The sequence below is a fragment of the Macaca thibetana genome, chromosome 3, assembly GCF_024542745.1.
Source record: "Macaca thibetana thibetana isolate TM-01 chromosome 3, ASM2454274v1, whole genome shotgun sequence".
Lineage (NCBI taxonomy): Eukaryota > Metazoa > Chordata > Mammalia > Primates > Cercopithecidae > Macaca > Macaca thibetana.
In genome coordinates, this window is record NC_065580.1 from 111,945,846 (window position 1) to 112,090,024 (window position 144,179).

The 144,179-nt window shown below is 40.3% G+C and overlaps 1 protein-coding gene and 2 long non-coding RNA genes across 7 annotated transcripts; 2 read left to right on the forward strand and 1 right to left on the reverse strand.

The window, feature by feature from the left end:
* Positions 1-17,638: 17,638 nt before the first annotated feature.
* INHBA (inhibin subunit beta A) lies at positions 17,639-41,705 on the reverse strand. Of its 3 annotated transcripts, XM_050785516.1 has the most exons (6): positions 41,488-41,705; positions 40,978-41,182; positions 37,864-38,051; positions 37,309-37,364; positions 32,527-33,106; positions 17,639-23,098 (listed from the first exon to the last, which is right to left on the reverse strand). In XM_050785516.1, the coding sequence occupies exons 5-6, from the start codon at positions 32,912-32,914 to the stop codon at positions 22,206-22,208; spliced, it is 1,281 nt and encodes a 426-aa protein (XP_050641473.1). In that variant the 5' UTR covers positions 32,915-33,106; positions 37,309-37,364; positions 37,864-38,051; positions 40,978-41,182; positions 41,488-41,705; the 3' UTR covers positions 17,639-22,205. The 3 variants fall into 3 exon arrangements, with proteins under 3 accessions (XP_050641473.1, XP_050641474.1, XP_050641471.1); XM_050785517.1 differs by lacking the exons at positions 40,978-41,182; positions 41,488-41,705 and having other exon boundaries at positions 37,864-38,910; XM_050785514.1 differs by lacking the exons at positions 37,309-37,364; positions 37,864-38,051; positions 40,978-41,182; positions 41,488-41,705 and adding an exon at positions 35,587-37,295.
* LOC126951437 (uncharacterized) lies at positions 26,453-111,762 on the forward strand. 3 transcript variants are annotated; one of them, XR_007724472.1, is made up of 4 exons: positions 26,453-26,625; positions 43,241-43,424; positions 46,531-46,628; positions 48,571-50,115. It is a non-coding gene; the product is annotated as an uncharacterized LOC126951437 (long non-coding RNA). The 3 variants fall into 3 exon arrangements; XR_007724471.1 differs by lacking the exons at positions 46,531-46,628; positions 48,571-50,115 and adding exons at positions 105,088-105,186; positions 109,243-111,762 and having other exon boundaries at positions 26,456-26,625; XR_007724473.1 differs by lacking the exons at positions 46,531-46,628; positions 48,571-50,115 and adding an exon at positions 44,307-45,843 and having other exon boundaries at positions 26,456-26,625.
* LOC126951439 (uncharacterized) lies at positions 61,623-69,258 on the forward strand. The gene is made up of 3 exons (XR_007724474.1): positions 61,623-63,636; positions 68,068-68,150; positions 68,914-69,258. It is a non-coding gene; the product is annotated as an uncharacterized LOC126951439 (long non-coding RNA).
* Positions 111,763-144,179: the final 32,417 nt, after the last annotated feature.

Here is a 144,179-nt window from a genome sequence, read left to right on the forward strand (position 1 = left end):
TAATTTTATTGAATTACATAAAGAAGTACATGAAGAAGTTTCTTGACTGACTTCTAAACAAAATAGCAATGTGGCTGTGGACAATTCTTGCATGTATATCTCATTTTTTGCTGTAAGCATAATTCTTTTACCTGCCGTCACTGGACAGTTGAAAGAATACAATGAGGTAGAAGATCAGAAAATATTTTCCAAAATCTAATTTTAAAAATTGTTGAATGATACCATTGTAAGACATGGTACAACCCAAAAATCCATGTTTTCAACTTGTCCTTCCCTGTCTTCAGTGAGATGTGTGCCACTGTCACCTATGGCTGAAGCTGTTCCTTCCTGCAATGACAGCAGCAGGGAGAAGAGAGCATAGACCTTCCACAGTGAATTCTCACAAAAACACTGAGAACTCAATATTGTTCCCATTTTATAAGTGAGAGAACTAAAGGTCAGAAATTCCAAATCACTGGTTCAAGTTCATTTAAGTGAAACTCAATCTTTTACCACTAAACTCTAGGCTGTATGTTCATTTTCCCATGCCATATCCTGTGATTCTGGAGCTTATACTCCAGAATCCACACATCTATCCATAAAAGTCCCCGCTGAAATGATGCAACTGCCTGATGGGTTCGTCTCTGCCACTTCCCAGATAGAGCTGATTTATTAAGACACAGTAATTGCAATGGACAGAGAGTTTAATATATGTAGAGATGGCTAAACAGGAGACTGCAGTTGTATTACTACTCAGATCAGCCTCTCTAGAAATGTGGAGGCTAGAGGTTTTTAAAGATAGTTTGGTGGGCAGGGGGCTAGAGAATGGGTGCTGCTGATTGGTAGGGGAGGCAATCATAGGGGTGTGAAAAATGGTTCCTGTATGCTGAGTCTGCTCCCAGGTAGGGGGTACAGGACAGGTTGTCATGAGTCATGGGTCTGAGTGGAGCCACCCAGTCATCAGAAATCCACAGTCTGAAAAGGCCAATCTTAGGCTCTATTAGATTAGTGCAAAAGTAATCGGGATGGCTAAAACCCCGATTACTTTCGCACCAACCTAATACAATAGTGATGTTATTTATAGGAGTACTTGAAGAAGTTAAAAAATCTCATGACCTCCATAACAATGGCTGATAATCCACCAACATCTTAGCAGAATTCAGGCCCCTCTCATCCTCGTCAACTTTTGGTCTTTTATTAGTTTTATAAAAGTAGTTTAGTTTGGGGAAGAACAATTGTCATTTAAACTATAAACTAAATTTCTCCCAAAGTTAGTTTGCCCCACACTCGGAAATGACCAAGGGCAGTTTGCAGGTTAAAGGCAAGATAGAATTAGTTATGGCAGATCTCTTTCACGGTCATAATTTTCTCACTGTCATAATTTTTACAAAGGTGGTCTCAGTGACAGCGTTTGGACAGTGCTCCAGACTGGGAGACCCCCCAACCTGCAGCCAGGCCTGGGAGGTAGAGACGTCGAGGGTGCCTGGGAAGGCAGTCTCTTTCATTTGGAAGGTATAGCACGTTAAACTTCTGTCAGGCACTAGCTGCTTCACTTAAGTGAGTTTGTCCCATTATCTAGTTGTTTCCCACAGTTTCAAAGGAAAGATAATGTAACCATTAGTTTATAATCAGCAAGGACTTCAGAAAGGCCAGAATTTGGGATAAGCCCTAAACTTCCCCTAAAACTTTCTGTGAATTCAACAGCCTATGTTCACTCCTGAAGCTTATTAGTTTGTGATTGTGGTAGGCAAATTTCAAGGACGATCTGTGGAGAAGAAAGGTTCTGCATCAGACACATAGCTGGAAATTGCTTAGCTTACACTTTGAAGAAAGTTTAAAAATTTGGTTTGGATGAAATGAATGTGCCTCCTGAAAGTCAAGTGCCTCTTTCTTTCATTTTACCAAATGAATCACATGACTTGACAAGGCAAAGATATCCCTAGTCTTATTGGATATGATGAAGTGTTATAAGACAAAAGAAAAGAGACCATGAGTTTAGAGAAAACCTTTTCCTTTCATTAAAAATATAAAAGAAACAAAGGGAGATGAATGCAAAACAGTTGTGGCCATTTGAAAATCTGGTTTTGTCTATAATGCCCATATGCAGAGATCTGTGTTTTAAAATAAATCTGAACATTTACCCGAGCCTCAATTTAGGTCCACTACTATTTGTTCTGCCTGTTTTTATCATGATTTAAACTTTGTGTTTTATTGTGCAGAAGGACGATGTGGCAGGCTAATGGTCTAAATACCTATGTCTCATTTTATAAATATTTATTGCCAACTGGTACGTTCGTATCTTTGAAGTCACAGGCATGGCCCACTGGGAGCCCACACCTCCCTCCTCCGGCCTGTGGAGAAAGACTTCCCCAGCACTCTTGTTTACATCAGGATAGCTTCAACGTGGAGTGATTTTTTTTAAAAATCTACATCTTCTCACATCACTCATCTTTGCTTTGTTATATTTTTTCCCTCCTTCACCTTACATCTCTTGTAGTCAAGGCCAGAAGTAATAAACCAGACAACCTAATCTCTGCTGCCCTTGAATTAAAGCATTGGTTCAGGATGAACTAGCTGATCATTCATAACCTGCCTGGGGTCGCTGCAAAGGGCCGACAGGGTCTGGGGGAGAAAAACGAGCAAAACTCAGAAAAGAAACCCAGCACAAAAGATGTGATCATGGAGGGTCTGCAGCATCAAACTAAAACCCCTGGACATAATTCTACTGGTAATCAAGAGCCACTGGAAGTTTTGAAGCAGGAGAACCTCATTGAAAAACATTGCTTCAAGAAAATGAATCAGTGTACATGAAAGACAGCTGCAGACTGGAGGAGGAAGCATCAATTAGGAGGCAACTGTGATAACACAGATGAGAGGGGATGCAGAGCTGGACATGAGCACAGCTCTGTTAGTATTTAAGATCCAGAGGATGAGAGTGGAAATAGATAGGAAGATCCTGATGGGAGAGATGTCAATCATAGAGTTGATGACATTTGGAACTTTTGGGTATAGGCAAAGGTGAGTAACCATACAGGACAGAAAAAAAGTGGAGCAATAGTGGATAGAAAAATGGGCCGGGTGCGGTGGCTCACTCCGGTAATCCCAGGACTTTGGGAGGCCGAGGTGGGTGATCACCTGAAGTCAGGAATTTGAGGCCAGCTTGGCCAACATGGTGAAACCCCACCTCTACTAAAAACACAAAACATTGGCTGGACATGGTGGCAAATGCCTGTAATCCCAGCTACTCACTGGGGAGGCTGAGGCAGGAGAATCGCTTGAACCTGAAAGGTGAAGGTTGCAGTGAGTCAAGCTCGCACCATTGCACTCCAGTCTGGCAGTCTGGATGACAGAATGAGACTCTCTCTCAACAAAAAAAAAAAAAAAAAAAAAAAAAAAAAGAAAAAGAAAAAGAAATAAAAATGAAGGTCACATTAAGTTTCAAACATGCAAGAGGAGAATGTTTAGAACAGAAGATGATACAAATTACTGGAACTGGAATATGCTGAAACCCACAGAGGTAATGGGTGAGAAAGAAAAGGTGGGCACAGCTTAGTACTTAGCTGGCTAAGACATGGCAGGTGAGGTAAAGAAAGGCAGACAGGAATAGCTCCTAGTTTCCAGCGTGGATGGCCATGTGGTAATAATAACCAGAATAGAGTAAAAAGAGGAGGAGGGCTAAGGTGCTAAGGAGCAAGGAGTGAGCCCATACATTTATGCTTAATTTGAGCGTTTCATGGTCTGTCCAGGTGAAACCATTCAATAAGGCAAACTCACTTGCCAGAGCTCTTTGGACAGATCTAGTTGAGCAATATGGATTTGACAATGGTAACAAGAAATTTAAAATACTGTTCAGAGGAGCAGAATTCTACTTTTGGGTGGATGGAGTAGACTTACCTTTTCCTCTTCCTCCCACTAAGTAGAACTAAAAATCCTGGGCGTTATGTATAAACACAAGAAGACTTTGAAGGATGGGAAAAAGGGATGCAGAACTATTGGAATCTTACTACAAGAGGAACAGCATAATGGTGAGTTCTCTGGGTTTGTTTGTTTTTTTCCTTGATCTCAGACCCGAAGCTGAAGATGTTGGCAATCTGGAAACAAAAACACACACAGACAAAAAAGCCCAACAAAGCCTGTGTTTTCTAATCAAAGGACCAGGAAAGGGGTGGCCTAGCAAGCCACAAACCTTTAGGCAATGACTGTTCTACTCCATCCAGCAAAGCACCACAGGAAAAAAAAAAAAAACTGTAGCTCCACCTTGACTCACACTACCTAAGGCCAAATGGACTCCCGAGCGGGTGCAGCTTGTCTCCACTGTGGGGTGTCCTCTCACTCTCAGGATATCAGAGTGAACCACGGTTAGTGACCAAGTGCAGGGAAAGGAAAATGGTCTTCACCAAATCCTGTACCACTGACATCAGATACCTCTGCCCAAGTCTTGAGGAGCATTCATCCTATCCAGCTCACCCAATAGTTCAAATGCACAACTAATTTTTTTTACCACATTTTAGAGGCTGTGTTCCTTAAAATGACCAGTCTCTTGATCCTCAGCTCACAAGACTGAGCACAAGCATTTCTTTTTGGGCCTTCCACATCCTGTCCTCTGTTCTCTTCATTTAGCCTTTAATCTCTCAGTGCTGGAGTCACTGCCTGTTGTCTAAACTTACTTCATTTCTGCCTTCCAGTCAAAATGAGTGCTTCTAACTTCCTACCAAAACCTGTCATCTGTTTTTGGCTCAATTTTAACAACTTTATGTCCCTGACTTGCCTTACTGCAAACCTGGAAGGTTCTGAGACTCTGGTTCAAATTTCCAGGAAGTTTTTGGTTGATCTTTCTACTGATGATAGACATGAAGACCTTTCTCCATATTTCCAATAAAAAGCTAATCCATACCCACACATATGACTCCTCTCCTCTTACCCCCACCATGCCACCAAGCTCCTCTCTTGTTCAAAAGTCTTCTAGCAGGTTATTTCTGCCATTCCTGTCAGAGTTGATATACGCAATATTTATTTTCTTCTCTATCTTGCCTTTTCTGGAAGCATGCAATTCCGCAGTACTCACTCCAGATAATGGACTTAGGATGCAGATAAGTCTGTTCTAGATTCGTATGTCTGCCACATATAAGCTGAGTGACTTTGGCAAGCTTAAGAAATATATTGATAATTAAAACATTTACAATGATAAGGTCAACTATGATTGTGGGTCTATATCTTGAACTTTAAATACTTTATATCTAAACTTTACAATAAGTCACAAGGAAGGTATTATTATCTAAAATTTACAAATAAGAAATGAGATTTAAAGGATTTGGGAGGAGGTTTCAGTTCCTCAGTTCAGGTGCCTCTCCACAAGTCCTCTCATAAGGCAGCATCTGGCTTCCCCCTGAAGGAGCACTTAGGGAGACAGAGAGAGAATGCAGAGAGAGAGAGAAAGAGGGAGACAGAAGCTGTTACAGGAAAGGGTTCCCAATCCAGACGCCAAGAGAGGGTTCTTGGATCTCGCGTAAGAAAGAATTCAGGGCAAGTCTGCAGTGCAAATTAAAAACAAGTTTATTAAGTAAGTAGTGATGAAAGAACAGCTACTCCATAGACAGAGTAGGGCGTTCCTGAAAGTTACAGGAGGAACGCATCTACCCTAGGTACAGTGCTTGTTTAAATGGGGAGATGTGCTCTGCTACAAGAGTTTGTGATAAAGGATTACTTGTTTTAATTACTATACTTTGTAAGATTTAATATTATTATCTTTAAAGCAAAATTAGGAATGTCTTTGTCATCCCGGTATCCGGATATCCAGACACTCCCAAGTCTGGGTCTGTTTAGTAAACATTATTAATTTGTTCCCTCAACCATAAACATCTAGTCCAGGAATGCCTAACTTTCTGAGAATGCAGTACAGCAAGTCTCAGCCTCATTGCCCTAGCCCTCACTCAAAATGGAGTCGCTCTGGTTCCAATGCCTCTGACAAAGCCACAGGGTCTTTTCTAATCTAATCTCGGAACTGACTTGCCATCCTCTGCAGCATCTTAGTGGCCACACGTACCAATCTGATATGACATGAGATGTGGGAGGGGAGGACACATGGGTGTGATACAGGAAGCCAGGGTCTGTGGGGGCTGTGTTAGAGGCTGGCTGCCACAGCAAAATCAGGACTGGTAGATGCTCCTGTTTAATATGTTGATATTTATAAAAGTAAAATTTATACATCATTAAAAAACTCAGAAACAATAAGCACATAGTGAAAACAATAGCCTTTATATGTAGCCCCACCCTCCACTATCATAACCCTACTTTCCAAAGACAAATACTTTTTAACACTTTTAGCTTTTTTTGAATAGTTATTTTTAAGTGCTAAAGAATGTATATTTATATGATTTTTGATTCATTAACTTTAGACAATGTCTAAAGTCTAAATGACTTAGACATTGGGTAAGGACTTAACATTCTGACTCTTATACCCCAACAACCATCCCTCACCAACAAACAAACACGTAAACACACACACACACACACACACACACACACACACACTTCCTACCTCACCCTTCCAGTATACCGTGAGTCTTCTTGTCTGATGTGAAGTTAGTTAGTTAATAGAAGTTAGTTAAAGAGCGTAATTATACAAAATGATATATACACTTAACATTGGGTTTTAACTTAAAATACATCATTGTATGTTCATTCATCAAGCTTTTGATTCATGACCAAGGCCTTTTCTTCGAGAGTAGATCTATTGATCAGAGTTTGCCATCATCTTTCTTGTATGAATCACATTTATAATGCATATTCTACAATGTCCAGTTTGGGATTCTTTAAGTAGAACACAAACTTAAAGATCCCTGCAAAAACCTATGTATGTAGAACCTTTCTATGTTTAGTGTTTTTTATTTTATATCTGTCTCTTCTATGGCCATTTTTGTTTTGTTTTGTTTTAACGACTTTCCTTGAACTCTTATAGAAAAAAATGTATTTGTTTGTTAACTTGAGTTTTGTTTTGCTTTTCTTAGATTTCTTAAATTTTTATGGGACACAGTCCCAAATACAACTGGCAGAAACAGGTTTGGGAACAAACATGCCTGACCCTTAAGAAGCATACAGTTCAGCTAGTGAGAGCAAAAATGCACAGGCATTGCACAGAGTGACTCACTAGTTACACATATTCAATCTTCTGAGAGCATCAGGCATGTGTTTTATGTGGAAATCAGAATCGTCCATCAATCACAAAGTAAATTAAGTGGGATCGATTAAGAGGTTTCCTACAATATTTACTCCCATAGCAAAGTAAAATTGGGAAGGAGATTGCTGTCTATCACAAGAACTTAAGTTGTTAGCATCACGATGACTGAAGAGACAAAGTATTTAGAAGAGTAGTCATGGAATTCAAAAAATATCCAGAAACTATTTAGTTTAAGAGCAAACAGACCTGCCTAATTAAATAGAAGTGACTGAGATTATACCTGAACAATTTCTGAATCATCATCCAAAAACTAAGGCAAAATTATGTTCGGTGTTGTCTATTTAAGGATGTAGAACATAGAACCGCACAAAGAGTTCCCTCAAGTATATTAAAATAAAATTCTGGCACTTGTGATGTTTGACTGTCTATCATTCACCCTATCCAGTCCCACATTATCTAGTAGCAAAGCAATTTAGGGAATTGACCCTATCTCTGGAAGTTGGTTCTGATTTGTCTTAGTCAATCATGGATTCCTGTCCTTGTGATTGGTCTGTGCCAACTTGGTCCAGAAAGTCACTAGGGAAGACTTACCAGTAACTTTTGTGAAATGTCTTCCTTGCATTTAAAAGAATACCGTGGGAAGTGTTTAAAGAAAAACTTCAGCCAAATTAAATTTAAAGGAGTTTAATTGAGCAATGAACGGTTTGCAAATCAGACAGCCTCCTGAGCCAGAGTAGGCTCTGGGACTCCAGTGCAGCCACGTGATGGACAAAGATTTATGGACAGAAAAAAGAAAGTGATGTACAGAAAACGGAAGTGAGGTACAGAGACAACTGGATTTGGTTATGATTTGGCATTTACCTTATTTGAACACAGTTTGAACAATCGGTCACATTTGATTGGCCAAAACATAGTGATTGGCACAAGTGTAGGCTACCACCTGTTTACACATCTCCTTATAAAACTTTATGACGTACAGAGAAACCTTTAGACTGAACTTAAAATATGTAAGGAGGCAGCTTTAGGCTAAATTTGATTTAACAGAAGCAATATATTCTGAATACAAGTGAAGATGAATAATGCCCAGGTTTTTCCTAAGGGTCTTTTGTGATCATATGCCTAATGACAAGTCAAAATACTGATGAATGGAGCCATCAGAGGACTATAAGGTCATAGAGCTGGTGCCATGATTAGACCATTCCTGAAAATTTGGTCTTCAACTACATGAACAACAAATGCCCTTATTATTTAAACCTGCTTAGTCAGATTTCTACTTCTTATAGCCGCACATACACTATTATTATTATTATTTTTTGAGACATAGTTTCGTTTTTTGTCACCTAGGCTGGAGTGCAGTGGTGCAATCTTGGCTCACTGCAACCTCTGCCTCCTGAGTTCAAGCAATTCTTCTGCCTCAGCCCCCCGAGTAGCTGGGATTACAGGCCGGCCACCATGCTCCACTAATTTTTGTATTTTTAGTAGAGACGGGGTTTCACCATGTTGGCCCGGCTGGTCTCTAACTCCTGACCTCAATTGATCCACCAACCTTGGCCTCCCAAAGTGCTGGGATTATAGGCATGAGCCACTGTGCCCAGCCCACTATTTTTTTCAGTATTTAAAAGACCCTTCTTCAATTATATACAAAATAAGCATTCTTTACAAGAGACACTTCAGTTTCTTTCAATTCAAATAAATTAGCTGCTACTTTAATTTATACGTTAAACTGATAGAATTTGCTACCTCAAGAGGTAACCTAAGCTCAAATGAATATTTATAGCAGGATTATTAAAGAAAGATGTTTGGGTCAAAAACAACTCTATGATTTATTAACAACCACATCTGGGAGAGTAAACAACAGCCACATCTATTCCTAAAACATCCCACGGGGCCACTGTCAAAACTAGTGTCTTGGAATGCCTAGGCCCACGATATGATCGAGGGAGGTATTTCTGAACATTTTTAGAGGTTGGAGCCATAAAAATATAATTAAATATTTCTAGCAGGAATTGATGGTGAACTCACCATGTCAGACACTAAGCTCCACCATTTAGATGTCTTTCCACTTAAAATTTTTCAAATAGCTCTATCAAGAATATACATTTTTATTCCAAATGTAAAAAGAAGGAAAAATGGTTATTAAATTTAAATAACTTGTCCAATGCCACAGAGCTGCTAAGCAGCTAACCTAAAATTTGTTATTATCTAACTAGGAAGTGATTCTCTTCATTATGTTGTACATTTGATTTTATTTACTTATTTTTAAATTCACTTGCTAAGAAAAAAAAACTACGTGGAAGCCAAACATTACAGCATGTAGAACTATAATGATCAGAAACATCTACCAACACTTTCCTCTCCTGACAGTTAACTCAGCTTCACTTGTTCTAATAGCATGTACTCTCTCAATGGGCCAAAGGGGCCCTTCTACCTTTTCAAGGAGAAAAGTTTTCTGTTGTAGGTCTCTGAGAAGTGACAGGTCTACAATAAGTGCATTTCCAATGACTTTACATTAGAGGGTCATGGTAAATATGTAGCATATGAATCCAAAGAGACTTTGAGATTGGCTCTACTTGAAAACACTACGGAAAATACAGCACTCAAGGTTTAAAAATGTGCAATCAGAAATACAACTTAACCAAGGTTGTGTCACATGGTCACTATCATTCTTTAAGAACTACATTGAAAATAGTGTATTTATCATACTTTGAAAACTATATATCAGACCCGGCATGGTGACCCACACCCGTAATCCCAGCACTTTGGGAGGCCAAGGTAGGTGGATCATTTGAGGTCAGGAGTTCAAGACCAATCTGGACAACATGGTAAAACCCCATCTCTACTAAAAATACAAAAATGAGCCCAGTGGGGGCCAGGCATGGTGGCTCATGCCTGTAATCCCAGCACTTTGGGAGGCCAAGGCAGGCAGATCATGAGGTCAGGAGATCAAAACCATCCTGGCTAACATGGTGAAATCTCATCCCTACTAAAAATATAAAAAAATAGCCAGGCGTGATGGCATGCGCCTATAGTCCCAGCTACTCAGGAGGCTCAGGCAGGAGAATGGTGTGAACCTGGGCGGTGGTGAAGGTTGCAGTGAGCCAAGATCGCACCACTGCACTCCAGCCTAGGTGAAAGAGCAAGACTCCATCTCAAAAAATAAAAAGAAAAAGAAAAGAAATTACCCCAGTGATAGCGGCACGCACCTGTAATCCCTGCTTCCCTGCTACTTGGGAGGCTAAGGCAGGAGAATCACTTAAGCCTGAGAGGCAGAGGTTGCTGTGAGCTGAGATTGTGCCACTGCACCCCAGTCTGGGTGACAGAGTGAGACCCTGTCTCAAAACAAAAACAAAAACAAACAAACAAAAATTACATATCAAACAGATTATGCTTCTTTATCATAAATTCATCTCTCAGTGGTTCATTGAGGTGGTTTGGGTACAATATTCAACTATTGAATTAAAAAAGTAAAGATTAGAACCAAATCAATGGTCTGGAAAATTGTGTTTATGGATTAAAGAAATGAAAGGAGTATACTCATCACTATTCTGATTCTTAAATTGTTAAAGTGGTTTGACATGAGCTCACTCTAACAGCACCTCAGGGACATAAGCGAAATAGGTATAATTGGCTCCACCCTACAGAAGAATAAATCTAGAATCAAAGGATATAGTTCAAGGTTACATCATTGAGTAAAAAGACAGCCTGGATGAAATACATTTAGTACTCACTCTAGGACTCAACACATCTCCTACTTCTTCATGCATACACAATTTCTAGTAATGTTAATTAATGCTCCATATTAATCATGCATATAAAACCAAGTTCACATTTCTCAAAGATAAAGTTATACAATTAATAAAATTATCTTTATCTTATACCTAAAGAAAAAACAGAGGTGGAAATATATCACTAAGCTGTAAACATACCATTTAAAACCCTATGCATCTCTAATTAGATCACAGTAAATAATCTTTTGATGTCTACTTCTGCAGTTATTACACTATGTGCTCACACTTCTTATCCATGAACCTGGAAAAGACTATCTGAGCAGAGGAAATACCCAGATGTGAACAAATGTGGCTTTGGCCAGTTCATACTAACATTCCATTTATTTGCTTCCAAAGAAGAATTCAGGGTCACCAACACAGTATGGCATTTTTCAGTTTTTCTAGTTGGTCTACCTTTACCTTTTGGCAAAAACAAAAAACTACAACCTCATCTTCACAGAGTCCTCCTCTTCTATTTACTTGTTGAATAATTTTTAAAATGAAAGCACTAAGTCTGTACTCCAGAACTTCTACAAAAATGTAGATTGTCTGGTCCTATTCCTGATCTATTGTCTCAAAATTTCTGGTGGGTGAAGCATAGAATGTTTATTTTTAATACTTTTAATAAGGTTCCCAGATGACTGTGCACACTAAAGTTGGAGAATTTCTGGATTAAAGAATGAAGTCCCATCTGAAAGTTTCCCTGTCCAAGTAGTTTTACTCTTAATGACCTTCCTTTCTGGCTTTTAGGAGCCAAAGAAAGAATGTTCTCTAGAAACATGAAGAATGATAGAAAAGAAAAACATAGAAGCAGAAACTGTATCAAGAGAATGAAAGAGAAAAGAGATTAAAATCCAATGATGCGCAAAGCAAAACACAGACCCAGAAATATAGAAACGCAAGCAAAAGATAGCTGGACAACACACCCACTCAAAAATAGAAAGCTATATCTGAACATATCTGCCTAATCATAACTAAGTGTGAAACACATTTCATGTATTCAAACCTCATCTCTTTGTTTTAATCTCTTTTTTAAAAGCAACATGGGTTATTCGGCAGTAATTTTTCTAGTCAACTTGGTTGAATCGTCTTGACAATTGTTTTTGTCCTACAGCAAGTATTGAAGTCAAATATTTTACTGTTGTTGCTGTTACGACAAAAAGTACTTATTGGGACATCAAACACACAGTAACAATCCATTTAAAAATATGTCTGAAGATTAGGTAGGTCCTTGTGATAAGATCTGTTGTTACAAAGGGAGATGCAGAAGCTGTGTCCAAGAGATCCATGTCTTATCCATGTCTAGCTACTTTGCATTTTAGTGTCTTGAGGCTGAACCACGCTTGAGAGAGTCTCACTCTGCCTTTTCTATAGATGTGGACATTGAAATAAAAAATGTAAATGTAACAGTGACAGAGTTATTTAGTGACTGAGAAAGGATAAAACTTGGATTTCCTGACTCATGGTCCAGCATTCTTTCCTCCTCACTAGTGCCGCCTCTCTGTAGATCACCAGCCGGATAAGTAGTTGGCTGTATCAGCTGTAAATATGCAAATTATATATCGAAGTGGAAGGATGCAGTTGTGATATCAGCAGACTTATGGGGGAGCAGGAATCATGCTCTTGGTGGACTATAGTAGGACAAATGGCTGAAGGTCAATGGTTGGTAAAGGGGTTCCTAGGGTTTGAACCCCAGCTCTGTCACATCATAGGTGTTTGACTTTGAATAAGTTATTGCACTTCTCTTTGCCAAAACAGTTTGTTTTTCTAACCTATGGAATGGTGGCTAAGATCCACCTTTGAAAAAGCCAGGGCAGAAGCTCTACCTCATAGAGTTTTTATAAGGCTTAAAACATTCAGAACAATGCCCAGCACATAATACCATCATAGGAGTTTTTTAAATAAATATGTGGTATGCTCATACACATTGTAGATAGTGTCTCTCAGCTACCCTAGTCGGGGAGGCACTGTTTCCAAGTCTGGATCCTAACTTTGTCTAACTCCTTCCTTCAGTAATTCATAGATATTATTTCCTGGGCTTCATTTCTTACACAAAATCTCCCTCAAATTGACTAAGGTTCATCACTCAAATTGTCAAAAAATTAGTTGCTTGTAAAGATCTCCATTTGTAAGACAAATTCTTTTGTAATTTTTTTTTTTTTAATTTGGGTTCAACTAACATTCTTTAAAGACCTACCACACTTTTCTGTGTCACTGTGTGCGATTCTACTGTAAATGGAGTTCCTTCCACTCTTACAAGTCTGTAAAAGCAGACAAGGTTATACTAAGTGAAATGGACCCAATTTCATTAGCTCTTGCCTCACCGCCTCAACAGACAGACTTTAGTCAGCTCCATACCCCATCTCTAAGCTTATGTCTGGGAACCCTCAGGCATCTCACGTGGGCCCCACTCTCATGGAGATCCATCACACCACCACTACTTCCAGGGGATACCTTGTGAATGCCAAAATCTGGGGAAGATCCATTCTCCCAGATCCCCCAAAGCTGTTTGCCTATTCTTCGGGCAGCATCCATGATGCTGTTTTTGAAGCAAAATCAGAGAAAATGTTCCCCTCTCCCAAAGAGTATCACAATTTGTTACCTGGGGACCAATAGTGCCTCCTTTACATTGAGTTCTTGATGTAAAAGGATTCTTCCATTGCTGCCTGCAGCCCATCTCTCTACTAGTCTGGGCGTAAGTCCTTGAAGCCTGACTGGTGGAGGATGTGACTTTCCCTACCCTATTTTCTCCTGGTGCCTACTCCTTCAGGAATACAACAACACAAAACCTCAAGCAGTTTGTTTTTTTGTTTGTTTTGTTTTGTTTTGTTTTTAGATGGAATCTTGCTCTGTCTCCAGGATGGAGTGCAGTGGTGCAATGGGCTCACGCAGTCTCCACCTCCCAGATCCAAGCCATTCTCCTGCCTCAGCCTCCCGAGTAGCTGGGATTACAGGAGCCCGCCACCATGCCTGGCAAATTTTTGTATTTTTAGTAGACGGAGTTTCACCATGTTGGCTGGGCTGGTCTCAAACTCCTGACCTCAAGTGATCCGCCCACCTCAGCCTCCCAAAGTGCTAGGATTACAGGCCTGAGTCACCGCACCTGGCCGAAATCTCAAGCAATTTGATTCCCAAAGGCCAGCCCATGCCTTCATCGGACTATTCTTTGACACATCTAAGTTACAGTAGAGGATAGAGAAAGGCACTTGATCTTGGCCTCATGGCTCCTAGATTGCATCTATTATTTTCCCATATATGATCACCTGAATGGTGTTTATTACAGGGATTTTTTTTCTATAAAATTTACTTTCAGTGCTTAATCCATCTACTATCAATTCTGGGATTATTACTTTGAAAATCAGTCTTCTGGGTGATGGATGAATTGAGTCAGAATCATAAATGTGTGCTTGTTCAATACAATAATGGGTTAAGGTTACATTCCCTGGTTTGTAAAATGTTTAAAGCCCAAAGATAAAAGCTGTTCACCTATCACCTTTTCTCACTCACTGGTGATGCCTAATTGCAGGAGTAAGCTGGGGTGGTCAGGTGGCGGACTGGGAACTTGCTGTCTTAGGAAAAGGAAGGCAAGCTTGTCTTGTTTCTTTGAAGCTGCTGACACTTGGCTTGCTGGGGATATTGGTTGGACCAGCTAATATTTGCTGTCCATTCCTCTTTAAAGCAATCAAAAAGCCACCCTATCTGTTAACCTTGACCGTATTTAGCTTGTAGATCACTCTTAAGTCCTCTACCCCAGAATGTTTTCATACAGTGGTTAAATTAATGATTCAACCAGCCCAATTAGCTAATTTTTAATTGTAATACATATCTTATTATCCAAAGCCCAAAAGGAAAGGACTATTTTCCTACTCCATGTTTTCAATCTGAGGCCATTAGTAACTTCATGGCAGTATGGGCTAGTCCATGATCTGATGGAGACTGGTTTAAATTCACTCTTTTGAGAACATAGAAGTTAGTTGACTTCAGAAGTGTGAACCCCATAATATTTGGTATATTAATAGTTACTAAATGTATGCCACTGAGAGAACCTAAGCATTTCATCTGGTTGGCAATTAGATCACATTTAGGATATGATTACTTAGATGGAAAATTAGCTTTATCTTTAAAAAATATCCTATGTACTGACAACTTAGAGTCTTTGAGGGATAAGTAGATCTGCCATGAAACACAAACATTTGTTGTCACATCAATGGCAAGAAGCCTTCTTGGTTTCATTTAGGAGGGTTTGATGGTTGTCTTCAAAGTGGTTGGAAGCTGTAACAATAAACACTTTGAAGCACAATGCTTTGTCATTCTCCTGCCTTAGGCCTGCCTGTTTCTGGCATAGATTAGCACGGTTTGTCTTTTTTTCCTTCTTTCTTTTTTCCTTTCTTCCTTTCACAATGGAAGAGTTTCCCCTTAATGACTGCCTTTATCCCATGTAAGCACCAAACTTTTTAAATGGTTTAGGCTGGGGAACTCAACTGTGTTGATAAAAACTTCATTAATGAAAGTCGTATTCCATGGGAACTTTTGTTGCCACATTATAGTATTTGTGTTAGAACACTGGGTCCGCCACATAACAGTGATGCAGGCACCACCACCACCATGACAGCAAGAATTACAGTAGGAAATTAACTCTAGCCCTAGGTGGCTCATTGCTCTTTTCTGACAATGATGGGACCTTCTCTCAACACTTCCCCTGACGTCTTCCTGAAGAGAAGTTAGCTAAACCAAAAAACATTCTTCATCATTTTTATTCACTCAGTTGGCCTAATATTTCCCAAAACCACCTCCAGATTTCAACTGCCAAGCTTTCTGCAGGAAAAATGCTTCTCTGGTGTCTGTTGAGAGAATTTGAAGTCATGGTGGAACGCCCAGGATTATGGGCTCTTCTTGAAACTGGACATCATCAAACGGGGCAATTGTTCATTTCTAAGAAGCCTGAAACAGCTCTGTGGTTCTTTGCTTGTGGACAGTTTGCCTTTCCTGTTTTTCTTACTGTAGGCACTAATTACAGAACAATTAACAAAAGCCTAAAAGGGTGTAATGGAGAATTTCTAATGAATCCTGACTTATTATGGCTGAAAGAAGACTTGATGTTGGATTAATGTAGAAACACTGGAATACTATTAAAGGAGCTGGCATTTGATTTGATAGAAAAAAAGAATTATTACACTGTTCTATTCCCTTTTTTCAATTTGTACAACTCCTCAGACAATTGTTTTCTAAGAAAGGATTAAACTCCTATATGAAATGGATTTTGATGTTAAATGATGACACATTCTCTTTCTCAGTCCCACATGTATGTGTACAGATATCATATATACACACACATATTCATATACTTCATGTATACGTATGTGTATATATATACATATATATGCACATTCAAAGTATTTTTCTATACCTCACTTTGTCTTCTTTCAGTAATTTTCACCTTGATTATGATAATATCCATATAAACTTCATTACAAGTTTACTCGTTTATAATTCAGTGAAGTTTTTACTTCGCCCCTAAAATGTATTCATTGTTAAACTTGGCAGGAAATAAAGGCTAATGCAAGTGCTCATGTGTGTACCCGCAGGCACACACACACATACACGCACACACAAATGTCCCACTGCCCACAAAGTAAAATAAAGTACTTTGGAATACCCCTAGCAAAATATGAGAATAGCAAGATAAGGCAAAGTAATAAATATAAAGCAAAACTAACAATTCCCATTTTCTAACTTAAAAATCGAAACTTTCCTGCTAAAGTAAAAAGGGTTTAGTATAAATTTACATGAAGTTGGCATTTCACTTCAAGATAAGTGCCAGTGAACTATCTGGTGGGTATGAAGTGTCTCTGTGTTAAAAAGTTAGAAGTGACTTCTACACTCAGTCCACTCACCCCTTTTTTTTCACTACATAAGAAAATTAACACAAAAATGCAATTATGGAAGAACAAAAAGAAAATTAACTTTAGATTTGAATATAGACCTGGGTTGGAATTTTAATTCCAATTAATGTTACTCAACCATGCCTCAGATTCATCTGTAAAAGCAGCAATAACACCTGTGCAGGGTGGTTAAAACGATGATATGTGAATATTAAATGAGGCGATACATGGGACATTCCTGGTCCAAATGAGCAGTTGTGGAGCTTACTTTCTCCATGTAAACTCTGAGATGGGCACAGATAATAGAGAAAAACTAGAGAAGAAAAGGTCGACCTATCAATTAATGTTTGACCTTACTTTTGTAATTCCAAATTCCAACTCTGTTGGTCCCAGTAATAAGACTAAGTACATTTTTTCCCCATGTATATAGTTCTCTAGCTCTAGTTGCTTCATGCATTTCCAGTTTTCTAACTGGAAAGGAAAGGAGGAAGAAGGAAAGAGGGAGGGAAGGAATTAATATCTCTTTATTTCCTGTGAGCAGTTGCCACTACACTTGAAGAAATGGGAAATCAACAAAAGAATAAAATATAAATATTGCTGATCCAAGCATCTGCAGCCCATTAACAGCCTCTGCCATGGCAATATCTATTCTTTTTCTACTTGAGCTCTCTCACTCCAGCTTTTGTTCTCTCCCACATTCAGTCTGTTTCTCATCCTCTTCTGGATAATTACAGTAAAAACAAAATTATCACCCAGCAAAGGATGTGTCAATATGTGTGCAAAGTTGATCATGGAAAATAAATAAGACATAAAATAAAAATAAAAATAAAAAATACATCCCAAACAGGTCTTTTTATTTAACATAAGGCCAAAGAAGCTATCAGGCGTTGCTGAATACTGTCCACTAACTGTACAAAATATTGACTGCATGCCTCGCAAACACCAAAATATCCGCTGGAATGCCATAGAAATAAATAACTTCTGCTATAAACACATGAAAACATATCAAACTGTTATCTCTTTAAACATATTGTAAATAAAAAAATTACCAGTACTTCTACACAATAAATATTAAGAAACCATTGACATAGTTGAAATGCACTCATATAAATTAACAACTTTAATTACATTAGCCAAACAGACATTGGTTAAAGAACTGCATGTAGTATGCAAAAAAACAAAACAAAACAAAAAAACAGAGTAAAAATCCAACAAAATAAAAACAAACAAACAAACAACATCAACCACAGAACATAAAAAGTTTTAAAATAAAACGGGCTTCAGATTATCTTGGCTTTCATAATTATATTTTTCTTTTAAAGAAAAATATCAACCCATTGTCAATGCACTGTTTTTCAAAGCATTTAAATAGAGGGTAAAACCCATTGGAAATTAATACAGAAGAAATGATTCACTTTATGCATAAAAAATAAATAATAATATAGCTGAGACATGTGGTTTGCTTCTGCTCTTGAAGATGTGAACAGCTTCTAAGCATTCGTTTTCTCTGACCCATACAACAGCTTCTCAGTGATACAGGGTTTAATTTAAACACATACGATGTCCACCCCCAAGCCTTCTGCCCACATCTACAAGTTTTATTTATTTTGTGGGTTTTCAGGGTGACTAAGTTTTTCTCTACCTTGAAAAGAGAAGTTGCCAAAAGGTGCACAGGAAATCATTTTTTTAAGTGAATATGATTATATAGGTCCATGCTTAATACAACTGAGACATATTTGTTCTCTGTTTTTTAGAGTCACCTCTTAAAAGTCCAATCCCACAATGGTGAAAAAATAAATAAATAAAAAGTATTTGTTCTACCTTTAAGGAGACTGCAGGGATTCTCCTTGAAAATGGAGTATGGAATCAATCTTAAATAAATATGAAATTGGTTGGTCTTCTGGGATAAGAAATTCCCAACTCAGTGTGCTGAAATTCACCTGACTTTTTTGGAAAAATGAAAATAGAAAATGTCAATTTGGTCCATAAAATACATATTACTATTAAAAGATATTTGAAGACAAATCCTTTTCAGAGCTTCTAAGATTGGTGTGGGCAGATTTTTAAGAGCCTAGAGTTTAGCCTTAGAGAAAGAGCGAGGAGATAGTAAGCTAAGATAGAGCCACCCTGGTTTCAAAAAAAAAAACATACTACTAAGAATCCCATATGTTAGCATTTAAAGCCTTTACTTTTGGCCTCATGCTGCTAGGTGAAAGGGTGATTGTTCACAGGGCTTGTATTTTCCAAGATTATTAAAGATAGTAAAATACTATCTTTCAATGTTATCAAAAAATGGTAGCAATTTATACTTCTATTTCAAAGCCATATAAATTTAACAAAATTAAAGTTTGTGGGTGTTTGATAACCCAATCATTCAATATCCAATTAAAATATGGAATAAGTTTCAAATAAAATATGGAATTACATTTCTCTGCTTCTGATAACTGTGGTCACTAATCAACCCCTATGTTATCCCCGATATGTCTAGGACTTAGCTTAAAAAGGTAGCAGATATATTTGAGATGAATGGGAACTATACATGGGTATCAGCTTTCTTTGCATATTTCTGCTTTTTCCATATCCTTGACCATCTCTGCTACTGCGCAGTGAACCAGGACTTAATTTCTCACACTGTTTCTGCAGGTACCAGTACCAAAGAAGATGCAGTTCAAAATACTGCCAGTTTTCCATGAAATTTTGTAAAGTTGAACATGGCCATCTACTCTTGCCTTAACACTTTTCTCACCACACCCACCTTCCCACATGCATGATATCCAAGATCAATAGACCTTGATTAGAATCCACTCTCAAGCTTCTCATGCAGTGCATATTGTATTTTCTGCATAAGAAAGGGCGGCCTCTAGAACACAGTAAGTGTATTTGCCCTGTAGTGACATTGCCTACATATAGCCAAGTGTTACAGTATACCAACTGAGTATATTTTTCAAGGAGAGCTAAACCACCTTTTGTAATCTTTGGTTTCTCACTGATATCTTCCTTTCCTATAATTAATTTATTTTAATCTACAAATTGACATAGGGCTAAAAGCTTCAATATTTTACAAAATATTAATTAATGTAATTGTTCCCAATTATTAGAAACTTTTTTCCTTTTTTCAAAATATTTGCCAACTTCACACAAGTCTGTAAAAATAAGGCTCTGTATTTTCAAAAGCACATACATGAATAATTTATTAGCTATTCTAGGCAAGCTAAATACTAGAATAAACTAGATAAAAACTTGGCTTTAAGCATGTACTTTGATATTTATAAAACAAAGGTGTTTTTTTTTTTTTTTTTTTTCCCTCTCTGCATCTGAATCGATACAAATTTACACATGAAGAGTTTTGGCTATAAATTAAAAATTTAGAGATTTTTTACTACTGCCCTCATCTCTGCCTCTTCTTAACTGTTCTCTTCCTTACTCTCCCTCTCTTAACACCTTCTCCCAAATTAATTATCTTTTAGTTAGTGGCGACATTATTTTTCCCAGCTGGTACAGGTAATATTTCTCATAACCAAGCCTTAATCATTTTTTAAAAATACACTTAACTCTAATTCTGACCTAAATATTATATTTTTCTGAAAAAGCTTCTGATTTAAGATTGATTCCAGTAGACACTAAGTTGGAAAAACTTCCGCCCAGAGTTTTGATTATCATCCTGTTTTCCCCATAGGGGAAAACTTGTAGAAGTGGGAGGGGGCACAAAAAAGAGGAGGAAATTTGATCCCTGTACAACAAAAGAGGGCCTTGCTGAATATTCACTGGAATTTTCAGGCTTTTTCCCATCCGAATTTTTGAAATGTGCCCACCTAGTTCAGAGTAAAAGCAAAAACTATAGCCTATCCTTCTTAAAAATACTGTGTTTTGCACACAAACATTCATTGCTTTAAGAACATTAAAAAATGACAGCCTGAAGTGCTTAAAATGTGTATGGACATGGTACAATACATGTATATATACATACAGATATGCATATGCACAAGCAATGTATATATACACATACAAGCATGTAGTTCCATGAATTTGATTGAACTTGATATCCAACAGTGTACAACTACTGTACATCCAGTATGAAATGTCCTGTTTCATGGATGTAAAAGGAGTCAAAAACCAAACTTCTCAGGTCTTTTAAGCCTGAACACAATCCACACTACTCAACCTTGAATCCCAACCCCTGACTCATTGATGGTGAATGATACCAACCACAGACAGACTGTTTAAAGGCTCACACAAATGTCTTTGGTGTATGTGTCTATTTTTTAAGGTACAAAATAATAATAATAATTATAATTATAATAATAAAAATAGCTATTTTGTGTGCTGTAGCAGTTCTTTTATAGCTCACATTAAGTGCAGCTCTTAAACCCCACCCCCACCCCCACTCAAAGAAAATACTTGTTAAATAAGGATTAGACAGGTCAAACACCATTGTAGTGCAAATAGTAAACGATTAAAAAAAAACAACAACAACATTTACAAAATATAGAAATGTTTGGATCCAACAGATGGACAAACATATTCCTTTCAAGTATCTCTCCTTGAAGAAAATAAAAATTAATCAGATTACTTCCAATACAAAAAAGTCTCTCTTTTTGTTCTCTCTCAGGTAAACAGTTTCAAACCTATTAGGTTGCATAGTTCTAAGATCATAAGCACCTTAACGAAATGTAACTTGGTATTCTTTTTTCCTTGATCTTTCATTCTTTCCATACTTGTTCTCAATTTTTTAATGTTGTTTGTTTTGTTTTGTTTTGTTGCAAAAGTGGTACAGAAAAAGGAAGTGTGACCACCTGCACACGATTGTTCTTTTACCAGTATGTGTATATATGTAATGTGTGGGAATGCCTGTGTGTGTGTGTGTGTGTGTGTGTGTGTGTGTGTGTGTGTGTGTGTATGCTGATATACACAGAGATAAGTGTCACACAGACATACCTTATGACCTGGGTAATTGGGTAGGAAAGTGCCTGTGATGGGCCCTTTCAAACTCATGGCTTTCTAGATGCTATTTGGGTTGCTCTAGTCCGCACTACTGCAGACTAGATTAGTTGACTCAAGGCTCACAAGGGAACCACAAGGGGGGAAAGGACAATACCCCATTTAAACAACTGATGTCATCAGTGTGATTTCAGAAGAAATAAAGGGTACTCCATTCTCCCTTTGCCTCTCAATTCCTGTCTCTTTCACTGCTTCATCTCTGAGCCCTGGCTAAGGATTTTTTTCCACATCTTCCTTCATCTGTTTCATCAGGTTTTGTTTTTAATTTACTTTTGTTTTTTTGTTTTTTTGTTTTTTTAATTTATATTTATCTGGTTAACTCAGAAACCTTAAAAATTTCTTCATTTTGCCACTGTCTTCTCTGGACAACTCTTGCTCCCTTTCCCCCTGGACTGGGCAACTCTATGAGCACCCGCACTCCTCCACGATCATGTTCTGAATGTCCTTTTTGATGATGTTTTGACCATCATCATAGTACAACATGGACATGGGTCTCAGCTTGGTGGGCACACAGCACGATTTGAGGTTGGCAAAGGGGCTGTGGCCCCGCATGCGGTAGTGGTTGATGACTGTTGAGTGGAAGGACAGTGAGGACCCGGATGTGCCTGCTATATGGCTCGGGCACTCACCCTCGCAGTAGTTGGCATGATAGCCAGAGGGAGCAATGATCCAGTCATTCCAGCCGATGTCCTTGAAACTAACAAAGAACTGTTTCTTACAGCAGATGTTGACCTTGCCATCACACTCCAAGCCCCGCCGACGCCGGCGATGAGGGTGGTCTTCAGACTGCCGGGCCTGCAGCATGAGGAAAGGTCTGTGCGACTGCTCCTTCTCCTCATCTGCTCCTGCCCCACCTTCACCTCCACCCTTCTTTTTCCCATCCCCCTCCTCTTCTTTCTTCTTCTTCTTGCCCAGGAGCACCAGGCTGGCGCCACTCTCCTGGCACTGCTCACAGGCAATCCGAACGTCCAGGGAGCTTTTTCCCTGATCCAGCAACCGCTGGATGCTGCTGGAGACAGGGAAGACATGCCAGGTGCTCTTCCGAGCGTCTACCACTTTTTCAGAGAGCAACAGTTCACTCCTCTCCCCCTTTAAGCCCACTTCCTCGGCCTCTTCCCCTGTGTCCAAGCTGCCCTGCGGGTGCTTCTGCTGCTGGAAGAGGCGGATGGTGACTTTGGTCCTGGTCCTGTTGGCCTTGGGGACTTTTAGAAAGAGCCAGACTTCTGCACGCTCCACCACTGACAGGTCACTGCCTTCCTTGGAAATCTCGAAGTGCAGCGTCTTCCTGGTTGTTCCTGAAGACAAAAGACAGCATAAGAGAAAACAGTGACACCTGTTAATTCCAACATTTACATGCACTCACAAATTTCAGGCAAGCAAGAGTCTTCTGTGATAGATCCTCTCGAACAGGGGTCAGCGAATGTCGGCCCATGGGCCGAAACTCTTTCTGTACTGCCTGCAAACTAAGAATGGTTTTTATACTTTTAAGTGGTTAAAGAAAAGTGGTATTTTGTGACATGTGAAAATTGTCTGAAATTTAAACGTTAGTGCCTGTAAATAAAGTTTTGTTGGAGCATGGTTATGCTCATTTCTGTACATGCTGCCTACAGCTGTTTTTGCACTAGAATAACCCAGAGCTGAGTAGCTACAACAGACTCTCTGGCTCACAAAGCGTAAATCATTTACTCTCTGGCCCTTTATAGAAAAAAGGTTTTGGACCCTTGCTTTAGAATGAAGAGGGCCTGTGATTCTGTGTCTGTTGACTAATTGCTTAACCTCAGTTTCATCTTCTATAAAATAGGAATGACATAAGGACATGTGACCTGTTATCTCCAGGTTTAGGAAGATCAACTGAGATAACATAAACGAAAAGACACTGTAAGCTCTAGAGAGCTAAGGAAATATCATTCTCAGACAAAAATGCAGCCCCTGGCCTCGCCTCACTATGTAGGTCTGTGCAGTCGGGACACACTGAGTCAGCTTCCTCTTCCCCTGTCACAGCCTGATTCCTCCCCCATCACCTCTTTGCTGGGTCACTGCAGCAGCATGTTCTTTACTTTGCCTCTGCAACACTAAGGCAGGCCTCCTCTCCAGTCATTTCTCCATGAAGCAGCCAAAGGCATCTTTCTCACAGGTGGATCTGATCACATCACTTCTTGAAAGTCCTTTACTGAATTCCTATTGCTCTCAGTATCCAACAGAAAGTGCCTGGGACTTTGGGCTCTGTACATGCTGTTCCTTCCTTGAATGCCAGCTCTTGCCCAGTCCTGGTCTCTGGGGTGTAAGGCCTTGAGAATTCCACCCCCTGTCTCACCCGCAGGCAGTGACACCTGCTGTTCCTTCTGCCTCAAGTGCTCCTGCCCCAACTCCAACACATCACCCTTAGTGCTGCCTTTAATAATGTTTCAATTTTCAGATTGTTTGGACAACACTTCCTCTAGGAGGCTTCCTTCACATCACTTCCACCGCCACCCTCCTGCCAGCCTGGTTTAGAATGCCCAGGGTCTAAGGTCACTATCATAGTCTAATGTTCAGCAGAAAGTAGGCAATGACTTGATTACTTATTAACAAATGGAGGCGTCCTTAGCATTGAGTTCTATTAAATTAAGAGAGCCACGTTGTACCTCTGAATCCCCGATGTTTGCCTCTGACCCATTAGAGTGCAGCCTAATGGGCACCAGAAACAAATGTCAAATAGCAATCGCTGCTGATGGACAGGAAATCCCCACATTGTCAGGGCAGTTGAATTTAGCAACCACTCAGTTCTAGCCTAACTCTAAAATTAGAAAGTCACCTATTTCCTTCTCTTTTCGTAAGCACCTGTATGTTTAATGACGCAGCAACAATTACTATGAAAGCAGGTATCCAAACTAAAATTTTTTGATTAATCAAATATGTTCTCTCACTTCCTTTTTTCCCCCTTTGTGGCATATGGAAACATACCCTCTTTTCCCTGACCATGGACCTCCTTATAACAGTCCGCTGTACATGTATCCCATGCACAAATCTGTGAACAATCTTCAAGAAGTTCATCTTAGAACTCGCAACTCCCTGGGAGGATCTCCCTGCCTGAATTTCTATAGTTAACGGAAATCCAGCCATACTTATCACTCGAGGCCCTGAGATGTTTACGGTACTATAAATTTTAGGCACAGTTTCAAGTTCTCTGCAGCAGAAGGCAGGCTTTTCTGTGCATTGCGTACTGTAGATTCTGTTCTTAATTTAACACACTCTGCACACTGTGATTATGATAGTGGTAAATTCACTGAGGCAAGGGCCAAGCAGGGCTGCAGATGGATATGAAAGGTTCTCTGGCATCTTTCTATAAACTTACGAGGATGCTGGCCATGATGATGGTGGTGGTGGTGGTAAGGGGAGTTCCTCTGACTCCGACCTCATGTCTTTGGCAGGAGTTGAAATGAATAATAAAGCTGGGTTTATGATTAGATAGAATACCAGAGCAGAGAGCAGTTAGAGGGAGAAGCTGTCTTATTTTAGGAAGCATGATGACTTATTTTTTCAAAATCTGAATTCTATATTCCCCTTTGCTAAGAATTGGTGGGGGTTTGTTGTTGTTGTTTGTTTCTTAACAAAGTAAAGAGAAGATTCCCAGAAGCAGAGCTTAATCATTTACAACTAAAAAGGCAATCAGCAGTTGATTTTAGGGAGGCAGCGTCCTGCCAAGGCCTTAGGAGAAGACCGAGGGAAACCTCCCAAGCCTCGGATAACTGGCCTGGAGGGTGTGCAGGTTACCTCCAGCATGGGCACATCTGCCTTGCCCCATGGAGAATGTTAACAAGCTACCTGCTGTTTTCCCTTCTGCTTCTATGCGGGACAGCTTCTGAAATCCTAAACTGCACAGGGTGTCACTCCAAAAACAGAGAGATAGTAGCTGCTAAATTAGAGAACCCAGAGGGCACAAGGTTGGGTTTTGTTTTTCCAGGAAAGAGTGTGAAACTGGAGCATCTGACTAGTGCCCCACATAGGGAGGCTCACTGGGTTTTGGGTAACTCATCCCCATGGCATCTACTCTGCTCTCGTCCACACCTGCCAGAAGGGGTCAGGGTGAAGGCCGATGGACAGCAGTACTGACCCGCATGAAGTGGAATTTCCATGAATAACATCCAGATGTTTGGGTGGGGGTGCCGAGGGAGGGTTAGTTGGCTGACTAGAATTAGGGACAGCCGCGTGCAAATTGCTTTTGTAGGGTTAGAGAGGCTGAGGCTGCTGGCTTCTAGTCACACAGCCTACAGGACAGCCCCTCATTTCACAAGAGCAGGTTTCTGATGCATGATCTAGCCCCACCCCTTCTTCACAGGCAGCTGTACTTGGAAGCAAATGATTTAGTGTTCCTGAGAGAGGATTGTACAAAGAGAGTACTCATTAGAGGGGGCTCAATCTGTCAGGTGCTGTTATATTAGGATCAGAGAGTCATCATAAAATGACTTTCATGCTGGTCTTGGCTGATAATTAACTGCATGGCATCGCCTGCGTATTATGGAGAGGCACGGGCGCTGATTTATGCATCCGTTTAATTATCTGAATTGAAAGACTCTGTTCCCTGTATTTGCATCCACTGCCTGCGTGCTTTCTCTCTCCCCCATATTTCTGACATTTGGATTTTCCCCCTACTAATTGACATGCCTGTCGCCTCCTTCTCCTGGTGTCCATTTCTGGAACTGCTATTTGTATATTGCATGATATTTTATCAGGAAAAAAAATAAAACAGATCTAATTTCATGAAAATGCTGTTGCCATAATGCTCAGGAGAACAGGGGGAAGAGAGAGATTCAAGTCTTCCTAATGTCTACCTTATATGCAGGTACATTTTACAAGTTCTATTGTATTCTGACTTATTAAGCAGTGCATATTTCTTTCTTTTACATTAGCTTTCATTGCAGAAGGGGGTGGGGAGATGAGACTGCTGGAAACTGACGTGGGATTGATGTTTATCAGGGCTGCAGGCTTCAGAAATATATTACAGCCTCGGAATGTCCTAGGTATGAAAAATATAATAAATAACAGGTCAATTTATTATATTCCCTTTATCTTTATATTACCTGAGAGAGATGGCTATACTGCAGTGACACTTTCAAGATGCCCCAATCCTCCAATCTCCTTGCATAACAATTTGGAAAAGGGAAGGTTGACTAAGGCTGGGATGTTCAGGATCAATTTCTAATCAGTTTTAGTTTTCACTTGAATATCTCATGCTGTAAAATCTTGAAATGAAAGCCTTCCCATAATGCGCCGTGAGCAGGTTCTGCATTAGTTTGTACAGGTGCGACCTAGGTTCCTGCACTATTACCTAGCTAGCCAGATATAGCTGGTCGCTTTGCTAACCTTTCATTACCTACTCTCTGATAATATTCTTTTCATCCTCTGTGCTATTTTTTCCCTCCCGAGGCTTGTGAGCAAGGCTGTATCACAGCCTGCTCTGCCTGAGTAATTCACTAAGAAAGTCCCACGCAAACCCATGTGGGTGATAATATTTCATCACTTAAACCTCTATGAGCTCGGTGGACACATACCAAAGAGAGAGAAAAAGAGGTGCAGAAAAATAGGCAAAGAGAAAATTTGTACCTCACAGGGAATACCTCTGAAATGCTGCCGGGTGGGAAGGATTGGACAGAGGAGAGACTGTGTAAGCTGGAAGGAAAGATACCTGGAAGGGTGTTTGCAGCACATTTTCCTTTGCTTTCAAAATGTTTTGAATAAGTCAATCATGAAGGCATGCCAAGGGTTAAGCAGCTAAGCCCCTTGTTGTTCCCTCCCCCTACACTAAGATGCAAAATGATGGACTCATCCAAAAGTCCAGCATCTCAGATTTGTGGGTGTATGAACATTTTCAGTTAAATAAGCAACACACACATGCAGTGTTTCGATTTGGTTTTGTTTTCCTCACTAGGGTCCTGCCTGAAATATGTTGCTCTTTTACATATGGGCAATAATTATGTCTCTAATGTGAATGTGGAAAGCCTCGTTGTTTACAGAACATATTTAAACTTACCATGGGGTGGGGGTTGGGGGAAGCCTCCCTGTAAAAAGCGTCTGTTCCTTTAATTTTCCATTCTTCATCAAGATTTCACTGTGCCTAGATATGGTATAGTCAATAGTAAGGGTATACACAACTACCATTTACAGGGTGCGTTCTCTGAAGCTCTAACTTTGCATTTGGACTGCTTCCAGGGGTTTCTGCAGAAAGCAGCAAGTGAGGTCTTAAGGTTATTCCTCCTTTGACCTACAGTAGAGGATCTTTCCTGCAGTAGAACTATAGGTTTGGCCATAAATTATCTTGATTAATTTTTTAGCTTTAATGTCCCTCCTTAGGGTCCGTTATTGATTTATAAATGCCCAGCCACAAACATCCATCATCCATGCCTCTTCCATTAAAATGGTGATGAAAAAGGTTAAATATTTCAGGAGAAAGGGGTTTTAGATTCCTACAAGTAGCAAAAATTCTTAAGGTTCAACCCACAAAATTTCAGAGACTTCTTCCAAAGTTCCTGAGAACTTTGGCACTTTTGATTTTGGACCTAGGAACCAGTCGAGTATGAAGAATTCTGAACTACAGCTAGGAGATCATGTGCAAGTATTTTTTAGCAGAAGAGGGGCCAAGACAAATATGTGTTTTCAAGAAAAGTGCCTGGGAAGGTATTACTGCAGTTCTTTAAATATTACAACGGACTTTCCACCCTGGCATCTCCGCCACCCCCAGCCCAGTCCATCCACTGCACAGGCCACAGACCACTATTAATCTCTTTCCCCATCTTTCCCCACCATTTCTCTCCACACCCTCAGTTCGGAAACAAACGCATCCTCAGAAGCTGAACACCATGTTCCCACAAGGCATTAAAGAAAGAACCTTTTTCCTCCCTGTTTGAAGTCACTTGTCATTTGTCGCTGGTGGAAACTGTTGATAAGGCGGAAAACTAGGCAACAAAATCAGGGGAGACGGAAGATGTTTTTGTTACGATCCGGGAGACCGTATTAGGGAGAGACTTGTGAGCAAATCAGTATCGCTGATGATTCATGGTCACATTTCTCCCTGCTCTGCTTTGTTTGCTTTTGAAATTTATCACTCGTCTGCCTTCCATAGAGCTCCGGAATGTTCACATGTATCACTAGAATTTCCATTTCCTTTCCTTCTGTCTCATTTAATGTATTACAGGTAGTCATGCTTCTCCCATCTCATAAATTCCTAACTTTTTCTGCAGGATGAGAGGGAGCAGGAGGTAACTGATAATCACCAAGATTACTGGGCGCTACAGACGGGGTGCTTCCAGTAGGCACAACTGCCTTTCCCTGGATAAACTGACAAGGAGCAAAAGTCTTTGGAACGCGCCCTCTTGTGGCCACTCTTCCCCATTATTCACAGAAGAGAACGTGTAACCCCTAAAGGCGTCCCTAAGGGATGGGTGATTCACAGAAAAGTTCGGACGATGGGCATGGAATGGTGGGAGTCAGCTCCATTTTGAGATGGCTTTCTTGGGGTGGGGAAAATGGTCATCCAAGCAAGGCTTCTTGGAGCCCTGTCTGGGCGGTGTAAACTTCGAACTCAAATCTTCCATACATAGTATCCTCCAAGGGGTAGACTTAGGTGTTGCACTCAACAACACCTAGGCTACGTGAGCACATCCATTTCTTGGTGTTTTGTTTGTTTTTCTTTTCCTGGTCTTTCTACAACAGGTGCTATCAATTGCTAAGCTAATTACCAGAACCTATATCCAGGTTTGAAAGCATATGGAGACTCAGAGGTACATTATTACTATGCATTGATTGACCAGTTACTGTCATGAGTCAAAATAAAGTAAAAATAAGCTGTATCAGCCAAAAAGGCCACTGAATTTAGCTTCATTGACATTTATAGCGATAGCTTGGCTTTACCCATCCCTTCTGTCTTTCCTTGTGAGGAACTCTGTAGGCCTTAAGGTAAACATTGGGGGTTTTGTGCCAGCCATGCACAGAACACACTAACCTTGGTGAGAAATCTTGGGTGATGTGACATACATAAAAATAAAATCATTTTTGTTGGTTGGGACACATTTCAGAGAGCCTTAGAGTGATTCCCTGCTGTTTAGTCAATAACAACTCGCATCAGCTTTACAGAAATCGGGCACTTTCTACCTAAGCAGGATGGGACAAACTCAGTTAAAAGAGTCCCAGGCACTTCAGCTTTTGCAGGCTCTCTACTTCTGTAGCCATGCCTTGGCTTTATCCAACAATCAAGGAGAGAAAAGGCAAAAAGTAAACGTAGCCTCAAATTGAAGAATCCTAAGGTTGAAAGGGGCCGCGATGGGTCTGCATTTGTGGCATGCTCATGGGTGACAATGTCTGGATTCTATGCTGCACAAAATGGTTATAAGGGAAAGAAAAATACATGGCTTTTTCTATTCTCCAAAAACTCTTGACATTCCACATAGTTGGAATGTCATTAAAGTTGAATTATTCCAAAAGCAGCAAGACATATGTCTTTGCTATTCATGTTCATATATTTGCTACAATCATTCAGATGATAAATATCTTTTCCTTGATTAGCAAAATCAGCAGCAAAATGCTCACGTGGTTTTCTGCTTGAAGAGTAGACTGTCCATATAGCAATTATTAAATATGTGAAATTATATTAAATCAACTTGAAGTTGATGTGTGAAATTCCTCAGAGAAAAATAAGCAATTGTAATAAACGTTTTCTAAGAATTCAAAGTCAAGTTGTAAAGTCAACCAGGAGTTTCCCATTACAAATCTTAAACTTGACTCAACGTGAACGTCCAATGAATCGCTTTTTAAAAAGTCGCTTATTTTCTTTCAAACTAAACACCTAACCGAGAAGTAAAAAATGACAAAATCTCATACAACTGGGAGAAGATTGGCACTGAAAGGAAGACCACACATAAGCAAGAATGTAAATGGTCAAATTTTTTCACTGCCAAATCTCTAAATGCTAAGAGAGTGATTTGCTATACAAGTCCAGTAAGTCAGAAAGAGGGGCATATTGCTAGTAACAGTCGTGCGGTTAAAAGTGGTCAAAGGCATAGGCATACTTAGTCGTATGACATAGTTAAAGGCAACTGGATAGGAGCTGTCATTGAATCCATCATGTGTGGAGGTTGGTATATAAAGACACGAAGCAACCCTCTAGACCACTGAAATCTGTTTCACACGCGCAGCCAAATATCATAAATATTTTCTTTTGTATCTTTTCCCACCATGAAAAGTTGAGAAAAAATGGGTGTCAACTTGAAAAGTTCTAACCTAGCTTTCTTCCTCAAAAAGCTTCAGAAGATAAAGTCCTAATGATCATGCCTTTTGGGGCTGGGTTAAGAAAGGGCTTTAGGGAAAGAAAGTAGGACCTTCCCCAAGTGAAAGAGGCTTCTGGTGAGAGAGCCAAACTGGGAAGCTTGTAGGACACCAGTGCTTCTCCTGCAAGGGGAAGCCACACAGCCAGCAGGCTATCTGCATCCCCAGAAGGATGCCCCGGTCTTTCATGGTTTTCTTGAAAACAGAACATCTGAGTCAACAGGTTTTCAGGATTGGAAATTCTGAGTGTTGCCTTAATTGTTTATACTGCTGCGGCAAACTTTTAAACAAAAATGCTGGGAGTCCCTGCACATACTTTACTGGCCATATGCTCTACCAAACAAAACAATGGCATTCCTTTCAAATGGAGTTGGCAAAGGATACAGTTCTTTAGCCTGGCATTACCATGAAAGTAACACGGTATTAACACATCTGTGTGCCTGACGTGCATGGGCTTGCAGGCATGCAAAGGATCTGTGTCACTTAACTATAAAAATAGCCTGGCTCCAAGTCCATGGGCCCATACTTTTGACAGGTATTGCTATTCAGCAACAGGTTAGTGTGGTCCTGGGCCAACGATTAGAACCTATTTATTAAAGTTCTTCCTCTTAAGGATTGAGTGAGTTCAGCATAGTATCTGAGAGTACTTTGTCAAGGTTGCGTTCCTTGGCAGAGAGCTCTCAGTAACTTTAGAAAGAACAAAACTGGTTGTTTTCTTTTTTTTTTTTTTTTTTTTTTCCTTCCAGAGAGCAAAAGTCAGTGTCCCAAAAGTAACTGCTGGTTCAGTGACAACCGTCCCCCAAAGTAGCTCTTCCCTGTCTTGAATGTGGTGCCTGTGCACTTATAGACAGTTTCTAAAGGTAAAAATGACTGTCACTCATAAATATGCCCTGCTTCTCTAATGTGGCCCCAGATTGGACTTTTAAAGGGGAAGGTTTGTTTTAAGAGAGTGACTTCATCTGTGCCATTCCACTCCAATCCTGGCACACTCACCCCTCTACCCTCAATAAAAACTTGGATGGGGTCCGGAAGCCTCCTCTGCTCCCCAAGCACCCGAAAATGCCGCGGCTTTCATCCGGCTGCTCAGATCTGGTTTCACAGGCAGGGCAAGGCAGCCCCTCACAGTCTGCCTTCCAGCTCAACATTGGCCCCGAGCTTCCTCTCTGTGTGACCGGCTGAGTTTAGCAAGTGTAAGCCAGTCATCTCCAGGCAGAGCTCGACCGAGAATTCCTTTTCTGTAAAGTCCTCTCCCCCTCCCCTGCCTGCCCTCCGTCCGCTAGTCCGCTACCATCACCTAATAACTAATAACCTTCCCAGGCAGTTTCCAGCTGGAGGGAAAAGAAGTTCCTCCTGGGACTGTCAAAGAAATATATTTTACCCTCCTACCCCCAACCCCTCCCCACCCCCTGCCAATGCCAGCACCAACCTGACTCGGCAAACGTGATGATCTCCGAGGTCTGCTCCATAAGTTCATTCATTTCTGCTCTCCTTCCAATGTCATCCTCTATCTCCACATACCCGTTCTCCCCGACTTTGCCCACATGAAGCTTTCTGATCGCGTTCAGAAGCGCCGCCTTGGGCACCGGCTGGGTGACATCGGGTCTCTTCTTCAAGTGCAGCATGTTTAAAATGTGCTTCTTGACGGCCTCCACCATCTCTGGCTGAGAGTTGGGTACATCCTTTGGGAGGGCGGCCAGCGCACAGGACGGACAGTCGGGGGCCGCGCTGTGCCCCTCGGATCCTGGGGTGGGGGAACTCCTCACTATAATCCAGCAACTTGCCAACAGAAATCCTCTCAGCCAAAGCAAGGGCATCCTGGCAGCAAAAGTTGTTGTGATTGCCTTTTTAAAAGGCCCTGCTTTTCCTCCCCCCTCACGCACAGGTTTTTTTTTCTTTTTTTTTTTTTTTTTTTTTTTTTTTTTTTTGTGGGTTTGGTTTTTTTTTTTTTTTTTTTTTTTTTTTTTTTGTTTTTTTTTTTTTTTTCCTTCTCCTCTTCAGCAAATTCTCTGGAACAAGAACAAAAAGTTTTCTGTGAAGTTTTGTTTGCAGGTTCCTCTCTGAATGCAGTCAGTGCTGTAGGTTTGTGGCTGTCAGGGAGGAGAGTTCTGACTGTCTCCGAGTAAGAGAGAAGGAAGGAGGGAGGGAGGGAGGGAGACAGGGAGGGAGGGAGGGAGAGACAGGGTGGGGGGGAGACAGACAGAGACAGAGAGAGGATGGGAGGGAGAGAGAGACAGGGAGAGAGGAGAGGGGGAGAGAAGAGAGAGAAAGAAGGGGGAGAGAGAGGGAGAGAGGGAGGGAAGGGAGGGGGAGAGGGAGAAAGGGAAAGGAAGAGAGAGAGAGAGAGAGAGAGAGAGAGAGAGAGAGAACGGATTGGCCCTAAGTAAGTGAGTGAATGGAGAGGGAGGGAGTTTGCTGTGAGTAGGGCTGTGATTAGGGAGGGAGGGACAGCCCGTTTTCTGACAGGCTGCTCTCCTTCTGCTCTTAGCTTCCTCACAGACACCTCTCTTCAAATATCACCAATTTCGGGGGTTCTACTTTCTCTTCTAAAATAAATTCTCCTAATTTTGTTCACTATTTTTTTTTTCTTTCTCTGCCCAGTCTCCTGGTTTCACCTTCTTCCTTTTTTGGAGGGGAGAAAAGAAACCCCAAACAAACACAGTGTCTCAATCAACAGGGATGACTTGATTGAAAAAGTCTGTTCCCACCGCTCCTCCACCCTGCCAAGCCACAGCCCTAGGTGGTAAAATGCCCTCCTGACCAGGGAGGTCCAGTGGACAGGTAGTGGAGGTCAGGGAAGAGTAGCTCAGGGGTAACAGAGGGTGCCCGGGCCAGTGGATTGTTCTGGTCTGATGGGATCCAGGGAGATGGTCGTTTCCCCCCATTCATTCATATTTAAATGTTCAGGTCATCAACACTGGCAGGCGATCTGAGGAGAGCGCAATGGAACTTTTGTTTGGGGTCATATAATACACTCCACTCTTCCCAACTGTGAAATGCAGCAGGGCACTGAAGGACCAGAGGGCAGGCAGCCTGTCACAAGCCCAAGTCCCAGAAGCGCTCTCCCCGTCGCCTTCAGCTGCCCCCTTCTGCCGGGGATCCACTCACTCTCACACATTACAGCCTACCACCGCTCGCGGGACTTCACAGATAAAATGCAAAATTCTCTTGGCCTTTCCCACATCCTTTTATAAAAAGAGTGCACTCGTATGACTTGAATAACTGATCCTATGGGAAAAGACTCTCTAAAATATATTGGCAAATTATTTTTCTCTGTCATGTGGTAGTTTTTTCAGCTTGCCCCAAGCCTGTCCCGACCAGTGCATTCATAGACAGCCTCCTTGACGGCTTCTTGTTCCCTCAAAGGAACAGTGCAGATAAAATCATCATGGATTTTAGTGTGCACAGAAAAAGAAAAATGTGAATTTTTTAACAATGCCTTTCTAAGGCTTAAAAAAAATTCTTCCCCCTCCCCTTTTTTCATTTTCTGTCTTATTGCTTTTATCTTGCAGAAGAATCTTTAAGGGGTCCATCTGTTAAAGCGTTCCTTCCCTCTCGGTTTCTTTCCCACACATAAGCCCTCTTGGTTTCTGAAGATACACTCAGCTTATATCTGACACCTAGTGTGTTCATAGCATTATAGTCAAGCAATGCAGTTTAGGTGGAAAGAGTTAATAAATATCATTACTACAAGCATAAGATCTGAGTGCAAGGGGAAGAGGGCAAGAAAATTGTGACACTAAGTTAAAATTACAGTTTGCACAGGTTAACAATGCTCTCTGAATTGTATATACTGTCTCCTTTTCCAAAACAACTATTTGTAAGACTTTTTCTGTTACAAGTAACCTAACACCTTTGGGGTTTCAGCTCCAGAAACATCAATTACTCCACCATTATTGTTGAAACTTTGTCAACATTGCCTAAAAAGCCTCATATTTTTTACGGGGATGGTGAAAGAGAATGGGGGAGGCAGGGGACATTTGTGTTATAATGGTTTTATAAAACATCTTTGTACTATAATACTTAACATCATCCACCTATTTGGAGTCACATATACAGTATCCAAAACATTTTGTAGTCCAATTAAGTTTTACAAGAAAGTCTGAAATACAACCAAAAGTTTAATGACTCTAAACAACTCAAGAGTCCTAATAGCAGCATTTAGATAACTGCAAGTTATCAATATTTGGATTCTCTCTGCATCTGAGTACGTGTGTGTTCCCTGAATTTACTGTTTGCGAATGTAACTCTTAAAAATAGCTTTCTCTTTGGCATATGTACTTGTATATATGTGCTGAGTGGGTTGTATAAACATATAATCTATTTGCATGCTCTAGGACTATTAAAAGCTATATTAACCTGCCTGAATAATATAAAAAGGTACACATCACAATGCACATTGGAAATGCCAATTAGTTGTAAAATTCCTCCTAGCTATCCTATCTTTGAATGTGTAAAGAGCTCAGAAGTAAGAGTTAAAAAGCATTACCTTTCTGGTCCCCACTCTTCCACCAGCCGGCTCTTGTATCATGTGGTAAGAGCTGTCTGAGCTCCTCTTCATGGTATTGGCACTGTGAAGTTTTATACTGTACTACTTATTTGTACACCACACATTGGTACCACTGAAACAGAGGAGGGCTGGGGCTTTGTTTGGGATTGGTTGGAATCAGCATGACATCAGCAGATGACTGGTTTTTCCAGTGTGAGACATTTCATAATTCATTATCTAATGGAAAGCCCTTCCTGGCTTCTGAGACACTACTGGGTGATGCACTGAGCCAGTGAAACCTCTGGCTAGGATTACTCTACCTTTTAGAAAAATATTGGAATCAAATAGATATGTCTCAATGAGTGTGTCCAACTTTCAACTTTTCTTTTACTACTCGCACACACGTCTCGTTATATTCAGGTTCAGTTTTATGTCTTTACATAAAACATCTGTTACTTCATGAAGTTGCTTCTATTTACAAAGTACTTTATTGTTTCTTTCAGGAAAGAAAATTGGTAGTGTTCTTTATATGGATTCTAATTTTATTTTTTTTAAATAAGCTATTTCATTGAGGAAAAAATTGGGAAAATCTGTATAATCATATGATGATGGTCTCCCCCCACCGCAACCAACTTACACTATTATTTTACATCTTGAAATTGAATGCCTGCTTCATAAATCAAGAACTTTGGAAATAGTCATTCTCTTTAAGTGAACTTCATAAGTATCCTTCCCAGGTCTTTAGAATCCATCCTAACTAACCAAACACACACACACACACACACAAAACAACAACAACAACAACAAAAATCCTCATGCATTATTCTTTTTTACCAGAACTTCAACTCCTATAATTTCTAAATTGTTACAAATATAACAGGAGATTAATGAAAAGAAGTGAACACTCCTTGAAACAGGGGTAAAGCTGGTCAGACTTTTTGGGGGCGGGGAGAGGTGTTGGCAAGTCTGGTAAATAACACAGGAGGAAGAAGTCCTCTGACAAGAATGGTGAAGGGTTGTTTGAAGGAGTATAGTTGAAGCATAAGCCCAGTTCTCATGACAAGTTGGATAAAATGTGCAAAATTGGGAGCTAATGAGAGCCATATGACCAGATATGTTGTTTTGTATGCAGGATTTAACATGCATAAAATAAACTTTTCACTGTGCCCGCAAGCAAAATATAGAGGCTCTGGCCTCCTGATGTGTGGCTTAAGCAGGTTCCATTAGGACACCAGAAGTTTTCTGTGTAAGAGGGTCTCTCTTGGCTAGATACAGAGAAAGTGTGGGTGCTGAGCTGCATGGGGGTGGGGGGAAGGAGTATTCTAAGAATACTCCTGCCTATGCAGAAATGAAGTAGGAAAAAAATCATTAAGTTGTAGAGCAAGAGAGTGAATCTGAGTGGCAAAGACAGAAATAGGATTAATGATGGTGAACTCCAAACCTGCCCCTCAGTTTAGCACTAGGTGAACAGAAACCCTTTATAAGAAAGGAACTTCTCCACCCTTCATGCTGAGAATTAGTGGAGTCAATGACCTTCAGGGCATCTAAACTCACCTCTGCCCCGCACATGAACCCTAGTGTCCTGATAACATCCCCTCCCCCCCCACACAAAGTTGTGTGTGTGTGTGTGTGTGTGTGTGTGTGTGTGTGTGTGTGTAGGTGATGGGGGCGGTGGTGCACAAAACAAACCCAGATCAGATCCCAGTTCCTCTGCTCACTCACCGTGTAAACTCAGGCCTCAGTGTTCCCATCTATAAAATGGGATCCATAATATGAACCTGTGGGGGTCAAGGGCAGCCGTCAGATAATAATAAGTGATACTATTTCTGAGAAGCCTGGTGGCTCTTCTTAAACACGGGTGTCACAGAAATCTGCAGCACTCTGACCAGAGGAGCCACAACACAAGTGTGACTCTGAAACTCCGCTGGCCATCTGATGCCACCGAGTGCCCACCTGCCAGACCAGCCTACCAGCCGCGCTGCAACCCCTCTGCAACCACCTGCACCACAGTGGCAATGCCTCCTCGCTCGGTGCAAATCAAGGTGGGGGTGGTGGAGGAAGCAGGCAGGTTAAAATAGCTTCTGTGGAATATTCTAGACTGGGAATCAGCTTTTCCCTGCGGAACTCAAGGGCCCGGGGCACAAGCTGGTCAGCCCAGTCCTGACCAGAATCTCCTTCTCCTTCCTTGGTTTGGTTTCTCTTTCACTTCCCCCTCCCCCGGAGCTTCCCCGCACCCCAGGCCCTTCGGGTCCCGGCTTCTCGGCCCTGCTACTGTACCTTGAGCAGCACCTGCTGGCAGCTTCCAGGGATCACGCCGGAACGCGGCCGCTGCTCGAGCCCAGCTCGCGGGATGCCTGGAGCCAGGGCCAAGCCGGTCTAAGCGGCAGCCTCTATTTTTACCCTGAGCACCAGCAAGGGCAACTTCTTTTAAGAGCAGCTCTTGATTTTTTCCCCCCTTTTGGCAGCTAAAGAATTCAGGGAGGGGAAAAAAAAATCACTGTTCAGTGAGTGCAGCTGGGAATCTCTGAACCCAGCCCTCACTGCCAGGGACTGAAACCACAGCAAATGTCAGGGAGCGGGACCTGCGGAGGGGCCGACTGGCTCCCCGCGGACAGAGGCGAGCAGGGAGCGCTCGCGCACCAGCTAACTGCCCCCTTCTGAGTGCAGAGCGCGGTCCTCCAGCGACTGCACTAGCAAAGTGGCCCGCTGCCACCGCGTTATTCACCTAGTGGAGGCGGCCTGATTTACTGGCGACTTCACAAACCCAACTCCACGCTGGAGCATTTGCATGGCTCTGTTCTCGCCTCGAGGAGCAGCCACTAGCGAACCCGGTGGAGCAGCTTGCTGCGAGAAGGAGCCGGGAGGGAAACTGTGGTACCTTATTTTACTGTAATTGCAAAAGGAACGATGTGCCAGAGATTTATATTTAGAAGTTGTATGTTTCTACTTTTATGTAAATGGAGCAATTAGGGCCTGTCTTGCTGCTGCTAACTCCAATGCGTGTGCATTGCTGGGGAGCTGGTGTTTTCAATCACAATTAGTGAGCTGGTCAAAAAACAAAGTTCGTTTAAGGATAAGAGCTCAATTGTGCGAATGGGGGAGAGGCCAGCGTTCGTGTGCCGGCCTGTGGCTTGCGGTGACACCTAGCTTAGGGCCATGGCCAACCCTATAGTGGTGTTTACCTGTGGCAGCAGCTGTCCCTGTTCAAAGTTGGCATAGATGAGGAAGCAAGAATGTTCACTTTTCTTCTCAAGCAAACCGTCTGTCCTTCAGCTTTCATCCACGCTATTAATTGGTGTCTTTCCTCACTACTCCTTGAGCAAGGAGACAGGCCCAGAAAAGCGGAGCGGGGGTGGGGGGGGTGGGGGTGGGGGGGTGGGGGGGGACATTTTTCAGGGCTCTATTATTTTAGCTGCTGCTCACGGATTGCTGTTATTCAGTCAAAAATATAAGCCAGGAGACGTGAACACCCCAAGCAGGTGACTGGGATGTTGTTCTCTGATTCAACTGAAATGACACAAGGCTGGGGGTTCAGAGGCATGGACAAGAGTGCTGACGAGTCCGGGTGTTTTCGTTCCTTCCTATGAAAAAATCTGTTTCCAAAAACGCATGATTTCTGGTTCATCCCGTCTGGGAAACCAAACATAAAACGTGACTATGGAGAGAAATCAAAAGGTGTTCCCAGCAGCTAATGTGTTATTCTGGGGCTCAGGCCGGAAAACCTGGCCTTGTTGGTGAGGGGTGACTCCCTCAAGAGGCAGCTCAGAATCCAGAGAATGTGGGCAGGATCCAGAGTACTATCTGCTGCAGGGAGACTGCGAGAGTCTGTGATGAAGAAGGGTCTCATCAAGTGGTTGACATTGAACATGGGATTGGCAAACACGGCCTGTTTCCTGGACAGCCACAGCCTGTACATAACTTGGGCTGAATGTTAGGTAGAAAGAGTTGGGACAAAGGAGAAGCAGTGTTTCACATTCAAAATTGAACTGGGAAGCTGTTTTGCTTTCAAGTTAAGTCAATGAATGAATAGCTCTAAACAGAGAGAGAGAGGGAAACATTAAAAAGTCCCCTGAAATTCATTGAGAACAACAGGGTCAGAAATGGTTAATCTGAAACTTGACTCCTAAGCTTCACATTTCTTTCAGAACCACTGGAATATCCCACAAGGCCTTCTGCTTCGTGGGATATTCCACAAAAACAGTGGGATACTCTGTTTTTAGAGTATTTGGAAATGCTGTTTTCTGAAGCAAGGGAACCCAGATACTAGAACTAAAACAACTGCGGAAAAGAGAAGGAAAAAAACCCAGTAAGTAACCTATTACTCTTCATTCTACAGCAGTGGTTCTCAACTGGGGCGATTTTGCTCCCTGGGGGACATCTGGCCATGTTTGAAGACATTTTGGTTGTTACAGCAGGGAGGGAGGTTCTACTGATCATTAGTGGGTAGGGGCCAGGGATGCTGCTGAATATCCTACCACGCACAGGACAGCCCCCAACAACAAGAAATTATCTGGCCTACAGTGTTAATTGTTCTGCAGTTGAGATACCCTGATTTCATGTTATAATTGTAAAGTTCACTCAACCTTCTCCCTATCCATCTCCAAGAGGCCTTGGGAACCAAGAAAAACATTGCAACTCTACAAAATACTAATAATTCAAGTGATTCTGCTGCCTCTTGCATCTTATGTTCTCTGATTACTGGAGACTACAGCTACAATGCTCCTCTTGGGCAACATTGTTGCTCCAACCAACTTTCACGTATGGCCTCAATACATTTTCCTGCTGGCTTTTTGTTCTAAACCAAAGCAGAATCTTGGTGGCCAGCAACAAAATGAGATGGGCTGGCCTACACCCAAGTTGTTAGGAGACAAGAGACTCATGCAAAAGAATAAATGAATAAAGGATTGAGTTGTTCATTTTAGCAATTCAGTATCAGATAAATCCATGCAAGAGAGAATTCCCTGAAGTAAAATTCACAAAAGTAAGATTACCCTGCCTTTCTCCTAGAGCAAACGAATATGTTGTAGCTTGATTTTATTTGTTTAATACCTTAGGGGAATGACATACAATCAATATCCAAAGAGATAAAACAGTGTTTTGCTAAATCCTAATGGCTGTTGCAAGCAACATTATATTCTCCAAACTTCCTTTGTAAAAGGAAGTGGTGTGGCTGTTGAAGGAAGGCCATGCCCTTCCAGCCCTTCCAGGTGTTGCTCTCCTGTGAGGACTGGGGAAACTATTGTGAAGGATTCCACCTCATGGAAAATCATAAGAGTAATCAACAAGTATTGGTGAAATGCACAAAAAGGAAGTTGCCTGGATGAAACTAGCTTAGAACTGAAATCCTGTTGTCCAGACAGTGAGGGCTTACTTCCCTGGTTCATCACTTACCTCCTGAGTGACTTGGGTCCTCCAGAAAGGAAAGGGTAGGTCAGAGATCATTTTAAGATGAAGGGAGCTATGAGGGGAATGTCTTAGACACTCTGACGCCGTGTCATCTCTTCCAACTTGTGAATCACCGTCTCCTCAGGTAAATGGTCATTTTGGAACCAAAGGCCTCAATCAACTTTCAAATGATTCAGAAATGCCTGGAGTTCTTCCCAAGAAGTAACAAAGTGGTACATGTAAAAAAATTCAATATTGAGAGAAATACTCGTTTACAATCACTATAGAAAAACATACATTGAAGAAAACCCAGACTAACTCAACCTGAAGAAATATGCCCTCAACATTCTTCCTGACCAATATATATTTCAAAATTGTTTATCATGACTCAGTTCTAACCCAATCAGGAAACATCTGCTTCAACAATTTATCTTCCTATTGCCCCAGAAGATTGTTGAAAAATACTCCCCAAGGAACACGGATTGTTACACAGATTGTTGTAATCATTTTTCTCACCTGGATCCCCTTGGGTAATAAGTTCCATTGCTGACTTGAAGACATGGTGGTTTAGCACGTAGATTCCATTGGACTGATAAGAAGGCAGCAATCTTGCTTTGCATCCAGTTTTGCCTGTCCACAAAGATCCCCCCACAGCCTGTTCCCAAATCGCTGCTTGGAGGGAAAAAGCCCCACAGAAAAGCCTGGGGGCAGTCCTGTGTGAATTTTTTTTTAAATCAGTGAATTGCTGCCTCCCTCGTGTCCTAATAGAGTCCAAAGGTTCTGCCCTCTGTGGGAGCAGCTCCAAGGCATGGTCTGAGTGCCGCTGTTCACGAGTCCTGCGGGCTCGCGTGGACACTGGCAGCAGCTCAGCTAGGTGAGCAAATATTTCCAGGTGGCCCACTCTAATTTTAGGAAGGTCAAGTTTGCAAAGGTGAAATAGTAAGTAGGACTTCTGTCACTTTATCAGATTGGAAAAGCAAACTGTAATTAAGCACAATATTCTTAGAGTTTAAAATGGAATCACTGAATTCTACAACCAGCTTTAAACTCTCAAAAAATAACTTATGGCTACAATCCCTCTTCTACTCATTGAGTTCCTCTTAAAAGATGGAAGAGTGTAATGAATGAGGGAGGAGCCTCTATAGTAGAAGGAAAAAAACACTCCAGAAACCTCTCTCCCAAAGGCCAGGGGTTCATTTGTGATCCCTTAATGAAACAGGGGCAGAAAGCCAACAAGGTAATTTTGGCCAACTCCAACATCACTTAACTATGAGCTGAGAATAATTAAAATGGTGCTCCCTGTAGAAAAGAGTTCACCCAATAAGTTTCCCAAATTTCAAGGAGCTTTTGTTTTATTAGATGCTGTTAGCTTCATGTTAGTCACAGGAAAAAAAAATGCCCACATACACACGCACAACTAAATGTAGTCAGTTTGCTCAGCTGCTGCTGACGTCACTGCTGCCCACTAGGAGTGAGTTACTGTCATAACCCCTCTTTTATTAATCATAGGCTGGAGGAAGCACAAAGTGGGTGACATCATTAGGCAAAGGACCGGCTAACTCATGCTCCAATTTACTCAGCTTTATTATAACATTTCTCGAGTGTCATATGAAAGTGATTACCATTTCACACTTTCCCCATCTGAGCAATCATCCCTAACCTTCAATTCGAATTCCCAGAGAGAAGCTTAGCTTTTCAGATGGAGGTGCATAAAGGCCAAATCTCACCAAGGGTCCTTGTCCCAAGAAGAAATGTCCTCCTCAGAACGCCTTCTTCCTGGGCTTGAAACAGAGGCAGTTTCTAGAACTGTAGGAAACTAAATAATTCTCCATTGTCTCTGGCCCTGGCAGTGGCCTCTGACTGGGGAAGACCCTGATGGTCCAGATGGGTGCAGCAAGTATGGCCTCCCGGTGACCAAGGGCACAGGCACCTCAGTGCTCTGAAGTATGAAAAATACCATTTGAAGATGAGGTAAAAGGTAGTGGTTGAATGTATGGGTCCTACAGTCAGACTGCCTGGGTTCAAATTTAGGATTCACCATTTTCAAACTGCTGGGCAAATGACTTGGTTCCCCGATTAGTATAATAAATATGGATAAGAATAGCACCCCCTTCGTAGATAGGATTGTTGTCAGGGATAGCTCAGTTAATTTTGTGAGCCACATAGAATGTGCTGGTACGTAGTCACCATTGCTTACTGGTATTATTTCTCTTCCTTTTTAAAAAAAGCTTTATTGGCTGACCTGAACTCCCTGCATTCTACTTTGTAGAGCCTTGGAAAGATGGGCAAATGCTCTGTGACAAGCCACCAGGGCAGACTGGTACTGGGAAGACCCTACTATACATTTGGCTCTGTCCCTGGCTGGAAAGTTACAAGTCAGTCTACCTCTCTGTGGTCCAGTTTCCACACCTACTACTCTTTATCCCATGAGGAACTTCTGGAAACTAAAAAAGGTATGTAATCAAAACCAAAAGAAGACGTTGGTTCAAGGATCCTCAAGAGCTCAGCATTGTGTTTCTGTTGTTTCTTTTTGAACAGACAAAATTCTCAGAGTGTTCAGTAGCTACACACACACACACACACACACACACACACCCCACACACACAAAAGTAGCGTCTCCACAATGTTGCATGCATCAGGAAAAGCAAATGTTTTTACCACAGGCTGGGCTATGCTTCATCCTCTTAAATTAGCATCTTGAGGTCTTTGCAGAAGCCATTTTATAGATGCCTACACTCATCCCCTTACTTGCATTCTCATCCTGAGGGTATTTTAAGGAGTCAAAATAAAGTTTACTTAAGCGTGTGTGAGAGACAGAATGATAGACCAAAAGAGAAGGCTGGGGCTTTGTAATATTTAGATAATGATGAAACTGAAACGGCTGATGCAGAGTGCGGTAATTATATAGGATACTTTATTATTTGGGTTCACCTTTGCTCAGTAGTGAATTATAAGCACTCTACTAGGTGAGAGGTTTGGCTTCCAAAATGAACAGCTGGTGCAGGATGGAACTACTAGACCATGTCACATGGCAAATAAAATAATAATACATAGAAACTTCAGGATCTCCTAATTGGAAGCTTCCTTTAGACAACAAAAGATGCCAGGATATCTGCTGCCCCCTAACTGGTACCATGAAGAAGAGCACATAACTTTTTAAGAAGCAAACTCTGATTCAGATACAGTTAGTTGGCGGCTGAGTCAACCTCCTAAGTTATAGCTGTGAATTTGGCCATTTCCGCAAACCTGTTTGTTGAGATTAAGGCAAAGCTATTGGGTAGAGTCCTGTTCTGTTTCTGTCTTTTCCTGATGGAGAGGCACCCCTGATTTGCAGCAGCTACCCAGGTAGAACAGGTTGACCAAAGCACACATCACCAACACAGACTGTTAATCACGTGACTAGATAAAACTCTCACGGTGTCATTCAAATTTCCATATCCTTCTTCTATGGAAATTTCTGAGAGACCCAGAAAAGAAGCGTAACCATGAGGGAAAGTGAATCCTGCAGACTTGAATATTCCAGACTTACCAGGTGATCCAGCTGTCCATCAGTGGGAAGAGGCTGAGGCGCCCCCTTCTGGTGCATCTGAATAGGAATAAACTCTGGGTAGAAAGAAATCCTGTAGCAACTGGGTACCTTCTCTGTGATTTGTCCACTTCCAATATCAAAATTGTTGCTTTTTAAATGACATCTATCCTAAGTTTAAAAAAAAAAACCATATTATTTGTATAAAATGTGGAAGACACAGAACAAAAAATGTAAATCACATATCATCATCCCTCCCAGAAATAATCATTATTAAAATTTCTGTGCGTGTGTAAAACAAAATTGCAATCCTACTGTAATATTGTCCTGTATACTGATATTTTTCACCTATCAATGTATGTTGAGCAGTTTCAATGGTCAAATTATTTCTTGAAAATATTAATGACTGGGGAGTAACCTTTCAAATAGGTGTGTCTTTATTTTTAAACCAGTCCACAATTATTGCATATTGAAGTCATTTCCCAAATTTTGTAAGTGTAAGTATTGCATCCATCCTTTTATGTGTTTAAATGCATCTCTTATTATTTCCTTGAGATGAGTTCCTAGAAGTCGAATCACTGGATCTAAAAATGTGGACATATTTGTGCTGGACGCCGTGGGTCACGCCTGTAATCCCAGCACTTTGGGAGACCAAAGCAGGTGGATCACGTGAGGTCAGGAATTCGAGACTAGCCTAGCCAACATAGTGAAACCCCATCTCTACTAAAATTACAAAAATTAGCCAGGTGTGGTGGCACACGCCTGTAATCCCAGCTGCTCAGGAGGCTGAGGCATGAGAATCACTTGAACCCAGGAGGCAGAGGTTGAAGTGAGCCGAGATGGCACCCCTGCACTCCAGTCTGGGTGACAGAGTAAGATTTCCTCTCAAACTAAATAAATAAATTAAATTAAAATTAAATAAGATAAATAAAAAATTAAAATGTAGACATATTTAAGATCTTTATATATATAACCAGCTGCCCTCCTGAAAGTTTTTGCCTGTTACATTCCAACCAATAGTGTAAGGGCATGACTCTTTCCCTGTGTTTTGGGATGGATGTTATTATCAAAGTTGTCTCCCACCCAGGCCAAATACGGTATATGCTTTGTTTTAATTTGAATTTTTAAATTATTATTTTAAATGGACATTTTGTTGTCCATTTGAACAACTTTCTTTTGAGTCACTGTTCATGTTCTTTGCCCATTGTTTCTTTTATTAATAAGAACCCTATTCTCATTCTTATATTTTAAATAAAATTTCATTGTATATATGTTTATATTATCTATAGTAAAGTATATTTTATTATTAATGAGAACTCTTTTTATATTAAGACTCCTACCCTACTGTCTGCTACATATTATTGTAATTTTTCCCCTGTTAGTTCCTGGCTCTTTAATTTTGTTTGTATTAATAGTGTTTCAGGCCAAAAGAGAGTTTACATTTTTATATGAACTCATCCAGGAATTGCTATCTTTTTGCTAAGGCTTCTCCATCAGGAAATCAAATTGATACTCACATAAATTTTTCACTAAACATTTTTTGAAACTTTATTATTTAATCCAACATATCTGGAATATATTTTGGCATACAGAACAAGGAAGAGCTATGACATTTTAGAAATTTTTCCAAAGATTGAATGAGCACCATTTACGAACTTTTCACTTTGGAACGCCATTTTCATCACCTGTTGAATGTGTATAAATATGAACACTAATTTCATTCGATTGATCTGTAGTGTGTTGCTAAGCTTGTGATCCCGTTCCATTCATATCGTTTCCCAGTTTTAATGTTGTTCTTTTAACTCTAGTTCTGTCCTATCCCAGGTCTTTTTATGTATGTGACTCAAGTCCACAACCCAACAGTTATCTTGATTAAAATATAATTTCTTAATGCCAGGGCTTTATAACAACTGTAGATAATTCTAGGTTTTTCTCTACCTGTAGTTACTCAAAGTTTGTCATTTAATGGTAGCATATTATTGAACAGTGTGTTTGTTTGTTTGTTGAGACTGTGTCTCACTCTGTCACCCAGGCTGGAGTGAAGTGGTGCGATCTCGGCTCACTGCAACTTCCATCTCCTGGGTTCAAGCAATTCTCATGCCTCAGCATCCTGAGTAGCTGGGACTATAGGTATGCACCACCACACCTGGCTAACTTTTTGTATTTTTAGTAGAGATGGATTTTCACCATTTTGCCTGGGCTGGTCTCGAACTCAGGCAATCCACCTGCCTTTGTTTCCTGAAGTGCTAGGATTACAGGCCTGAGCCACCGCGCCTGGCCTTAAACAGTGTTTTTAATTTAAAAAGCTTCTTCCTAATTCTAAAAATAATAGGTATTCATTTTTCAAATACAAACACCATCGAGGAAAAAAGAAAGGAAGGAAGAAAGAGAAAGAGGAGGGAGGTAAAGAGGAAACAAAGAAAGAGAGAGAAGGAGGAAGGGAAAAGAGGGAGGAGGGACAGAGGGCTCCTACAATTTAATCATCCAAAGAAAACCAGAAACAAAATTATGGTTTATGTCTTTCCAGAAATGGAAAGATCTTTCCTCATTTCAGGAACATTTTCTTCTATTGCATTTTTGACAAGTGTTTTTGTTTGTTTCTAAAATTTTCTTGAATGTGTAAATTGTTGATTTAAAGATTTAGTTTTTGAGCGTGCTCTTTAGCTTTCTTTGCTCTTTGTTTCGTTTCTTCTTGTTAGTTGAGGAATTTATGCATAAGCCCTATGTTGCTGTTTATTCTTTTTCTGTTAACTCATTTTTGAATGGGATAAGACAGCAGGTCTACTGTTTGCCCTAAAATAGCATAGATGTGTTCTCATCTATCCTCTTTTCTACTTCTCTCAACACCATCTACATCTTATCTAATGGTTGGGTGCTGATGGCCTCTGGGGCCTAGGACAAGAGCTGAGGTCATGGGTTGGAACTTTCTGTTGACCCTGCAGCCAGGTCCTGTCTTGCCAAGTTAGGAGCGTGTCCCTTCTGTTGGAGGAATACGCTTCAGGTCTCAACCTTTTCCATAGTTTTGGAATGGACTGGGTTAGAAAGATGTTGGAGTTTGCAGCCTTTTTCTTCTGTACTGATGCATGCGTTTAATTCTTCATCGTGTCTCAAGCTTACAGCTCTCACTCCTCATTTCCTTTTCTTACCTATGACAAAGCCTCTGTTCCTCCATCCTTAGATGTAAGCTTATGCCACCATTAACAGAACTTAGGGAGAGAAAACTAAAATCACCCATGCACTCCAGGCTTGGCAGATGCTTACACCTGACTCATTCTTTTGTTTTTGGGTCTTTCCCCCAACGGCTGCCATAGCTGTGTGTTGGCTGGCTGCTTCCCGGTCCCTAGTTGGACCCTGCTTCTCTGCAGTCCCTTGCATACAGACTCTCTCTGTGAGACACATTCTCCTCCTCTTGGGCAGGACCTAAAACAGCGTCAGGCCTGCCTTCCCTCCCATGCAGACCCTATTAGGTCCACAGGAAACTCATGTATTTCTAGCCCACTATTGATAGGAATGTGGTTTCTTAATAAACATAGCCCCTTCCTCTTTTTATCCTTTACCTTGTCTTAGACCAATTTACATTTATTCAGGCATGAGTTAAGCATCAGTGTACAGGGTCCCTCAACTGCAGAAGGTGCTGTTGAAGCCTATGTTAATTATCTTCCCTGGAGTTGAGGAAGATTAATTAACCCTGCCCTGTTGAGAGAGCTGGGACTCACACACAACTGGCAGGTGCTTCTTCTGAAGGCGTCTCCCAAAATTCACCCTCCCCCCACCCCCCTGCCTTGCTCTCCACTCTCTTAAACTTTTATATTCTCAACATCTCCCCAGAGTCTTAAAATAATGGAACCTGTTCTCAGATATCTACTTTAAAGATTCCTTTGCAGTGGTCTCTATCCCCTTCACTCTGGTATCTGATAGCTATCTGGTATTTTGGCCCCTGGGTTAGAATTTCAATTTTAAAACATTATACTAGTTTTAAAACACTAAATGTTCGTCTTCTATTATTGCTTGAGTGAGAAATAAGCCTTTATTGATTTTGGGGCATCATCATTTTGGGATCTATTTCTTCTAGCAACCATTACCTTCAAGATAGAGAAGAGCAGAAGATGAGAAATTTAAAGGCAGAGGCTTGGGAACCTTCATATTTACGAGGTGAGTGGAGGAAGAGGAGCCTGTGAGGAGCTTTGAGGAGTCAGATGTGTAGGAGAAAAACATGTAGGGAACATTGTCAAGGAAGTCAAGAAAAGTGAGAGTTTGAAAATGTCAGATGACACGATGTGGTCAAGTAAGACACTGAAAGAAAGGCCCAATAGATCTGGCAATATTCTAATCAGTGGCAGTGCTAGCCTGAGCAGATCAGCTTTGTTACTTGGGGACAGATTTTAGTGGGAAGAGGAGGGGATGAGAAGACTAAGGAGATGTACTCTGTCAAACGCTGTGAAGAAGAAATTGAGTAATGACTAGAGAAGGAGACACTGAGGATTGAGAGAAAGCCCTTTCAAATTTTAAGATAGAGATTTAAGCTTCTCTTCTGAGAGAAGTGAGCTGCTAAAGGTAAATAACTTTACAATATGAGAGAAGACAGAGAAACAAATTTCCTCCTGAAGTAAGAAATGATGGATTGATTTCAAAATAGACACATGTTCACACCACTCCTTACCACCTCCATCACTGTCCCTCGGGCCAACCTGCCATTCTTATTGATCTAAATATACCACCACACCTGAATAATTGCAACAGCCTCCTAGCAAATCTCCCTATTCCCATCCTTGCCCCCGTAGACTATTGGGAATCCAACACTCAAAATGACCCTTTCAAAAATGCAAGGCAGATGAGGTCTCTCCTTTGCTCCTACCCTCCCGTGGCTTCTCCACTCACTCACTGTTGTGGCCAGAGAGAAGCTACGTGACCTGGCCACATCCCCGATCATGTCTTCTCTGTTTCTCCTTGGTCTCTGTCTTCTTCACATGTGATCCCCCTTGCTTTCCTTCCAACAGAATGAGCTTGTGCATGTCCCAAGCCTTTGTGCTTGACATCTTCTCTGCCAGGAATTTCATCATTTTCCATCAGACACCCTCGCAGCTCACTCCCTGACTTTCTTGTTATTTGTTTCCAGATCACTGAAGCCTTTTTGGACCACTCAATATAAAATAGCAACGGACTCCACCCTGGTACACCCTAACACCCAGCCTGTTTCATTTTTCTCTGTTATATTTATCACCATCTGAGGTATTTGTTTATTGTCTATGTGACAACACTAGAATGAGGGTAGAGACATTGTTTTGTTAACAGCTAAATCTTGGCACCTAAAACTGTGTCTGGCATATAGTACTTGCTCAGTAAATATTTTTTGGCTGATGAATTAATCCTAAGCATAGGTGGTAGGATTAGCCTTAAATTAAACAAGAAGAAAAAAATAAAGGATGGGCATAGAGAGAGATGATAATAACTGACAGAGAAGGGAATTAAGAGAATTTTCATCTCATTGATTTTGCAGTAAAAAAAAAAGGTAAGCTCATCTGCTGAGAGAGATGTCAAAGCTGGTGGAGGTGGTGGAGTGGAAGGTTTGAAAAGATAGGTGAGGCCGGGCGCGGTGGCTCAAGCCTGTAATCCCAGCACTTTGGGAGGCCGAGACGGGTGGATCACAAGGTCAGGAGATCGAGACCATCCTGGCTAATACGGTGAAACCCCGTCTCTACTAAAAAAAAAATACAAAAAACTAGCCGGGCGAGGCGGCGGGCGCCTGTAGTCCCAGCTACTCGGGAGGCTGAGGCAGGAGAATGGCCTAAACCCGGGAGGCGGAGCTTGCGGTGAGCTGAGATCCGGCCACTGCACTCCAGCCTGGGCGACGGAGCAAGACTCCGTCTCAAAAAAAAAAAAAAAAAAAAAAAAAAAAAAAGAAAAGAAAAGATAGGTGAAATGTTATAACAGTGGCAGAACCAGATAGGAGATGAGGGGGATTCTGAACACCTCCAGGCATTCTGGAAGACATTGAGACTGAATGCACTGAAGTTTCAGGAACACCAAACCACGGTTGGTCTGTCTTACCCAGAAGTGTTCTTCACTGTAAGGTGTAGAAGAGAGAAGGTCAATTGTCTACATATAGCACTGCTGTCCAGTAGAACTTTCTGCAATCATGAAAAGGTTCTACAATCTGTACCGTGCAATCGAGTAGCCACTGGCCACGTGTGCTTATTGAACATTTGGAATGTAGCTATTGTGACAGGCTGCACACTACACAGCACACGTCGGGCGATCCAGACTCAGGTTCTGGCAGAGCAGGAGCTGAGAAAGGACAACAAAGAATGGGAGTAAGAGGAAATGTCAGTAAAGAAACTGTGTGGTGCCCTCAGGAATCTGAACCAGGTGAAGAAAGATGTGAAGCCAAAAAGCTACTGATGGTTTGTGAAAAATAGCATCATTCAGGAATCAGAGATATGGATGATGTGAAATGCAGGTATGTTGAGAGAGAGTGAGAGCTGATGGGCATTGGGTCTCAGAAAATGAAATGCTGAAGATTAAGATTTCAAAGGACAAACCATTGTGAATAGTAAAACAGCCCAGGGCATGGGCATGGGATATGTTTCTTATGTGGAGTGGTTGTGAAAGTCTTTGGTGTTAAGGGATTCAAAGGTCTGTAAGAGAGGGTTGGCTGAATAAAAAACCTGGGGTAGATGTCTGGCACAGAGATGTATAATGTGACAGCCACAGCCTTAAGGCTGTTTTTATATGAAGGTGGAAATACGATGAAGATGATGTTCTGTTAGTTATCATTGATCAAACACTCATTTCTGCTAGGCATGGAGCAAAGTGCTTGATATATATGTAATACCCTTTCACCCTTCAAATAACATTTTGAAATAGGTTTTCTTATTATTGCCAGTTACAGATGAAGCCACTGAGGCTTGGAAAGACCAGATAACTTGTCCAAGGATATACCCTGAAGGTGTGATGGAGCTAGGATTTCAATCCAGGCAGCTTGGCATGAAAGCTCATGCTGACCGGGCACAGTGGTTCATGCCCGTAATCCCAGCACTTTGGGATGCCCAAGACAGGTGGATCACTTGAAGTCAGGAGTTCGAAACCAGTCTGGCCTACATGGTGAAACCCCATCTCTACTAAAAATACAAAAAATTAGCTGGGCTTAGTGGTGCTACTGGGTAGTCCCAGCTACTCTGGAGGCTGAGGTAGGAGAATCACTTGAACCTGGGAGGCAGAGGTTGCAGTGAGCCGAGATTGCACCACTGCACCCCCGCCTCGGCAACAGAGTGAGACTCTGTAACAAAAAAAAATTTAAAAAGACAAGAAAGCTCATGCTGTCCAGCACTAAGCTCCATTACTTTCTTCTTTTTTCTTTATGTCTTTCATGTTCTCATCTGAGCCTTCATACTTGCACAGCAGTGGTCAGCACTAAGAGTCCTTAGTGGCTAGCACTCACCCCCATCCTCATCCATGTCTCCCAGATCAAGGAGCTGCAGGAAAACATGCGTGCTTGATAGGAGGTGGAATGTCCGTGGAGGACTCCATGTCAGAGAAGTTAGCTGGTGGGCAAGGTTAGAGTGGAAACGGAGAGTTATGGCAGCGTATTACAGTGGAACAAGTGGGAACGTAGGAAGGGGTGCAGTGGGAGGAAGAAGGCGGGGATAAGGAACCCACTGGATGAGATTCCTGGAAAGGAGAGTCCTTGGAAGGCCTTCATTTGGGATGGTGCAAAAGGCTGACAAGCTAATATTAATTGGCCTTAAACTTTCATACTTAAAATATAATATGTATGGCATGCACAATACTCATATCCCATGCCAGGAGAAACATGTAAGTGTAATGCTTACCTATATTAACAGATATTAGAATGGCACTAAACAGGAAGCATTTTTAAATTTAGGAGTGCCTGGTTAGCATAGTAGCATTCAACCGGTTCTTGCTACACCTGCTTCCGTGAGAGTATCACACAAGATAAAAACTTCCAGAAGCACTGAGATAAGAGTGGGGATAAGCCTTAGTCTACATACACAGGTGTTCAGGATAGGTAATTTACTTTATTTTTCTGTGATTGCATTAAATTCCTACCCTGAGCCTTCAATTTGCCATATGCTAGTAAATAAGCCTCACTCTATTTGAAGTCCTCACATTTTTTTTCTGTACCTAAATTCAGGAATCGGGGAGGGTGGGTGGAGTAGAGCAGAGGGATGAGAGAGCTTGTCTAGTTTTTTCAGTCTTGGGCTAGAGAAGGTAACATGTGACTTAGCACCTATCTTACCTGTGTCCGTGCAGAACCCTTCTTCCTTCCTGTTCTAGGCAGATCAGAGCTAACTTGTTCCTCATTGTTAATTGTGAGGCCCTTTATTATAATGTTTTTCAAGTTCTGGTCAGTATAATAAGGCAAAAAATAAAAATAATGAGCAAAACGCAACAAAGCGGTGACAAAATTATCTTTATTTCTTAGTAGATGGTGTGAGTGTGCTACAGGTATAATTTTTCAGTGCACAAATTCATATGCAAAACACATGACATTTCTTTAGTTCTGAAATCAACACAAATCAGTGGGAAGTCAAATCTCTCTTAAGGTTTTTTACCCTCCCCTCATTCTAAAGTTTCCTGGTCTTGACAAAGGGAAGTTCCTCTGTTCATAGGTCCCCACTGGCTAATGCTGGGGTGCCAGTGCTCTCCGAGAGGCCCCACAAGGACTGAGACCTTGCTGCTCTCCTAGGTACTGCCCAGCTGCCTGCAAAGCTCCACTGCTCCTGTGAGGGTTTTGCCAGCCTCCCACCCACCTCTTCCTCTCCTCCCTTGGCCATGTCCAGTCCATTTTCCTTTCTGCACTGCATGTGCCAGGTACCCACCACAGCCTGTTCCAAATTTAGTAAAAGTCTGCCCTGCAGAAGCATCCGAGGCAAAGATACACAAAGCCCTGGCTTTCTACCTTTCATACAGGAAAAAGGACAATACAAAAGATAAACACAAACCAATATTAAAACAAATTGTATTCACCATTGTGTGACCACAACAAACCCCAACTACGTTAATTTGCAAGCTTACATAAGAGTTCAGCCAGATAACAGAACACAAATATTTTAAAAATAACAGCACTTTATAGGACAAAATAATATACAATACCTAGAAGTTATTTTAGAAGATAGTTGTTTCTCTACTCTCCATTTTACAGATGAAAGAAAAAGTGCATAAACAGAGTGACTGGTCCAATTTTACACACCTATACAGTGGCAGAGCTAGACTACAAACCCAAGCCTATTCAGTTCCAAACTCCATGCACTCAATCACTATAGCATACTGTCATAATAAAGCGATATATTCCAGTATTATGTTATAGTGATTGGGTGATATATGGAGTTATGGAGTGCTATGTATCTATCTCTCTCCTACATTTGTTGAGCATGTACTACTTGCCAGGCACTTTGCTAAAAACTCTTCAAACATGGTATCTATTAATCCTACAGTATCCACTCACGTAGGTGTTATTAATCCATTTGGCACCTGAGGCAGATGAAGAATGTGATGAACTAATTCTTCATTCATTCTTCAACTGTGATCTGACGTGTGCCATGAATACCATTAAAATTGTTCTGACAAATATTACCAATAATCCTCTCTACAGAACACTTCAGTGTTCTCTTTTTGAGTGATTGCATCTACTTCCTGGTTTTAACTGATAATATTGGTGATTCCTAATCTCTCTCTGGCAATACCTTTTATCTGAGTTTCAGACTCATACAAACAACCGTATATTGATTTTATCCATTCAGGAGTCTTTTAGGCACCTTTAACTCAACATGTTAAAATTTAACCAACTTCTTTCTCCCTAAACAAGCTCCTACTTTTGAATTTTGATCTCAGTTATTGGTGTCCAATCACCCAAGAGTTCTTTCTTGACTACTCTCTTTTCAGTCTGCACAACTAAATACAATCAATAACCACATCATAACCATTTACCTTATATGTAGTTTTAAAGGATGATAAAACAGGACATTGTAGGTTAGGACCTTAACCCAGGTTCTAGCACAATGAAAACTCTCAAGAAATGTTGGCTATTGCTTTTACTAATATATAAGCAATGACAATAGCCACTAGCACAACAGAGACACACTGACTGTGCCACTGCAGACCATGGCTATTAATTAGATGCTGGATCTTTTTAATTAATGTCCCCATTGTGTCCTTTTTTCTTTTTTCTTTCATATTTCCATATCTTTGCTCTGTATTTAGTGAGACTTCTTCAACTTAACCGTCTATCCTTCCTTTTACTTTTGTTTTAACTAATATTTTTAATTTGTAAAAGCATTTGAATTACTGTTTCCTTTCTGTCTTTGGGTTTAATTTCTTTTAAAATATTTCTAAGAACATTTTGTGAAGGTGCCCTTAGAAAAGACACTTTCTGTTCTGTGCTCTGAATAATTTCTGTTTTCCACATCACCTATTTTTTTGTTTGTTCACCTTTCATAACTTTGGTTTCCCTCATGCCTAGTTATCCTTGGTTGTTCCTTTGTATTCAAGATGGAATATACTAATTATTATAGTGGGCATGTTAATTACCAGAGCTAGAGTGAGTGCCTTTTGCTGTTGTCTAAAAGTATGTTTGTTTCCTGACCTCTAATTCTTGATAGGAAACATGAGTAGGTGATTTTGTTTGGTTTATTTCTCTTTATCTTGAACCCTATGCCTAGAAGAGTATCTGGCACATAATAAGGACTCCCAAAATAAAAGCACATTGTTATTGAAGGGCTTTTCCTATTGTAGTTGGCAAGATTGTTAGTGGACTCTAAAGAGACTTCTAATGAAACAAAGACACTAACCTAGTCCTGGGAAAGAAAGAGAAATATAGTTTAAGTATAGTTAACCCTTCAAGCCAATGTTCTTTTATTTTCTTCTATTTTTATTATAGAAACTTCCCAAAATCAAATTAAAACAGAAAGGGGCAATGCTGATCTGATAGCTCACACCCTCTGCATTAAGAATTAGATATGAATCCTGAATCCTGATTCCATTTCTATTAGTGAGATCCTGAGATACATCCCTTAACTCTCTAAATCTTAGTTTGTCTACATACAGAGGCCATAAATCTTATCTGCTTGCTTCCCAGGGTTTTGTGGGAATTTAAGTAAATATCTTATATTTCAGTCACCTTAGAAACAATTCATTTTACAAATACACTTTACCAGGCTTCATTTTTAAACTCATGGTTGTACCATAGCCTATGTTTACAAGTGTTCCTCCCAAAAAAGCCTGTGGTAACACATTGCGTTAACTGGCACATATCAGAGAATGTGTTCCTGGGTTGTCAGACATGAATCAAGACTTGATTGAATCAAATTCTCAGGTACTAATCTTTTAATCTTAGCACTCTGTTGATGTCACCCCTCTATGGCCTTCTGTTTGCTTCTAGAGAAGTCTAAAGTAAGCCTGATTTTTTTGCTTCTCTCAAAGTTAGCTTGTTACTGTCTTTTTAAATTTTCTTCATGGATACTTCTCAGCTCTGCTTTATTTTGTTTTTATTTCTCTTCATAATTCAAAAACTTACCATGGTGGAATGAAATGTGATATTTTCTATTAACATTTCCTGAAACATGTTTAGCCCTTTTCAGTCTGCACACTTTGGTGGTTTCTTTTAGTTCAAGAAAGTTTTCTTACAATTACTCTGGTTTCTTTTCCAATTCCTAGGTTGGCTTTCCATTTTATGAACCCCGTATCTTTTCTCTGTGAGTATTCGTCTCTTGGTATATTTCTTCTTTTTACTGGAAGAGCTGCTGAAGTGTATCACTCTCATCTGTGTGGAATTTTATTCAATACCCATCTTGTCCTTTATAATCTCTAGTACAGATTTTAATTCTGTAATTGCAAATTTTTTATCCTTTTTATCTCACTTGGCCCTTTTTTATCCTGGATTTCTTTCTAAATTATTCTACTGCTTTTATCTTATCATTCTGTCTTTTTCAGGCCACTTTTTCTTGGACTGCTTCAGGGTATCAGATTTCTAAAATGTCCTTCTGTTAGTAAATAACTTTAAGAAGAATGCTTTTCCATGGAATGCTAAATATCCTGGACACTTCTCTTTTTCAAACATATAGTTCTTTCATTGTTTTGTTTTGTTTTTTTTTCTTTTTTCCTTTTCATCTGGAAAGAGAGCCATTCATACTTGATGTTTACAATTAGATAACACAGATTCTTTGGCTTTGTTCTCTGACTTTTGTAACCTGTTAAATACCCTGGAAGGAAGGTAATTAGTAACTCCTAGAATCGGTTAAGCATTCTTCTTAGGATCATTGATTCTGTGATATTCTACATCAGTGGTATACATGAAAACCTACAATTCCTAAGACACACTTCTATAGAGGTACTTCCATTTCTTACACTAAAGGAAGGCTTTACTAAGGGGGTGGTGTTTTCAAGATTTAATGTGTCAGTTATCCCTTGTTTTCTGGAAGTGGCAGTCCCATGACTGATGCAGAAAGTAACAGGGGTAGAAAAGAGGGGAGAGAGGGAAAAAGGCAATGTTATAGTCCATTTGGAAAGTCCTCTCTGTGCAGTGAAAATGGAGAGAAGATGACTAGTTTTAGTTAAGAGTCAAAAATTAGGAGGAAGGATATAATGTTTTCCTTTCTTTAATATTTAAAATTTTTAACTCAATTCTTTTTTTTTTCTTAGAAATGGGGTCTCACTCTGTCACCTAGGCTGGAGTGCAGAGGGGTGATCATAGTTCATTGTAGCCTTAAAATCCTGGGCTCACATGGTCTTCCCACCTCAGCCTTCTGAGTAGCTGGGACTACAAATACGAACCACCCCACCTGGCTAATTTTTTTTAAATTTTTTTGTAGAGAGGGGGTCTTGCCATGTTGCCCAGGCTGGTCTCGAACCCCTGGCCTCAAGTGATCCTCCCGCCTTCACGTCCCAAAATGCTGGGATTACAGGAATGAGCTACCACCCCCAACCCCGTCTTCTTTCTGATGAAAAGTGCTGTTTTATTTCATGAGTCAATGCATAAGTTAGCCAGTCAGGCCCCAGGAAATCAGAGTTAATGAAAATATCTCCCAAATTATCGGTTTGGTTGTTGGTTATTTAAAGTAACCAAAAAGGGGAACTAGGAGGGTAGCTTTTCTATGAAATAATGAGACAATTCTATGTTTCTGTCTTTTACCCCTGCTGTAGTTCTAAGGAAAAGCAGGTCATGAGGAAGGTTTTTCTGGAGCATTTTGACCAACTACTTTTCTTCCTTCTACTACATGATAAGATTCTGGACAAGAACAAAGGCCTAGACTTTTCCTACTTTTTTCTGTCTCACATGCAACTTTCCAGCCCATTCCCCTTTATTCATACCATTCTCTGTTTGCCCTCCTGTTTCAGTTCAAAATGAGGCCGAATACTTAATGGTTATTCCCAATCGCAATGTTCTATATCAAATAAGAAAAATGGTATGTCTGATTAATAATGTTTTAAAACACAATAGCAAAAATCTCACATAGAATTCTAACTAAACTGTTAGAGTTACCATTAATGATCACAGCAATTATTAATGTTTTCATGTTCATAACCAGCCTGAGACTCGGTTTTCTGAGCAGAAGGCGTCTCAGAGTTTGTAAACTTGCCACGAAGTCACAGACTCTGACCGCCAGCAGGGTCCTCGTGAGTCATGAGTTCCGCCATGGCCCAGAGTGCCAAAATGTAGTTCTTCTCCACACTTTTCCACAGGAACTGGGGGTGCCTCAGCCGTTGGAAAGCTATCTTGTACTCTGTCCACACTCAATAAATGCTGCTTAATAATGACAATGAGAATATGTGTTCCATCTCACTTTTCTCCTGAACACCTCTATTTAGGGAGCCACAAATATTTCCCCAAGTCATTTATTCCATTGCCCGATTGGCTGCAGAGTCAAAAAAATTTTCCTACTGTCTCCCTTGAATGTTTCCATTTTCTTTTTGCAGCTCAGCCCGTTCCCCCTTGTCTTGTGTGTGGATACTACCCTAAACTATGTTGGTGGTTAGGAAGTCATGCTGGGAGGACATTGCCTCAAATTTCTTGTTTCCAGGTAGTCAAATCCAAGAATATGTTCCTGGATTCTAGGTATAAGCTGAGCTTGATTTGCAACCATTCATTATGAGAAAAAGAAAATTCTCTACTTATTTACTTTTAAATGTTGGAAACTCTGCCAAGGCAGAGGACTGAGGAGCTGCAGAGTTGTGTGGAGCGGCCAGGGGCAGAGGCCGCCCGACTGTGGTTGCAGGATGGCCGCTGTCCCTGCTAATAACTGAGGGATCTGCAGGAATGATTAGCTGAGTTTCCAAAGCCCCTTCTTCCCAGGGTGTGCTCCTCAGAGTCCAACTACAGTGTCATGTGTCTGTGCACATGATCCCACAGAGATGGGTGTAAGTGTATATAGCCTTGTGTGTGTAAGTACAACACACCAGCAATTTCTGTTTTAGAGAGGCACTAAAATGTCAGTTAGGATCTGTTTTATCTAGTTGCTCCTGTGCTTACTTCCCCAGCATGAGTCCTTCCTCTTGGAGCTGTGAGTGGGATCAGCCTTATGAGATGTCTGAGTTACAAACTATTCACCTTTTTTTTTTTTTTTTTTTTTTTTTTGAGACGGAGTCTCACCCTGTCGCCCAGGCTGGAGTGCAGTGGCTGGATCTCAGCTCACTGCAAGCTCCGCCTCCCGGGTTCACGCCATTGTCCTGCCTCAGCCTCCCGAGTAGCTGGGACTACAGGCACCCGCCACCTCGCCCAGCTAGTTTTTTTGTATTTTTTAGTAGAGACGGGGTTTCACCATGTTAGCCAGAATGGTCTCGATCTCCTGACCTCGTGATCCACCCGTCTCGGCCTCCCAAAGTGCTGGGATTACAGGCTTGAGCCACCGCGCCCGGCCACTATTCACCTTTGACACGACCCCAAAAGCCCTCCCTTCCCAAAGCAACTACCTCACTGCAAGAAATATCTGCTAAAAAAATTTTAGTCTTCTAGTTTTAAGGAGTGATCTCTCAACCTGACGGTCAACCTGACATTAAAATTCAGAGATATTCCTATTGATCTGTATTAACTCCTGCGGTAGAGGCTAGGAAGACAGCCCTGAATAAAACAGTCAACCTCCCCTTTTCTGCAGGAAGAAGGCAAACATTAACAGAATAGGGAGCTCATGGAGTCAGCACTCCCGGAGACAAGACAGCCAGATTTTCCTTAAAAAGTGACCCAAGGGCTGAAAACCAAAGGAGAAGTAGGATTTTTCTCAACAACAACATCTTGAGGTCATAATAATAAGTAAAAAACAACACATTGAATGTGATTAAAGCTTATTTTTTTCCATAGCAATTACAACAAATACAATCTAGTCTGAATTTGACACCGACCCCTCCCTCCCACTGCCACTACCATGAAGCCAGTGGGGTTGTAATCGTAGTTCCCACTGCACAGGCTTTGAGAAGGCTTCAGTGAAATACCCATGGTCACACAGCTACTCAGTAAAAGAATACAAAATAATAAATGAGCCTTCCAATTCCAACTCCAGGAAACTTCTGAGCACAGCCTTCAGAGAAATTGGCTGGGGAGTAGAGGTAAGAGGAGAGATTAGCCTAACCTCAGATGCCCAACTTCAGCAGTAGAACTCGGTTTTATAAATAAATGCAGGGTTTAATGGAAAGACTTCAGAGACATATCCAAGCTCAAATCCCAGCTCTGCCAGTGATTAGCTCTAACCTTGGGCAAATAATTCAACCCAACTATAATATGTGACTCCTTCCAAGCTAGCAGGAAGATTAAATGAGCTACTAGAAGACATACAACTAGTACCTGATACCTTACATGTTCTAATAAATTTGTCTTCTTTTTCCTGTAACCCAAGAAAAGAAGTAAAGCAAAAATGTCGCTTCACAAGAGAGGCACTAGAAAAAATACTCCAAATGGCCAGCCGGCTGTGGAGCCCTCACGACCAAGAGGGAGGTGCAAATATTAATAATACTGGGAGGCAGGAGGGCACCCATGGATGATGCCTGCTCTCCCCCTGATTCAGCTCCAAGACATAGGGAGAGTCATTCACACTACAGCAGAAGGAAACCTAGATAGGATGTGTTCTAGAGGAAACAGGAGCCAAAAAATAAGGAAGAGAAATTGGGCAACTAGATGAAATACTTGAATGTAGGACCCTCTTCTGTGCTCTTCCTTGATACCTTGGCTCTGTTTGCACCTCATATGCCCTGTGACCTATGTATGTGACTGCCATGATTGTCCTTTTTGACAGATAAAAAGATTAAAGGCAGATTTAGGTCCCTCCCAGAGTACACGTTTATCTCAACATGAAGTGCATTTCTGGTCCAATTTCTGCTTCCAGGTTGCTCTGCTCCATACACTTTTTTGCTCCAACTTTAACTTGTGCTACTTTGTAATAATTTATGTTCCTTTATAAGACTCCTGAAATCTCTTTATGAAAAGATAGGTATAAGTGAAGAAATGCAAGGCAAATAAGTAAACATTAGATTTAAAAAGTTGTTTTTAACATTCCCACTCGCCAGCCCTCAGGCTGTTTCTAAATTCAGCTTCTGAAGCTCTAAACATCTACTATTGTTCAGGGCTGTTACGGCATTCCAAGCAAAGTTTCCTTTAAATAAGAAAACCCTATAAAAATGCCCAAGTTAAAACCAACAAACAAGATCTTGTCCTTAGATTGTCACTGCTGCCCTGTGTTGGGTCTTCACTGCAGCGAGGCGTGGGTCATTCTTAGCTGCTTTACTTCAGAATCACCCCCAGCCCCATTCTTCTGGGGCCACCTCTTCCATGAAGGCTGGAAAAACAAAAAGCACCTTTTCCCAGCTTTCACTGTAGGTAGCAAGCCCATGAGACCCATCGTTTCCTGATAAAAGTACAGAAAGTGCCAGCAATTTTCTTTTTCTCCTGACTTGGACACAGATGAGATGGCTAGAGCTGGAGCAGTCACCTTTTGACACTGAGGCAATAAGCCATCATGCTAAGAATGGCAGAGCAAAAAGATGAAAACAGTAGCTTTTGGACTGTCTGGCTCCAAGTGTATTGTTAACTGAGACATATAAGCCTCTGCATGACTAAGTTAGTATTAGTCGAGTTTCTATTCCTTGAAGCTAAAAGGCTTCTCAACTAAGACATATGTAAATATAGATAGAGATTAGGTATAGATATAGATGTAGACATAGATATAGATATAGTTATCAATAGATAGATTTATCCCTAGAAAATCATTCTTTTTCAATGCAGGCATGTTTAAGAAAATACAGCTTAATTGCTCTACACAGAATGAATCTATCGACTAAATTGTCGTCTGAACCCAAATGTACATGCATAGTGTCTCCAGGTTATTTTCTTTAACATGTTGTACAAAATAACACATCTAAATCCACAGCAATAATAGGGAGACAGACACAACAAACTCCATGCCAACTCATTTTCCCTGAAGATACAATGTAACTGCATGTGAATAATGATCCCTAAATCTAGAAAGAATCTTGAGTAAGATGAGGTTAAAGTATGAAAACAAGGGAGAACCTCAGATTAGTATAAGAATAAATAGCTTTCAATCCCAAAGCAACTCTATTTCAAACAAGAAAATTAGAAATGTGTTCTTATTTTTATCACTGCCATTCTCAAAGCCCAATAGATTGATGATGCAAACAACTTGGAAGACTTTTTTTATCCAAACGACTCCTGGTTAAGCCAGACTGGCAGACCCACATGTCCATCAGTTGCTCCGTCCCCTTCTCTCTATTTGTTCCCTTGATGCGGGGGGAGGTGCTTTCTCCTGCTCACACTGTCCTGGCACTGAATTTCTGGATCCATTTCCCAACTGACATCTGCCTCTGCCCTGCTCCTCTGACTGTTGAGAACATCCTGATTCACCTTCTGGTATTTTGGACCTCAGCTCTCTTCTAATTTATGAGCTCAGTTACTTTTCCAGTGTGACAGTCTCCCAGAACAAATTGCAGTCCCAGCTCAGCTGGACTGAGATAAGGAGGAACTCCAGCCCAACTCCAAAAGAAAAGCTCCGTTTCCCCTCCATCCCCAGTAACAGGATTTCAGACAAAGACAATGAAGCCAGAGGTGAAAGGGTAAAGAATAGAAGCCACATCACTTTGCCCCGGTCATAAATTACCTGTTTTCATCTGTGGAACCATCCTCGTGGAGGGAAGGGAAGACAGTGTACCATGCTGAACACAAGTGAGACCATCGTGAATTGAAGAGGTTTCCTGAAATGGAAAGATGAGGACATATATGGTAAATGGAGGCTTCTGGGTCTTTTCTGAAGGAAATTATCAAACCACAGGGACAGAAAAAAACTGGTTATATGAAGTTGACCTTTTGATCATGATGAGTTTTAGAAGCAACCCTATGTTCCTCTCTCCTTCTATGCCATCGCCACTTAGTGAGGCTCTAGCAGTGATGACAGATCAACTCTCCCCATAATTGATATCATGGAATGTCATTAGTTACAGGGATTGGGATTCAATAAAGTTAAAGCAGGCTTAGGAGATCCTGTTTGAGGAATTTAATATGTGGGGCCTTGTATGCGCTCCTAAGTACTTTGACCAAACTGAAAATATGTTCTAAAGAGGACAGTTTCCAAACTGTGCAGCAAAGAGGGCAGAGTCTACCTGATGGAACTGTGTTAGTTAGATAGAAATACTAGTCATTAGGGGTATGAATGAGTAAATCTGTGTATACGTTTCCATGCAAATAGAGATTGGGAAGGAGCCATAGTCACCTGCCACCACCCTTTCCTCACTGAACCCTGATTTTGTTCATGTTCACCTTGTATGGCAGGGCAGTCTGGAACTCTTTGCTGCCACAGGGGGAGAATGTTGATCGATCCAGGCTAACTATGGTAATTCTGTATCCTAGACCAGTGGTTCACCCAGGAATGGACATTTTGCACAATTTTGGTCAGTGAGGTGAAGTCTGGAACTTCTGGAGTAGTGTTTTCAGCCCTTAAGAAAATGGAAATAAGAAAAATACCAATTTTTCTGTCTCTAAATGTCACCGTGTGAGGATATGATACTGGGAACAGCCATCTTGTGATCTTGAAGCAAAGGCCAAGATGATTGCAGAGATGGTTGACATCATTGAGCTCCTGACTGAACTTCCCTGGAATTTCCTGGTGCCTAGACTTCCTGTCGGGTAAGACCAGATGCACCTTTATTTATTAAGCCACTTTTAGCTAGGTTTTTTGTTATTGTTGTTGCTTGCAGCAGAATGCATCCTAGGTGATACAAAAATCATACCTACAGGCAAAGAGTCTACAGATTATTTGCTTTGGGTGAAGAAGGAGTAACTGAGACTCAGAGGGAAGAAACACTTGCCCAAATTATAGAAGGCAGACCTTCTGGCTGCACTACTGTGTGTTTGCCACTCTACCACACTTGTAAAGGGAACTGCTTGTTCATGTTAAGGCCATCAGCATTCACTCTCATTTGAATGATTTTCTTATAATGATTAAGGATGCCATTTTAAGTAAAATATTTAGCTTGCCTAACCAGGTAATGGGAGATCTTTAGCCACAAGGTTAGAAACTAGACTCAACCTTGTAATTTATTGCCTACAACTATAAGCCAAGCCGCTGTCAGAGAACTGAGAAAAAGAATAAACAATGAGACAGCGGCAGCCTGGTCTTTCAACGATAGATGGCAAGGCTAGATATGGCCAATGATGACACCAACCCATAAATATTCTATATTTAACCTACAGTTTTAAAGTACTTTGATTGTCATTATTGATGTGTGGACACCCTCAGGGTCTTAAATTCTAAATCCCTTATCTTGTACTGCCATGTTATTAGGAAAAAGGGAAAGTGCTTTAAAAAAAAAAAAAAAAAAAACCAAAACCTCCATTTTGCATAGCTTCTTAGACTTTGGCCTCGCTGGTATTTGCATTCTGAGTGTAACAGAGTTGATGCATCTCTAATATGACAGGAGAATCCCAGCACTGAGCTATTCCTGGGGAAAAGAGACTCAGTTTCTGAGTGCAAGGAGGACTGTGTGTCTAGTCAGGATGAGGTGCAGATAAAGGGAGTTCTTAAATCAAAATGTTTCAAAGTCTTGCAACTAGTTATTTTAAAAATCCGTTATCAATAAGTCATAACATACTCTTTATAATGCCAGGGCTACCATCCTTGCCAAAAAGACTTTTCTGGAGACAGTTTTCTCTCCCCTGTAGCATCCGGAACTCTACTGAAGACGCGAATTCATGTTGATGGATCACCATTATTGAAGGATGCTGGCATGATTCCCATGTGCTCCCCACAAAGAATCATTACTCCAACGTAAAAAATAAATTCAAACTGAAATGTTCTCTGTGTCTGGAAAAGCTGCCATGTTTGGATCATAGCAGCCCCACCATGGCAAAGACGTCAGCAGTAGAATCATTTGATCCCAGGGCCTAGTTCCTCTAGGAGGACAGCAATGTTACCACTGTTTGTATCTTCCACCGCCACTCTGTCCCGTGGAACCAAAGCCACACAGAGTTAATCTTGTGCTTGGAAGATAGTCTTCCCTCAAGCAGTGATAATACTTGCATTTTCTTAACTCTCTAAAGCATAAGATCTTCTTGAAACTTTCCTGAGAACTTCTTATGGACTGTGCGGTGGCAACAACCTCAGTATTAACCATCTCATTCATTGGTTGTACATATTTCAGAGGGTGGCCTCTCTAGTTCCAATGTCATTTCTGTCTTATTAACTCTTTCTTAGATGTTTTCCATTGAAAGATATTTGTCCAGTAGCCCACAGGATTATTTTCCAGTGTATTGAAAACCCTTATCGAAGAAGTCCAGATGGGAATGAAAATAGAACTTGAGGATCAGGTGTCTGTGGCAGACTTGGTGTTTTGAAAGCCCAACTCACATCTTAGACAAGAGAATTTCCTTTCCGCTTTTAGTTGTGCGCTGAGTGAAAATGAAAGAAGTGTGTCTGGGGAGGCATGTCCTCATTTAGACACTTATAAGATCTCATCTCATTTTAGTAAAATTTACATGCATGACTAGTAATTAAGTTTTATTAAATTAGATGTTCTCTTTTTCATTTAAAGATGAGTTTTAATTATATAAAACAACAATTGCTGTAAAAATGATTGCATGCATTTATTTGAGCTTTGAGTGCCCTCTACTGGAACAAGAGAAAAAGTAAAAAATCAATACTACCTTGATCCTGCACGGTTCTGTTGTAAGTACTAAGATATTATTATTAGGAAAACAAAAATAACAGTAAGAACTCAACGTATCTCACTCACAGTGATTTAATAGTAATAAAATATTTTTCTAAAAATTACTTTAAAGCAGACCTAACGTGCGCATTTTGTGGGTTTTACATTTATGGAAAGTCCTGGGTGATACTGACAAGAAGCATCTCTTTAGCTGGTTGGGCTGCTCTCTTATTTCCAATGGCTGCTTGTCTCCATGAGTTTTGGGTTTATAGCCATAGCTTCTGGAACAAGGCTGGACTCTGGATTCGTATTTTTTTTCTAAGCCTTTTCCTTCCAAAACCACGGGTGATTTCAACTTTGATTTGGATGAGGCACTTCACTTCCCAACTTCAGTCATTTGATCCCCTCTGCTCTGACCACTTTCCCCCCTCTCTGCTGTAACTTCATTTGCAGCCATCCCTTGGCCTTTCCGCTCCACCTCTGACTTCCCGTATTCTGCTGTGATCTTCCCTGTGTGGACCGCCAGGTTCCCTCTTTCCATTGTCACCGCCATGTCTTCATAGCTGCTCTGCTCACTGTCAATGTGCCCAAGCCTAATCGCCTTCCCTTGTCTCTATTGAATCAGACTCTCAGTCCCTTCTTATTTCGATGTATTTCCTAACTTGTCTGGACTTCATGGTTTATTATTTCCACCACACTGTCATGAACACACTCATTTCCACCAACCCTTTGATCTTCTGCTGTATAAGCCTTGCAAATAGTCTGTTCTACAACAGCCTAGTGATTCATTCTGACCGACTCTGATTTCTAAGCTGTGAAGCACTGCTGAAGGAAGTCATTTTGCTTTGCTCACTGGGAAATGACAAATATTCTATGGCCTTCAGGTGAGACCTCGGGAACACTCAAGAATTTTTTTTTTTTTCCTTTTCTTTTCTGCTGTTTGCTTGTCTTTCAAATCCCTCAAGGATTATTCAAACCTTGACTACTTTCTTCATTCTTAAGACTTGCTTTGCTTCTCAAGTTTTGGGGAAAAAATGGAGACTACTGCATCCTTAACTTACTTACCCTGAACTTTCAAATGTGTCCTTTTTTTCTTCAACTTTTATTTTAAGTTCTGTCGTACATGTGCAGGATGTGCAGGTTTGTTACCTAGGTAAATGTGTGCCATGGTGGTTTGCTGCACAGACCAACCCAATCACCTAGGTATTAGCCAAATGTGTCTTTATCGCTATTTATTCTTCCTTTCTGCCACAGGAGATTAGTCTCTTCCCCATTTGCTTTTGATTCTATTCCTTCCTAGCCCTTCTTAGATTTTGTTGCAACAGTTTGTTCAATTTTTCTCTCTCTTCCCAGGCAATTCTCTCTTGAATTCAGAGTATAAACATTCCAGATTCTCCTGAAATGCCCCAGAAAAGGTTATCTCTCTCCCAGTCTTGATCTCCCACAAACTACTGCTCCACATTTTCCTTGTTTCACTGTGAAGCTTTTAGAAAGAGTAGCCTGCACTCCTTGCTGTTGCTTCTTGTCAACCACTTCAGCTTCCACACAACCCAGTTAGGGTTTATTTTTCTATCACTAACCAGAAACGGCTCCCAATAAAGGTATCTAGAGAAGTCTTGGTACCATCGGATTCCCAGGATTATCTGCTGTGCTGCTCAGCCATCCCTAGCTGATGCTCCAGAACCCAGGACAGCTACTTATGCTCCAATTCATTGTTGTGGCAGCAGGCAAAAGAAAATGACAAGGAAAGGGATATCCCTTCTCTTGAAGGACATGTACCAGAAGGTACATGTTGCATCTCATTGGCTTGAATGTAGTCACATGTCTAACCTAGGTGCAAGGGAAGTCCTTATTCTAGTTGGCTATCTGTGCAGCCAAAAATTGGAGGTTCCATTTCTAAGAAAACTGAGAGTTGGGTATTTGAAATTTTATATACTAAATGCTAACCAAAGATCCAAAGAAACTAATGAGACTGAAGTTTTAAAAATGCATATTTTGGTATAACTTTAAGGAATTTTGATGTGATATTTTGTGCAATAACTGCTGTTGGAAAATTATTGATGTTTTGTACACTAATATATGCTAAATATTTTATGAACATGTAAAGAGAAGATATACTTTTAAGTCAAAAGTAAATAAACATATACTAATTTATCATTATATTAATATTTATTTTATGTGCCTACATTTAAAAAAGTAATTTTCTTTAACAGACACAGTGTTAATAACTACAAGACTGTTACATTTCCCTAAATGTTTTCCTATATTTGCAAATAAATTTTGTATAAAACAAAAGTGATTTTTCCTTCAGTTCACAATGACTCTTGAGAATATCAATATTAAGGCTTTTCTTTAATATTTTATAGTGATTGCAAGTTACATATATTTTTTATTCCACTTGAATCTCTTTCAGAGTATCAAGCCACACATCTAAATCTACATGTCTCTAATTTTCAAGAACTTTTAAGTCTGACAATATTTGTAGTAAAGAATTTGGTACGTTTTTACTTCATCTATTCTATACTTGTTTTACTTCTTACTTGCCATTAATTGACCTGGGATATTAGATCCATTTTTGAATTACATGACTAATTGTGTAATATGCCATTGTTTTTTAAAGAACCATAGTGACTTGTGCATTTATGTTTCTAATTAATATTTATAAGCAGCGTACTTCACTCTATATAGTTAATGGTTTTAATATTTACTGTAGATCTTTTTTATTCTTAAGTTGTTTTACATTTTCATCTCCATCAGTTGAAGTACACCTTTACTTTGTTTTATTTTAGTAAATATATTCAAGAATTCAATTTTTTTTGACTACTTGCATTGTGAGAATTGTTTTTATTGCTTAACACATAATACTACTTAATTGGGGTATAAGATTCTTATAATACGTCCCAGATACATTACTTAGAAAACTAAAAGGAGTCAACTGGAATATTATTAGAACCAAGGCGGAAGTTTCACCATGTGGTTGGTTCTGATATAAGTGTGCATCTGTGGCCTTTCCTAAACCACAGAAACTGTTTGTTGAGAAATGTTAAATGGCGACACTATAGATATGATGTATTTTTTATTCTTTTTTTCTTAATTTTTCCCCCAAACTTTGCCCTCAACCATGGTATAGTGAATTTCCCATCTATATCTTTCAATAACATCTTAGGCAAATTCTACAATGTTTTCTGTATTAACATGTATCTAGATTAAAGATTCAATCATAAACTTGATTTAAATGACTTCTTTCTTCCCAACACAGGTCTGATCCATGGCGCTAAGGATCTGAAGTGTGAAGTAAGACCTGGTTAGCTCTTTTAATTACACTCTTCCTTCTGCTCTATGTATAGCTTTTTAGGCTTGGAGCCAGCTATGCTAAAACTGCAGAAGGTGGTTCCAGGCTTAAGGGACTAGCAAACAAAAATGTTCTGATGAGGTGAAAAGTTTGGTGTGGTTCTAGAAACTGTTAAAAGCCAAATAAACTTGAGGTTAGTTTTATAAGAGTCCAAAGGCATGAGATGTGTTTGAAAAGTTAGGTGGGAACCAGATCATGAAGAGTTTTGAAAGCCATAAAGAGACTTGAGATTTTATTCCAACCACAATGGAAAGCCACTGGAAACTTTTGAACAACGGAGTCACTTGTAATCTAATTTATATCTTTAAAAGGTATCTCTGGCCATTGTGAGGAGAATGGTCTGTGAGGGGTAAGAATATGAAGGAAGATTAGTTAGAGAAGGATAGCGAAGGTCCAGGCAGGAGATGTCAGTGGCCTGGATGAGAGTGGTGTCAAAAAAGATGATGATGCGTAAAATTTGAAGATCCAGACAACAGAATTTGCTGATAGATTAGACACTGCGTGGGAGAGAGAGAGAACTGAATGACTCCAGATATTTGACCTGAGTAACTTGGTGAACAGTGGTGTCTTTAACAGAGAGGGGATGTATTAGAGGAAGAAGAGCCAATATGATTAAAACAAAGACTCCAGGGTTTGGTTTTAGACATGCTTGCCTGAGATTTTTGCTACATCAAAGTGGAAATGTTAGGTAACTAGTTATGCATGTGAATCTGGAGCTCTGGCTAGAGACATAAATGCAGAGACATCAGCGTCTACATGTGGGGATATGTGGCCTATAAAGCCATGGGAACAAAAGCAATCACTAAGCAAGTGAGTGAATACATAGAAAAAAAGGGATCCAAAGGCTAAGCCTAGTGAGACGTCAATCTTTGGAGGTTGAGAAGATGAGGGGGAAGGAGCAACAGAGACTGACAGGGAAAGACCAGTACAATTGAAGCAGAACTAGTGTGGTGCCCTGGGAGCCAGATTTAGAAACACTTTATAAAGTGTTTAGAAAGTTTAGAAATACTCTAAAAAGTGTTTCAAGAATTGTGTCAATCTCTTCTTTAGCTCCTGTAATTTTTTGGCTTTATCTCAGATGGACAGATTATTGGCAAGAGCAAAAAAAAAAATGTTTTTCTGTTTCAATACCAAGACTAGTTTAAGAGGTAGGCTTTTCTTTTGTATTTTCTGACAGATACTGCCTTTCCTTTGTGTGATTAGTTTTTTCAAGATGCCACATAGACATGTTTCCCCTTCCCACATACAATGCAGCCGCATCATATGCACATGTGACTCACGTGATTCCAACTCTATGCACTTGAGAAAAAGAACATGACAATGTCGTAGGTGATACCACCTGCCACTCAATGCATATGCCCAAGAATAGAGAAATAGATGAGAACCTGATGTTCTTCTGGGGTTATGCCCACAAAGCAATACTTTCTGAACCTATGGATGGATTGTGAGATTTTTAAAGATATTTTAATTGTACATAACATTTGCCTTATATGCTGAATCTAGTCTTATGTTAGATATTATTCCACCCTACCTAAGCTGGAATGTGGTGCAAGCTGCCCAGTTTTAAGTTTGTCCACACAAAGGATGTGTGGGATGTTCTTAACTCTGGTCCACTTGGGTCCTGGCAGGTCACTCTCATATCTGTTTCCTCATTATCCAGCACTTGGGCATCTTCTGGGATCTGTATGACTGAGGTGGGGTTTTCTTCCTCCAACCCTCAATTTCCTTGCCACATTAGATTTCGTGAGCTTTCTCTTGGTCCTTTACATATTCAGAACATCTATGTTGGTGGCTACTGTTTCATACACAAAACTATTTTATCAGAGTTCTGTCTTCTTCCTCAACAACAGTGTTTGTATTGAAATGACCACTTAGTCCAAGACAGTACTGTTAGTGGATCTTTTTGATTAGTTAGTTTGTTGTATTTTTATTTTTATTTTTTTGAAAACTGACATCAAACAGCTCTAGTTATTTCTAGTTTTAGCAGCAAAACAAATAATGCTTTTTGGGGAAAAAATACGTAGCCATTTAAATATGCGATATGAGGTGAGCACACCATGATCTTCTTGTGAACATAGCAAGTTGCTGAGGCACAATTTTCCCAGGTGGATAAAGGTGGGCACTGCCCCTCTCCTCTGCATCTATTTGTAGCAACAGATTTCTATTAAGGGCCAAATAGCCATCTAGAAGGAAAGAAATGAAAGCTTTGAGGTTCTGGGTTATTAGAGGATATCTGATATCATGGCATTGTTCTGGATGAGGCCAACAGATGAGACAAGGGGCTCCCAGGCGAGTTGGATTTAGGCTTAACGCCAGGGTCTTATTGTTGGTAGGGTGAGCTCTTTCTGGCAAAGTGGGTTCTGTAACCTCCCCCATCCCCCAAACCAGTGTCCAGGCACCATGATAAGCCCTGGAGAAAATGTCTGTGTCTGAGTATAAAGTGATAGAATTGTATCTTGGAATTTGGGCTGGGTGTGGTGTGAAGCACCCATAGATGAGAATAAACCTGAGTGGAAAAGCAGTTTCTTCCTCACCCTGGATTCAGAAGTAAGGCCAGGTGCTCTTCAGCACCTTGGGGCTTGCAGCCTTGCCCTAGAATATTCGCCTGCTGACCACACCAGGCAGTGGCAAAGGCAGTAGAGAAAGCACTCCCTCAGGGGAAGTGGCCAGACTTCCCAGTTTCCTCCTCTGCAAAGGGTTATTAATCACTACGGGTCCCCTTCCACTTAGAATGCATTTGAAGCACCTGCAGAGGGAGAGCCTTCTCGCGATCAGTGGAACAAAGGCTTTGAGTCAATAGGATTTGGACACCAGAAGAAAGGAGACATTATTTTGCACCACATGCTGGTGAAGTGGGTCTTATCTTCACTGGAATTTTTTTGTAAAATTTGGAGACTGCCCATCAAGAAAGCTTCCTTGTGAACCCAAAGGTAGTGATATTTTCCTTAACAATGAGGGGGTAGAACTTATGGGAAGCAGAATGCAATTAAAACTCATATCCGATATTCTACTGCTCAACTGATGTCTTATTAAAAATGTGTGCTTGTGGCCAAGGAAGTAGGAGGTGCGCTCTCAGCTGTCAGGCAGAGAAGAGAGAGCCGTGCCCTGGATCCATGTTTAAAGGCCTGCACACTCAGATCCCCAGTCCATGAGGAGGGAGCCGTTTACATCCTCTTCCCACATGACAATCAAAATCACACCACAGACTTCATTTTTCTCACTTCTCCTACACAAGGGCTCATGGTTGGGCATAAGATAATGAGGACAGGCTCTGTCACCCACAGTGTGGCAAGATAAGATGTAGCATAGTCAGAAGAAATTATTTTAGGGCCCCCTCCCCCAGAATTTTCACTGGTGACTCAATTCATCCTCTATGTGGCTAAATGGGTGATATCAGATATAGGATCCTCAGATGCCCTGAGTTTTAATTCTGGCTCTACCACTGACTTCATTTCTGTAATAGGTATACTATCAAATGTCTCCATGCCTCTGTCTCCTTGAAGGGAAAACTCACTTCACCAAATTATAAGGAACGCCAAATTATTGTGAAGTCCTCTGTCAAGTCTAGTTGAGATTTGTATCATTCTTCAACCTGTCCAGCATCAGCCCCTCTGGTGTTTTATGAACTGTGGCTCTCCATCAGTTAAGAATTACCAAGACATAATTGCAGGAATGTTTTAAAATATTACTCATTTTTAGTAGCATTTCAGTAGCATTTATAATTACGGCTGCTAAATCTTTCTTGGCATTCATTGTGTTAAACCTCGACGGCTCTACCAAGTAATGGGTTTTGGAGTTGGCCAGTAAAACTCATCCAATATCTCATAAGTTCTCACTGTACTTAATTCTGTCCTCAGGAAGACAGAATGATTAATCTTGAAGACATCAATTGTATGTTTCACATAGGAACTGAAAAATGCTTAGTGACAATGAAGATAATAGAAAATCTAAGTCACAAAAGAATGAACAGTGGGCTAATGGCATTCAACTACAGGAGAAGAAGAAGGAGAGAACAAGAAGAGGAGGAGGAGAAAAAGGAGGGGAAAGAGGAGGAGGGGGAGGAGGGAAGGGGGAGGGAGAGAAAGAACTAAGGAACACACAGGAACTAAACAGTTACTCTGTGGACCAACAGTAAACTCAAAGGTCGAATACAGAATATTTTCCTTCTCCTTGTGCCTCTATTTGCTTATCTGGTAAACAGGGATAATAGCTCAAATCACCTGCACTTAGCAGAGATTTATATCTTTGCAGAATTTATAACTATTGTTAGTATTCACTCACTAACTACAATGCTGTAAGTGCTCATTAGGCGTGTATATATATACATAGCTTTCCAGAAAAATAAAATGCCTTCATTTCTTCCTAAATGATTCAACCTATAGAATACATCTTTTTTTGGGTTATATTTTGTTTGTCTACAGTGAAGTTAGAAATGTTTATGAATTGCAGTAATGTCAGAATTTTTAAAAACAGAAACCTCTTTATGTAGTATTTACATATAGGATTATTAACTCCAATAAATTCATGAAGAATTGGTAGATAAAGATTTATGAGTTAAATATTAAAATTCCATGCAGTCACTAAATATTCCCAAAGAAATGAAAATATCTGGGAAGTATATAACCATGTTTTTTGGCCTTTTTTTGAATATAAAAGAGGTGGTTTAAATGACCATTAAATTACATTCCCAGAGAGTTTGTGTACAAATCAAATGATAACAGATTATACATTGACTGGTGCAAATTGCTTCCTAAAGCGAATATTAATATAGGGTCACAATTCTTGAACCATAACCCATGTGGGCCATACTTTGGGATTTGTTGTACTTTTTTGAATGGTAATGTGAGCACAAACTCTGTATTGTGTAACACCCCCATCGGGAGTTGGGGGAAGCATTCAAACACATTAAATTTTCTTCAGTAAAATGTGAAAATATTCACATTAAGTGAGATAAACACTATTAAATTATTTCACATAATTTGATTACTTAAATCAAATAATTTTTTAAAAAGTTTGCAGACTTGTATTTTCTTTCTCAGATTTGTGGATGATTGTGCACCTGTATTCTTTAAAGTGTTTGGGATGCTCTGCAGTCACCTGTAGGGAAGTCTTTGAAAATGTAATGGACACCTGTGGGAGGATATAATATCAAATATAAATAATAGCTGTGGGCTCGCATTTTCAGGAATTCACCAAATATGTAAGTCAATGATATTTTTGTCTTGGTTCCCAGGTTTGAAAGTAATTAAATTTCCAATACTACCTAGGTAGTGTAGTAGGTAAGGAGAAAAGAAAGTTGAGGATGGTACTTCAGACACAGGGACAAGGAATCCACAACAGAGAGTGAAAAGAACCTGCCAGAAAGATGGGGGGATAAATCACCTAAGTATGCATCAGTCTGAGCAAATAATCTTTTTTTTTGGTAATATAAGAAATTCCATAATGGCCAGGTTTACAAAGATATGACACATGCTGAGAACTCAAGCATCCATCCAAACTGACGATGTTTGGTAGTCCAGTCTGCAGCAGGGCCAGCTGCAGAGCTCATGCCTCAGCCCTTGGAAAGGACTCTGTGCTGAGAAGGACCCACTTTTGGTTTAATGCTCTGTGGTCACTGACTTTATGTTCATAATCATAGCTAAAGAAGGGCCCTCACATTTGCATTTTGCACTGGGCCCTGCAAATTATGTAGTGGGTTGTGTCCACAGGCAAGTCTGTGTGTGCTAGAAGTGAGAAGACAACCTGCTGCCTAAGCATGGGAGGAGCTCACTGACCACATGGCCAGGGAGGCCTTCACTGTGGCTCCTCTCAGGTCTGCTCCAGGCATATGAACACTTGCAGAGAGAGGAATGATGTGAAACCAGCTCAGTTGTCTCATAGAACTGATATTTACAGGTTTTTTTTTGATAAACATAGAAGTTGACCCTCCCTGGTCTTAAAACTTGAAACTTACATTTGTCTTATCGGAGTTTCCTCCTCAGGAAACTGACCCTAAAGTAAGGGTACTGAAACTCACCAGATCACTGCATCCAGGCCTCTTATTTTCTATGATTGCTCTCTTGCCCTTCTCTAACTCCTGTTTTCCTGCCTTGCCCATCATATAAAGCCCACCAATTTTTGTCAGTCAAGGAGATGGATTTGACACTTTTCTGCTGCAGCACCCAATTAAAGCCTTTTTCCCTGGCAATACTTGTTGTCTCAGTGATTGGCTTTTTGTGTGTGGGCATCAGGACCTAGACTGAACCCCAGGTTTTTCAGTAACAGATGCACAATGCACTTTCTCTCCTTAAGAGGAGGAAGAATTTCCTTCACATAACCTCCCTCTAAACAACAGCATTGGGCAGAATGCACAGTTCCCTTTGACAGGAGTAGTGATGAGGATCTTTGCCACAGCCGTAACCTTCTGCTTATGTAGCATAAGGTGGGAAGTCTGAAGGCATCATCTCCTCAAAGTTAACCTAAGCAGAAAGTAATAAGTCTTCACATTTGTTTTGCATTCTGCAATGTACAAAGGAGGTTTACAACCATTATTAGATTTTATTGATTCACTCATGAAACACACACATGCAAACATACATACACCCACCTACACACACCCACACATACATACACATCCCCCACATATGCACACAATTTTATTCTGCAGCAAGCACAAGCCACACAACTGGATCCTCTCCCATTATAATAAGGGAACCTTTCATCATCTCTTTCTTACTTGTCACTGTCTGTTTTCCTCTTTTCTCTCATGGGTGACTCATGGACACTATTGTCCCCCAGGTCTCCACTCCCTTCCCTTCACTTCTTACCCCAGGCCAACTCTGTCACTGCCATCCCACTGACAAAGTTCTCCAGCACTCATTAGTGCTCTAAGGAAAACTTGGCCTCTTACTCCTCAAGGCCAAAGTTCTGCCACAGAGATCCCTGATTTCCAGAGCACATCTTCCCTAAAACCTAAGTTGAGTGTGACACTGACTACTAGCCCTTCATTCAGGGCAGGCTCTCCCTCTTTGGTTTATAGAACACAGTTCCTTTCCTGGCTTCCTCTTATGCCCCTGACACTCCCCTTCAGTCTCCTTTGGAGATTCTTCTTTCTCCCACAGTGATTGGGGCTCCCCTAGGATTTCCTCTTTGACCTTTTTTCACTCTTTGCATTCTTTCTAGGAAATCAGTTCAATACTTCCCTGTGATTTCAAAGGTCATTTATCCAAATATAGATCTGAAGATCTGTATTTGTTCTGACTAGCCATGTGATGTGGGACACGAGATGTAATCTGTTAAGCCTCAGTTTTCACATCCATCAAATGGGCAAAATAATCATCCCTACCTGATACAGTTATCACAAAGCTTCCCTTATTTATTCACCGAAAGTTTTGAATACTTCATATATGCCATTCAGGGATAACAAGACATATTAAAAATCCTCGTCATTGTAGCACTTCTATTAATGGTGTGGGGCAGACACTGAACTAATGAGCCAATGAATTATTTAATACATAACAGTGATAGGAGCTATGAAGAATAAAGCAGGGCAAGAATGAATGACCTGATAAATGCAAAGCAATTAGCACAGAAGCTGACATAAATTAAATGCTCAGTAAATCCTATCATAGTCCTCCCCATCACCTGCTGTGAGGGTCTTTAGTCTGTTTCTAGCCTAGATGTCTCTCTTAATGTCCATAGAAACTCAAGTTTAGTACATCTAAAGCTATTTTTTTATTCCCCACTTTGATCAATAGCACCAAAGTCTCAGTTGACCATCAGTTTTACCACCCTAATATCCATTTTTGATCTGCTTCTCCCCTCCAACCCTGTTACCCTGACCTGATTCAGGTCTTCAACTTTTTTGACCGGATCTACTGTGAGAATTATCTGTGTTCCCCTTCTTTAGACTGTTCTGCACTCAATCCTCCACCCAACTGCTGGGATGGCATATTGGTCCCCTGCTTAAAAGTATACAATGACTTGCTATCATCCTCCATGGGCGTAGCTCAAGTTTTTTAGCCCAACCCCACTACTCCCCACCCCTCCCATTTTGACCCTCTAGACTAGGACACTGAAGCGTATGAAGCTCTTCCTGCTCATTCAGCTGTTTTGTCTCTTCACCTGTGTCCCTCCGCAACACACTGCCTTTCACCCTTTTCTCTCCCTGCAACGCCTTCCACATACCTTTTGACCTGGCTAACTATTGCTCACCACCCAAGACTCAGGGCCAACATCACCTCCTTTAAGCATTTCTCTGGTTTCCCCCTTACCCCTACCTTATTCCAACTGTTACTGAGTTGTGTATCTCCCATAAGTGTCCCACATACTCTGCTCAAATCTCTGTCTCTTTCACTAAAATCACCAAGTTTCTTTGGATTTTACTTTTGTGTCTGTTTTTACCAGATTCTTATAGAAAGAAAGGATGAGTTTTACTTGTTTTCTTTGGGTTCTTTCAGGAGGACTCCCACCCTCATTTTTCCCACAGGCTGTGTGCTCATGTGTCCTCCACAGCCGATAACTGTCTATCGTGAATTTGCCAAAGTCCGGATTTGTCAGTCTTAAAAAATACCATGTGGGAAATACCAAACAGCCAATCTAAGTTGGAATGTATGAAAAACTTGCCTCTAACCCTTCAAGGCCATAGTTCAGCCATGGAGATACCCAATTTACATGATTAAACAGACCACTTAGCATCTCATGTTATGGCATCTGCATTTGTATTTATAATGCCTTTACATTTTTATCCAAGAATCATGGAGTAATTTTTGCATTACTTTTATGTAACTAGAGGGCCCAGTGTGAATTTTTAAAATCAAGAGAAATCTCCAGTACAGGAAACTACCAGAATCCAGAATGTTAATACCTGCACTAAATCATTAAAATCCCTTTCCACTGGGCACCTACAGCAGCCTAAGCAACTAGAACAAGGCTTAGCATCTAGAATAAAAAATGAATTATCTCTTCCCTTTTCCTTTCCAGCAATGTCTTCTCTCTTAAGTTCAGTCCTCACTCTAATGACCATTAGGAAACTCACATTCTATTATGTTGAAAACTGAACAAGTTCCCACCTCACCACCACCCATCCTTTTCTTTCTTCTGAATTCACATCTTGGTTAATGCACCAGAATTTACACAGGGGCCCCAAGTCAAAATCTTGTCAAAGAACTTTAACTCTTTTCTGTCCCTCCCTCCACAAATTTCATCAGCACCCATGCTCTGCCATTTTGCCTTCCTTAATTGTAGTGTCTGGCTGATGAATGTCAACAAGGCTTTGTTGAATGCCTGTTCTTAAAAATTTGCACTCTCAGTTTCATTGCCGTGGCCTTTAATCTCTCACCTAAACTGCTGAAATAATTTTCCTATCCTGGAACTCTCATTTCTCCAATATCCTGTCAAATTGATTCCTCACTTCAAGCCCATTCAGTCTTCAAAGTCTTCAATATCCTATCATCACCTGCAGAGTAAATGGAAATCCAGTAGCATCGGAAAGAGTGTAGGGAACATCATCCCAAAATATGGTTCCTTGTTATAAAGATTATTTTAGTTAAAGACCCTTAGAAAGCAACAGACTGTAACAGCCCAACAGGTTCTTTTTGCCCACTGCCCAGAAAAGTCAATGCACTGAGAGCAGCAGGTTTTGCAGCAAATAAGGAGTTTAATAATTGCAAGTCCAGCTAAGCAAAAGGACAGGAGACATTTCTCAAGTCTGCCTCCTAGGAAACTCAGAGGCTAGGGTTTTAAAGATTATTTGGCAGGTAGAGGGCTAGCGAATTAATGCTGCTGATAAGACAAGATGAAATAATATAAGTATCTAAATTGTCTTTGCGCTAAGTCAGTTTGTGGATGAAAGTTCCTGGGTGGGAGTCCGTTTCTTGGTCTGACTCACAGGTCTGACTAGAATCATTTGGTTGCCATAATGCAAAAGTTTGAAAAATATCTCAAAGACCAGTCTTAGGTTTTGACAATACTGGTGTTACTGGAAAGGGGTCCTGATCCAGACACCAAGAGAGGATCTTGGATCTCATGCAAGGAAGAATTCAGGGTGAGTCCATAAAGTTAATGCAAGTATATTAAGAAAGTAAAGGAATACAAGAATGGTTACTCCATTGGCAGAGCAGCTGCTTGGGTTGCTCGATCAAGATTACTTATTATCACTTCTCAATTATATGACAAACAAGGGTGAATTATTCACGAGTTTTCTGTGACCGAGGTAGGCAATTCCTAGAACTGCGGCTTCCTCCCCATTTTAGACCATATTTGGTAACTTTCTGATGTTGCCATGGCTTTTGTAGACTGTCATGGCACTGGTAGGAGTGTCTTTTAGCATGCTAATGCATTATAGTTATCATACAATGAGCAGTGAGGATGACCAGAGGTCACTCTTGTCTTCTCCAAATTCTGGAGGGATTTGGTAGAGAGAAACAAGTGTACTCCAAATTTTGTTCACAGGAGTATACTTTACTCGATTGTTACAAGCTGTAAATAGCTCAAAAGAAAAGTTTCCTTGACTTTGAAAAACAAAACAAAAGATCATCAAATAAAGTGTTTTTTCTTTTCTTTTTTTTGAAAAAAAAAAAAAAAACCAGCAAAAAAAGTCAAAAGCAAAACAGGATTTTGAGTTAAAGACCCTTAGTTTTAAGCAAAAAAAATCAAAAACATTACTTCAGTCTTCTATTAGTTCAGTTCATGCAGTTAACTCCTGTTCTGCTTGGTATTCATGAACATTCCAGCTCTCCATGAGAGTCCTGAAAGTTTTTTTCCTCTATTCTAATGTACAATCTACAAAGTTATTAGAAACCTGTATTCAACAGCACCTGTCAAAGCCCTATAGCTGATTATAAGTGACCTTTTGAAGAGGATTAAAACAAAACTACAATTTTCTGCGGATGACAAAAGTTTTAGGACAGCTACTATTAAAGCCATAATTGACTAGCAATTTTGATTACTTCCATGGAATACAGCAATTTTAACATAACAATTACAACTATTAATAACATACAGTAAGTCATATCATGATCATAAGAATTTCCCATAATTTTGGAACACATACCATACCACTAACATATTTACACAAATAAAGCCCAAAGAAAGCCAAATACCATTTCATATTTGACAATGTTTCCGGTATGATTTTTATACCAAATAAGCTAATTTGGACTTTAGGGGACCTGATATCTGAAAGATTAATCATATCAGAAAAAGTCATAATTTATCATTTGACTTTGGAAAGTTTGTCAAATATCAAATCCCAGATAAGTCACTAATTTAGCCAAAATGATAAATCAAAAATTTTAAAAAGGCAAAAACTTCTCCTCATTAAGAGGGGAGACTTAGCTTTCCAAACAATGTGTCTCTTTTCCTTCCCTTATTTTTCCTACAGTTTATTCAAAAGGGAAGACAAAAATCTTTCATTTTAAAAAATATTATGTGAAAATCTTGTTCAAGAGAGAAAGTCAATCTTACCCTTGCATTAGTGCACTATTGATGTCGAACCTAATTCTTAATAAAATCTTATAGATAAATCTATCCAATATTAATCAGTATGACCATAAGGTAAGATTGTTATAAACCTTTTATAACCCTTTACAACTTGCTGTTGTTGTTAAAGAGTAGAGCAATGTTCTAAGAAAACTCTGTTGTGCTTTTATTCCAATGTTCAGTTTATGGAATGACTGAATAATACCCATTTAACTTCAGCCAATATAGTCACACACAATTAATTTTTCATAAATCTTAAACAACTTATTCAAAGCTTTAGATTTTTCCTATCTCACTTAAAACAATCCTTTAACCCTCTAAACTTAGGCAAGAAATCCACATTCCCATGCCTGCTTTTGGTAAAATTGCATTCTACTTTCCTTACATGCCTGTGTCTAGAACTGTTTCTTCAGTAGTCTCAAATACATGTTACACTGTTAACTCTTAGCAACTTTTATTTTTGGTGAAAAACCTAGATAGTAAGCTATTTTAATTATGTACCGGGGTGGAGCCTAGGGCACCAGACAGAAGTGCAGATAAAGTCTGACTCTTTCCAGCATAACTAGAAGGTATAGCTAACCCCACATGTCCTCAGGCCTTAACGAGCTGTTAAGCAGTCAAGTTGAACTGTTTTCAAAAGCTAAAGAAGGTCAAAAGGTTATGATTGTAAAGCATATAGCAAACCTAATATCTGACTTGAATAATTTAGACCAAATGTCTTAATTTTGAAGATATTTTTATTTTACCAATAATCCTTAAAACTGTCCTTATTTCCCAAAGCTTACCAAAGGCATGTGAACTAAAAGGCATTAGTTTTATTTTTCTGACAAATATTTTATTTAAGCACTTATGATTATTATTTTCATTTTTGAGATGGAGTCTCACTCTGTTGCCCAGGCTAGAGTTTACTGGTGCAGTCTTGGCTCACTGCAACTTCTGTCTCTTCAGCTCAGGTGATTTTCCTGCCTCAGACTCCTGAGTAGATGAAATTACAGGTATAGGTTAATTTTGTATTTTTAGTAAAGATGGGGATTCATCATATTGGCCAGGTTGGTCTTGAACTCCTGACCTCAGATGATCCACCTGCCTCAGCCTCCCAAAGTGTTGGGATTATAGGCATAAGCCACCACACCTTGCCTAAGCACTTATTATTTTTAAGCCAATTAATTGGAGATTTTTCATATATGAACATCACATACACAACACACATAAATACAAAAACAGACAGAAGAAGATTCAATAGTTCTAAGATTTTTCATTTGCCAGTTTCTTAATTGGATTATTGGCTTCAGGATGGAGCTTTTGAAGGAACAAGGCTAGGAAAGCATGCAGTTTCTACAGCCCAATAAGCAGGCACAACTGGAAGACAAAACAGATTCCAAAAGTTAATGGTCCAATTTTTATATCAGATCCTAGATCCCCAAAAGAGAAATGCTACAGAAAAAAACAGTGCCATGATTTTACCATGCATTTCATTGCAAAATAACCTGAAGCCTATTCTGTGATTAGCTGATCCCCCATGAGAGTCTTATCTCTCAGTGAGAGGGTGGGAATATCTCCATACCTTCCAAGTGGCCAAGAGCATGTTTCTCTGATCCAAACTTGCAAAAAGCCACGTATTTCCCCATAATTGCCATTAGGTATCCCCCAAAGTATATTTCCTACATAGTTATTACACACCAAAGCTCTTTCATAATGCGAATTTCTGATATCCCCAAAAGTCAAAAACATCAGACAATGCATGCAAAACAGAACAGAGCCTTAGATTTAGAGAGAGATGTATTCACTTTTAATTCTTGAGGTTTCATGAGGAAAACAGATGTTTTTCCCAAAACAGGGTCTATGCCACCTCCTCTGTTTTTTCCAAGGAGTTACAGGTTGTTAGAGCTTGAATAGCTGCTTTTAATTAAGCTGACTTTTAACCATAGTGCTCTTAAAAAAAAAAAAGTTCTTTTAAATTTCTTATTACTCAACTTTAGCCAGGCCAAAAGGCCAATATTTCTGGCTTTTAAATTTTACCAGAAGTAACCACTCAGGTGCTCAGAGAAAGAAAAATTCAAGATGGTTTATGGATGAGAAGAGAATTAACAGGTGGTGAAGGTCACATATATAGCAACCAGAAAGGACTCATTCCCTAAGTCAGGAACTGAACCCTGAACCCAGGCCACCACAGTGAAAAGACAAAGCCTTAGCTACTGAGCTACAGCCATCAGACAGTTTCCATTGCCCTTCCCAGAAGGAGTCTAGAGCAGTCAATTTTGAGCTTGCAAAGGCTTTTAGTTGCTCAAGATAATTTTTAGGATTATCACATGAGCCCCCAAATTTCTGTCCTCCAGGTGGCAGAGACCAAGAGAAGGTACTGCCACACGGTTAAAAGGTCAAACTTTCAAGGACATTCTTCAACATGTGGTCTCTGGGCAAGATGGTCACCCTGAGTAGCAGAAAACATAACAAAGGCAAAGAAGAGGAAGGGAAAAAAGCATTCTCAGAGAGACCAGAGAAAGATCCACCCATTGCAGCAACACTGTAAGGTTCAGGTGGCCGCTCATAGGGGATCTTTTCCAGCAGTCTCATCAGTTCTCAGGTTTTCCCTTTTGGGAAGGCAAAAGCTCCCCATGCCCTATGTTCCTGTACATGCCTAATCCTATCACTCATAGTCATCAGCAAGGAGTACAAGACAGATTAATCCAAAGACAATACTAGTTAACATGCCATAGTGCCAAATCCTTTCTTAGCTGAGAGGGATTTTACTGAGGGGGCCTCTAATCCCCTAAATTTTAGAAGGGAGTCTAATCTTCCTAAGTTGGGCCGCAAACCCAAGTTTGGTCAAATATCCTTGCCTTTTATTGAAAGGGGCCTTTAACTCTCTTCGTTTTAGGAGAGACTCTAACTCTCATAAGTTGGGCCTCTAACCCAATCCCATCCTCTACCCAAGTAAATGCACCCCACTTACCCAAAGCTGGCCAATATGGGCATTCAGACAATTTTCTTTTGGGTCAGGGGTCTCTTCAGTATCATCCTTTTATGGTCACCAGAAAGATGTTACTGGAAAGGGGTTCCAATCCAGACCCTAAGTGAGGGTTCTTTGATCTCACACAAGAAAGAATTCTGGGTGAGTTCATAAAGTGAAAGCAAGTTTATTAAGAATGGCTACTCCATAAGTAGAGCAGCAGCTTGGGCTGCTTGACCAAAGATACTTATTTTTACTTTTATATTATATGCCAAACAAGGGGGGGATTATTCATGAGCTTCCCCAGAAAAGGATGGGCAAGTCCCAGAACTGAGAGCTCCATTTTAGACCATAAAGGGTAACTGTTTGATGTTGCCTTGGCATCTGTAAACTGTCATGACGCTGGTGAGAATGTCTTTTAGCATGCTAATACATTATAAATAGCATGCAATGACCAATGAGGATGACCAGAGGTCACTCTCATTGCCATCTTGGTTTTGGTGGGTTTTGGCCAGCTTCTTTACTACAACCTGTTTTATCAGCAAGATGTTTATGACCTATATATTGTACTGACCTCCTATCTCATCCTGTGACTTAGAATATCTCACCTCCTGGGAATGCAGCCCAGTAGGTCTCAGCCTTGTTTTACCCAGCCCCTGTTCAAGGTGGAGTTGCTCTGGTTCAAACATCTTTGACAGTGATGTCATCTAGAGAAGCAATTGGGGAAGTTACAAATCTTGTGATCTCCAACTGCATGGCTATTAAACAGTAAGAGATTCTAGGAACAATGACTGGTTATCTTTAAACTACACCTACATCTTGGCAGAATTCAGGCCACTCCCAAATCCTAAATTTGTGAACTTTCATTAGTCTTACAAGGACAGTTTTGGTTCCCATTAAGGAGAGGGTTTGTTTTGGGAAGGGACTGTTATCATCTATGTTTTAAAGTTAACAAAGGTAGTGAGCTTGTGAGGTTGGAAACAAGATGGAGTTAGCTATGTCATATTTCATCGGAGGTCATATATATATATATATATATATATATTTTTTTTTTTTACAAAGGTGGTTTCAAGAATTTTCCCCTACCTACATGAAGACCCAAGGTGCCCTTCAAGGAAAATAATAATTTTTCTTTCTCCTCCCTGTTATCTCATTTGGCCAAGAATGTAACCACCCCTGAACAGTCCCTTTCACAAGATAATGTCTGGCTGTCAGGCTCATTTGTTTTCCAAAGCGAACTATTTACAAGTTGATATTCATTCTCCGATCCATTTATTCTCCCTAGTAATCATTTATTGCCCCTCAATAGGATTACCTATATTTCCCAACCTCCTAAATTAGCCTCAGTGGAATATTGGGTAATCATTCTGTGATTTTCCCCTCCGCAGACTAATACATTCATATGCCTTTCCCCTTATTAATCTGCCTTTTATCAGATGATTTTTAAGCAAACTTTCAACAGGCAAAAGGGAAGCTCAAACACATCATCTGTTAAGTTTTGTTCTCTGACCGTTGAGTACCTTTCCATCCTCGTCTCCTCTTACGCCCCCATACAGAGTCTCTATTACAGCCAACTACGGCTTTCTCTGAACTCTAGGGTTCTCCAGGTATCCTTACCTTCCCACTTGCTGCTTTTTCTTCCTTGTATGCCCCACCCCTAGCTGTGTGCCCTGCCTGAAGAGCTCCTATTCTTTTCTCAAAACTTTGTTCAAACATTTTGTGGGATTATTATGACATTCTTTTCCCTTCTATGTACTCTTTCATCTCCAGTCTCTCAACAGAAGGCATTTATGGTGTTGTCAGAGGATTTTTCTCTAACTCTATTAGTAATATTCTTACAGGAAAGGGGTCCTGATCCAGACCCCAAGAGAGGGTTCTTGGGTCTCACACAAGAAAGAATTCAGGGCGAGTCTGCAGTGCAAAGTAAAAGCAAGTTTATTAAGAAAGTAAAGTGGTGAAAGGACAGCTACTCCATAGACAGAGTAGGATGTTCCCTAAAGTAAGAGGAGGAAGGCATCCACCCTAAATACAATGCTTGCATATATGGGGAGATGTGCTCTGCCTCAAGGGTTTGTGATAAAGGATTACTTGTCTTAATTATTATATTTTGCAAGAATTGATATTATTATCTTTAAAGCAAAATTAGGGATGCCTTTGTTGTCCAGATATCAGAATATCTGGACACTCTCAAGTCTGGGTCTGTTTAGTAAACATTATTAATTTGTTCCCTTAACTGTAAACATCTAGAGACCAGGAATGCCTAACTTTCAGAGAATGCAGCCCAGCAAGTCTCAACTTCATTTCTCTAGCTCTCACTCAAAATGAAGTCACTGTGTTTCAGCAACCTCTGGCAATCTCACTATCTTACACTTGCTTATGTATTTGCTGCAGCTACTAGACTAGGAGCTCCTAGCAGCCAGAGCTAGTAAATCCCCCATTTTCTATTGTAAGTATTGATGCCAGTACCTGACACATAGTCAGCACTTGATAAATATTTTCCAATAAATAACCAAATGGTAAGAGCAAAGCAAAGCATCCAGTCATCTAATATCCCAGAAACATTTTTTTCTTTTTTGAAAGATGTAGTTTAGAAGATAGTGAGAAGTTATAGTTGCTTATTGCTGAAATGATCAGGAGTTTATAAAGATGCCCATAGAATTTATGCCTTATACAATGCAAGGCAGTGACATTGATTACCAGGTAATAACCTCAAAAAGAGAGATTCTCAAGAGCTCTTTTGAGAGCTGATAGAACTGCCAAAGTTAAGAAAAGATTAACTACAGAGAACATAAAGAAGGTCTCTAGGGGGCTAAGGACAGAGAAGTTATTTGGCGTAAACTATGAAGGGCTCCTTTCATTGGAGGGCACTGGTGAGAAAATGAAACACTGGCAATGAGAATAAGAGCAATAAAGACGCAGTAGGGGGAAAAAGGCACCAGGAAAAGAAAACAAGTTAGTTGTGACGCTAGAAGAGATATAAATAATCATGTGAATGGGCAATTATCATCCTAAGATTTGCTTCTTCAAAAATATTTTTAAAACAATGAGACAGGCAGTAATGAGATTTTTAAGTGGAATCAGGAATTTCCAGTCACATATTTAATTCTTTGATCGAGATAAAGGAAATTAGCTGAGATGTGAACATCACATTTGTCTAAATACTTTATTCTCATGGGGAAAGCCAGGCTGAATTGAGAAGAAAGGACACACAAGACTTGTTAAAGGAAAGGGGTCCCAATCCAGACCCCAACAGAGGGTTCTTGGATCTTGCACAAAAAGGAATTCAGGGTGAGTCCACAGTGCAAAGTGAAAGCAAGTTTATTAAGAAAGTAAAGGAATGAAAGAATGGCTACTCCATAGGCAGAGCAGCCCCAAGGGCTGATGGTTGCCTATTTTTATGGTTATTTCTTGATGATGTGCTAAACAAGGGGTAGATTATTCAGGCCTCCCCTTTTTAGATAATATAGGGCAAATTCCTGACATTGCCATGGTATTTGTAAACTGTCATGGAGCTAGTGGGGATGTAGCAGTGTGGATAACCAGTGGTCACTCTCATCACCATTTTGGTTTTCGTGGGTTTTGGCCAGCTCCTTTGCTGCAAACTGTTTTATCAGCAAGGTCTTTATAACCTGTATTTTGTGCTGATCTCCTATCTCTTCCTGTGACTTAGAATGCCTTAACTGTCTGGGAATGCAGCCTTGTAGATTTCAGCCTCATTTTACCCAGCTCCTGTTTAAGATGGATTTGTTCTGGTTCACATGCTCTCACATTTACTCCCTCCCTTTTATAAGAGAACCCTTAATCCTAAGGGTTGCAGAGAGGCAAAGAACCATCTTCTGTAACTTCTTCAGGCTGAATAGAGGCAATGATATTCCTGCCTAACTATGAGTGTCTCTTGCATTCAGGGAAGAGATGAGTTCAATGAGAAAGCATCAGTATGGTAAGGTCCATTCATAACTCTTCAGTTTTGACAACAGGTGATATCTGAAAGATTAATAAGTGTTTAATTTAAGAAAACATTCAGTAGGCTTGTCCTGTCTTGCTACAAAAGGAACTGGTTAGTTGACAGGAATAAACAGCATTAGCCTCAATTGCAGAAACAAACTTAAAAACAACTAATGAGACTAGAATTTAACAACAAGTGTAGCATAGTTCTTGAAACACAGTATTTTTCTCTCCAGTTTCCCATTTTTACTAAAGACAAATCATGGTAAGATTGATTTGCTTTATTATATTTGGCCTGGTTATTTGTATAAAGTGTAGCAAGAATAATTATTTTCACAAAGGATATTTTTAAATGGGCTTTGATGGAACTCTGTTTTATAGAAGGAATCTTACATAAGACTTTTTAAAACCAAGCTCAGCCATGGATTTTTGCCCTCAAATAACCATGAGTTCTGTAAATTCCTTTCCCCTTGTGGTCTCAAGATAACCTGGGGCTCCTGGACCTGTCAGAAAGTCACATTCTTTACTTACCACAGCTCAGAAATCCTGTACAGGGACTGTTGCAGACAAGGTCTGAGGCCAATTCTCCAAGGGGCTTTTATTGGCTTTAAAAGTCAAGTTGGATTCCTTAAAGGAAAACACACCATTTACATTAAAGCCTTGGTAAAATAACCAATTTCTCCAGTTGTGTCCTGTTACAAAAGAAAACAGATTCTTATTGCACTTATGCAAATAACTATATTGCCACAAATTAAGAATACTCAAAAATAGTTTCTAAATTTTGTAGGAATCAGGTAGAGACGAACAAATATGCTCCAAATTTTGTTCACAGAAGTATACTTTCCTCAACTGCTAAAAGCTGTAAATAGCTCAAAAGAAAAGTTTCCTTGACTCTGAGAAACAAAATAAAGGATTAGCAGCATTTTAAGCAAAGTTAAAAAGATTACTTCAGTTTTTGATTGGCTCAGTTAATTCAGTTAACTCCTGTTTGGTATTCATGACCATTCTATTTGGTATTCATGAACATTCCAGCTCTTCATGAGAGTTCTGAAAGTTGTTTCTTCTATTCTAATGTTACAATTTCCAAAGTTATTAGAAACCTGCATTTAAAAACACCTGCTAGAGTTCTATAGTTGATTATAAACCACCTTCTAAAGAGAATTAAAACAAGGCAACAATTGTCTGTGGATGATAAAAAGTTTTAGGACAGTCACTATTAAAGTCACAATTGATAAGGAAATTTGGTTACTTCTGTGGTGCACAAAATTTTACATAACAATTATAATTATTAATAGCATACACTAAGTCATTAGAATCATAGAAGTTTCCTACAACTTTAAAATATATACCAATAACACATTTATGCAAATATAGCCCATAGAAAGCAAAACACCATTTTACATTTGATAATGCTTCCTGTATGACCTTTATACCAAATAAGCCTAATTTCACTTTTACATTAATGTACTATTAATGTTAAACACAATTTTTAATAAAATCTTATGGACGTATTTACCCAATATTAATGTTTAACCATAAGGTAAGATTCTTATAAAACTTTTATAACCATTTACATTTTTGTGTGTGTAAAAAAGCAGATCAGTGCTCTAAGAAACACCTATTGTGCTTTTTTTTTTTTTTTTTTTTTTTTGAGACAGAGTCTTGCTCTGTTCCCCGGCTGGAGTGCAGTGGCGCGATCTCGGCTCACAGCAAGCTCCGCCTCCCGGGTTCCCGCCATTCTCCTGCCTCAGCCTCCCGAGTAGCTGGGACTACAGGCGCCCGTCACCGCGCCCGGCTAATTTTTTGTATTTTTTGTAGAGATGGGGTTTCACCGTGGTCTCGATCTCCTGACCTTGTGATCCGCCCGCCTCGGCCTCCCAAAGTTCTGGGATTACAGGCGTGAGCCACCGCGCCTGGTTTTTTTTTTTTTTTTTTTTTTTTTGAGATGGAGTCTCACTCTGTTTCCCCAGGCTGAAGTGCAGTGGTGCAATCTCAGCTTACTGCAGCCTCCACCTCCCAGGTTCAAGTGATTCTCCTGTCTCAGCCTCCTGAGTAGCTGGGACTACAGGCTCACACCACCACACCCAGCTAATTTTTGTATTTTTTAGTAGAGATGGGGTTTCACCATATTGGTCAGGCTGGCCTTGAACTCCTGACCTTAGATGATCCACCCACCTCAGCCTCCCAAAGTGCTGGGATTACAGGCATGAGCCACTGTGCCTGGCCCTATTGTGCTTTTATTCTAATGTTTAATTCACAGACAAAATGAATAATAACCCTTTAACTTTAGCCAATATGTTCACACACAGAATCTCTTACAATTAATTTTTGTAAACCTTCCACAACTTGTTTAAACCTTTAGATATTTTTTCTTACTTAAAACAATCCTTTAACACTTTAGGCAGAAAAAAGTCCACATTTCCATGACTTCTGATAATCTTTCACCAAAAACACATTTTACTTTCTTTACATGCCTTCCATGTAAAATTGTGTTTTTAGCAGTATCACTTACATATTATAATGATAACCCTTAGCAACTTTTATTTTTGATAAAAACCTTGGTAAGTTTGAGATTTTAATTGTGTACTAGGTGTGGAGCCTAGCCTAGGACACACCAGGCAGAAGTGCAGATAAGAGCTGAGTCTCCAGCATAGCTAGGAAACTCCACATGTCCCTAGGCCTTACCTAGCTGTAAAGCAGTCAAGTTGTTCAGTAAGAGTCATAGTGGCTTTTTATGAAGCATTTAGGAGGCCTAACAATCTTTGAATTGTATAACATTTCTTGCATAAATTCCCTTTCACAAATTCTTTCATGACTTACACAGACCATCTGAGACATTCTTGGACTTTCTGACTTGCTCTAAGCATCTCTCATTTTAAACAACCAGTCATTTTACTTCAGGACAAGAATTTACCATACAAGATCCTTTCTTATATAAAATCTCTTTTTTTATAATCTTCTTGGATAGCTAGGGGGCATGGCTAACTCCACATGTCCCCAGGCCTTATCTAGAATCCAATGGCTTTAAAGTAGATAAACTTTTTTAAAAGTTAAAGAGGCAGTTTATGACCTTAAAGCATTTAGTAAACTTAATATCTGATCCACATAATTTAGTCTAAATGCTTTTATCAATACTTTTTGAAGTTATTTTTATTTCCCAAAGATTACTAAAGTTATATGAACTAAAAGGCATTACAGTTTTTATTTTGCTTTCAAGATATTTCAGTGTGTATTTTTGTTTAAGCCAATTAATTAGAGCTCTTTTATAGAAACATTACACACACCACATGTATAGCTACACAGAAAAAAGAAGATTACTACAGTAATTGCAAGATTTTTTATTTTTCAGTTTTTAAGTTTCTTAATTGGATTACTGGCTTTAGGGTAGAGCCCTTGGAAAAACAGGGCCAAGGGAAGAGTCCCTGGTGCCTCCTGTTTTTCCCAAGGAGCCCAGGCTCTAAGATCTTGAATATCTGCTTTTAATTAAACTGATTTTAACCATAGCACTCTTGAATAAAGTTCTTTTAGAATTTCTTGTGCCAAACAGCCAATATTTCTGGCTTTTGAACTTTACCAAAGGTAACCTCCCACGTGCTTAGAGAAAGGAAAATTTAAGATAGTCCAAAGAGGAGAAGAGAGACAAGGTCATGCATATATTAAACCAGAAATAAGTTTAACTTAATTTCTGGGTGGGGAATCGAATGCAGACCACCACTGTGAAAGTGCAAAACTTTAGCTACTGAACTACAGTACAGGGCAGTCTCCATTTTCTTTCCTAGAAGGAGTCTAGAGTAGTTAATTTTGAGCTTGCAAAGGTTTTTAACTATTTAATATGATTTTTAGATTTAACTATGACTTGAACCCTAAAATTCCTCTTCCCTAGAAGGCAGGGTTAAAAGGTCAAGCTCCCAAGGACATTAAACAAGGTAGAGACTTCATCCAGTTTTTTTGTTTGTTTCAGGGACCTGCAGCCAAGTTTGTTACTGACCAGCTTGCTAGGTCATCTTGAAAAGTGGGCTTATAGGTGTTCTAAGCCTGTGTTTTATCCTAAAGTACCCCTTGACACAGAAAAACAAATTCATAGCACAAAACACACCAGCTTAAGACTAGCCTTAGAATTCTTTTTCCCATTAATCCAAACTTTTACAGAGGTGATAAACAGTGATTTTTATTTATTTATTTATTTTTTGTTTACCATTCATTCAACCACACACAGAGAGAAACCAGAAACTTGACTGGTAAGAAATTTTACCCTTTTGCTGGCATGCCTGTGTGGCCCTAGTGATCCAGCTTGAGAAACCATCACCCTGGGGGCCAAGCCACATCATAAAGGAAATTTTTTTTTTCATTATGGTCAGAGCAAAATATGTGTAATAAAACATAGACATTATCCACTCTGCTTAGCACTCAATAAACTGGCAAGCCTTAAATTTGCCCCCAGATGGGCCCTGTTACCTTTAATCCAACCTTTGACTTCTAGTTTCAACACATGGCCTCTGAGCAAGATGGTTGCCCTGGGTAACAGAAAATACAGGAAAGGAAAAATAGAGAAGGAAAGTACTTCCTGTGGCGGGGTGGGGAAGGTGAAGAGCTTAGGGAGGCCAGAGAAAAGACACATTCATTGAAGCTGACAATGAAAAGTTCAGGCAGCTGCTTGTCAGTAACAAAGGGATCTTTTCCTGCAGTCCCATCAGCTCTCAAGTTTCCCCTTTTAGGGAGGAAAAAGCTCCCCATGTCCCACAATCCTTTACATGCCTAACCCTGTCACCCACAGCCATCAGCAAAGAGTGTAAGGAAGATTAATCCAAAGAGAATAGTAGTTAATCCCCCATAGTGCCAAACCTGTTCTTAGCCAAGGGGAATTTTACCCAAGAGGGGCCTCTAATCTCCTAAATCTTAGAAGGGACTCTAACCCTTCCAAGTTGGCTTCTAACCCAAGGTAGGTCAAGCGTCCTTGCCTTTTATTAAGAGGAACCTCTAACCCACTCTGTCTTAGGACAGAACTCTAACTCCCCTAATTTGGGCCTCTAACCCAATCCCATTCTTTACATAGGTACCCCACCACTTATCCAAAGTCATCCAGTCAGTGCTGTAGACTATTTCTTTTGGGTCAGGAGGTCTCCTCAGTATTGTCCCTTTTGTGTTCACGAGAAAGACGTTATTGGACCCCACCACTTACCCAAAGTTAGCCTTTGGGTCAGGGTTTTCCACAGTATAGTCCCTTCTATGGTCACCAGAAAGATGTTACAGGAAAAGGGTCCTGATCCAGACCCCAAGAGAGAGTTCTTGGATCCTGCACAAGAAAGAATTCAGGGCAAGTCCACAGTGCAAAGTGAAAGCAAGTTTATTAAAAAGTAAAGGAATGAAAGAATGGCTACTCCATAGACAGAGTAGCCTCAAGGGCTGATAGTTGCCCATTTTTATGGTTGTTTCTTCATGATATGCTAAACAATGGGTTAATTATTTATGTCTCCCCTTTTTAAACCATATAGAGTGAATTACTGACATTGCCATGGCATTTGTACTCTGTCATGGCACTGGTAGGAGTGTAGCAGTGAGAATGACCGGAGATCACTCTCATCACCATTTTGGTTTTAGTGGGTTTTGGCAAGCTCCTTTACTACAACCTGTTTTATCAGCAAGGTCTTTATGACCTGTATTTTGTGCTGACCTCCCATCTCATCCTGTGACTTAGAATGCCTTAACCATCTGGGAATGCAGCCTCATAGGTTTCAGCCCATTTTACCCAGCTCCTGTTTAAGATGGAGTTGCTCTGCTTCACGCACCTCTAGCAGACTGATCTTGACAAGTCACAGATCTCTAGATGAAATTTCCTAATATGCAGCCAGTAGACTTCCTAGTTTTTAAGTATATCGGTAAGAGGGTATTGTACTGGACATCCAACTAGCTACACTTTCAATATACACAAACAGCCCTTTCCCAGAACACCGACCTTCTTCCAGAAGATCTGCTTAGGAACCTACTCACGGGCCCTCTGAATGTGGGTTCAGGGAGCCAGAACCCACATTCTCCTTTGACAATTTTTTTTTAGTCCATTTTGCAGGAAATGGAGTTGTCCTGCCTTGAAGAACCACTGTGACCCATTCAAACCCTGATCTGCTGCAGCACTGTGTTTGAAAAACTGTTAACACCAGAAGCCAGGATCTCTTCTTTTCCTTACCCTCACAATATACTGAGCAATTACTACAAGACCAACAGTGGCATCTCAAAGGTAGCAGGAAATTGTATCAGACTGGGCAGGACAAATTATATTCAAGAATGATACTGAGTCATAATGACAGAAGAAAAGACAACAGAAAATAGGCTAGTAGATTTTTCAGATTCTCCAGTTACCTCTCCAGGAGGTACTTAGAAGCAACACTGGATCCTTTGAACTAAGACTTCTGTAGACTGAGTTTTAGTGAATTTGAAGAGGGAGTAGGAGAAAGCTCTGAAATATTTAGTGAGCTTCCTAAGATGGCCATATATTTATAGCTCCAAACTGTTTAATTAGAGGATATCACCAAGGAATAGTTTTCAAAGCACTAGAATCATAACTCTCACATAAATATAAAATGAACATGTGTCAAAGACTTTCAGTTAGCCTATAAATTAATAATGGAACCACTAAGATGTTAAAACTGCTTCAAGTGAGAATGTGATTTACAAAGGCTTATATTCTCTACTGGAGAAATTAGTTTGAATAGTTATGAACAGGAATCATTTGAATTGCTGTGGACGGGAATTCTTTCCAATATGGTCAACCTTCTAGATGTTAACTTCTCCTGTACAATATTTGCTAATAGTTAAGTGAAAGGTGAACATTATTATAAAATGAGATAATTCCCAGAGGAGAGTTCGCTAGGCAATGCTTAGCATTTCACGGAAAGGCACCCAGGAATCCTTTTTTTTTTTTTCCCCATTTCCACATCTTTAACATTTTTTAAAACTGTTCTAAAATCAGACATGATAATTATTTTCTCTCCTCAACTGTCCAGCTGCTCCTAAGATATAAGATGCTCATCATTGTTAAGGTAATTTTTAAGTAAGAGAGCTAAAACACTAAAATATACAAAGAAAAAATGCAAAGAAAAATTGTGAAAGACTTTAAAATGAACCCAGAAACTACTAGAGTGCTGTCTAGTGGACCCATCCAGATTATCTTTACCTTTTTTTTTTTCTTTTTTTGGTCTTTGGGCTATTTTAAAATTATTTTTGTTTGTGGAAAATGAGTAATAATGCAAATTATCTGTGTTCCTAGAAATGTGTATTCTACAGTTGATTACTATTCTGTGGATAGACCTATTTTCCATATATTTGTAAATTCATTTCAGCATTTTGTATTTGCCTATGTGTGTATTGCATTAAAGTGTTTACATGTGTGTATGACATATGTAACTGGTAGTAGCTTTGAACTGGTAGGAGAAGGCAAAAATATTGATTTTGATCTTCACGGAATATTTATATGTTGACCAAAAAAAAAAAAAAAAAAAACTGTAAAATACCTAAAGAGGTTTATTCTGATTCAATATGATGGACCATGGCCCTTGAAACAGTCTCAAGAGGTCCTAAGAAAGTGTGCCCAAGGTGGTCGGATGACAGTTTGCTTTTATACCTTGTAGGGAGACAGGAATTGTAGGTAAAATCATAAATCAATACATGGAAGGTGTACATTGGTTCAACCTAACAAGACAAGATATCTTGAAGTGGGGGCTTACAGGTTGATATGGTTTAGCTCTATGTTCCCACCCATATCTCATGGTGAATTGTAATCCCCACATGTTGAAGAAGGGGCCTGGTGGGAAGTGATTAAATCATGGGAACGGACTTTCCACTTGTTCTCATGATGGAGTTCTCATGAGATCTGGTTGTTTAAAAGGGTGTAGCACTTTACTCTCTCTCTCCTGTTCCATCATGGTAAGATGTGCTTGCTTCCCCTTCACCTTCCACCATGATTGTAAGTTTCCGGAGGCCTCCCAGCAATGCTTCCTGTACAGCTTGCAGAACTGCGAGTCAATTAAACCTCTTTTCTTAAAAAAATTATCCAATCTCAGGTAGTTCTTTGTAGCAATGTGGGAACAGACTAATACACAGGTCATAGGTGGATTCAAATATTTTATGGTTGGCAATTGATTGAAAGAATTAAGCTTTGTCTGAAGGCTAAAGCCAGTAAAAGGGAGTGTTTGAGTTAAGTTAAGGGGGTTGTGAAGGCCAAAGTTTTAGTTATGTAGATGAAGCCTCCAGTTAGTAACTTTAGAGAAAATAAATAACACCAAATGTTTCTGTTTGAACCTTAAAAGGTGTTAGACTCTTAGTTAATCTCTCCTAAATCCAGGAAAGTCCTGGCTGCATTAATGGAGATTCTCTACAGATGCAAATTTCCTTCATGAAATTTGGCTTTGCAGGGCCATTTTAAAACATATCAAAGAAATATATTTGAGATATATGTATTTCCTTCAGAGTCTGCTATCTGTCACGTCAGTCAGGTTGGAATTTGATACCTTATTGCCACAGAGTCCATTCAGTCAGTCTTATGATCTCTGTTTTAACGTCAATAATGGTCAGTTGTGCCTAAACTCCAAAAGGGAGGGGGTATAACAAGGTATGTTCATTCTCCCTTACCTTCCCATCACAGCCTGGAATGCAGTTTTTCAGGTTTCTTTGTAGTCCCTTTAGCCAAGAGGGAGTGCATTCAGTCAGTTGGGAGACTTAGGTTTTTATTTTTGGTTTACATTAATAAATGTGTTTTTCTAAATTTTAGCTCTGTCAAGATTAAATGTATAATTTAAAAAATGCATCCCAATTTTTAAAAAATCTTTCAAGAGATTAAGGAACACACACATTCCAGACCATTTTCTGTTTTCTCAACTTGATGCTTAGGAAAGTGTTTTATAGGCATCAGGAGACCAAGAAGAGTGGGAAGCCTAATTGGCACATCCAACTCTGGAAACTTGGGATCCAAAGTCATTTATCGGGAGTAATTCTGTATGTGGCTCTGATAGGCCTTCTTGGAGAATTGATGAAAAGAAATTAAGGTGGCGTTCTTGGACACTCAAATGTAGACTCTTAAATAAAGTTGACAAAGTCTTCCCCTAACTTGAGAGCAGAGTGCCCAAGTAGATAGGGAAAACACCTCAGAGTAGAATAATCCCTAGGTTCGTTTTGTGGGTGCTGTATTTGGATCCTGGTTAGAGGTAAGCATAAAGGAAAGATTTTAGTTAGTTTCTTTAAAATGTCCTGGGTTCTTCTGGAGAGAATTTGACACAATGTGCTCCACAGCAGGGCTATTGCAATAGAAGGTGCTACAATTTCTTTTTAAGAGCCCGCATGCATACACCAGGAAAATTTAAAAGATCAACGCTGGTAGCAAAGAGAATTCTTTCATTGATGATCTGTAGACTTGGAACCAATGTGAGTCATTAGGTGAGTGTTGAATGAAGTCATGGCATGCAGGATAACATGACTTAGTTCAGGCAGGGAAGTAAGACAGCCATAAAGGACCATTTCTGTGGGCTACCGAGGACTCGGCCAGGGAAATGATGTAGACTTGAGGGAAGTCTCAGAGACTCTGCAAAGTGGGGCCTGAAAATACCAGAACAATGAGTTTATTCCCTGGTCTTTGAATTCCTCACGTCTTATGGTCAGAGCCTGGGGGAGCAGAGTAATATTTGTACTATCCCCGTGACTGTTAGTGGATCCTTAACTTCTCACCATTTCTGAAGCTGGTGTGACCAGAGGAAACAAGAGTTGGCCAAAAGATATGGCCAAAATATTCTAACAGAGCTTCAGGAGAGCATTATAGACATGGATCAAAGGGAAACTTTCAGGTGGATGGAAAATTAAAACAAAGAAGAATAGTCACTTTTTTAAAAATTTATTTTTTGAGATAGGGTTTTGCTCTGTCACCCAGGCTGGAGTGCAGTGGTGTGATCATGGCTCACTGCAACCTTCATCTTCTGGGCTCAATCAATTGTTCTTCCTCAGCCTTCTGAGTAGCTGGGACCACAAGAGTGTGACAGCATGCCCAGCTAATTTTTGTGGGTGTTTTGTTTTGTTTTGTTTTGTTTTGTAGAGGTCAGTTCTTGGTAGGTTGCCTAGGCTGGTCTCGAACTCCTGGGCTCAAGCAACCAGCTCAATTCAGCCTCCCATAGTGCTGGAATTATAGGCATGAGCTACCTGCTCGGCCAATAGTCATTTTTCTTTTTATTTGTTTTCTTTCTATTTTTATTTCTTCTTACTTTAAAGGAAAGTAAATTGTGTGTGTGAGGTTGTAGACTAAAATGTTTATCTCCCCTTAAATTCATGTTGAAGGTCTAATCCCTAATGTAATTGATGATATTTGCAGGCAGGGCATTTTGGAGGTAATAGGTTTAGATGAGATCTTGAGGATGGAGTCCCCATGTAGAGATTAGCGTTCTTATTAGAAAAGGAAGAAATCGGAGCCCTCTCTCTGCCTATACACATACACCAAGGAAAGACCAATGAGCACATGGCAAGAAGACAGCTACAAGACAGGAAGAGGGCCCTCACCAGATACCACATCTGCTGGCACTTTGATCTGGGACCTCCCAGCCTCCAGAACTGTGAGAAATATTTATTGTGTAAGCCACCAATACATATACATATATAGAATACAGCCACCACCGAATCCTATCCAATCCCATTTTCTCTCAGGAAGAAAATATTTTGTGTGTTTTTAGTAGAGATGAAGTTTCACCATCTTGGCCAGGCTGGTCTTGAACTCCTCACCTCATGATCCACCCGCCTCAGCCTCCTAAAGTGCTTGGATTACGGGTGTGAGCCACTGCACCTAGCCCTGTCTTGGATTCTTTCTATGTATTTTCATGTGCTTACATTATTCCCCTTGGAGGTATGTTACTTAACCTCTGTGCCTCACTTTCTTTATCTCTAATGTGGATAATAATAGTTCACTTTCTAAGAAGCAATTATGGGTTTCCAATGAGATAGCATATATAAAGTCATTGCTACAGTGATGGGCACATTGAGAGTTTTCAAACTTTCTTCAGTCTGAATCTTGCTATATAGTTTGGTTTTATTTTCTGTTTTTTACACAAATGGAATCATGCTTTTCATGTCTTTGTGAAACCTGCTTTTTCATTTAGCAATATATCTAAGATATTTTTTATGTCCAAATATGTAGCTCTGCCTCCATCATTATTGTGTAATTGTGTGTGTGTGTGTATGTTTGTTTTGAGAGGGAGTCTTACTCTGTCACCCAGGCTGGATTGCAGTGGCACGATCTCAACTCACTGCAACCTCCGCCTCCCGGGTTCAAGCAATTCTGTCTTAGCCTCCTGAGTAACTGGGACTACATGTGCATGCCACCATGCCCAGCTACTTTTTATATTTTTAGTAGAGATGGGGTTTCACCATATTGATCAGGCTGGTCTTGAACTCTTGACCTCAGGTGATCCACCCATCTCGGCCTCCCAGTGTGTTGGGATTACAGGTGTGAGCCACCGCACCCAGTCATTATTGTGTAATATTTTATGGGATGACTATACCACAGAAAATTTACCATTTCATTTTGTTTAGTTTGCTGTCAATTCATCGGACAGATAATAAATACTTCAATAAACCCTGTTGCATAAACATATGGATTCTTCTCCAGGATAAATGCCTAGAAGAGGAATTCCTGCACAGAAGGCTATGGCCATCACTAATTTTGATAGACATTGTGGTTCTTAAAAAAAAATAACTTCAGGGACAAATTATGTGTTTCCTAACCATATGAATTTGGGTTTTTCCACTTTTATTTCAGTGAGGTCTGGGGACACAGCTTGTCATACTTAATGTGAGGCATGAGAATCCAATTGGTACCAGTGTGTATGGCCCCTTTGTTACTAACACTTTCATACACATTGTATCTACAACAGGAATGTGGAATCACAGTCCTGTCTCAGAAAGAGGGCACAGTTCACTATAGAATATAAAATTAGAGCTCATGTGGATTACAGATAGGAGTCCTAAAAATCCCCAGGTGTAAAGAACATAGTTATAGCAACCAGAATTGTTATTATAAGAAAATAAAATAAAATTTTCTGGGGGCAGTTAGGCTGCCTTCTTACTCTCTTCTTCCAGCCCACCGGGCACCCCTTTAGCAGCTGGTAACATTCTTAACAGAATTAGAGGACAGAAAGGAAAGCAAGCAATCTGCTTCATCCATGCCTTCAACAAGCCTGCACCAAGCCATCAGAATGCGATGTCCCTCTGACACTAACCATCTGTTCTCAAACTCTCCAGCCACTGTTGAGAACTCACTCTTATGTTTAGTGATTCTTAGTGTAAAGCAGCCTTTGCTTTTCTAGAAGAAAATTAAATAATGATGACCAAAGAGACAACGACTCTAGTACATTATTCCCTCAGCAAAAGCTCTTCAGATGTTTCAAGGCATTTATTTTATTGCCAATCATACTTTTCTTTCTTGAAATCTTATCTTCCCACGAAGATAAGGGAACTCTTTAACTCTTCTTTACACTATTTATACGATTTCTTTTCAAGTTTTCTATAGGCCACTTGGTGTGAAACGAAGAATTTTAAATGCATCCAATCAGATATTAGTTTTATAAAATGTGGGTGTTTTTTCCTTTTGTTTTTGTTTTTTGGTTTGTTTTGAAATATGCTGGTGAATTCCAATAAGAAGTTTTCAACATTAGAAATGTGATACCATATTTACTGATTTATTAGGTACTTATTTTTGTTTGTTTTCCTTTTGTTTTAGCAATTCTCTGCAGAAAAGCAGATAACTTATTTCTCAATTCTAAATGCTATTTTGCCTTCACAGTCCTATATTAACACCCTGAAGTCATACTCTTCAAATAAGGGTGACACATTGTAAAGAAGGAAAATAGAGAGAGGAATGAAGAAAAACATGGAACGATAAGGAGATTAAAATATTTTTTTCTGAATGTCTCCCTAGTTTTAACTAGTTTGTAATTAATAAATCACTTGGAGTAGCCTGACGTATTTGATTATACAAACCACATTTTGTAAGTTTAGCTTGGACCGCAGGAAGTTTCAGTGCTCAAAGATAGATGTTCTTTCTTTCTTTCTTTCTTTTTTTCTGGCTTGATCCTTTTTAAAATGGCCCAGGTGAGGGTTTCCTTGCACATACTTTAAGCAGTTTAGAGGTTAATTGTGGTCATGTATTATGGTTTAAAACTCTGTGTCTCCTGGGGTTTGAGTGCCAAGGAAGAGTGGTCAGGGGGAGATTTCAGTGAAGAATATTCCTCTTCCCACCCAACTTCGACTTAACATCGGAAATGTAGACAAGCAGATGAAGAATCCAGATGAGACCAACGTGCTAGCTTTGTTATTAATAAAAACGAGTCTGGGTGACATGGTTTAGATATAGGACAAATGGTCTTGCTGAAACTTCTCGAATGGGGCTAACTCAGCCAGTCACAGGGCATGCTGAGCAGGAGCATCTCTGGTGGAGACTGCCCTGAGAAACACCTTCCTCAGGAAGAGACTGAACCAAACCTGGGAAGCCAGGAGTATAACTCTGAGGAAGTTCTTTGACATGATAGCAGGAGGGGTGAAACATATGTGATAGTTTCACCATCACATTTGACTATTTTTTTATTGTGATAAAATACACTTAACTTGACATTTACCATTTTAATCACAAGGTGCACTTTTAATGCAAACCTTTTAAAGTGCACAATTCAGTGGCAATAAGTACCTTCACAGTGTTGTACAGCCACTACCACTATCACCAGAACATTTTCATCACTTCTCCAAAAAACTCCTTATGCATTAAGTAGTCACTCCCCTGCCCCCCCAGCCTTTGGCAACCACCAGTCTGCATCCAGTCTCTATGGATTTATCTACTCTAGATGTTTCATATACATGAAATCACACAATATTTGGCCTTTTGTATCTGGCTTCTTTCATTTTGCATAGTGTCTCCAAGCTTCATTCATGTTGTAGAATGGATCAGAACTTCACTTTTTATGGCTGAATAATACTCCATTGTATGAATATATCACATTTTGTCTGTTAATCTGTTGGTGAACATTTGAATTGTTTCCACCTTTTGGCTTTTGTAAATAATATGCTGTGAACATTTGTGTACAGGCTTTGGCTTGAACTTCTGCTTTCAGTTCTTTTGTGCATATACGCAGGAGTGAAATTGCCTGTGTTTTGTGGTAATTTTATATTTAAATTTTGAGGAATCACTAAGCTTTTCCACCGCAGCTGCACCATTTTACATTTCTACCAGGAAGGTATGAGGGTTCCAGTCTCTCTACATCCTCCCCAATACTTGTTTTCCTTTTTGTACTCATACAGCCATCCTAGTGTGTGTGAAATGGTAGTTCATTGTGGTTTCGATCTGCGTTTCCCTGATGACTAAGGATTTTGAATGCCTTTTCATGTGCTTGTTGGCCATTTGGATAACTTCTTTGGTAAAATGTCTTTTCAAGTTTTTTGACCATTTCTTAATTGACTTGTTTGACTTTTTGTTACTGAGTTGTAAGTGCTCTCTGTGTATTCTGAATAGACCCCATCATATATATAATTCACAAATATTTTCTTCCTTTCTATGGATTGTCTTTTCCCTCTCTTGATAGAATCCTTCAATGTATAAAATTTTTAGATGAAATCCAACTTATCTATCCTTCTTTTGTTCCTTATGCTTTTGATGTCATATCTAAGAAAACATTGCCAAAGCTAAGATCATAAAAATTTATCCCATGTTTTCTTCTAAGAGTTTCATAGTTTTAGCTCTGAAATCTCACTAATTTTCCAAAAATAAAACAAAACCAAAACTTTTTCTAAACATCAACTTTACTGAAGTGTAATTTACATATGATAAAATGCACTCATACCATTTGACCCAGCAATCCCATTGCTGGGTATATACCCGAAGGATTATAAATCATTCTACTATAAAGACACATGCACACGTATGTTTATTGCAGCACTATCTACAATAGCAAAGACTTGAAACCAACCCAAATCCCCATTAGTGATAGACTGGATAAAGAAGATGTAGCACATATACACCATGGAACACTATGAAGCCATAAAAAAGAATGATCATGTCCTTTGCAGGGACATGGACGAACCAAACACTGCATATTCTCACTCATAAGTGGGAGTTGAACAATGAGAACACATGGATACAGGGAGGGGAACATCACACACCGGGTCCTATTGGGGGATGGGAGGCAAGAGGAGGGAGAGCATTAGAACAAATACCTGATGCATGTAGGACTTAAAACCTAGGTGATGGATTGATAGGTGCAGCAAACCACCATGGCACATGTATACCTATGTAACAAACCTGCACATTCTGCACATGTATACCAGAACTTAAAGTAAAATTTTAAAAATGCACTCATTTTAAGTATACAATTTAATGAGTTAGGCAATTGTCTACCCCAATAAAGACATGAACATTTCCATTACCCCAGAAAGCTTCCTTGACCCCCTTGCAGTCAGTCTTCCTGACCCTCCCATCTAGACAATCACTGATCTGATTTCTATCACTATCACTATAGATGAGCTTTATCTGGTCTAGAATCTCAAATAAACAAAATCATACAAATGATATACTCCTTTGTGTCAGATTTCTCTTTCTCAGCATAATATTTTTTGATTCATTTATGTTGTTGCTTCTATTAGTAAGTTGCTCCATTTTATTACTTAGTAGTATTCAATTGGATGGATATATTACAACTTATTTATCCTTTTACCTTTTGGGATGAATAGTTTTTTTTTTAATAAAAATAACGTTTGTGTATCCCCTTTATTATAAAACCAAAACAGGTTTTGGATAGAAAAATTAAAACATGTAGGTCACAAAGAGACAAAAAAATTATAAAACTCTTATTTTACTACGGAAACGTTAACACTTTGATGTATAGCTTCAAAACTCTTTCTGGGACTGTGTATAGGTACATTTGTATTTATAAGATATTTGAAACTTTTTCCAATTTTTTTCTTGAAATTTACCTAAACCTCCAATGCCGAAATTGAAAAAAAAAAAAAAAAAAAAAAAAAAAAAAAAAAAAAAAAAAAAAAAAAAAAGCACTAAGGTCCCCTAATGAGACTAGACACTTTAACCCAAGACTTAGTAAGAAATGACAGAATCCTCACCCCCATGGCCAGGCACCATCCCAATGCTCCTTCCTTCAGGGTCTGTATAAGCAGAGGAAGGGGGAAGTATTGAGGTTGTTAGCTTTGTAGGTTATTTAGATTTAGAGTAAGAATAATTTTGTGTGTGTCTTTTTGTCTAGTGAGGTGGTCGTGCACTTTCCTCTTCAAAGTCAAGTGAGGCAGCTCCAAGGAAATTACTGAAGCAGCTTGGGAGTATTTGCAACAAGGAATGATTAGCCTATGCTCCCATTGGATGTCTACTCAGGTGGCAGACTGGCTTGCCTGACTCTGCCTAATTGGAAAAGGAAATGAACCAGAGAGCAGGGTACCAAGAGGGGGTGTCAGTGGGGCCGCTTGCATCTGCACAATGGCACTGGCATGTCCGGAAGGCCTGTGCCTCCTGTGTGCTCACGGCGGAACCACAGAAGGTACCAGCGGAGAGATCATCTTGCTCCACTTAGAAGGGGATCCAGGAGGAAAGCCCATGTGATTGTGTATGGTGGAAATTGACAGGGCATGGAAGGGTGGATCTATCACATCAGGGAAGTGTGCAGTTGGCAGGCATAGTGAGGCTCCGCTAGGGGCTCTTGAAGGTCTGCATTTGGATACCCACTCCGTAGAGGGCAGTGCTGTCAGCGTGTTTTAGCCAGAGCAGCAAAGACTCCAGCAAGGAGATGACTGTGACCATGGCCAAATCATCAAGGAAAAAGACGGTCTCTCTTGTCTCCTCCCCTTAAGAAGAAAAGCAGGCCCTCCCTTCACCTTCCAAATGTCTCAAGCTGACAACCAGGGGGCAGGTGATGACATTGGAGTTGGATTGAGATTGGAAATTTAAAATGGAGAATATTTGATAGCTGAAAGTAACTAGAAATATATGGGATCTGATGCTGTTAAAGGAAAAAGGAATGGGACCCAAAAGGCTTTGTGGAAAGCAGTATATAGAAGGAAAAAAAATCTGATATTAAAAATAACTATTACACAAACATAACAACACACTAGTACTATTATTATACTTGTATTCTTTAGTAAACTGTTTTATATAAAACTTAGCAATGTATAGTGAACACTGACCATGACTATGTGTATTCATCTAAGACATCATGTTTAATAGTGGAATCGTATTCCATTACATGCGGGTACCACAATTTAGAGGTAGACATTCACAGTGTTTTCATTCTTTTAGGACAAATATCATTATCATTAATATTTGCACACACTCTTAAATAATTCCTTAGGTGACAATCTAGAAATAGAATTGCTAGATCAAAGATATATGTCTAACTATTAACAAAATGCCCAATAATATTATACTAGCTTATGTAACCACCAACACTAAGAAAGCCTTCTATTTTTTATTTTTTATTTTTTGACCAGTTAGTTAGATTTCTTTTGTAAACTGTCCCTCACCCCAATCCCATTGTATTGTTTGTATGAAGCAGGCTGGCTACGCAGAACATATGGCTCTGCACTTCACTAGCCACATATATCTGTAGTCCACGTTTAGTTAACAGGGATACTTGCAAATTCATTGTTGCCCTATGCCTTTCAGAAGCTTGGCCACATAAACAGGAATTCATGGAGGGCTAATCTTTCCCTCACAGATACTTCGAATTTCATTGTTGCATCAAGCCAGCTGATTTGGGAGCTGAGTTCCTGGATAGGCATACTATCCATAGTGTTTTACCAGAGTGAAATCACAGGTGATATCATCATTCTATTTTAAGAGAAGTTATAAGCATCCACTCTGTGAAATCTGTCACATGTATAGAAAGAGGATACTGCCTGTTTTTTTTTAGATGGAATCTCACTCTGTCACCCAGGCTGGAGTGAGTGGCACGATCTTGGCTCACTGCAACCTCCGCCTCCTGGGTTCAAGCAATTCTCCTGCCTCAGCCTTCCAGGTACCCAGGATTACAGGTGCACACCACTACACCCGGCTAATTTTTGTATATTTTTTTTAGTAGTGACAGGGTTTCACCATGTTGACCAGACTGGACTCGAACTCCTGACCTCAGGTGATCTGCCTGCCTCGGCCTCCCAAAGTGCTGGGATTACAGGCCTGTGTGAGCCACTGCACCCGGCCTACTTCATTTTTTTTATTCAAGTCTCCTTTCTATGAGGAGACCTGGGGAAATTACCTTTAGTCTCACTGTAAGAAATGGTTGTTCTTTTCCTGAACTAATTTTATTTAATTATATGGATACTATGACACTTTAAAGGCATTTTTAGGAAAATCAGGTTTTGGCCCACATTCAGCAAGAGGAAAATATTTCATGGCATACATTCATGTAACTTTTTCATTCTGGCTGAGGGCTACTTTGCTCAACTTTTCCTTCCTTCCTTCCTTCCTTCCTTCCTTCCTTCCTTTCTTCTTCCTTCCTTCCTTCCTTCCTTCCTTCCTTCCTTCTTTTCTTCTTTCTTTCTTCTTTCTTTTTTTCTTTCTTTCTTTCTCTTTCTTTCTTTCTTTCTTTCTTTCTTTTTCTTTCTTTCTTCTTTCTCTCTCTCTCTCTCTTCCTTCCTTCCTTCCCTCCCTCTCTCTCTCTCCTTCCTTCCTTCCTTCCTTCCTTCCTTCCTTCCTTCCTTCCTTCCTTCCTTCCTTCCTTCCTTCCTTCCTTCCTTCCTTTTCTTTCTTTCTTTCCTTTCTTTTGACAGGGTCTTGCTTTGTGGCCCAGGCTAAAGTACAGTGGCACCAGAAGGGCTCACTGCAGCTCTGACCTCCTGGACTCAGGTGATCCTCCCACCTCAGCCTCCTGAGTAGCTGGGACTACAGGCACGTGCCACCACATCCAGCTAATTTTTGTACTTTTTGAACAAGATGATCTCTTTTGTAGGGACATGAATGAAGCTGGAAGCCATTATCCTTAGCAAACTAACACAGAAACAGAAAACCAAACACCGCCTGGTCTCACTTATAAGTGGGAGCTAAATGATGAGAACACATGGCCGATAAAGGGGAACAACACATACTGGGGCCTATTGAGAGTCACGGGTGGGAGGCAGGAGAGGATCAGAAAAATAACTAATGGGTACTAGACTTAATACCCGGGTGATGAAATAATCTGTACAACAAACCCCCAAGACACACATTTACCTATGTAACAAACATGCACATGTACCCCTGGACTTAAAAATTCAAAATAAATTTTTTTTTAACTTTTTGTAGAGATGAGGTCTCCCTGTATTGCGCAGGCTGGTCTTGAACTCCTAAGCTCAAGTGATCCTCCCACCTCAGACTCCCAAGGTGCTGGGAATATAGGCATTCCTGTGCCCGGCCTCATATATTTCCTTTTTTATCTTGAAATACAAACACATCTTTCTTGTCCTCCTTGAGTCCTCTTTTAAGTAAGTTTGGAATAAATAAATAACATTTATTTTAGGTTGGTACAAAAGTACATTACTTTTAATGACAAAAACCACAATAACTTTTGCACCAATCTAATAATATAAAGTGATCAAAAGATAAATCCCTTAAAAATAAGAAAACTGTTGCGAGGCCGAGGCGGGCCGATCAGGAGGTCAGGAAATCGAGACCATTCTGGCTAACACAGTGAAATACCGTCTCTGCTAAAAAGCACAAAAAAATTCATGGGGCGTGGTGACAGGCGCCTGTAGTCCCAGCTACTTGGGAGGCTGAGGCAAGAGAATGGCATGAACCTGGGAGGCAGAGCTTGCAGTGAGCTGAGATTGCGCCACTGCATTCCAGCCTGGGCTACAGAGTGAAACTCTGTCTCAAAAAAAAGAAAAAAAGAAAAGAAAAAAAGAAAAGAAAAGAAAAGAAAAAAAAGAAAAGAAAACTGGGGCTGAAGTAGCAGGGAACTTCTTTCTAGGCACAGAGGCAGATGGGAGGGCCTGTTAGGAAGAGGGCTAATAATTGGGGATAAAGACATTTAGATGCCGTCACATTTCAGTTTGGGCTTTTTAACTGGAAAGACGCTTTACTTCGCAGTTCTTTAAAGGAATCACAGGCTTTGTGATAGAGGGGGGGGGGGCTGAAAAATTCCTGTGCGCTGTTCAGCTAGAAAACAACGTGAGGCCCCTGTGAGAAGAGGCAGATGGCTGCGTGCTTGAGACCAGCTAGCTCTCAATTCCACATTCCAAAAACAGAATGACGAAGAGTCCCTCAGGCTTTTCCCTACACTGGTCAGGAGGGTCTGAGAGGGGAAGGGCAGAGCGAGAGGCAGGACAGGATCTCGATGGTTATTGGCCAGGGGAAGCTGCGTCTGTGCCTGGAGCACTTCTTGCTCTGTGTTTCTTAGAAAGTATGGAGGCAAGCACCGGCAAGCACCGAGCAGAAGGGGAGGGCGCAGAGCATCGCTTTCTCTTTGGCGGTTGTTCATTTTCCGCAGTCCTTGTTTTAGACTATTTCTTCAATTGATGAGTGATTTTGGTTTTGTTTTTTTGATTTTAAAATGTTTAACCAACAACTAAAAATCATATGTATTCAAGGTTACATGATGATTTGCGATACCTATGTATAGTGTAATGATTACCACAATCAAGTTAATTAACAGGTCCATCACCACCCACAGTTACTTTGTGTGTGTGTGTGTGTGTGTGTGTGTGTGTGTGTGTGTGTGTGTGTGTCGAGGACACTTTAAATCTTTTCAAACTTCACCTAAATATACAGTATTATTAACTATAGCCACCATTAGACTTCCAGAACTTATTCATCTTATAACTGAAACTTTGTACCTGTTGACCAACACCTCTCCATTGTCCTCACCACCGGCCTCTGGCAGCCACTCTTCTACTCTCTATTTCTACTCTCTTTTCCACATATGAGTGAGATCATGCAGTATTTGTCTTTCCATGGCTCACTGACTTCACTCAGTATCATGCTCTCCATGTTTGTCTGTGATGTCAACCAATAGCAGGCTATTTCTTTTTAAGGTTGAATAATATTCCATCATATATATATGTGTGTGTGTATATATATATATGTACACATACACACACACATATACATATCATGTTTTCTTTATCCATTCATCTGTAAATGGACACTTAGGTTGTTTCTATGTCTTGGCTGTTATGAATGCTGCAATGAACATGAATTGAAATACTGATTTCATTTCTTTTGGACATATATTCAGAAATGGTTGGATCATATGGTAGTTCTATTTTTTTAATTTTTAAAGGAAACTCCATACTGTTTTCCTTAATGGCCGTACCAATTACATTTCCATCAACAATGCAAAAGGGTTCAATTTTCTGATAAGAGTGATTTTTAAGACTGGACACAGTAGCTCACACCTTAAATCCCAGCATTTTGGGAGACCTCCCAAAGTGCTGGGATTATAGGTGTGAAGCGGGAAGATCTCTTGAGCTCAGGAATTTGAGACCAGTCTGGGTAACATAGGGAGACCTTGTCTCTACTAAAAATTTTTAAAAATTAGTCAGACACGGTGGTGCACACCTGTAGTCCCAGCTACTTAGGAGGCTGAGGTAGGAGAACCACTTGAGCCCAGAAGTTCATGACTGCAGTAAGCTATGCTTGCACCACTGCACTCCAACCTGGGCAACAGAGTGAGACCCTGTCTCAAAAAAAAAAAAAAAAAAAAAAAAAAAAGAGTGATTTGGACTTAGATCTGTTTTCTAAAAGATGAATTTCTCCTTTAATACATATAAAATAATTTTAAAAGAGGAACAGTAAATTTTTTAAAAAGGATTAGGTTGGGTGGAGGCTATGGTACTTGTTCCTGGTTGCATACACGCAAATACCAAACACCATGCCTCTTATTCTTCTCTTCACTCAGGATAGGCTCAGCTGTAGCAAACTACATCGAATCTCAGAGGCTTCAAAAGACTAAAGTTTCTTTCTCACTCATGCCACACATCTACTGAGGGTCATGTGGGGTTCTGCTGAGTGATGTTCTCCATCCAGGATCCCAACCAGGTTCCCAGCTGGTAGAGCAGCCTCCACCTGGAACATTGCCTAAGATATTGGAAGGGTACACCAAGGCAATGGTAAAGCTCAAAGTGGCTCCTAATGGCTGGCCAGAATCAGCCTTCATATCTCCTTGGCCAAAGCAAGTCTCTTGGCCACAGCTAATTCCCAGCAGGTGAAGACATGATTTCTTCCATCCAGAAAGAGAGAAAGCCAGAACATCTTGAACAGCTCTGGTGACTATCATATCCTTTTCTTTTAAGCTAAATATAAGATTCTTTTATAGCAACTATGGCATTCAAGGTGTCACAGTGGAGTTTACCTTACAGAATTGGGCCACTCTAAGTGACCACCTGTTGCCTCAAAGGGTAACAGGTCTAATAGAAAGAAGTGTACTCCAGAATTGTAAGTCTTCTAGATTCTGCAACTGGAAGAGTAAGTGGATAAGAATAGCCAAGAACGTGTAAAGGAAGAATTTGTGAAAGTTGATTTGTAATGAGGACAATCATAAATTCTTCCTGAGTTAGGTCTCCTTATCTGCAAGATTCCCATCTGCCAAGGGGGACAAGATACAACATGGGAATCCCAACGGATGTGGATGCGAAGTAGAGGTAAATTTGCCTCTTCTAGACACACAATATCTGGTAGAAGAAATGGAGAAAAAGGCAAGGGCAGACAACCAGAGGGAGGGGTAGTGATTCTGGGGAAAACAGAAGGTAGAGTATATTCATTCTAATTTAATAAAACTATGGAAGGTGACCCTCTTGAAGGCTGTCTCCACACCCACCAATCAAGGCTCTATCAATGTAAACTGACAATCCATCATGGTAGTGCCCAGAGATCCATGATTATTTATCATGTTATGGACAGATTGGCATAGGCCCTGAGGGATACTCAAAGGCCAGTGGAACTGCTGTGAGGCCCTTGTGCTGGGGTGATATCTAGCATAGCAGACTCCTCTAGGTTGATATCCTGGGCCAGAGGGAACAACTGGACAATGTCACATTGGTTCTGAGAGGTACATGGCACTTGCATGAGCCAGACTGGAGCTAAGTCAGCCAGGGAGGCTGTCAGGCCCTAACCACATCAAGGATGGCCATATCATTTTCCTCTAGGGACCAGCTTGAGCTGCAAATGACCAATAGGACAAATGGTGTCATCCAGAGGACCCAACCACCCAGATCTGAGACACAGTAAGCCTCCTTCATCCACCCAGACATACGTTAGGAAACTGAAAGAGGAAGAGAGGAGCCCCCAGAGACTGGGTTTTTGCGTAGAAGGAACTGAATAATTTAAAGAATGTTCAGTTTCTGAAGTCAGACTGAGATGAATGAATGGAGATGAGGGGTCACAAGGAAGATCAGCTCCCGAGAGCAGTAGTTCTCAACCCCAGCTGTACATTGCACTTGAGAAATGCCCAGAGCTTTCAGAAAACACTGCCCCCCACCCCTAACCACAACTATTATGTTGGAATTGCTGGTGGTGGGCTTAGATGTGGGTGTAGGTGCATATGTATGCAACAACACATATGTATGTAATTTATCCAATGTTTATAATGTACAAATATGAATTATCTGATCAAAATAAACAGTGTCACTAAAGGGCATGCCCTGGCAGATGCTCAGGGCTGGTGGAATTGGCTCCAGAACTTTTGCTGTTGACTCCCATTCCCCACTGGGAAAAGCCTAATACCTGACTCCCTGAACCTGGCCTTTAGCTTCAGGCTCTAAAGTCAGATCCCTTCCTTCTCCCTCTGCCTCAGTCTCCATCGGCTCAACTAGTCCTGCCACCTCTTTCCTGCTTGACCCAGCCCTAGCACCATACTCACTGGGGTGGCCATTATAGGCAGCTCAATGTAGACCAGTCAGTGTTTTGGCTGGAAAACAGACAGATGTCGCTGAAAGAAGCTGATAGATCCTTCTCAGGACTGGCAGTTATCCACCATGAGGATGAAGGCCACATGGGGTATGGTCAAGGAGTGAGTGCACATCCAGTGAACTGGCTGATTCCTGCTGTGGCATGTGCAACCTGCAGGCCCATGGATGTCAGATCTTCTACAGAAGGGCAGCCAGAATTCTAGATTTTTATCTGAAATTTATCAACATTTAAATACCAGTAAGGCATTCATTTTTTCTTAGATTGTATGTGCCAAATGAAAAATAAACCTATTTGTGAGTTAGTCCCAGCCCCAGACTCTGGCCCTGGCCCCTGGAAAGCCTCTGGAACAGTAGGGATTGCTGGAAGAAGGATGTGTGGAGGCCAAGGATCTGCTGCGCCTTTCCAGTCAGGTGGGTCACAATGAGACGGTTAAGTGTTTGAGCAGACTATGACCACACTAAAAGTGATGCTTCCCCTGGGGCAGTTTTACAAGAAAGATAATAAAAACCAACAACAAAAACAACGATGGTTATAATTTGGTTTTGCATAACTGCTTTAAGGAGGCCCTCAAAGCTTTACAGAATTCTTTAACCCTTTCAACATCTCTATGGGGGAGGAATATGGAAAGTGAAACCTTCATTTTATAGCTAGAGAAACAAATGTGGGGAAAAAAGCCACTAAACCACCAAAAATCTCACATTTTTTTCAGAGGTGGATACAAATCCAGGCTTAAGGACAATATTTTGTTGGTTATTTTGAATCCACTTAAGAAAAGAAAAATTTCAACATGACTTATTTGCTCACATCATCCCTCATAATTCTCACATCCCTTCCAGCCATCCACTCACATCCCCTTGTGCCCATATTTCTGGGCTAAGTTCAGGTCGGTTGCTTTCCATGAAACCTTGCTGGGCTGTCCCAGGTCTCAGCTGACTCTCCCTCCATCCTCTGTGCCCTGGTATTTAGCATGAGGACAATTCATATCACAATTAGTCATGCCTGGTCTCCAGACCAGTTGATCTACCTACTGCTTGACACTGTGCTATTGCTCTGCGTTTTTATTGTGCTTTTTAAATGCTGCTTAACTCCTGTAACTCCTTCAAGGTTGGGATAGAATTTCATACAATGGCTTCTAGGTCCCTCTCAGGGCCTTGGACAGAGCAGGTCTCAGAACATATTTCTCCCATTGCTTCCTTTATCTTAGCATCTGCTTTCAGTTCTCTAAAACAATAGAGTTAAGAAAACAACTGGGTGTGAACAAGCTCCTTGCCAGTTTTATGAATTGCACAAGTCTCCAACTTCTCTGAACTTCAGTTTCCTCAACTGTAAGTTGGCGATAATAGTCCCTGCTTCCTAAGGCTATGGTGAGGATGGAATAATTTAGGGTATATAAAAATGCTAGAACACCATTCTAAACACAGCTAGCATTTTCTACATGTTAGCTGGCTTTTTTCTTTGCTTGTTTTTTGTTTTGTTTTGTTTTGTAAGACTTAACTTTTTAAAAGCAGTTGTACATTCACAGCAAAATTCAGAGGAAAGTAAAGAGTTTCCCATGTGGCTCTTGCCCCTACATATGCATATCCTGCACTATTATCAACATCCCCTATCACAGGGGTCCCCAACCCTCAGGCCACAGAAGACTAGTACCAGTCTGTGGCCTGTTAGAAATTGGACTGCACAGTAGGAGGTGAGCAGTGGACCAGCCAGCATTACTGCCTGAGCTCCATGGCCTGCCAGATCAGCTGTGGCATTAGATTCTCATAGGAGCTAACCCTACCGTGAATTGCTCATGTGAGGGATCTAGGTTGCATGCTCCTTATGAGAATCTAATGTCTGATGATCTGAGATGGAACAGTTTCACCCCAAAACCATCCCCCAAACCACCCCTGTCTGTGGAAAAATTGTCTCCCCCCAAACTGGTCCCTGGTGCCAAAAAAGTTGGGGACAGCTGCCCTACCAGAATGGTAGACTTGTTACAACCAATCTACCTGCTGCATTGACACATCATTCTCACCCAGAGACCATAGTTTACATCAGGGTTCACTCTTGGTGTTACACATTCTGTGGGTTTGGACAAATGTATAAGGACACGTATCTACCATTATAGTGTCATACACAGTAGTCTCACTGCCCTAAACATTTTCTATGCACCACCTATTTTTTCCTCCTTCCCCTCAAACTCCTGACAACCACTGTTTTTGCTTTACCAGAATGTCATATAGTTGGAATCATACAGTATATAGCCCTTTCCCATTGGCTTCTTTCACTTAATAATATGGGTTTAAGTTTCCTCTGTGTCCTTTCATGGCTGGGTAGCTTTTCCTTTTGTGATGAATAATATTCTGTTTTCTGGATGTACCACAGTTTTATTTATCCATTCACCCCAACAGACATCTTGATTGCTTCCACATTTTGACAATTATGAATAACTGCGAACCTACACCCATATGCGAGTTTGTACATGATCACGAGTTTTAAACTCCTTTGGGTTAATTCCAAGGATTGCTGGATTGTATAGTAAGAGTAGCTTTAGTTTTATAAGAAACTGTCAAACTGTCTTCTAAAGTGGCTGTACCATTTCAAACTCCCGTCAGCAATGAAAGAGAGTTCCTGTTGTTTCACCTCCTTGTCAGCATTTGATATTGTCAACGTTCTGAATTTTGGCCATTTGAATAGACATGCACTGGAATCTCATTGTTATTTTAATTTGTATTACATATAGTGTGGAAAATCTTTTCATATGCTTATTTGCCACCTGTACATCTTCTTTGTTAAAGTGTTTGGCACATTTTTAAATCTGGTTGTTTATTTTCTTTTTGTTGAGTTTTAGGAGTTTTTCGTATGTTTTGATAACAACCCCTTATCAGATAAGTCTTTTGCAAACATTTCCTCCCAGTCTCTGGCTTGTCTTTTCATTCTCTTGACAGTGTCTTCCACAGAGCAGAAGTTTTGAAATTTAATGAAGGTCAGCTTATCAATTGTTTTTAAATTATTCTACATTCTTATTATTAGACTAGTGTCAGAGGTACTAAAACTTGCCCTAGTTAAAATGCAGCAGTAAACTTTTAATCTTTTTAGATCCCACACTAATATTTTGGGAGTTTCATTTTATGACATATTCTCTGGTTTTGGATTACTTTCATTCATCCATTCTTTAAAAAAAAAACAAAAAAAAAAAAAAAAAAAAATACGTATTTAGCGCTTACTATAGGTCCAACATAGGGGAAACCACAGTGAATAAGATATGCAAGATTCCTGCATCCACAAGGCACTTCCAGTCTGGCAGGAATGAGGGTAGTAAACCAATTATTATAGGTGGGATAAATTTTGTAAATGGAGAAAAAGCAAGTGCCATGAAGGGCATAGCAGATGGGACTAACCTGATCCAGAGGGTCATAGAATACCTCCCTTAACCTCGAAAAATCTCCATAAAATTCCCATGACAATATAGGGCCAAGGGATATTGGTATTAACAGGAAAGCTCCGAGCGTTAAAGCTTCAATGGTTGAAATAAATTGACCAAAATTGAAAACAGTAACAAGTCCAAAAACTTGTTCACTTTTGCCTATGAAGTTTAGATGAAGACAGAGAAGGAATTACTGAGAGCCCAGCTACGCAGCATCACACATGCCAACCACCCTGCCATGTCCCAACCAACTTGCCACTTAGGAAGTGGCAGAGATGGGAAAACTGCAGTATTGGCTGTATCTTCCAGAAGACACCTATATGCACCATAAGAACCAGGACTTCTCATCCTGGGCAACTGTCAGAGTATAGAGGTTTTTGTGTGTAGCTGGGTGCCCTCCAACAGGCGTTCTCAGCATCCCTGTATTACAATTACAGTCCCTTGTCCTCCTCTTGGCTTATCTCTGAGTACTCCCCTGCAATGACCAGAGCGGAGGTATCAGAATAATAGCAGAGATAGACTTAGCTGGGCTGTCACCCAGAAATTACCATAAAACAGATTCATGCTCAAGAGCCTAACAGTGCTGCTTTTGAGCTCCTGGTCCCCCGGTGAGTTATGTATCCACCTTGGATACCTCACTGTCACCTGACTAACTTACCATGACACCTGGGATTGAATCCCAAACTAAACATCTTTTGAGGTGACAGAACATTCCACTACCCTCTTCTGCTATATAACATTTCAAATCGTCAGCACTCTTCTAGCTAGACTTTGGCCTAGAAATGGAAGTTCACACATGCTAAGAGAATGGCTGTTGGTTTAATAATTTCAGTCCTACTGGAAATACCAAAGTTGTCTGGGCCTAGTTCAAGTCATAATAATATATTGGGGCTTGTTTTTGACATTTTATGTGAAACTCTCCAAAAGCCCAAGGAAAATAAGAACTCAAACCTCTTCATGCCCTTAGGAAGGAAAAGGAAGTTTTGAATTCTTCTCTCCCGGTTATAAATATTAAAGTATATGCAGGAAGAAAAATAAACCGTTGCTTCATCAAGGCTCCCTGGTTGCTAGGAGCTGGAAGCCAGCATGGCTGAAATGCAAAAGGAAGGATTCAATGTAAAACGGACAGTAGAAAGGGCCAGGCCTCACAGCACAGATCATGGTGGCAACCTTGGTCTAAGAACAAGGCTAAAGAAGGGTGTGAAGGAGAAATTTGGCTGGGAATAACGCATTCAAATTTCAGTTTTAACAGATTACTGTGTTCTGCAGCAAAGGAGCTGAAGACAGAGACTGAACACAAGAAAGCCTGTAGGGAGGCAAGTGCAGTGGCCTGGGTGACAGATCCTGGTGGCCCGGGCTGCAACAGCAGTTGTAGATGTAGAGAGAAGACAGTAGATTTCAGAGGACAGGTCCCCACTATCCCCAGGTCGATGGTGGGTTGGTTTAGTGGAAAAGGTAGAAGATGGTGTCAAGAATGTCATTTAACAGCTGGGAGAGGAAGATGTGGCACTGAGTCCAGAGACGTAGGGGGATAGCCAACAGCGTGGTGCCATAGAAGCTCAGGAGTGGAGACGAAATATTCCCAGGAGGTTATCATAATGTTAAGTGGGTGACTACGACCTGCATCCTCTGTGGATGGATCCTGCCCACCATGCCCTAAGATTAAATCACACCAACTATAGTAAGAAGTTACCTTTTGAAGAGTCCTGATTAGGTGCCAGGCACGATACAACTTATATAGTCTTTGTTACCTAATTCAATATTCTAAAAGACAACTTCTGTCAGACAGGTTTGATTGTTAATCTTCACTTTCAGAAGGGGACACTGAGGCTCCAAGAGAGCATACAGGGTACAGAAGGCCACTTGACTGGTCACAACAGAGCCTGGATGCTCGTCTAGACCTTTCTGACTCCAAAGCCCAAATTCTTAACCACAATGTTTTGCTGCTTCTTCACAAAGAGTCTAAACATGAAATGCCTAGGAGTTCAACTGAAATAAATAATTTAGTTTCACAGAGGAAAAGAGAGATAATAAACCATATTTCTAAAGCAGCAGGGAACTTTACAAATATGTGTTATTGGTCATTGGGGGTCTGGGTGACATACCGTCCCTGGGTCAGCACAATATTGTGTGCTGTTTATTAGAAAAATAACTCACATCGCCTCTCATTGATTGGTATGTTTGTAGCACGTAAGTTATGAAGGACAGCACACATACCCACAACAACAAATGGAAAAGTAATGATCTGCTTCATTGACAGAGAACAATTTACTTTTCCCCTAAATGAAATGTTATTATTAGAATTTGAAGTGCATTAACATAAAGGAAATGCATTGAGGAAATGCTTTTTGCAGTCCCTACATGTGTTGAACATCTGAGCAGTACCCCCAGGTAGTCCCAGCTCTCATTTTGGCCAATAGCTAAGAAGGATTGCTTAGGGGAAGATGAACTCAGCAGTGATTGTATCTAAATACCATGAAAAGCACAGACAAAAAAGAATGCAGTAAGGGGATGGAGGTTAAACACAGATTTAATGAAAAGAAAAAAAATTATCGAGGCAGCGACATTGGGTGGTGGAAAGGGACTGTACAGTAAGAAAAAGGTGGCTCTGTTTCAATCTTTGCCATCAACAAGTATTTTAAATTCCGTGTCGCTAAATGTTAAAAAAGGACAGCAGTCCTGGGCCTGAATACTGCCTGCTTTCATTTATTTACAGAGTTAGCATTCTTTGTTAGAGAAAGGGGAACATGGGAAGGAAATGAGCGGCTTTAGTGCTGTGTGGGCCATTCGTGGGCATTGCCATGACAGGCTTGCATGGCAAATCGTGAGACTTTAATAACAAGAGCTTTGATTTGGATTTTAATTTTCCAAAAGTGTAAGTCAGTGAAATTAACAGAGCAGGTGGTAGAAAGAGAGCAATGTGGTGAGAGTATAAGCCACTTTGCTTTTGGATGAGGAAAGGAAATAACCAGGGTGTCCCAGATTCTGCTTCTGGTAATTAATGAGGCACCTAAATTCACCCTCACTTTCAGATTATTGAACTAAACTTTCTTCCTGTGGTTTTCATGAGTGCTATATTTTTAATTCAAAAAGGACACTGTCCTCATTTTATCCTCATCCACTGAAAGGCTTTCTCTCCTACACAGTGGCATATTGGGGTGGAAGGGGGTGCTGACAGTGTGAAGTGTCCCATCTGGTGAAGCCATTATAGCATGTTGCATTCCCAGACAGAAATAAGCCTCACTAAGGCAGAGGGCTACACAGGATGCTGCTTATTTGGTTTTGCCTGTTTTGTACAGTAGGATTTTGGCTGGGATGATCAGTGAAAGTCTACTGATTCAGGTATTTGCATATGATAAAACTTAGGACATAGACCCTAAACTCTGTCATGAGAATCATAGCCATTTCTTAATTTATTCAAGATGTATATGGATACATAAAAGCTATGTGTAAATTAAATAGAGATATATATATTACATGTTAAAATTCATATATAACAGAATAAAGCAAGAAAGAATGTTTTTCAAAAATATGAATGCAATAATTTCTGAGATTTTACTGTCTAAATGCATATATATTCCCAGTGATTTGTTTTTTCTTTTTACTTTTTAACACGTAAGTGAAATTAAGCAAGGAAAGCATCAGTTAACATTGCCGCAGTTGAAAAGAAGCAAGGGAAAATCACAGTTCCAATTAGAATGGAGGTTCTCAGCTACACTGAAAACAAACACACAACTGACCTTGGCCCTGTGCTTTACCCTAGAGAAAGTCAAGGAAGAACAGGATATGACGGTAAAGTCTCATGGAAGGACAAGCCTGGGCTGTCCCTGAATATATCAGAGGCTTCTTTAGCAGGGATTTGTAGTGAGGGATGGAGTACAACATCCAAATCCTTCTTGCTGGAACTGTCTCTGCCTATAACCAATGCTGTTTATGACTTGTTTTTCCTACCATTAAGCCCCTTTGAATATTCAATTTTCCATAAAAAATTATTGATATAACAATAAAGACAACATGCTTTTGGCAACCGCTTTTTTTTATTTTAACAATTATTTTAAGTGTTTTTAAAAAAATAAAAAACAACTATTTTTTCAGGATTCTGACTTCCATACAGTCAAGGCTTACATGGTTACAGCCAACGAACTTGAATGGAAACACGGTGGTTTCTGATATCAGCCTCCAGCTCCTTTGCATTCAGGAACTGGTGCTAAAAGTGGGGATTCAAGATGAGTTCTTATCTAGTCTAGACATGGTGTGTCCTCTATTATTCATGACCCTTGGGTCTGGTGTACTGGGAGGTCCCTTCTTGCTTCAGAGAGTAGATGACTTAATCTCTTACTTAAACAGGAATCTTTCTCAATGGACTTTCAGGAGTGTCTTTGTTGACCTCTATTACACTTTCTCAATGTTAGCTTTAACTCTGCTGTACCATAGATTTCCATTTCCAACTTAAGAGATTTGTGTCTGATTTCTCTCTCTGGGCTAGGAATTCTCATTATACGATGGGAAAAAGTTATAAAGTATGCCACACAGAGGCAACAACTTATGGCTGGGGGTCCTAATGACACATGGATCACTGATTGAACAGAAAGTTGGTGGCCAGACACCTTCTGTGCAACAATAAACATCATTTTCATTTCCACTATGCCCCAAACAGTAGCTCCACATACAACTGCTTAATCACTTCAGCCTCAATATTATATATTATATCATACTATCACCTCCCTCTGGTTTTATCCAAAAACAGTGAAAATTACAGAAACACTACCTCTTGCCTGCTCACATGGCTTTCCCAAGAACATATCACATCACTTCCACTTTAGATGACAAATGAAACTGGTCTCCAAGCTTCCTTGAATGGCATGCCTAGCGTGGTCACTTCATGCAGGAGCTGTCAGCTGTTAACTGGAAAGCACTCCTTGAAATGATTTGTAACTCTGCTATAAAAAGCTTTCCCTCCAGCTAAAACTTGCACTTCTTTCAAGTTTGATGACAAACACACTACTGGCAAAGGCGAGGGTGTATTCATGAGCACAGGCATATGCCCTGGCACACGCACACACCCCCCAAACACTCCCACCTCGATTCTCTTATTTTAAAAAAAGGAAAAGTGAACCTTTCCGAGCATTTCAATACAGTTTAAGGCAGGTGGAGGCCACTAGCCAGGTAATGTTAAGAATTGCCCTTTGGTGCCCACTTTGATTGCCAGCACCTGTATTTGGATGGGCACGTGGCAAGTGCTTGATCATTCTTTTGAATTCTGTGCTGCTGCATTTGGTCTTTTGGTGGCTAACCTTGCTTATAACAATAATGTGAAAAACAATCCTAGTTCCATTAACAGCCAAAAAAAAAAAAAAAAAAAAAATCACTCCTCAATCCTGCCAAAATATCTAGTCACTTCCGCTCAGTCTTCTTTCTGCACTTTTCTTTACTTGCCCATGGAAGGAAACCTCCTCCAATGTATGGTAAGACACTTCCCTGACTCCATTGCTCTGTGATGGAGAGCTAGCAGGCTACCCATTTGGGTACTCAGGGACCTATTTGGCCTTGTTGTTATGATACTTACAGTACTTAAAAAGAAATATTTATTATGCTAAGGTACTCAGGCCTCCAAGTCTTGCCAGAGGCAGGGCTCTGGCCCCTAAATTGGTTTCTGAGTTGCTGGGCTGGCTGCAATTAGGACTGCCTATCCCCTACAGAAGAGCAAGGGTTAGATTAGAGCCCTGAGGTGTGTGAAGACAGGCTCCGCTAGCTAACCTTCCCAGGTAGAGTTTCTAGAGGCTTTAAATGCCATATACATTTAAGGGGGAAAGGCAACATTACATAATGTGGACAAGCAAGGCGCCAAAAAGAATGTTAGCATTCTTTTTTTTTTTGAGACAGAGTCTCGCTCTGTCACCCAGGCTGGAGTGCAGTGGCACAATCTCGACTCACTGCAAGCTCCGCCTCCCGGGTTCACACCATTCTCCTGGTTCAGCCTCCCGAGTAGCTGGGACTACAGGCGCCCACCACCACGCCTAGCTAATTTTTTGTATTTTTAGTAAAGACGGGGTTTCACAGTGTTAGCCAGGATGCTCTAAATTTCCTGACCTCGTGATCCGCCCTCCTCAGCCTCCCAAGAATGTTAGCATTCTTATAGGGTGACACAAAGTGCAGAGGCACAGTGAGCCACATTTTCTTAGGGTATACATTACTTTCTAGATATTAGTGAGCTTGGTAAACTAGATTAATTCATTCAGATCCAGTACAGGAAACAATAAAACTCACTTTGTATTGGGTTACAAACTCATTTCACTTTTGGTTTGATTTCCTTATTTCATTAATTGCTTTCCCTATTTACTGTTAACTATTCATTCTTAACCTTCTCCAGTTTGCACCATCTCATTTGATAGCTTGACCTTGTAGTATGACTTTTTACTTCTAACCTGGGAAAAATGAGCTAATTTCTATAGTCTGGCTGTTTTATTATTTTCTGGTGCTACTTGGATGGTTACCTTACAAAGTTAATACATAACAAAGCAAGTTAAAGTTATCAGAAGACTTTTTTAAACCCTTGGCTGAAAAGAGAGAAGACATTTAAAGCAATTAAAAAATCATAAGTATTTATGAGATATAAAATGCATACTTGTGTTATACAGTGCTAAGTGTTTGTAATCCTCCCAAGGATTCTAGAGAGAAACAAAGACTCTGCAACAGTCTAATTTAGCCATTAGTACCGACATGGCTATGGACAAGTAACTCAATTGTAACCACTTGCCCCAACAATTCCATTGAGGAAGTAAGAAAACACATCTATATCCTCTTTACTTTAGAGGTAGGTCACCCTATACCATCTTTCAGTAAAACTACAATGCGTCATCTTTCATGTTCACGAAACTTGTTCGTACAATATAAATGGAATCCCATGGTTTGGAGAAAAGTCAATTTGGAAAGCAAGCCATTTCTCCATTCTAGTTTATTCAATATCTTTATTGGAGGTATTCTTCATTAAACATAAATGAAGGTGCCCTTTGAGAGGCATGTAACAGTGATCCCTCTTATTTAGACCTCAGCAAAATCAAAACATAATGGATTAAACCTATATCTGTCAAAGTATTATTTGCAATCCAAAGGTCTTTTAGATCTAAAGCAGAACAATCAGAATGTGACTAAGATAGTAAAGATAGAGTGAAACACTGAATCCCAATGCTCAACATGAACTCCAGGAAAGGGAATCTAAACTACTAGAATTTGGCAGTGTTGACCCAGGGAAGAGGCCCATGTGGTGGTTTGCTATAGAGAGGAAAGACAGAGACAGGTGTCACTATATCCATGACGTCATGCTCGCCAGGGTACCATCCATCTTATTAGACACCTGACACACAGAAGGAGATGTTCTTGCTCCGTGATCCCCAAAATTTAAGCCTATGTCCTTATATGTGTATGTTTATTTATAAATTATGCTTACTTATTATTATTAGCTAATATCTTAGGGCACAACATCCTCTTAGAGCCAGATCATCCTTAACAATGGATCTTGTAAATCCCTATCTAAAAGGTTTTCTTAGTAATTATATATATATATAGTGCATATAACTATAATTATAATAATTTTTTTTTGGGGACAGAATCTCTCTTTTAGAGATTCTGGAGTGCAGAGGCGTGATCTGGCTCATTGCAACCTCCATCTCCTGGGTTCAGTGATCCTCCTTCCTCAGCCTCCCAAGTAGCTGGGATTACAGACACTTGCTACCGTGCCTGGTTAATTTTTGTATTTTTAGTAGAGATGGTATTTTGCCGTGTTGGCCAGGCTGGTCTTGAATTCCTGACCTCAAGTGATCCACCCACCTCAACCTCCCAAAGTCGTGGGATTACAGGCATGAGCCACCGCGTCTGACCTAGTGTATATAATTATATATAGTGTATATTTTTGTGGCTAATTTCTCAGATCAGAATCAACTGTTGTGTTTTTTTTTTTTTTTTTTTTTTTTTTTTTGAGACGGAGTCTCGCTCTGTCGCCCAGGCTGGAGTGCAGTGGCCAGATCTCAGCTCACTGCAAGCTCCGCCTCCCGGGTTTACGCCATTCTCCTGCCTCAGCCTCCCGAGTAGCTGGGACTACAGGCACCCGCCACCTCGCCCGGCTAGTTTTTTGTATTTTTAGTAGAGACGGGGTTTCACCATGTTAGCCAGGATGGTCTCGATCTCCTGACCTTGTGATCCGCCCGTCTCGGCCTCCCAAAGTGCTGGGATTACAGGCTTGAGCCACCGCGCCCGGCCCAACTGTTGTGTTTTTAACTTCATTGTGTGGCAGAAGGACTTGAGCAAAGGTGATTGCTCCACGCTTTTTCATACTTTCCACTTGCCTTTCATTATTAGAAGTACCCCTGTTCATTAGTTTTTTCCAGGATTTTTTAAAAGATGTTTGTGCATTTTGTTTAGCCTAAACTTGATAACACAATATAATATAATAATGTGAGGTAACAACATTATAGACACATAACATGTAAATTCACTTATGTAAACTGCAACAAGTCTCAATGAGAGCAAAGGCTAGGGGTCATGCCTTGACTGTCTCTGTCCTCCCACCCAACATGGAAAGGTGACATGAGAATCTCTGACTTGTACACCCCTGAGATTGCTAAAGTGGAAACAGAAATTTCCCGTACTGTTTTCCTAGCACTCAATGGAAAGTGTTGTATACCTATCGGGAGGCACAGCCTTTGACTAACAAACATTTCATTCATCATAATGACAAATCCCCTACAGCCAATGAATAAGTCCATACCAGGAGAGAAAACATACTGATCAGGGTTTGCAAATATTCCAGACAAACTGATAGTTAGTCTTTCATTATACAATAGCAAAATACTCCCAGATACAGGGGCAAGGGCAAATTCTTAGACCTGCAAGCAAACTCGGATCCAGGGGCATAGTGTAGAGATCAAGAGCATACCACGGGTCGCCTAAATGCCAACTGGTGTCCAGGAGCCTGAGGGGTCATCATGCTCTAAATTTCAGCCAGCCAGTTTGTCCTCTGTACATGCCATGTAGCAAGTTCTTTGATCCATTCATTGTAATACGGGGGCAGTAAAAAGACCACACAGATCTTTATAGCTGGTACATTGTGATTGATTATCTCTGCTTAATGTTTTATAAGCATTTTGGGGGAGTGCTACTGAGATGGAAAACGTGGGCTTGGGTCTCATCAGACCAGTCTCTGTTTTCTGAACTAGCTCCGGTTTCCTGCAGCCCCCCTGAATGAGTCCCCACCTTCTTCTCCCAGTGCCGCCTTCCCAACCACAGGGCAGCTCAAAGGCAGTCTGAACCAGGAAGCCTTTCTTCTCTCCCATACAATGATTTCTCCCGCCTCTATACTTTTATAGTACTTTGTACCTAGTACAGCTTTTGTTACCTTTATGTGAGTTTCTTTCTCCCTCATTCAAAGGTAAACTCCTTGAAAGCAAAGACCATGCTTTATATTCTTCCAAACACAGGGTGCAGCACCTTGAAAGGCAAGTGCACAGTAGCCGCTTCTAGAAAGGTATTAAATTGGCCATCCAACTTTGAGGTTCCTAGGCACTTTTTTTGGCTATGTTCTTTGCAGATTATTAAACAGCTAATGTTTCAGTTAATACCATAGAAGATCAAATTGCCAAACACATGATAACTGTATTCAACATGAGTATCTATATAAACCTAATGAACTATCTGTGTCGACTTGATTTAGAATTCAAATTGCTTTCATATTTTCTAAAAAAAACAGTTTGGTCACTTTCACAGTTTGAAAGGAAAAATCTTTCAAAACATGCTTTAAAAAGTCACCCCAAATGCTTTGGCATCAAAATGGGCCTTGCAGAACAACTATTCTGATGCGGGAAGGGTAAGCTAATCAACTGTTTGATAGCCTTTGGCATACAAAGGTCTCACAAACTAAAGAGAGCACATTTGCAGTGTACAATGGGTGTGACAAAAACTTGGTTCAAAAGGTTCTAGTGAAGTCTAATGTCCTACAGGCTCCATCACCCTCAATTCTTGAGTGTTCCTGAACTTCTTTTTTTTTTTTTTTTTTTTGAAACAAAGTCTCACCTTGTTGCCCTGACTGGGGTGCAGTGGTGCGATCTTGACTCACTGCAACCTCCGCCTCCCGGGTTCAAGCAATTCTCCTGCCTCAGCCTCCCAACTAGCTGGGATTACAGGTGCCCGCCACCATGCCCAGCTAATTTTTGTATTTTTAGTAGAGGCGGGGTTTCACCATGTTGGTCAGGCTGGTCTTGAACTCCTGACCTTGTGATCCACCCACCTCGACCTACCAAAGTGCTAGGATTATAGGCGTGAGCCACCGTGCCCAGCCAAGTGTTCCTGAATTTCTACAACATGCCACTCTTTGGTGTTATAGCAACAGTAGCTTTCCCATAGAGAATATTGATACCTGCAATGGCTCAACACCACTAATGGCCCCAGAGCTGAAAACAGTTTTCCTGGCACAGGCAATAAGCCTCGGTTGGGAGTCCTGAGCCCAAGCAGTGCCTGACTCCACGTTGACTCACCATGCAAGCCTGGGCCAACCACTTCACTTGTGTGTTCTTCACTGTCTCCATTCCATTGCTCAAGAAGAGGAATAATCCCTACTGCATAGGGATGAATAGGAAAATATTGGTAAAACTCCCTGAAATCTCCACTAGAAAAGTGTGGTTGAAAGATAATTACACACCAGTAGATTTTGCCAAGGAAATTATGCAAGCAGGGAAAAACTATTCAGTCAAGAAATACTGTCCAATGCGAATTAGTTCCTAACATATCCTAAGTAGATAATATAATATTTTTCTGTTTTTCACATTAAGGAGCTAAAGCGATTTTTTAAAAAACGGTTTCACAGTCTAAAAAAAAATTTGAAAAATTGTTTTTCATTAATTCATTATTTTTTAGAGACAAAGTCTCACTCTGTTGCCCAGGCTGGAATGCAGTGACTGGGTGAGTATAGCTCACTGCAGCCTGAAACTTCTGGGCCCAAGGGGTCCCCCCACTCCTGCCTCCTGAGTGGCTAGGACAGGCATGCACCAACATACTCAGCTAATTTTTTAAAGTTTTTATAGAGATGGGATCTCACTATGTTGCCCAGGTTGGTCTTAAACTACTGGCCTCAAGAGATCCTCCCACGTTGGCCTCCCAAGGTGCTGGGATTACAGGTGTGACCCACTGCACCCAGCCAGGAATATTTTTCATAAGTAGACATTAAGAATACTATAGTATTAGTAAGACATTAGTATACTATATAGTATACTATATAGTATCCACGAGATCTGGACATAGTCATATGAACCTTCATATGTAATGCTACTATAATTCCTAGAGTGAAGAGTAATTATTACAGAAAATAATAGCTTCCATACTCCTTAAAATAGTGGTGTTGTTTACCCTCATTTGTTTTAAGATTGTTATGATGAGGAAGCCAGTGGATACACAAAACTCCTTGAATAGAAAACAGATTCTAGACTAAGCACGGTGGTACATGCCTGGAATTCCAACACTTTGGGAGGCCTACGCAGAAGGATTGCTTGAGGCCAGGAGTTTGAGGCCAGCCTGGACAACATAGGGAGACACCATCTCTAGAATAAATTTTTAAAAATTAGCCAGGCATAGTGGTGCATGCCTGTAGTCCCAGCAACTCAGGAGGCCAAAGGGGAAGGATCACTTGAACCAAGGAGATTGAGGCTATAGTGAACCATGATTGCACCACTATACTCCAGCCTGGGCTACAGAGCAAAAAGCTGTGAAAGGAAGGAAGGGAGAATGGAAGGAAGGAAGGAAGGAAGGGAAGGAAGGAAGGAAGGAAGGAAGGAAGGAAGGAAGGAAGGAAGGAAGGAAGGGAGGGAGGGAGGGAGGGAGGGAGGGAGGGAGGGAATCAAAGAGAGAGAGACAGAGAAAGAGAGAGAGACAGAGAGACAGAGAGAGAGAGAGAGAGAGAAGATAGACTTCCACCTCTTGTTAAGCATTAGATGACTGTCTTCCACATAAGCCATTTTCCTCCCAATTATTGGTGGTCACCACCAAAGCTCTAGTGTCTGCAATGTGCTGTCCTTGATCCAACTCTTTGATGTGCTAGATATAAATTCACATTTTCACTGAATCAGCATGTGTTACATGTTTGCTTCTTCTTCCCAAATTGCTTTGGTTTTCTGTACAAGTATGCTTACTTTGGCTAAGCCAAGATGTCCCACCTTCTGGATGGCCTTGGTCAGTCTGCTGGTCCCTGGGAGCCATGATAAAGCATGGAAGAATCTGGTTCCAAATTGATATTTGATTGTTATTTTTGGATCTCTCAAGCAAATCACAGGAAAATTGATTTTCTTTAGTGACCTCCTGCACCTACTCAACCTTTTATGTTGCTCTAACTTGGTTTTATTTCATTCTATGTTTAGAGTTTTTGTATATGTGCCATGCGAGATTAATAGAGCTGATGGAAATCAGGTTGACTAATTAGAGGGAGTTTTGGAAGCTCATACAATCAAACTTCATTTCTTATTTAAGACTGACAGATAAAGTGTTATCTTGCAGATGTCGCTTTGGATGTATTCACTTGTCATGAAGACATGAATTACCTTATCCTATAAAGAAGAGGAACTCTTTCCACTTGTATCATATCTTTAAGGTGGCTGTTCACATACAATGCTAAATCATCTCTCATGTTTAACCAAACCATTCAACTATACTCCACTCATGATCCAAATATCCAGTTTCATCATATCACGACTTCAGAATCATGGCTGATCTTGAACTCCAACTTTCCCATAGGGGCATTTGCTCATCCTCACCACCTCCAGTGGTGTGGTTCTATGCATGGCCCACCCCCTTGTGTTTCTCTGCTTGACACCTGCAGTAGTCCTTGGGAGACCCTCGTAGTGCAGGAAGGGCACTTTCCTTGAGAACTGGCCTTGGACATGAGCGTTGTCCTCTCTTTGGCAAGTTAGTTCTAAGCTGGTAACATATTCTTCCCTAAAATCCTCATGTCACAACAGAGACTAAACTCCGACTTTAAACAGTTCACCAGAAACTTAGTTATGAGAGGAGAGTGTAGCCTTGGACTGGAAGTCGTGAGTTTCAGGGTCCCCGGCCTGTCTTCCAGGACCCTGTCCCTCAGTCTGTGTGATTCCCCCAGGCTGGCTCCCTGTTCATGCTGCCTCCCCTCCTCCATCACATGGACCTCTAAGGGACTCACTGTCCCCAGAATCCAGGCCCAGCTGCCCTCAGGTCCTGAAAGGAAAGTTCCTTCCCTTACTCAAAGTACCCTCTTCTCCCCCCTTATTTTTCACAGCTGAACATCAGCCTATTCCCAGTTAGACTGACGGTGAGAAAATTTCTTTCCTCTAAAGGAAATCCACCAGAAGAAAAACTACATCAGAAAATAATATGTAAGCCTCCTTACGTGATGAGTTATTCTGACAGATATCACCATGTGGGGGACATACCAAGTGCCTGGCTGAACTGCTGTCCTGGGGATGTCCTTCCTTCCTCAGTCCACAGGCCTCGGCTCTGGAGTTCTGAAAAACCACTCCACACACAGAGTTGCACACGCAAAGCTACAAGAATAGGCAACAGCTAACAGCAAAGGGCCCTGAAAGTCAGATGGGCCTAGAAATGCTGGAACAGGCACCCCCCTCCCTCACAGACAACTGTGTCTCCCAGACAGAAGTTTGGCTCATTCCTTCCCCAAAATTTATGTTATCAAATAGAACACTTAACTTCTCGGTCTAAAACATCTGTGTTCGGGTTAATACTGACTTCACATTTCCCTCTAGAACAGTGGGTGAATATTTGATTTACATTTCTGTAAATAAATGGCAGACTCAAGTGGTTTTCCCAGACCAAAAACAACAATTTGCCTCTGAGGTAAATTCGTGTCCCCACCCTTAGAGACTGGAAATTGCTTGCAGCTTTAAATGTTTTCCTTCTTTTCCCAGCTACTAAAGATCAAGTTTCTAACAATATCTTAGGGCCAGTGCCAGCGAGGGTAACCCATTGCATGTCAGTAGAATTATGAGAATCATGGCTATTTCGGGGGTTCTGCTGACTGTTCAATCATAGATGCCAGTGATTCTCAAATGTGGACCCCGGAGAAGTAGCATCACCTGGGAACTTGTCAGATGTGTGAATTTGCAGATTTCATCTCAGACAGCAGAATGAGAAATTGTGGAGATGCAATCCAACAGCAGTATTTTAGCAAGCCCTGCAGGCACAGCTGAACACCGGTAGACACCAACCATGGCAGAAAGTTGCAACAAGAATGAATGGTTCCATGAGCAGATTCATTGGAAAGACGCACATAATGTCTTCCAGCTGCAGTTTCTGGGTTCTGGTCCTGCCTTTGGATCCTGGTAAGAGGGGTCAGGCCCAGTGGACCCAGATCTCACAAACTCTGCCACAAAAGATGCTTGATTTTTCTTATCTGGGCCAAAAAATTTTAGAAATCTCAGTAACTACTTGAATGATTACAGAAGCAGACCGTGTGAGTTGAACAGAACCCCTAGGCCAGAGAAAGCAAGGATGAGAATGATTGACAGGTTGGGAGAGGGGAGATTTAGGGGAAGGATGTGATTGCCACCTCTGTCCTAGGAGAGCAGAGTAAGAGTGCCTGCTTATCTTTAAGCTGGCTGTCCCCAACGGTCCACAGTAGATATCTAGCAGACCAGTTCCTCAGATATCTGTATTCTTTCCTTCTACTTAAGGGATGTGGTTTTAGGAGACCCTTAGAACTACCCAGAAATGCTGAGTCAGACAAGTGAGGCATAAGGAAAAGGTCTCCATCCCTGTCTGTCTCCCTAGGAAGTTGAATCACTGGTCATCCCAGGCTACCCAGGACAGCCCAGAAATCCTGAGCTAGGACACAGTTTCCACCCTACTGTGCCCCGGGAGGCTGTGCAACCCCTTAGGCTGAGGATAACAGGGCTGGCCCAGGGGACAGCATTGCCCCCAGATCATATGGGTGACTCCCAATGAATAGGCTATAGGATAAGGCTATCATGGATAAGAATGCAAGGCAGGCAGTGTAACTTAAATATTTTGGCTTTTAGTCTATGGGCCTTCAATGATGCTCCTCTCCCAGCCCTGAAAATGTTAAAGGTATGCCTACAAATTATTTAGAAATTAAATTCAGCTCTATTAATTAAGTGGTGAGTACCCACCATGTGGAAGGCACGGTGCTCAGTTTCATGGCACACACAAAGATGAGTTAAGTCTGCGTCTGTCCCCAAGCTATGACTAACTGGTAGCCAAAGGCAACCATGAGCACTGCCAACTTACCACACCCAAGGTGTAATAACAACTCCAAGGTAGCGCTAAAGAAACCCCTATGGAAAAAACACACAAAGGAAGAGGGACGCTTGACCTTGAAAAATCCAGAAAGCTCCTGGGAAGACATGGCATTTCAGCAGATCTCTGTGCTGCTTACCAACCCAGACTTTCCTCCAGACTCAGGAGCCACCCTGGGAGAATGCCTCATTTCCTGTCCTTGCTCGACATGAAGAGTAGGCAGCGGAAAGTGGCTTCTAAAACCCAGTGCCTGTCCCCAGACCTATGAATCTACCTCAGGCTGCAGAGGGGAGTTTGGAAGGCCTGGCCAAGAGTGAGGGGCCCAATCCTGGTGACTGCTGTATTTGTGCTTAGCTCTTATTGGTAGACACAGGAAATTATTCTTTTGTGCTACGTCTAACATAAAATGCATCTCCTCAGAATGCCTTTATCACATGCAGGAGTCACCTTGTAATCAAAAAACATGCCTCACAATGCATTCTCTTCTGAAACTGTCTAGGAGGCTAAAATCTTGTTTCCACATTGCAGGGTCATAAACAAAATGAACGAACTCAGACATCGGCAAACTGTGGCCCAGGCACCAAGTCTGGCACACCACCTGTTTGTAAATAAAGTTTTATTAGAACACATCCACACCCATTCATTTAAAGATGGCAGAGTTGATAGTTGCAACAGAAACTGCATGGCCCAGGAAGCCTAACATATTTATAGAAAACACTTGCCATTCCCTCATTCATTCAAAGGCAATCAATATGCAAAAGGAAAAAGCCTTTAAATCTTCACCAAATTCCAATCTCTGCCCCAAGTAGCTTTACTTATAGTTCAAGGTTGGAGAATTTTGTAACTTTAAACAAATGAAAGCCATAAAGTGAGGCAGAAGGCAGACAGCATCAGTCAAAGTCCTGGAAGAAAATAGAATTCCCCACAGATGGTTTGCATGAAGAGACTTTAATAAAAAAGTCACTTCCAGAAGTATAGACAAAGTTAAAGGAAGGAACAAGAGATGTTGGAGCAGTCAAAGGCAGGCAACAGAAAGAAGCCATTAGTGCCCCTTGGGCAGAAGGGACAAGTGCAAGAAAGGATGTTCCTGGGGCCAAGGAGGAAGGGCCACCCTGTAGGAGCTATAGTCATGCAAGGGCACAGCTGCCAACAGCAAGGCAGCTTCCAAGCTGGCGGGAATGGAGAAGAAACGCCTAACACTCTTTATCTGTCCCCCACTTTTTACTGTTGCTTCCCACTGGAATGGGAATGCAGTCCAAAGTTGTCAATTTTCTGGGGACAGACAAGAGAGATAAGATAGGATATGTTGGGGAGGTAAGTGACCAGTACACATACCCCAAAAAACAACATGATGTGAAGATTAAGAAATGTTGCCTATATTGATTAGGATTTCTGTTGCAAGTAGATAAACCCAACTCAAACTGGCTTATATAATGAGGAAATGTATTAACTCATATTATAGAGAGATCAGAGGTCTCAAATGTCATCAAGGGGATCTAAGTATTTGCATTTCCCTGCTCTATCCATCTCAATAAGGTCAACATTATTCCAAGGCTGGTTTACCAGTAGCAATTAAGAAAGCATGTCTCCTTGTTCACATCTGGACATGGTGAGGCTGAGGTGGAGATGAGGAAACGAACAGTGTTTAAGGCATTTTCTCTCCATTCCCACCACTTTGAAGCTGTGTTTTGGTGTCCCTCTGTGACTACGATGTCACATACGTATATATGTGTGTACATATATATACATACACATATATGTGCATACATGTATACATACATATATACATGTATAGGTGTATATGTACACATACACATATACGTACGTGTATATATACATACATGTATATATGTACACACATATACATGCATATATACATATACATGCATATATGTATATATACATGTATACATGCATATATATTTGTGTTATACACACATCTATGTATATACATATATAGACAAACTCACATATATTTATATATTTTCTTCTTTCCCTCTAAGATTTTTAAAGCTATCCTGAACTCTCTTTATATTTCATTTTCTCTAGCTAGCTTAGACCTGAAATTCCAGAACCAATCACTGTCCAGGGGAATAAATTACTGATTTAGACTAATCATCTGAAGGAAGGATGAATGGGATTATGGGCATTGGGAAGCCCACGACATAAAGTATTGATACAAACACCATATTATTATCTCCTTTCACATGTGTTTCCTCTCTCTACACCCCATTATCTGTAGTTGTTTATTACCCAGATCTTCATCTGACACATGAGGCTCCTTCTGGCAAACTGTGGGGTGATGGTACCTGCTCTTGTCAGAGTTAAAACATAACTCCTTACCCAAGCAGTTTATGTGACTCCAGAAAAAGCCAAAAGGTAACTTCTGGAAAAAGAGAAAGTTGCCATGTCTAACTAAAGATCCAATTAGACTTTCTCCCAAATCTTTGGTAAATCATCCTTCCTTTGTAGTTTAACTTCCTCCTCCATAATTAAGATATATAATGGTTGCAACCCCACAGCAAGAGAAATTACATAATGTGGGCTCAGACGGTTTCACAGCTGAAATTAATTTGAAAGCCTTTTAAGAGGTGTTAAGTGTTTTTCACACTTTTCCCTGCACCTGGTAGCTCTTGGGTCCCATTGGTGAAATCTCCCTTTGGTCTTTGATTGATGGGCTTTATATAGACATTACAAAGCAAACTTAGAGCTTGCCTTCATATAGATTTCTCTCTTCATCATGGGCACACTATTGCCACTGACCTGATCCTAACCTTCATCCTATCCAGAATGGCCTAAGATTTTAATCTAGTTTTTACAGGAAAGGGTAAAAAAGAAAGTTACCTATTGTTCCCAGATGTCAAGACGCTGAACAGAGGCACGCTGAGGTAGAGTGTGATGAGGATGCTTGGCAGTGACTTGTCAGTGGTACATGGCTTCCTGAGATTAGCAACTGTCAGAAAGGCATAGCCCCTTCTTACGCAACAGAATTCACATTGAATGGATAACTAGCCAACTTTGTTTAAAGCTTCATTGAAACTGGGATGCTCTTTATTTTTCCTACATATTTTTAATACTTGGCTGGGCTAATAAAAGTGGTGACTCTGGATTATGGACCAAAATAGATTCCCTACTCACCTCAGGATTTAAAAACAAAATACCCATTACACGTACAGGCACAAGGGCAAGAGTCTTGGCAGGTGCTGAAATATCCATTTCTAATAGGATCCAAAGCACAGGAACTCAATATGTTTTAGGGCATTAGAAAGTAAAGTCCTGGCCAGCAGAAATAAGCCAGGACCTTAATGCCTTCTTTTAAAATCCAAAATTCCCTATGCTAAACTCAGGCGCATGTTTATAGTTTCCAAGTTATTTTTCTTGCAAAAAATTAATCTAAAATCTTGACAAACCATAGCATTTTTATGAGTTTCCATAGTGGCTTTTCTATACACATTGCAATAAATTCCCGATGAAAATTATTATTATATTAATCAGCAGTGACTCATTTAAAATTATAGTTTGGGATCGCTTATTTTTAAAAAGGTCCAATTTCATTTTTATCGCTGCCTAAGTTTATTTTTTACTTAAAATTCACGTCACAATTCGGAACAGGAAATGCCACTGGAAAGTTGTTTTTCAAACCAAGAATTTTGTTTCCAAAAAGAGAGAATGAGAGAACAAATGAACATGATAATGCCAATAATTATGTGTTACATGATTTTTATAACCAAGCAGTTTATTACAGCTGCTTTTGTGGGTGCTACAAAATATTTGAACAGGTTTTCAAACCAGTCAGCAATTTATTAAACACTAGTGATTGTTATTACAGGTTGAGTTTTATGATCTAAGGTTGATGTATTTGCATGGAAACCAGAAGGACACATACCAGGCCAGCGTTCTGCTTCAAAAATGCTACCCAGGGCCAGGCGTGGTGGCTCACACCTGTAATCCCAGCACTTTGGGAGGATGAGGCGGGCAAATCACAAGGTCAGGAGATCGAGACCATCCTGGTTAACACGGTGAAACCCCGTCTCTACCAAAAATACAAAAAATTAGCTGGGCGTGGTGGCAGGCACCTGTAGCACTCGAGAGGCTGAGGCAGGAGAATGGCATGAACCCAGAGCTTGCAGTGAGCCAAGATCGCACCACTGCACTCCAGCCTGCGTGACAGAGCAAGACTCCATATCAAAAAAAAAAAAAAAAAAAAAAAAAAAGAAAGAAAATGCTACCCGGTACTTGGCTCACCTTTGAACCACTTATTAGGGCACTTCAAGACTCCAAGAGGGAGAAGCTGCTGAGGAAGCAAATAGGTTTCAAGGAACTAAGAAAGACATTTGAATGATCCTTGCAAAGTCAGTTGACAATCTGTCGACGAGCAAAAAAATAGCAGTTCATTTAAAAAAGAAAACTCAGGTGTACACATTTATGTAAATTTATGAGTACCTCACTTAATGAACCCTAATCAACACCTTATTTAATGAAATAACAACCAACTGATATATGATGCTAAAAGAGCCTAGAGCCCCAAAAGGAATGGGCTTAATGATTTTTTTCTCCTTATTTAGTAATACTATTAGAGAAATAGATGAAGAGGTGAATCACATGTCATGCAAGATTAAATCTGTCGCTCTATTTACTTAATCAAATACATTATTGTTGCCACAATAAGCAGTGAATTTAAAAATTTCCATAGCAAACTCATAAAACTATTACCAAGTCCAAAATTTATGAACGTGTCAATAAGAATGTTTTTTTAACAAAACCTGAATTGATAGGCCACTTTCAACTGCCAATTCTTCAAAAAATAACTAATGACAAAATCTCCTGGTCTCAGTCATCTTTTGGGAAGACCACCCTGATCTTAAACCTCATATCAAGTATATTAAGTGTCAAGTTATATGTTTGTCTTTGACTCAAAGAGAAATCCACTCTTTCTCAAAGTCTGTAGGTTCTGTAGGTCCTCTGGGGACAGGGACCATGACAATCATCCCCATGCCCAGCAACATCTACACACAATATACTCAAAATAGCTATGCAATCAATATTGGCTGAAGACCTTACAGAATGACTGAATGAGTGGACATCAGACTGAAAGTATCCAGGAATCCAGGAGCGCTCTTCTCTCTCTCTCTCTCTCTCTCTCTCTCTCTCTCTCTCTCTTAATAACGATAGAAACTCTGCAAGACTTAGTAAAGCATCATTCTGATGAAACTCAGGGATGCTATTTCCCTTCAGGGTAACAGCCCGTTATGATCTTATAGGACCTGAGTAATGGGCTTGGTTTTACAATACTAACATTTAAGAACCTATTCTTTCTGGGCGCTTTGTCTAAAACAAACAAACACACAAAAAAGCTAAACAAGAACTTAAGTATATAAACTGAAAGAGTAGTCTTGGAGTTCACATAGCCGGTATGTACCTGAGAGAGTAATAAAATCTGTTTTCTATGCACCTGTATTTTTATTTTAACAAGTATAGAAATGTTTATTCAGATAATCTTTTTGCACAAAAAACTCATAATTGTGGCCAGACGTAGTGGCTCACGCCTGTAATCCCAGCACTTTGGGAGGCTGAGGCGGGTGGATCACGAGGTCAGGCGATCAAGACCATCCAACAACATGGTGAAACCCCATCTCTACTAAAAATACAAAATAATAATTATTATTATTATTATTATTATTATTATCCGGGCATGGTGGCGGGCACCTGTAGTCCCAGCTATTCGGGAGGCTGAGGCCGGTGAATGGCGTGAACCCAGGAGGCAGAGCTCGCAGTGAGCTGAGATTGAGCCACTGCACCCCAGCCTGGGCGACAGAGCAAGATTCCATCTAAAAAAAACCAAAAAAACAAAACACACACACACACACACACACACACTCTTAATTGTACTCTTCAACCACAGCACAAGAAATTGTTAACAGAAATATTTTATTGTTTTGTAATTAAATGTATCCATGTTTTCTGGGTTTTGTATCATGCTTAAAAAGGCCTTTCCCCTACCAGGATTAGCTGAAAATTTTTTCTAGCATTTTTGTTGTTTCCCTATTTACCCTTAATCTTGCATCCACTTTGTATTTATTTTAATGTAAGGAGAAGGATAAGAATCCAATGTGATTTTTTCTTAGATAACTGTGCAAAAGCCCTACATTCTTAATTTAAAAAACTGTATTTTCTCACGGATACACAGTGACAGCTTTTCACATCCTGAATCCACATAGATTGCTTTGTCAGTTTCTGTGCAATTCTATTATCTGTTTGTTTATTTGTAGTTGCATGCCTTCATGTTTTAATTACAGTGGATTTATATTGTTAATATGCCTAATATCCTTCCATTATTCTTTTCCTTCAGATTGTTACGTTCTACTTTTTCAGTTATTTTTTAGATGAATATGAAAATCAGTTTATTTAGTTCTAAAACTCTCCCAGTAGTATTTATCCTAGGCTTATGATAAATTTATAGATTGATTGAGGGAAAATTGACCTCATGGGGATGAGTCTTCTATTCAAGAACAAGATACATCCTTTCAAGTTTTCGATTTTCCCTTTGCCTCTCAGTGATTTGAAGTTTTCTCCACATAGATTTTGCACAACTCTAAACTTCTTCCTAGACATTTACCATTTTTGTGGCCACTACATATTTTATTCTATTGTTTTTTAAAATACCAGGTAAATTTAATTAAAGCCATTTAGAAAGAACCCAGCAACTTTAAAAACAGAAATGTTTTGCGACCCACTCAACAGTGGGCATATGAAGTGAAGAGATGATGTCATTAGTAAGAAGTTTGACTGAGTGGGATAAAGGATCCTATGAATTCACGGGGCCACTGTCAGTTTGGGGAAGTTTTCCACATGGTACCAGAACTATTTGGAATCCAGAAGTTAACTTTTGTCTCACCAAAAATGGGAAGAAGAGGAGTAAACAAAGAGTCAGAAAAGAAGGGTGAAATCCTACACAAATAGATAAACTAACAATTTATCTTATAATAAGTAGCAGCTGGGGACATTTTCCAGGAAGAAATGCAGGAGATAAATTCTTCTTAAAATCCGCAGATGCATGAATCTGGGCAAGGGCATGATGCAGGCTTTCTACTGAAGTCTGAATGCTAAGAAATTGCAACTAAAATTTTTACAAAAACCTAATACTTCTCGTCTAGCTTGATGTAAAGAGGTGACCATTCCTGTGCAAATGTGTACCAGACACCTAGAAAGAAATCAGTAGAGAGCTAAAAACCTGAATGAAGACACCAACAAAATAAATGAGATTTAGATAGGGCTGTCTCACCCTACCATTCTTGTATGTTTCATGAAATCTATTAGAAGGAAGAGAAGTTGTAGTAAAAGTAATGCTGTCTGTTAATTGTGGTTTGTTACATGCATATAATGACTTTTCTTGAAAATAATTGACTTATTTTTACATAGCCATATTCCATAGTGTGGAATCCTCAATCCATTTTTCTGTTGTCTTTATAAAGTTCTATATTTTAAAAAAAATCCCCTTTGTCTACTGATACAGATGAATACCAACCGGTTTTAAGCTCAACTTGCAGTTGATTTGAGAACTATGGCTTCTACAGTAATTGGTTAAGTGGTAAACCACACCCATAAAACAGAATGTCTTTTCATAGAATACTGTTGTGCCAGGACATATTTCTCCCTAAATCTGCTAACTATTACACTTTCATCTTACGGAATCCTAGTACTACTAACCAGTACAATTGACTCTTGTATATTAGTATTCCATCTAGTCAACTTGCTGAATTCACCTATTATTTCCAAATAATTTATCCATAAAGGCATTTGTGTGTTCTATGTAGACAATAACAATGACAATTTTATACACTCTTTTCCAAACGTAATGCCTTTAATATGTTTTCTTGTGACATTGTGCAAGTTAGGATCTAAAATACAGTGTTGACTAGAATAGTGACAGGGAGCAAGTTTGTCTAACCTAATTTCAAAGGGAATGGTTTCCTTCCAACTTACTTTTAAACAAAACTTTAGAAAGATAACATTTACAATTTTCTGCATAGGCCATTTATTAGAAGAAATAATCAGTAGAAAATGAACAAACAGTGCAAATTTGTGTGTGTGCGTATACAAAATTTTAAAATGTAACATCTCCCTTTAAGTCCAAAGTATTATCCTGTGCCATGAGAAATAAGGTCACATTGTCCAAAAGTCCATAAGTCTGATATTGACAATTTTTCCTGAAATAACAGAAGTTATTCTCTTTTCCAGAAGGTTTTTAACAGTTGCATTGATTTCATTTGCCCTTTTAAATGTATAAGTACAATCATGAGCCTTTATTTCAAGGGCTAAAGGCTATGAGCCCCATCAAAGTCACCTAGGGGCCAAGCGAGGTGGCTCACACCTATAATCCTAGCACTTTGGGAGGCCGAGGCGGGTGGATCACCTGAGGTCAGGAGTTCAAGACCAGCCTGGCCAACATGGTGAAACCCTGTCTCTACTAAAAATGCAAAATATTAGCTGGTCGTGGTGGTACATGCCTGTAATCCCAGCTACTCAGGAGGCCGAGGTAGGAGAATCGCTTGAAACCAGGAGGTAGAGGCTGCAATGAGCCGAGATCGTGCCATTGCACTCCAGCCTGGGCAATAAGAGCAAAACTCCATCACAAACAAACAAACAAGCAAGCAAAAAACGATAACAAAAAAAGAAGTCACCTAGGGAATTTTTAAAAACTAGATTATAGGATCCCAACCACAAAACCATGGAACTGAAATCTCCAGGGTGGAATAAGTGTTTGGGGTAAACATTCAAGTTTGAGAATCACTGAGATCACTGGTTTCTGTTTCTTTATTAATTTAGACTCAGAATAGGAGGACTGACCTATGTTGCACTTTATAAATCTTAAATTTTAAGATTCCGTGGTTTAAAAACTATATTAAATAATTCACACTTATAGTAGAGTGCATAAATAACAACTAGGGCCAGAAACAGAACAACTTAGAAACATAGAAATTCCTGTGTTTGTGTATTTCCAAAGACAATTCTTGCCTCCCCGGAAGTAACCATTATTCTAACTCTTGTGAATATCATTTTCGGTTTCTTCTTTATTGTTCTACACCATGTATGATGATCCTTAAACATAGTTTATTTTTTAATTTTATATAAACTAGCCGTGCATGGACGTTAACATCTGCAATCCTGGCACTTTGAGAGACTGAGATGGGAGGATCCCTTGAGCCTGGGAAGTCAAGGCTGCAGTGACCTTTGATTATGTGACTGCATGCCAGCCTGGGCAACAGAGTGAGACTCTGTCAAAAAAAAAAAAAAAAATCTAGGGCGGGGGCAGTGGCTCACACCTATAATCCCAGCACTTTGGGAGGCGAAGGCAGGTGGATCATTTGAGGTCAGGAGTTAAAGACAGCCTGGCTGATACAGTGAAACCCTGTCTCTACTGAAAATACAAAAATTAGCCACTCATGGTGGTGCATGCCTGTAATCCCTGCTACTTGGGAGGTTAAGGCAGGAGAATTGCTGGAATCCAGGTGATGGAGGCTGCAGTGAGCCAAGTTGAATGCCACTGCACTCCAGTCTGGGCAACAGAGTGAGACTCCATTTCAAAAAAAAAAAAATTCTATAAACTGATTTATATTATATGATTTCTTTTGTCTTGCATCTTTTTTCAAATTATGCTTATAAGATTCATCCATATTGTTATTTAGCTGTAGCTCAGTCTTGTTCACTACTGTATAATATTCCATTTTCTGTATAACACATTTATTCACCCATTCTGCTTTTGATGAATATTTAATTTTTTTCACAAATTTTGGGTATTATAAGCAATATTGCAATTAGTTTTCTTATCCTTTATCTTGGGGCACATATGCATAAGTTTCTTTTGAATGCATATATACACTCATACACTGCCACATGCGTGCACACAATCCTCATTTGGCACAGTGCCGTGTTAAAACTTGTATATGTCAGAACTGTGTCCTCGCTTTGCAGATTCTGTGGTAACTTATCACTGTTACCTTAGTTGTCATAGAACTGTGCAAAATGAGGACACATTTCCAATATACAAAAGTTTCCGTTAACACAGGATTAGATAAAACAAGGTCTGCTTGGGCACATATATATACCTAGGAGTAGAATTGCTGGGTCGTAAGAATTTCTATTCTTGATTTAATTAAAGACTACCAAACAGTTTTCCAAAGTGGCTGTACTAATTTACTTTTCTGTCAGCAGTTTATCAAAGTGCCCATCCCTCCACATCCATATCCACACTTGGTATTTCCCTTATTACTACTGAAGGTGAGCACCTTGTCACATGTGGTAAAAGAAAAACCTTAGACAGGTTAAATGTAAATTAAATTTAAATGAAAGTTAACAAAACAAAGTTTAACTGAGCAAAAAAACGATCCTTAAATCTGGCTGCCCCCTGAACCAGGAGGCTAGGCTCAGAGAGACTCCAGTGCAGCCACATGGCAGAAGAAGATTTACGGATACAAAAAGGAAAGCGACATATAGAAAACAGAAGTGAGGTACAGAAACAGCCAGGTTGGTTACAGCTTGGCTTCTGCCTTATTTGAACACAGTTTGAACAGCTGGCCACCTTTGATTGGCAAAAACTCGGTGATTGGCACAAGAGTCTGACACCATTCTTTTAGACATCCAGTGAGATTACAGTTCATTATGTATGGCGAAACCGCTAGGCTGAACTTAAAATATATAAAGAGACAGCTTTACGCTAATTTTAACACATGTTTTTGTTGGCTGTATGTATTTTTTTAAAAAAGTGAAACATCAGCATAGGTATTTATCTGGTTTCCTATTGAGTTGAACATTATTCTATACTAAAAGAAATAAGGTAACATTATCTAAAAGTCTGTAAGTCTGATGTCAATATTTCAATATCAGACTTATGGAGTTTTGGACAGTGTTTTCTTTCCCTTATTTATTTATAGACATCCTTTATATATTCTGATATATATGCTGGTATGTTAAATATCTGTTTCTCAAGTGTATACTATTATTCGATGAACTGAAGTTCTCAATTTTATATGTTGTTAAATTTATCAATATTTTCTTTTGCACTTACTGCTTTTGTGACTGCTTAGGAAAAAACCCACCCTAAAGTCTGAAAGATTTTTACTTAAATAATTTCCTAAAAATTTAAGATTTTGCTTTTGGTATTTAGGCTCTTAATTCATCTGAAGTTGATTTTTGTTTACAGTAAACATTTTTGTTTATTGTTAAACATTTGCTCAAATAAATTTTACAAAAATTTTAAACATGATTCAAATAGAGAAATGAGGACTGACTGAATTTTGTGTGCTGCTTAGATGACAGTCAGCCTTTTGCTGATTTCTCAAGATCTTCTCTCTGTAACTAATCTTTACTAGGAAGGTCAAACGCCTTCCTCTAAAGATCCAGCCCTCCCACCAATTCAGCTAAGGGACTTTACTGTCTTCAGTTTATTCATTTGTAAAATCTGGATAATGTATGTACCTCAAAGGGATGTTGTGAGGACCAAACAAGATAACATGTGAATTACTTAGCTCTGTGCCTGACAAGCATTGCGTGCACAGTAAGTGTCACCGCTGCTGCATCCCACAAACACCAGAACGTCAGTGGCCCAGCGCTGACACTGGTTGATCCATCCAGAAAGGAATCCTTCCCAGTCTGACTTGAAATAACAGTAACAATAGCATCTCCGCCTGAGCCACATGAGAAGGGGGTGGGCCTCTGTGGTCATCAATGCCACAAAGCAAAGGGAAGAATTATTCTTCCATTGTCATGAAAATTACTGAAGCAATGTGGAGTAACACCACTGAGACAGTCTCAAAGAGGGCACCCATTCTGATTCAAAGATTGTGTGAGGGGTGTAAAATCTGAGAATCGGTTCTCTTGAATTCCTGGGATTCTATGCTGCATTGAATAATCTTTGCCCCATAAAGGTCATGGGAGAAGCCTCGGTCATCTTGATCTCCTACATCACTGTTAACAATCTTAACTCTCTGCCTCTTATTGCTAGAGTTTCCTTTGCACAATCCTATTAAATATGGCATTGTTACCCGAACCACAAGTAATTACACTTCCAGGAAGTTTTCTCACCCAGTTGGAAAAAACTGAATTGGTATCTAACGTCTGAAAACACTGATTGACTTCTCCTCTGTGAGACAATGCAGCCCACCTTCTTCGACAAATCATGAGAAAGATTAAGGGGTGGTGAGAGATGTCTGCCCTTCAACACTTAAGAAATTGTGTCTTACTGTGGCTGGTTTTTATCTTGTGTATGTATATGAGTAAGCTCAGCAAAGCCCTTCCTGCTGAAATTGTGGCTTGCGTTTTATCAGAAATCATTTGAGATCTCATGTATGAGGCCAGTCTTTGAAATTTTCATGCTGAAAATGTTTCCAATGAGGAACTGAAACTCCTCTGCATTCCCACATTTTATTTTATTTTATTTTATTTTATTTTATTTTATTTTATTTTATTTCAATTCAAGGGCTTGCATCCCTCTCATATAGGGATGCATTAGCTTGTATTTCTAGCTAGTGGTAAAGTTTTAACAATTGGCAGTATGCCCTCACCCCTGAACTCATGAGAGAGCTACAGTCCCCATCGACCTCCTGCCTCCACCTCCCTTGCCCAGGCAACTCTTTCACATCTTCTCATTGCCTTCTTTGGAATCAGGTTTCCAGGAATGGTTGGGCCAGATGGAGAAATCAACTGGGAACTTCATGCCTCATTGACAGGAGAGGAGAGGTGGGGAAATCCTCCCAACTGAAATGTTAACTCATTCCCTGTTGTGGTTACTTAGGACTGTCATCAGGAAAGTTTCAACTGCCTAGTGAGGAAGTGGGATGTTTTGGTTTTCATATTTGTGCAATATAATTCCAGAAGAAATAAACAGAGAAAGCTGGTGTGTGTGTGTGTGTGTGTGTGTGTGTGTGTGTGTGTGTTCAGCACAGAAACAATAGATCATCTGAAGTATATGGGTATGAAGTGAGAAAGTGAGCAAAGGAATGAAACATCACAGCCTGCTGATCACCTTGATCTTCAGCCTTTTCTATATTGCTTTTCTTCAATAGTCATTGTCCAATACTTAGAGCCCAGACTGAAGCCGGAAATCACACAGTGACATCGGAGGGGCGTAATGGAGTGTCGGGGGAGGATTCACCTGATGAATTTACGGGGAACAGTGTTTAGGTACATATGGAAAATTGCACTCGGTTGCCACCGTCAGTCTAGGAAATGAAGAGTTGCTCTGGACTGGGGTCTGACAGAACCCAGCCTTTCCGTTTGCCTTCAGATGGTATGTGTGCACACGTGCAGACAGCAACTTGAATTGGCCAGAAGTGAGAGGTGACAAAAGTCCTGCTGACTTCTATTTATTCAAAGTGGGAAGAAAAAGAGGTAGCTCTTGTTATGCAGGGAACTCCCTGAACTAAAATTATTTGTTCTCAGCCTTCTATGTGCCCTGGGACATGCAGCAGAGTGACGACCGGTCTAGACACCTCCAGACTGCAAGGCCACAGCACAGGCACACCCATAGTGAAATAATGAGCATGTGAACCTACGTGGGGAAGAGCATGAACCCACGTGGGGAAGAGCATAAACCCACGGGAATGCAGCGCTCTCCCTCCTGATGCCAAACCCTCCATCCCACCCCCTCCATCACATCTTCTCCTCTCCAGAATCTTAGCAATTACCCCATTTAAATAAAAATTTAGATTTTGACCACGTCTTTTCTTCATCTTCTTCAGAAAATTCAACAAAGGCTAACAAAAAAAAGGGGGTGTGGTGTGAATTTTTGTAAATTCTGTTGTCTAGAGACCCTGACTACTCTGGAGTTTGATCCTTGGACCAGCAACTTGAATGCTATCCAGGAGCTTGTTACAATGCGGCTTTTCAGACTCCACCCCTACCTACTCAATTAGAATCTGCACTTTAGCACGTTTCCAGGTGATTCCTATGCACTGTATCATTGGAGAAGCAGTGGTCTAGTAGCTTCTTTCACTAAATCTTTATCACAATGGCTAACAACTAGCAAACCTAAGTTCCAATTACTTTTTGTTCTCATCTTTTAATCTCAGAGGTCCTAACTAATGGTTGGCAGTGTAGCCATATAAAGAACAGTAAAAGAGGCTGGCCTGTAATCCCAGCACTTTGGGAGGCCGAGGTGGGTGGATAACTTGAGGTCAAGAGTTCCAGACCAGCCTGGCCAACATGGTGAAACTCCGTCTCTACTAAAAATACAAAACTTA

Bases quoted from the DNA above. Each gene is read 5' to 3' on its own strand.
- INHBA (XM_050785516.1), bottom strand. From the start codon at position 32,914: ATGCCCTTGCTTTGGCTGAGAGGATTTCTGTTGGCAAGTTGCTGGATT. The intron at 23,099-32,526 runs GTTGGTGCTGGC...TTTTGTCTTCAG, and splicing joins CATCACGTTTGCCGAGTCAG to GAACAACCAGGAAGACGCTG.